Raw genomic sequence first — 144,179 nt, forward strand, 5'->3', positions numbered from 1 at the left:
GCCTCTATTGATAGATTACTGCATATCAACAGCTGAGATGCTCTTTTGACTGGAAATGTAGCTTTTATAAGAAAGTTAGAAAAAGTAAATAAAAAAATTATGAAATATAGGTGTCACCTTTGCCAGCTGATTTTGCAAGTAAACTGCAGTGCAATAATACAGTTTCTTGGATGTGGATCCTAGAGGCTGTACCTGCACTCTCGTTCTCTTCGGAATGGGGAACCTTGAGTCAGTTTCGATTTAGATGTCACCAGTTTGAATCGAGTGATGCTAGAAATTTTAAATGCAGTTTCTGCAGCAATAAATGTGTGTTTCGCTGCTGGACAAACATCAGCATGGCCAGAAGGAGCCATTGAATTGAATTTTACTGATAAAGATTGGCTGGAGTGGACTTCGATGTCTCTTTAGTGAGCACAACGCACAATACATAGGTGTTAGCTGCTGTGACTAGGATCCTGTCCTTTGTCCTTGGGTTCAGCAGCCAAATGCCATGACACTAAGGCACTGTGGCAAGCTCTTACAAAGTGCTCGCTTTCATCTATTTGCAACTTTTCGCAGTTGTTTCCATTATCATTAGTGTTTGGATTATTATAACTGATCCTCTTGTATATCTCTCTTGGTGCAGGTAACATGGATTATGATCTATTCTGCAATGCAATATGACTGATGTGTTCGTGGTCAGAAGGACTGGTGTTGACGTGTGTTGTGACACAATTCTTCCATCCATCTGTGCTTAGGGCAAGGCAAAATGGACATATGAAACATACGGAAGTGGTTCACATCATTTTTTTTTTGTCACTAGCACATCTCATGTCTTATACACATTGCATACAATAAATCTACAAATTTTCTAGAGAGGTTCACCTGTGTGTTGTGAATTTAGAAGCCTGCTTGGGTGTACTTAGGGCTGTTTTGATGAAATTGTCTGCAAAAGTGTGCTAAAGAAGTGCAAGCAAGCATGTAATTTTCATTGTGCATTAGCTGTTAGTATGAATGGACCACCTGCTGCCACTAAATAACTTTTATAATTGAATTCATTCTCTTGTGTTGTTTTGGTTTTAACAGCTGAACGGTGGCCATGGGCATCAGCAGGATTCTGTCACGGGGGCAGGGGGGTGGGGGCAAACCCGTTGCATCGCAGAGGGGTCAGAGGGGTAGTTGGGAAACGTTCCCCCCCCCCCCCCTCCCCCACACACACACCTTTTGTTTTGCCTTTGGGTTGAAATGAACATTCTAGAAAGTCTCCTGTCAAGGATGTAAGCGGGAAAATAAGGAAGCATGAGTGGAAAGGGGGAGAGAAGTGCTCCCCCCCCCTTTTTACTGATGCCCATCATGATGGTGGCTGTGACATCAAATTGGACTTCAGGTCATGCCAGATATGAAAAAAAAACTGATATAATTGTGGCTTTAATTCAGTCCACCCCTTATGTCAGCCCTCCTCAAGAGCTGGAATTAATGCCTCGCATGACATGATGTACAGCTGCCCTGATTTTTAGCGCGAGCGTCGACGAAACTGCTGGTAAGGGCCTTATAATGGCGATAAGCATGCAACACGGCTAGGGTTTGCTCAAGCGCACCAAAAAGAGAGCGTCTTCTGCTCTTGCTTTTCCGATCACGAGGACACACGCTCTGCCGCAATATCAGTATCTGTTCGCGAAAACCCGACGGGCAGTAGAGCATATGCGCATGAATAAGATATGACACTTGGACGTGATTTTAGTCTTTTTTTATTATTATTTAAGAAGTACTGCAGGCATACCATGCCCAAGCAGGAGAGGTTGTATACATCAGATGTCATGTAGTTCGAAAAACAATAAAACAATAAAAAATTTTACACAGTGATGAACTGATAACACAAAGAAAACAACGCACAGTAGAACATATGACACTTCAATTGGGAGGCGATAAAAACTGTGAGTCAATCGGTAAGGTGTTCCAGTCTGCGATTGTCCGTGGAAAAAAAACGAGAATTTGTACATGTTAGTTCGGGCAAATATAGGTGATAAGACAAGACAGTGCTTAAGTTGAGAGGGTCTGGAGGAATCTTTTTTTAGGTAGGTTTCAGAATTAATGCCAGGTCTGTAAAAATATGAAGATTGAAGAAAGGCTAGATGGGCTGTCTTTCTCCTTTCATTTAGTGGATCAAGGCAGGCAAGAAGAATCATAGATGAAGGTGAGTCACGACGTCTGTAGCGATTAAAAATAAAATGTTCGTATGAGCGTTGAATATTCTTAAGTTTTTGGGTATCATTTGATGTATAAGGGTCCCATGCCACACAGGCATATTCAAGTGGGTCTGAGGGTGTGGGTCTGATATATGCTTTGTATGCCTTAAGTTTTAATGGCCTTGGGCACTTACTCAAGCGATGCTTTAAAAACCCCAGCTTTTTACGTGCTGTAGAGCATATGCTGTTAATGTGTTTCGTCCATTTTAGTCTGGAAGTAATTGTTGCGCCTAAGTATTTATAGTCACCTGCTTGACTGTTATGTTATACTGTTATACTGTTACCTGCCTGTTTATGTTATACTGAAATTCAAATTTATTAATTTTATTTGTAATGCTAAGTACAACAGTTTTCTCAAAGTTAATGCCCATCGCCCATTCATTGCACCATCGTTCCAAAAATTGCAGATTTTCGTTTAGAATTATTTGATCATAAACGGATTTAATATTTTTTAAAGTTATACAGTCATCGGCAAATAATCTAATCGATTATTTCAACCAGATCATTTATATCCAGATTAAACAGCGTAGGCCCTAAAACAGAACCTTGGGGAACGCCAGAAAGGGCATCTAATAAACAAGAGTTAACACCATCAACAGCAACGAACTGTTTGCGCTTTGTGAGATAAGATTTCCAATGTACAATTTTACTAGGCACACCAATCATTTGCATTTTAGTGATCAGCTTATTATGAGGCATTCTATCGAAGGCTTTTGAGTAAAAAACTATGTCAGCTTGTCCTCCAATATCTATGATTTTAGAAATTTCATCGACTTGTGACTAATTGTGTAGCTGTGGAAAAACCTCGTCGAAAGCCGTGCTGGGCATTGGTTGATATTTCATTCTGGTCCAGAAATTTATTTAGTTGAGTAACCAACCAATATGTGTTCTAAGAGTTTGCAAACGGAAGATGTTAATGAGATAGAACGGTAATTATTGATGTCTAATCTGCAACCCTTCTTAAATACAGGAATGACCCTTGACACTTTCCAGTGATCGGATATGGTGCAGTGCCAGTCTCTATGGATTGTTCATATAGTATATTACAGGAGGCCACGTTGGGGAAGCAGAGATAAGATAAGAAAAAATAAAAGAAGGGAAATGCAGCAGCACGTGAAAAACATGGCCTAGAGTGCGAACCTTCTGATGGGAGAGCCCTCTGTGAGGTGGGACCACAAAAGAGGCACCTAGCAAAGCACGTGTGCTTATACTGCCCACTGGTTTTTTGTTTGCCTTTTTTTGCTTTCATTTTTTGCAAACATATTGTGGCAGGGCTTGTGTCCTCGTGATAAGAACAGCATAGCAGACCATACTCTCTCTTTGGTGCGCTTATCACCATTATAACACGCTGACCAGCAGTTTGTTGAATGCTCGCGTGATATTATTAAAAATCAGAGTGGCTGTACAATTCAACTACCCTAAATTTCATCTGTGAACATGAGATTTACTGGCAGTGGGTTATTTCCACGTGTAATTTGCATTGCAGGATGTGTTGTATATCATTACCCAGAAAGCACACATCCAAATTTGCTGTCTGTACGCAATTAGTGTGTGCATTTTAAATGCATGAACAAATAAGAATTTTGGTGTACTGGAGTGAAATTTTGTATATTATGTTCTGTTCATTAGGTCTCCTTTGAACTTTTGTAGCGGGAAGACTGGATGAAGTGTCATTTTTGCTCAGCAGTGTAAGCAATAGAGCTAGTTGGTAATGCATTTCATTGTGCCTAGAATGTGTTCCCTGTGCACAGAATAAACTGAGGTGTGCAGGAAGAAGCAACAGGACATAGTGCGAGTACAATTATTTGATTAGAAGGACATTTCGTATATGGATTCACACTGGAAATCCACATATGTGTCGCTTTCTCAAAAGCAATCTCGGGCACATTTTATTTATGTGAAAATTTTCTTTGTCAAATAAAGGTTTGGCAATAATAAAATAAACTCAAATGGTAATTTGGTGAATCACTAACTTGCTTGTGTATTAATATCTGGCTATTTAACCTCTGTTTACTTAATAATGGCTTATTAGATGTGATTCGAAGTTGAGTTACGCTATGTCCTGCTGTTAAGGCAAAATCATTTCAGTCTTTGTGCTGTAAAGAGGAAGTTCCAATCATGCGGACAGATCGCCGAGAAAGAGGAAGTGCCTTTTGCGGAGAAGCTGTCTACAAGCTGAGCCACCTCCGCTCCGGTCTTACTCGCTACCAGTGCCCACTACCAGTGCCTGGATCCCCGCTTAACACTTGGTGGAGGTGCGGGATTTCTCTTCTACTTTCTCGCCCTGGAGCTCCGCAGCCGCCGAATTCCAACCGCAATGGCTGACTCCAGCACCAACACCACTGGCCCCGCTACCTCGGCCTCTTCGGCCTCTTCAATTCCATGCTCCGGGGTGCTTCGACAGCGGGACCCGCCGTTCTTCACGGGTACCGACGATCAGGACGTGGAGGACTGGCTTTCGTCGTATGAGCGTGTAAGCACCCACAATAAGTGGGACGACATCTTGAAACTTAACAACGTTATCTTCTACCTTACGCAAGTCGCAAAGCTGTGGTTCACAAATCACGAGGCTGACATTCCAACTTGGGCCTCGTTCAAATCTCGCTTTGTGGATGTCTTCGGTCGCCCTGCGGTCCGCAAGCTTCGCGCTGAACACCGTTTGCGCGAGCGGGTGCAGCAGACAGGCGAAACCTTCACAAGTTACATCGAAGACGTTTTAGATTTGTGCCATCGTGTAAATGCATCGATGACTGAAGCTCAGAAGATTCGCCACATCATGATGGGCATCCATGAAGGCGTATTTAACATCCTCATGGCCAAAGAGCCCCGCACTGTAAGTGATGTTGTCACGATGTGTCAAAGCTACGACGAACTTCGTCGCCAACGCATCGTCCCTCGACAACCTGAAGGCACGATCGTGGCTATGTCTGATGTCACTGTCAGCTCTGCACTTATCCAGGAAATCAAAGACTTCGTACGGGAAGAAGTTGTCCGGCAATTATCATTAATTTCAAACGTTCCGCAATCCAGCTCACACCTCGCTTCGAACATACGTCAGGTTATTCAGGAACAAGTTGCCGAAGCACTTCCGCCCCCTCTACAACCACCACTTCATGCCGCTCCACTGACAGCTCCGCTCATTCATGCCGACGCTGTCCCGACGGCCGGACCCAGTCCACTGTCTTATGCTGAGGTTACAGCAAGACCACCCCCTCCTGCGCCTTTTCCATCGTACGGTACGCCTCAGCGGGCATTTTTCACTCAGCGTCGTGCGCCACCTATTCTACGCCCTTGGCGCACAGCTGACAATCGCCCGATTTGCTTTGCATGTGGCCTCCCTGGCCATGTTGCACGCCTGTGCCGCCGTCGCTCGGCACCGTACGCTTTCGATCAGAGCCCGGTCAACTACGCGCAGCCGCCGTCCCCTCTCCGTGCGTCCCCTCAGCCCTCCTCTCACTTTGACCACTTCTCGCATGACAACCGCTCAACCTATGACAACCGCTCAACCTCTCCGCGCCGTCGCTCTCCGTCGCCGATGCGCCGCCGTTCTACCTCGCCAATGCCGGAAAACCACTAGACGCAGTTCCGCAGGCAAGAACTGCGCTTTCGTCGAACAGTGAAAGTCCTGCTTCGCCACCGAGCAATTTAATAGAAGTTACCATTGAAAATGTTTGTACTCTTGCGGTTGTAGATACTGGTGCTGCTGTGTCGGTTATTGACGTTAGACTGTGCCGCTTGTTACGAAAAGTTGTTTTGCCATATTCTGGGGTTTCATTGCACACCGCCACTGCTCAGCACATCGAACCGATCGATACCTGCACGGCTCGAGTCACCATTCAGAACGTTCTCTACGTCATCAGTTTTATCGTTCTCCGTGACTGCTCTCATGACATTATTTTAGGATGGGACTTCTTGTGTCGCAATCGCGCCGTAATTCATTGCGCTCGTGCCGAAGTAGAGTTTTTTCCGCTGTGCACCGCACCGACTGCCGCTAATGTTCTTGGGGAAGCCAAATGCCACGTTGCGGATGCTACTGATATCCCGCCTTCATCTGCTGCGATTGTGCCTATAAACTGTCCCTCTCTTCAAGACTGTACAGTGCTCTTCACCCCATCTTCCCTCTTCGTCTCGCGACGCTGTCTTCCCCTGCCCTGCGCCGTCCTTAGTGTACGAAGTGGACACATCGAACTAGCCATTACTAACGATTCGTTCTATCCACTCACGTTGCAACGTGGCGAGTGCGTTGGGCATGCTGAGCCTGTTCGGTCAGAAAATTTTGTGACCGTCCCACCGGTTTTCTCCACCTGTGCCCAGTGCCCTTAGCCCACCTCTTTCCTCGTCTCCTTCACCGCCTCTGGCTAGCTTCGACAAAGCCATCGACAGTGCTCTCGCTCCAGATCAACGCGCCAAGCTCCTCGACTTACTGAACCGGTTCCGAGCTTCCTTTGACATCCAGCAGCTATCCTTGGGTCGTACGTCAACTGTTTCTCACCACATCTATACTGGTACGCACACCCCATTACGCCAACGCCCTTATCGTGTATCAGCCTCAGAGCGCCGCATTGTTGATGAGCAAGTCGACGAGATGCTCAGTAGGGGTGTAATTCAACCTTCCAGTAGCCCTTGGGCGTCCCCGGTCGTTTTAGTCAAGAAGAAAGACGGGTCTATTCGGTTCTGTGTGGACTACCGACGCCTTAATGCGATCACACGAAAGGACGTCTATGCGCTACCACGCATAGACGACGCGCTGGACACTTTGCATGGAGCGAAATTTTTCTCTTCAATCGATTTACGTTCTGGCTACTGGCAAGTTCCGATGGCTGAGGACGATCGCCCTAAGACAGCTTTTGTCACCCCCGACGGGCTCTATGAGTTCAACGTCATGCCATTTGGCCTGTGTAATGCGCCCGCCACATTTGAACGCATGATGGACAATATTCTCCGCGGTTTGAAGTGGCACACATGTCTCTGCTACTTGGATGATATTGTTGTATTTTCATCCGACTTCGCGACCCACCTAACTCGCCTTGAAACTGTCTTGCAATGCCGTAGCAACGCCGGTCTACAGCTCAATCTGAAAAAGTGCCATTTCGCCGCTCGCCGACTCACTATTTTAGGGCATTTAGTGTCCAAAGATGGCATCCTTCCAGATCCATCTAAACTTCGCGCTGTCGTTGAGTTCCCAAAGCCAACATCTATCAAGCAATTACGCAGCTTTATAGGCTTATGCTCCTATTTTAGGCGTTTCGTTCGGAACTTTGCGACCATCATTGCCCCTCTTACGCGACTTCTCAGCGCTCACAAAGATCTTCTTTCTGCCTGGTCGCCGGCTTGCGATGCTGCTTTTACGCAATTGCGCACGATACTTACCTCACCCCCCGTATTGCGCCATTTTGACCCGGCTGCTCCTACTGAAGTGCACACCGATGCCAGCGACGTCGGCCTCGGCGCTGTTCTTGCTCAACGAAAACCAGGTGTTGATGAATACGTTGTGGCGTACGCAAGTCGAACTTTGACCAAAGCCGAGACCAACTACTCGGTGACAGAAAAGGAATGCTTGGCCATTGTTTGGGCGCTTCAGAAATTTCGGCCATACTTGTATGGGCGCCCATTCGATGTTGTTACAGACCACCACGCTTTGTGTTGGTTGTCTTCACTAAAGGACCCCACCGGCCGTCTCGCCCGCTGGTCGCTTAGACTACAAGAGTATGATATCAGAGTCATCTATCGTACAGGGCGTAAGCACTCCGACGCAGACGCTTTATCTCGCTCGCCAGTGTCGCCTGACACTCCGTTGTCCCCTGCCTCCAGCTCCGCCTTGTCTTCCTTGTCCATTGACGACATGCCATCAGAACAGCGCAAGGATCCGTGGCTTACATCACTAATCGATCTTCTTATGAACTCGTCACTTTCACCGGCTCCTCGCGCCCTTCGTCGTCAAGCGCAGCATTTCGCCCTTCGTGACCGTCTTCTCTATCGACGCAGTTATATGCCAGATGGCCGTAAGTGGCTGCTCGTCGTACCTCGCCACCTCCGTAGTGATATATGCGCATCTTGCCATAATGATCCGCAGTGTGGTCATTTGGGTGTATTTAAGACTTATGAACGGTTGCGACAGCGGTTTTACTGGCGCGGTATGTACACCTTCGTCAACAAGTATGTGCGTTCATGCATCGACTGCCAGCGTCGCAAGCCTTCTCCTCTCCATCAGCCGGCTCCGCTACAGCATCTTCCGTGCCCGCACCGACCATTTGATCGTGTTGGCATCGACTTGTATGGACCCCTGCCATATACACCTGCAGGGAATCGTTGGATCATCGTGGCCGTCGATCACCTTACTCGCTATGCAGAGACAGCAGCACTTCAGGATGCCACTGGACCCAACATCGCGTCCTTTCTTCTTCATCATTTTATTCTGCGGCACGGGGCCCCTCGTGAACTTCTAAGTGATCGAGGAAAGTCTTTCCTATCCGAGGTTGTCGAAGCGCTCCTACGCGAATGTCAGACCATCCACCGGACAGCCAGCGCGTACCACCCTCAAACCAGTGGCCTCACAGAGCGCTTCAACCGCACGCTGGGTGACATGATGTCCAAGTACATCGCCTCCGACCACTCCGATTGGGACAAGATTCTCCCATTTGTAACCTATGCCTATAACACCGCCGTTCAAGCAACTACCGGATTCTCACCTTTTTTTCTGCTGTACGGGCGTGAACCTTCGTCTCCACTCGACACCATCCTCCCCTACCGTCCTGATAAGTCAGAGTACACATCACTTTCAGCAGCTGCCAGGCACGCTGAAGAATGTCGCAAGCTGGCTCGCTCGCTTACTTCGGACGAGCAAGCCCAGAAGAAAGCGCACAGCGACAGCAGCCACCTTGTGCATCAATTCTCTCCCGGTGCTCACGTATGGCTCTGGGTCCCATCGACACCACCAGGTCTTACCAGCAAGTTTACTGCCAAATACCACGGACCATATCTAGTGCTCCAACAGACGTCTCCCGTCAATTACCTTGTTGAACCGCTAGCCGCTTCCACCGACCTTCGTCGCCGTGGGCGTGAGATTGTTCACGTGGACCGTTCGAAACCCTATTACGATCCCGCTATCCTTTCGTCTCCTTGAGTCGCCAGGATGGCAACCTCTTTTCTGCGGGGGCAAGATTGTAAAGAGGAAGTTCCAATCAGGCGGACAGATCGCCGAGAAAGAGGAAGTGCCTTTTGCGGAGAAGCTGTCTACAAGCTGAGCCACCCCCGCTCCAGTCTTACTCGCTACCAGTGCCCACTACCAGTGCCTGGATCCCCGCTTAACAGTGCGACTGAAAATTCGTCACACTGTAGCCATGATTATGCCTAACGAAACAGTTATTAGTCATAGTCATGATTAGTGTCTGAAGTCATAACCCCTATGTAGACGGCACCACTGCATACTGAGACTTGTCTGAGCATGCTGGGCGTTGGCGGAACTTCGTGCACAACACAGCACATTAGAAGTGTGGACATAGCTTAAGTGCTAGGGACCTCTACCTCTCTTTGAATTTTGTCTCTTGGCATAAGTCTTCATTCATTCTGCACACACTCGGCACATTCAAGTTAGAAATTAATGCTCAGTTGGGTTGAGACGAATACAACATATTTTTATCCAGTGAAATGTGCAAGGCTGCTGCTTTTTTGTTAAAGTGTACTATCTTGTTGACATTATGCATAATGAGTAAAGTCCGTTGTCTTGATTTTTACTTTTGGAATCCAGGCTTTGGGGGAGGGGGTAAGAATTGGGTGCTATTTCTTAGCGTATAAATCGGGTACGGGTACAATTAAAAACAAAATAATTAGTCTTTTTTTTCTGGTTGTTTTCGGCACTGAAAATACCCATCAGCACTTCTGCTGCTGCAATGCATGGCATTTAGTTCACTTGTGCTTACTACTTCTATAAAAGAATGTTACTAAATCAAGCCTATTTTTGCCAAGAGCAATGAAGTTATTTCTTCTCTTACATTGGTCATCAATCTGCATCTGTGCTACATATATCTGCTTCTGCATGAAAGCATTGAACATTAGAGAGCCACTTGAAAAGCGCCAATGTTGGAAGCAGGGCATCATCACCATCAGCAATGCTTAGTAATATGGCCTAGTGATGCCACTGAAAAATTAGGTCAGTCTTGTCTGCCGGCACTGTAAGAAGTTTGGTTTTAAATGCATTATTTTGTGGTGTTGCAGCAGTGGTATAAAACCACCTGTTGTTAACAGAAGATGCCTCTGTAGAATATGTTGTAGCTATTCAATAGTGTCCATGCACTGTTCACGCTGTTTCGTGCTGGCAAAATACATTTTCTTGGAGGTGTCCATTCAGACGTAAAGCTAGCTTGACCTAAATTCTGCTTGGGATGTAAAATTGAATGAAATCGGGCTTTATGTAAAACAGAGTCCTAATTATGAGGTATTCTGTAAGGGCTATGTATTCCAGATGTAGCAATGCTAAAGTATAGGGGCAGAATAGCATATGTTCCTTTTCTGGGCCCTTGTAATTTTTGCTTCCATATTGGTTCACTCAGTCAACCACTTCGTTGCAAAAATACTTTCCTGTGTATCTTTCAGGCTGAAAATGTCTGAACAAACAGCTTGCCGTTATTGCACGTGCATATTCTTAAATCACTTGCTGGTTGTCAACGCCTCCTTCAAATAGAGGAGGCGCTGTGGTTGTAGATTAGGTTTACCCTTGGCTGTGGTCAAGTACCGTGCAGATGGTGGCTGACGAAATTGGGTAACTATCCTTTGTTTAGGCCCTGTTTGGAGGATACCATAGTGTAGCTGTACGTATATGAATATGCTTTGTTTCAGATTAGTTATTCTATGTAGGTGGACGTACATTAGGTCCAGATTTGGTAGCACTGAACACAATAGTGGGTGTGCAAAAACTTTTTGAGCATGCACTTGCAAGACTTTCAGGGAATATGGGAGAGCATCTTTAAACTATTCACCATTGCCTGACTTTCTTTTGGACATTGCCCAACCAGCCAATTGGCCAACCAGACCGGGTTGACCTCTGTTAAATGGCCTAATGGTGACTGACACAAAGTTACTAAATAAAGTTTCTCTGCAACGACAGCATGATGTCGGCCATCAGCTAGTGTAAAGGGCCACTAGCCTATCGTTCGAAGGTATAGGCTCTGTGCACATCTAACTCTGGAGTGACGTGCGCGCCACGAGTGGCCGCTTCTGTATCCAGAAGTGGGATGGCACCCCATAGGAATACATGTAAAGAAATGCCTTAAAAGCATTTTTCTTACTTCACAGTGCACCTGTGATGTCCTTTTGTGAAGAAAAGCTGAGTATACTCTGGAACAGATTGCAAAATTATGACACGTCATTTCAATGGCAATGTATTTTTAAGACAATGTAATGCGTGTGTTTTACCCCGGACGCCGGCACCAGACGGGAGTGTGACCAATGGAAGCAAAACATTCAGTTTTTCTTATTTAACTATGCACTCGTAGGCAGATCACTGAAACTAGAATGCCTCGAATGTTCTACATAAAAAACTGCTCAAATGGTATGACAAGCGAACAGAAGCAAACTGCTTAACCCTCTCAATAGCTGTTGGAAGTTCTTGTATTCCTTTTGCGTAATTTTCATCATAGATACGTTTCTTGCTTTCTTAATCTTTTGCGGTCGCCAGGCGAAGTAAACTGTAAAAGGCTATATTCTTGTTACATGTGCTGTTTGAAGTAAACAAGTCAGTATAATACCTTGTTTGTTTCCTCTGTCGCATGTCAGTTGTCATCTGCCTCTTGTGGCAGACGGCAACGCTACTTGACTCTTGTCTTCAGTCACAGACTTTCAGATGTCATGACCATGGCTGGCTTTTAAAAGCTGAATGCCTTTAGCCAAGTTTTCGCCTTGAAAGAAACTTGTCAGGCCACTGACCGGCTGAAACCTCATTGGAGGCTCGTGCACAGACAGTGGAAATGGCCTAGTACATTCTATGTCGTCTGCAGTGGTGCGCAGTTTTTTTTCCATTTGTAATGCTGTTTGAGAGCTGCTTTTCACATAGAGAATTCTAGGCTGTCCAGTTTCAATGACCATACTATTCAGCCAGTGTAGTGCACGTGACAGTATTTTGGACTCCATGAGGATCTTGTGTAATTCAGAGAAATGCCAGCTGACACAGGGCTCATTATATAGGATATGTCTGGCTTCACAACACATATCATGCCGTTTTAAAAACATAGCTTCCGCTTCCATGACCATGAGACGAAACAAGAAAAATTGTTAGGAAAATTTTGTTTTCATGAGCACCTCCATGGTCACACTCCTGTCCGGTGTCAGCCACGACTCCCACGCGCATGTATAACGCTGTTTTAAAAATATATTGCCTTTGAAATGAGGTTTCTTGTTTTAGAATCTGTTCTTGGGCGTACTCTGCTTTTCTTCATGATGGGACGATATCGTAGATGCATTGTGAAATAATAAAAATGCTTTTGTACATATATTCCTATGGGGCACCATCTCACTCCGAACGCAGAAGTGGCCACCAGTGTTACTGAACGGAGCGAGTTTTAGTCTACCTTAAGACACTGAAAGTTTTTTTGGTTACATGTTTAACACGAAATGATGCCAAGCAGCAGTGAATTAGCATCGTAACAGCGAAGTAAAGCAGTCAGGCTTCACTGCAGAGGCTTATAAAAAGCCAGTGCTGCAAGAGATGGAAGTAGTGGCAAGTTAGGAAAATACCCAGACTGCATAAGCATGGATGTTTCACAATACCATAGAAGGTACACGAAATCAGACTGCTTCAAAATCTTGAAACCTTTTGGAATGCGAGGCTATGAGAAAAATGTGAGCAGTAGATTTGTGATCATCTTCTGTGGTGGGATAGAGGTGTTTCGTGAGTGGTGACACTCCATATTAATGCTGCATTTCATTCCTAAAGAAAAAAAGAGGTGCTTTTATCTTCCTCATCAAGCCCACAAGGAAAGGCAAAAATGCTGCCAAAATCATGTATTTTTCTACAATTTAAGTGGAGCTTTTTCAATACTAGATGCTAAATTAAGATGCTGCTAATTTGAATTCAGGACACCATATATGGGATATGCATTGCAGGTACCAGCCAAGTTACCCTGGCGAATTTATTGAGCCTTTAACTAATCCAATCATTTTCTGCCCTTGATTACATTTCCCTTTTCTTTATACCGCCTCTGACACAGTTCTATGCATTCCGTGTGCGGCAGTGTACATTTGTTGCATTTAATCAGCTGGAATATTGGCTCATGTTTCTTATTTGATCCAAGTTCAGCTCTTTCTGTCTGCTAACATCACACTAGTTATTATCGCTTGCTACGCTTTTCTAAGCCTGATCTCCTATATTTGTACTAGCCTCAATGAGCAGGATACCACGGTGGCAGCCAAATGCAATCCATACCATCCTTATTATTTTGATTTCATCAGCTGTTTTCCTTTGCCAGACTGTTGAACAGCACCCTAGCTTTTGCATGGCCGGGCCTTCAATCATTTGCTGATTCATCTTTTCAATTGGCTACGAGGACGTCAGAAGTGGTCGAAGTATTTCCCATGATCCTCGGCCCCTCTTTCCCCTTTAGGATTCTTAAAACTTTCCCACTCCTTTCATGTAGCTCTAAGGTCTTTGTACTGACTGTATGGTCATTTTATACTTACATGTCGTTCCTTGATACCTGAGCAATGCCACACCTGTATGACCACTGCTGTTTATACCGAATCTTTTTATTGTAGTGCACAAAGGCTGTGCAAATCTAAGTAACTTGATATGATAGTCCCATATCCCTGCAGAAAATATTGTAATTATATTTCGTTTTGTGGGCTGGTTTAGGCTTATTGTGGCCCCAACTCTATTAGCACTTACCTTGCAGGTGTATATGATGGACACTAAGCTAACGTGTCTATGTAGAAGTTTTTTCAAAGCCTTATTGATATATTACCTCTCTCTAAATTTTTTACTGTGTCTGTGAAAGTAGCTGCTCTTTGGTTTGAAGCAAATGGTAATTTTCCTTGAATTTCAAAGTGAATATTTCGAATAATCATGGCAAACAACAGAGTTTACTGCGCAACAGTCATTTTCAAAGTCATGTATTTTTCTTGCGCACTATTACATGACAAAAGAAAAACTAAGAGTGCACTGAAACTTTGGAACTCTCATTGAAGATACTTCCAGATACTCGTGGCACTAATGAACGTCACAAATTGAAGGAGTTGACCTGTCATATATTGTTACATATAAGTCAACCTTTTTGCAAAAATGACCACGCACACACACACACACAAAAAAAAGGTTAATTCTGCTTTATTTATCCAGCTCAACCTCAGTGATATCTTTCCCAGACTAACAGTAAACAGCACGATTGCAAACCTCTAGTGACCTCCCAAGTGCGCGTTGCACTGGAACCCTTAACTACTGGACTGTTGTGTGTCTAATTTGTGCAAATACACAGTCGCAAAAAAGGGCACCGGTATATTGCCTTTTACCATCATATAACGTTGGCATTTTTGTACGGTACTGGTATAGCAGTTTGCAAAGCTTTATTCATACAAGCTGGCAAGCTGTTCTGGAAGGACATTAGTAGCTCCACCGCCCTCAAACAATTCCGAACTTTCTCCTCGCTTGCTGCTTGTCACTGCTTGCAAGGGTCACTATTACAGTGGTCTAGACGGCAACAAACTATAAATTCCTGTCACCAGATCAATTCAGCGAGAATCACTAACTCAAAGCTTTGTGTCCACTCGTAAAACTATGACAGCCTTGTACAAACTACGGGTTCTTGTTTTTTGTAGCTTCGAGGAACCTCGACAGTTGAACGCCTTGTATACTGGCTTCTGTACATCCTTGCCTAGCGTGTGTGCAAAAATAACAATATAGATCCACAGGCACTTCAAAAATGCCCACGTTCAACCAAAAATGACTTGCTGTGTAATAAAACATCTGCTGATAGAAATTACAGCATGACTAGTCCAAAATAAAGTATGTAAAGGAAAGACTAAGGCATGTAGGTGCTCATAGAGCATGTCCATGCTTATGTCCAAGCACAGAAAATGTGGCATGCATTTTTCTTAAAACACAGTTTAATGAATTACACTTGTCAGGTACACAACTTGTTGAAATTGTATCAAGAACATCCCAACAGGGTGACACACGTCTATGTTCTATGTGGAATGACTTATCAGTGATGTGCTCCTTTCTCACATCTACTCCGAATGAAAAACTTCTTCGTAAATAGTCTTCCAGTCCTCCGGCTTCTGCTTCATAATCTGAAAGAAAAAAAAAACAAAAAGCAGCACCATTTATCATCACTTCTAACATATCTAGCAATCCAAGCTGCTTCTGTTAGTGATAGGTTAGGCTCGTACCTCAGTGGCTTCCAAAGCTGTTAGAACAATGCCCATGTGAAGCAAGAACAGATTAATAAATCTTAAACATAACAAACTTGCCTAATGCTTTGTCCCCAGCCAAATTAATTTCCAGAACTCGTCCATCTAGCATCTTATCTGCCTATCCGAGTGCCAGTTGCCTCTGGCAACATTTTCCTTGCCTTGGGCCCCGCTCTATTTCCCCACCAGATTGTCAGCCAGGTCTTTTCAATCTCCGCTAGAATACCAATAGCTTTAATTTGCTCTCCATTCTACATTTTTCTCCCTTTGTTTGCAAAGGTTGTAACTACCAATTTCTTTTTCATAGCAGAATGCACTGCTTTTAATTTATTTACTAAAACTTTTTTTTTTTTTTTTTTGGGGGGGGGGGGGGGCTCAGTGTTTCATACCCAAAGCATTCAACATGTATTGCACTAGAACAGGTGCAGTTAGTTGCTGGGAGGGGCATGCATGTAAGCAGCCATATGTACTGTCGTTTAATACAAATTGCAACGCCATCCAAATTAACCAACTGAGGTTTCCACTTGGAAGGAAATCAGTGCACTTTCCTGCAGTGTTTTGAACGTGCTCGAATACTTAAGGCTCATTGTGCTGTTTATCTGCCATTAAATGTGCATAATTTTCCAGCATCACTGTGCCTGCACTGCTTTGTAAACTGGTATCCTACTCCACGTTGCGTGTTACAGCTCATAGTGAGATAGCACCATCATATCTAATATGCGCACAAAGCCTGCACAGGATGCGAGGCATGTATTAGGAAAGAGCCAGTGGTCGGCCCTATACTAAATGTAAACAATTTCTGGCCTTGAGAATTGACAGCCATAGCCTCGTACTCTGACATCGACCTCAGCTGTACCCTGAAGTCGAGTGCTCAAAACTCAACAGACGTTTCCTCAGAGCATCTATGCACTTAATTAAAAAGAAGTATACCTTGCAGAACAGTTCGAGCATGGCTTTCTTGGAGGCCTCCTTGTGGGCCCGCACCCCCCACTGGTACTCATACTTGACTGGGTCATATGTCCCGGCAATGGGAGAGTACTTGAGGTACAATTCATTGACCAACTCTGTTGTGATCAATGTGCCGACATTGCCAAACGTGGGATCATTGGTACTGCAAGAAAAAAGAACAATGCATAAATGGTACGCATAGCTGACCAAACCAAGATTGATTGGTTTTGGTTGGTTTGTGGGGTTTAACGTCCCAAAGCCACTCAGGCTATGAGTGATGCCGTAGTGCAGGGCAAGGGAAATTTCGACTACCTGGAGTTCTTTAACGTGCACGGACAGTGCACAGCACATGGGCTCCTTGCTTTTCACCTTCATCAAAAATTGGCCGCCACAGCCGGAATTCGATCCTGTATCCTTGGGAACAGCAGTCGAGCGCCCAAACCACTGCACCACCACGGTGGAGTCAAACGAAGACTGAGTTGCAACACTAAAGCCAATGATGTCATCCAGCCCTAAGGATGTGCAAAATGTAATACCCCCCCCTCAAACACTATTCATTCAAAATTCATGAAATTCAAACAATGTTATAAGCACATAACTGTCAGACCTGTTTTCCTTTTTGATATGACCCCAGTCAACTTGTATGGCTGTGTACCAACGGTGAATGACCTCTTTGTACCAGCTTTTAAAATGACAGTGTTGAAGGCCTCATTCAGTGGAAAGAGTGGCATTGGCCTCACTGAAAAATCGTGACTGGCCAAGAGGGGTTTTCACGTAGTCATGACGTCGTGTCGTGACATCATTTAAAAATAAAAGTGTGTGTGTGTGTGTGGGGGGGGGGGGTAAATGGTGAAGTGGTGAAACAACCTCTGAACCTTTGGTTGTGAGTCAGGCATGCTACCCCTACATCGCAGAGACACGATTGTTTGGCTAGGGTTAAAATGCCGTATCAGATGGTAACAAGCATGTGGATGTCTGTGATAAGGTGCACCAGAGGACACCCCGAGTGACTTTAGGACCCTTTAATGCTGTCGTGTCTAACTGGGTGAATTTAAGTGTCCTTCAAAATGTTTTCCTCCCGGTGTAGTCCTGTCCTCACACTGCTAATGATGCTACCATTCTCTAACCTGAATCTGCGCAGAGCAAAGATAAAAAATCAGATGATGCCTAGTCAGGACTGCAGAAAGGATAAGTAGCACAGGCCAGACAAGCATGCCAATTGTTTCATTTGTTGTAAGCTATTGTGACAGCAGGCATTGTCGCCTCTGACTGCGCCATGACGGAAAAAAAGCTAGTACAAAGTAGGTACGCATATCCCCACCCACTGTTACCTCAAAGCCATACCTGTTAACAGAGATTGCAAACTTGATAATTTCATAAAAATATAGGAGGCATTACTTGTTGGACAGCCTTCGTAACATATGCATGGAAGTGACCTGTCTAAAGCAGTTATTTATATGTTAAATGCCCTGAAATTGACATGCATTGTCATGCATACATATACCAATGTCGTAAAGGCAGTTTCGAGCAACAGTTGAATCAAGACCTTCAAGATTTTTAAGATTCTCAACTGCATTTGAACTCAAGAGACTTGAGCCACCATGCCCTGTTGTGGTGGTGCTGTGGTTAGGGCACTCGACTACTAAGCCCAAAGATGCGGAATCAAATCCCGGCCGCGGCAGCTGCTTTTTGATGGAGGCAAAAAGCAAGATGCCCGTGTGCTGTGCAATGTCACTCCACGTTAAAGGCCCACTGTGCACCCTTCAGTTGAAAATATTTTCTTCCCCGGTGACTGTGACACTTCACCCCCAGAACGCAAGGCCACAAAATGTTTTTGAAAAGAGCAATTATTAACACAGTTACAGCCACCCGATTCTGTCGTGTTTCTCTCTTCCCATTCTCTCGCAAAGGGTTTTCACTCTCCTGCCCGGTCGTCTAGCCTCCGCAAGACAAATTCCCCTTCCTCCTCTGCGTTTGGCGGGAGGTGGGGCGTGGTAGTTGGCGTGCACGAAAAAATAAAAAAGGGGGGGGGGGGGGGGGGGAGCGCGCGCCACTGCATTCAGTCTGGCTGTGGTGAGGGAAAAGCGCACCCATCCTTCACCCGTCAAACAGCGAGACGGACCAATGGATGTCGTTTTCGACTCCGACGTCAGCCTTGCGGCTCGTAGAGAACGGGATAGCTGGTTTCCAGAAGGGGAGGATGAGGGAGCTTTGATTTGTATTTTTGCTGCTTTGCAGCTCGCATATCGCTGTAGCATTTTGCACGGACTATCTCCGGTACCTGATCGAAACACTGGGCTCCTTTGCTTAAAAGGACCTTCCCTGGAGAGCGGTCCTTTAAAGAACACCAGATGGTCGAAATTTCGAGTCTCCACTACGGCGTCCATTAAATCTCATAAACCGACCAAACAACATGTGCCACTGCTATGTGACAAAATGAATATCATTTGGGATGTTTACAGTCAAACCTCGATATAACGAAGTCCTACTTACTGCCGAAAATTTTGTTAAATCGTGAATTTCGTTACGCTGAGGTTCCTATGTTCTAGCTGCCCAAATAAAGTAACAGGTTAGTGGAACACTGCTAGTAGATGGAAACTTGTAAATTATGAATTCAGGAAATAAGCAAGGAATTCTAGCAATAATAGCACTAACAAGGGTAGCAGATGTTTTGTACATCAGGAGGATAATGGATGATAGCATCATCATCATCATCAGCCTGACTATACCCACTGTAGGGCGAAGGCCTCTCCCATTTTTCTCCACTTAACCCGGTTCTGTGCTAGCAAACGGGTGCAAATGCATCATTTTTTTTTTCATGTGAGCAAAGAGCGAGCGCATCACCCATGCTGGCATGGCTATCTTTGCACGGAAATAGTTCAGGCCTCACGTATGTGTACCATACTTGCATGTGTAATGAATTTGCTCCCCACTTTTGCCGCCAACAATTGAAAAAAAAAAAAAAAAAAAAAAAAAAAAAAAAAAAAAAAAAAAGAAATGATTGTCGTTAGTGCGTCCCTTCCTTGCGCGTCGTCGCAGTCTAGTGTATTTCTTGGCAGGGCACCAAGATTCCGTGCAGCGAAAACTTTACTGTGTGTGTTCTGTGTGTGCTGACTCCAGTGATGGAGCGATTGGGGAGGGGTGGGGTTGAACTTGGCAGAGTGCTTGCGGCTTAGGAGTGCGGACGGTGGCTTGCTCGGCTGGTCCAGTTGCTCAGTGCCTTCCAATATCACGCAGCGATTGAGGTGGGCGCCGTCCGCTGTCATAAAATCATTGGAACATGTGTAGCAGTGCACACCTTTTGAAGCGAACGATGTAAAAGCCCGCGTCATGATCGCGGCTGACTGCATGCTTTCTTTGACAACTGAAGGGTGGCAGGATGGACCTGTGGTAAAAAACAAACTAAAAGTCTGCTTTTTTTTTTTTTTCGAAAAGTTTGCCACAAGGCATAAGTTGAGAAAGGGGGAATGGGATGCAGGAGATAGAAAGTTAAAAGAAGGAGTGAAGTCCAGTTGCACTTAGGTATTTGCAGAGGTTGGCGGTGTAGCGATTGTCCATTGTCCACTTCTCGTAATCACAATCGCGGTTCCACTGCAGGCCCACCTTCATGAGTAGCCATTGTCTAATTGGAGTCGTTGCTGGACACGTCCACAGCAAATGACGCACATCACAGATCTCAGGTGCAGTGTCACAGTGAGGGCACCTGTCAGTCACTGGCAGATCTTTATCACGCCAACGATGTCGTACAGATGGGGTCAGAGCCGCCCCTGCCCGAATCCGGCGCACTGATACCTCCTCCTGCCGAGTAAGATTACGGGGGAGAGGGTGTGAACACGGAGGAATGAGAGCGTGTGTTCGCTGGCGCAGAACTTGAGAATCGGAAACGTGGGACAGGAACGGATCTGGGGGAAGAGGGGAAGGTGGTGGATCGCCTGATGTGTTTATGTGCGTCATAGCATCCGCTTGAACATTATGTGAATCGCGAGCATGGCCGCGAATTTAGTGTATGTGCACAGGACATGGGTACTTTGAACAGAGCAAATGAATGGACTGTGTTATTTGGAATGTGCGTCGAATGGCCTTAAGCTGTTTAAGGGCAGTGAGAGAGTCTGTGTAAAGATGAACTGCATTGAATGTAGAAACTGGCGGAAGGGAATAAATGGCATTGTAAATGGCTTGAAGTTCCAGTGCCAGAGGGGTGCACGTATCCGCGGTATATGTCACGTGAGTGTTCAGATGCGGATGAGAGGGACTATACACAGAAGTAACTCCTTGCTCTGCAGTATGTGATGCATCAGCATATAATATGCACCCTTCAGGCAGATGTGCGGATGATAGCGATGGGGAAGCAGTGGGGCGATTGTCCGTGAGCTGGCAGTATGACCATGGAGGTAGTGTCTTTAAACGATGGAGTTGTAAAGACTGTTTGTGAGCTCTGTTTGCCATCCGCTGATCAACGAGTTCACTGAGCGTGTTTAGCTGGGCGTATTCCTGAAGTACTGGTATGGGTGTTAGACGGGGAGATATGTTATTGCACACATAGCCTCACGATTGATGGCCTTAAGGGAGTCCCACTGTCTGCGGGTGAGACGTTGAAACTGTGCCTGGTAGATTATACGCGGCTGGAGGACAGGGCGAACAAGCTGGCGGGCTGTGTGAGCACGCGCCACCAGAGTGCATAGCTATGCGACGAATCAGACCTAGAGTAGCGTGAGCGGACTTACGGATGGCTGTCAGCCACAGGGTGCCAGTCCCAGAGGAATGAAGAAGACCAAGAATGCGAATGGTTTGCGCCTGAGTAATCGGGGTATTATCTACCATAAAATTTATAGTGGGAGCTTTCCATAAGCCAGCTTTATTTCCAATGCGAATGAAACAGGACTTTGTATGCGAAAGAGTTAGACCCAAAGGAGGGAGGCGAAGTATCAATACATCCAGCGCATGCTGGGGGACCGCCTGATGGACAGATGTATCTGGGTGACAGCATCATAAGGTTACATCATCGGCATACGCAAGCATGCGTATAGAAGGGATGGTCTCTAGGGCTCGAACAAGTGGAATGAAGGCCACATTAAATAATGTAGGGGCTCGAACGGAGCCCTGGGGCACTCCTCTGTTTGAGGGGAAGTGACCAAAGGTCTTTCCATGGACACGCACACTGAACATTCTATTTGTTAGAAAGGCGTGAATGGAGAGGAGAAACCTGTGAGGGAGACCGAGAGTTTGTAGGGAGGCAAGAATGGCTGAGTGAAGGATGTTATCATATGCCTTTGTTATATCTGTAGCGATCACGGTTATAACCAGATGACTGTGCGGAGAGTGGTGAAGCACGTCAGCAGCCAAAGTAGCAAGGCCGTCCTCCGTTCCTATTTGCGGGCGGAAGCCGATTTGGGATTCTGGATAACAATCATGGGATTCCAACCACCACGATAAGCGAGTGGCGAGAATATTTTCGTAAAGCTTGCAGATTGTTGGCGTCAGGGAAATTGGACGAAGGGCCGAGAGAGATACTGGAGGATGACCTGACTTCGGTATTGGAACAACAATAGAATGCTTCCACTCGTCCGGCATAACACCAGAATGCCCCACGTCATTGAATGCATCAAGCAGGGCCTGCAAAGCAGTCCCTTCCAAATTGCGGAATAAGGAGTTAGGTATGCCGTCGTGCCCGGGAGTAGAGTTAGATTTGAGGCGTTCAATGGAGGCCAGCAGCTCTGCCATGGTTAGGTCAGAAGTAATCTCATCGGGGGGTTTGGTCGAGGTGGAATCATAGTGTGGAAAAAACTGTCTGGCCACCTGTTTTGCAAAAGTGTCCTCATCCACATTCATCGCAAGGCGAATGCTTTCTGTGTAATCAGAAACTTGAGAAGAGCGCACCATGGCGTGAAACACTCGCCAAAGTTGTCTATTACCCTGCTTGGAGGACAGGCGCTCACACCATGCAGCCCGACGTTGCCTTCCTAGACGCTTTTCACACCGCCTCGCACGTGCGGTAGCCGGTGAAGAGCAGGGATAGCCGATGGGTCATCGGGGTAGTGAGCAGCATAATGATCCGCCTGGCGATGTAGAGCCCAAAGATTCAGGAGGTGGATGTCGGGGTTCGGCTCGTCTTCATTTACAGTGGTGGTAATCGTGTGGGACGCAAGAACAGCAGAGAGAGTAGACAATGCTGATGATAGGGTGAATAGACCATTTGCGGAAAAACGAGCGCCACCTGTCGTCCAAAATGGGAAGCTTCGCCGGCACTTTTGGTTGGAAAGGGCTTCTCGAACTGGCATGCGCAAGGCAGCGTTCGGCGCTTCACGTGCGTTTAAATCGTTGTTTTAGTGTTGCTCTTTTGCTGAAAACGTGCATATGCTGAAGAAAGAGGATGGCATAGAAGGAGAACGATGTAGAGCGCCGACTTTTCGGGTTGTAACCAGAATAATGGCCACGTATGAGCAATACGTGCAGTTTTCGTCCTCAACTGTTCGCCTGCAGGCGCATCCTGGCCGATGCTTAAAGGAGGAAGGCCATGTCAGGAACTTGAATCTTCATACCACTAATAAGTTTTGATGAGAGTGAGCAGCATCCATGAAGACCGCAGTGTTTATGCGACAATGCCATGGTTCGCTGTTGATTCGGGCCACATCGTTTGAATTCACTGCGATTGCGTTGCGGTGTGAGATATTTTGGTTAGAAACATGTGTATCTCTCTTGTGCAGAATGCTGGTACACAAAATGAACATGTATTGCATGAGCGCTAATGCGCAGACGAGTGTTACAGTGACATGGGATGCACTATTTTGTAACACGCGCAAATGTTTGTCTGGGTTTTCTGATGTAGGGTAAGAGTTCCTGCTGACTTCGTCCCTGCAGCTTCTGATGTAGTCCAGGCTTTACTGATTGTTAAACGACTCGTATTATCTCAACCACGCTCGCGCTCATACGCGAGAGCTTCGCTTACTGACAGACCGCTTCCTGCGTAGACTGCACTCTGCCGTGCTCCCGCTGTTCAGGTCTAGCGCACCTTGCTATTGTATTGTTGGATTTACGGTGGATGTTCATACAAGTATATAAATTCATTTCCCACCGAATCTGTCGATGGAAGAACTCTTATAAAACCGATATGTGTTGATTTGGCAGCAAGTGCCAAATACAGCAAGAACGCCCAGCTACTTCGGAAAGGGCCCGATGGGTCCGACCGACCCCATCAACGGTTTCGTCTTTCGCGCCTTGTATGTCGTCGTGGTTCTCGTTATATATACGTTCAAGTGTCGCTGTTGCATGGCGCATGCTTAGCTTAGATAGAAGGCGTTCCAGTCAAATGGCTGTCTTTCGACTGCATGCAATAGTGAACAATGCTGCGTTTCTTTACTCCTTATTGAAGGCTCAGCGAAACCTGTCAGCATGTAGCACGGCTGCTGTTGAGTGTTTCTGTGAGGGCACTAGGATGCTTCTTCTTGCACGGGCGTATCTGCAAGTTGATAGTTCTTATGTGTCAAAGGGAAGCTCTACACTACCTTGTCTCAAGGCAGAGATGGCCCCTTTTCCGTAAATGGTGCGGCTTTAGAAGGAAACAAAACTCATAAGAATAGAATATGGCACCGACAAAAAGATGAAAAAAAAAAAAAAAAAAAAAAACACGGGGAGAACAAAAGCGCCTCCACAAAGCAGCAGCGTTAGAGGACACAGAGCACACTACTTCGTTAGCAGACGACTCGCGTTCGGGGACCAGTCATGAAGTATCCAGACGGCCTTTTTTCACATGTCCGACTTTTTTTTTTTTTAAATGCATAAGTTTTCCTGAGCCACGGGCACACACAAGAAACACACAAGAGACAAGAAACTCAAATCATCCACCGCTCAACAGCGCCAGAATGCACGGCCAGGCAGCACTGGCGTGTCATGTTTTCCAACCAAAACCAAATTGCCTACAGAGGGCGCTAGTTGCTCCTTTGTCGCGCATGCGCAGGAGCTTTTCCGCAAATGGTCCATTCAGATAAGCGATTGTCTGCGCGTACAGAGTCCCATGATGCTATTCGTATGCTACGGCGTATTTTACATATGCGCGAAGGAGTGAGAGAGATAAAGATAGGACTGTGATCACTACCCCAGGTATCTGGTTCAACAGCCCAACGAGGGCTACCAGGGCCTAACCACCAAGTCAAATCAGGTGAATAAGGTGAATAAGGCCCACCTCGTGGACGGGTAGATGTATGTGGGTGGTTTAAAAGATGAAAAGAATTTTCTGAAAAGCTGCCCTGGATGTCGTTGATGTCAGGGAAATGCAAAATGCTAAAGTTCTCACGCCACTGTCAATTAAGGTGGCTGCTGATAAATGCATGCGATGCGCAAGGACTTCGTTAAATCAAAAGTGTGGCATAAATTACTTCGTTAAATTGCAAAAAAGAAAAAACATGGTTTTCAATAGGGCAGAGATTAGAAAATTAAAAAAATGTGTTGCATAGTGAATTTTGTTACACTGAGGTTCGTTATATCGAGGTTCGACTACATCCTTACATCAGTGTTGTCACACTACCAATGGTCATGCATCTGTGCAATCAGTCGAGAAGTTTGCCATAAAAAAGAAAGAAAATATTTGCAAACATTATTTCTTTAGACTAATTTCAACGCTTATTTTTATAGAAGCCACTGTTTTTAGACAAAGAGTAGTAGTGTACACTTTCAAACAAGCACTTGACAGGCAATTTGGCACGACTTAGTCGCATTATTATTAAGCCTACTGCAGAGGTCCTGAGGTGATACTTTAATTTTTGCAAACGAGCTACCACCGCTCTAGATTCATCTTTCATATTAGAGTGCACACTACCCTGCTGCTCCCTCCTCCACAAAGACACTCAAAATCTTGATGAGTGCTTGTTGCTACTCCTAACTTGACGGCTCAGCAGCCATTGAAGCCACTCGTGCAGCTCCCTAGAGTCGGTCATTGAGTCAACAAGCTATATTAGTTTGACGGTTCCAATATAAATGCCGAAGTGTCTAGACCAACGGATGTAGCCACCTTTTGAAAGTGCAGACCTCTGTCACTGCACTCACTGCACAGATCAGTGAGCGGTGTTGTTACCGTAACTATATGGCATAAATTGAAAAGGTGCCCAAGATCTGTACAAGAGTTGACAAACACTTCTGCATACCGCCGTTTGAGGTACGCAAATGCATTGGGTTAAAACATCACACAGAGGCACATCTACTGTCCCCATCAGACGAAGTTAAATAGGGTAAGCACAATATTTTAACACTCTGACATGGCTTACTTGCAGTGCGAAGCTCTGATCAAATACACAATTCTAGGGAGGCGTAAAGCTAGGCTGGTGGGCTTTGAGACTGACTATGCATAATACAAAAAAACTGAAAGAAGAACTTCCACAATTACTGACAGCCCACCTTTAATCTATACTGCGGTCAGAGAATACTGCTGTAAAAGTGCAATTAACCCTTTGTGGTTCCTTGTCAAGCCGCTCCCAAAAATACAAAATGCAGCCGTTTTGGTCAACTATCGGGCAATGCCTGACAAGCCTTTCTGCGATTGATTTGCATGCATTTTTAATAGCATGCACGAAGCACCATTTCTTGATTAAATACTAATTTTTACTCATACAGTAAACTCTCGTTAACACGAACTCGCATATCTTGAAAAATTGATTAGGTTGAAAATTTTCCACTCCGTGCTTTCACCTCCCATAGGTGCTATGTATTAGGTCCTGTTTATCTCGAAGTATTTTTCGGGCGTAATGCGGATATCTCGAAATTTGAGTCGGAAAGACCGAAGGCAAAGGTCATTACCGAAAGGTGATAAGGGCTCCAAGCGAGCGCTTTGTTTTTATACTAAGTGTCGAACGCTATCATGTTCGAAGAGCGAATGCAAAATTCCCGCGGATGCAGCCGTTTTTCACCTTGGGAGCAGTCACATGAGCGCCGATTGCACGCGGGGGCTGATAAGTCTTATTGGGCGTGGTTCGGTCAGCTGCCCTCAGCACGTGCATACCGGCAAGAGCGATTTAGTGATTGTGTGGTTCTGTTTCGTGGCGCCATGTGCACGAAGCGTTGACTGATTTTTGTTGTGTATGTGGTGTCCGCAACAAAGTTGAATGCAGCGGCGACAACCAACGGCTTATGCGATGCGTTTAGCAGCTCGAGGACGCTTTTGTTGGGCCGAATGCTAACGCGAAGCGAAGCGGGCAAGCATTACCCTGTTCTTCCTTCAAAAATTATAAAGTTGAACGTGCAAACTTGAACCGCATTTCTGAGCCTAACCAGAACAAGCTTGAGTGACGCCTGTTTGCATATCATGCCTAGTTGTAGTTCTGCTGATAGCTTACACCGTTCCACTGGAACTCCATGAAAGCCTATTTTAAGCCAGCAAAGCTGCAACTCCACTTCTCTAGAAATAGAAAGTGAATGGGAAAACAATCAGTAGCAGGCTAGCTTCCGCATCAAGATTTCATTTCATTACCCTGTTCTTCCTTCAAAAATTATAAAGTTGAGTTTTTCCGGAGAATTCTTTTTTATTTATTACAAAAGCTCCCTTAGTGGAGCGTCGACAGACGTGACGGGCCAAGGGTCGCCAAAGCATTTGCGCTCGTTGCTGTCACGCTCAGGTTCTGGGTTTGTAAAACATTTCGCGTATCACCCAGGAGCAGCTCGCTAGGCAGCCAATCGCAGAAGGCTTGAAGCTACTTAATTTCTGTTTTATTTTTTTCTTTCTTTTCTTTTCTTTTTTTTTTGTTTTTAGTGAGCGAAGTTGGTTTTCCTAGTCCGGTTTGAGCGAAGAACCTGCAGATGCTCACTTCGTCTGATCCGTGCATATACTATGAGCGCATCGAGACAATTCAGTAAAAGCTTGGTAGGGTAGTAAAGGAAAATAAAAAGGCTAGTGTGGCTAGATATTGTTAATTTTCGAAAGGAGCAAGAGGAAGTCGCTGCTTGCATTGCAGTGTAGTAGCGCACCGCTGAGCTGTGACCTTTCTTTCTTTTTTCTTTCTTTTTTTTTTTTTACACGCGATGCGTTACAAAAATATTCATCACTGTTTTACCGTACGTCGTGCTGTTTAGTGTTAGAAATGGGATATAGCGTAATTGTACTCCCCCTGACTGAACGACGAGGCGGCGGTAACAAAGCAACACTGAAAACGAGCCTCTGTCGCAGAGTTCTGTCGCTCTGTGCGGTGTGTACCAGCGGCAACGACAGGCATTGGCGGTGGCGGCACGCGGCTGATCGCCAAGGATTGTCGTCAGAAATTTTTGGCGTTTTGTTTAACTCGAAACTCCGCTTATCTCAAAATTTTTCCCTGATTTTACAACTTCGAGTTAACGAGAGTTTACTGTATTTTTGTTTTAAACTTTAAGACAGCCTTTTTGTGAGCTTTTATATTTTCCAGTGGAGCCTTGACATATCCATGCCGCTGGAAGCAAAGCATGACGACACTCTTGCCAACCCAGGTGAAAATCCTAACTGGTCTAACTGGTTTAAGGAACAAATTCCCAGTTGATCCCAGTTGAAGATTCATTGTCAAGCAACTGAGAACCAACTGGTATCAACTGGAAATTTGCTTCCTAACCGGATAGACCAGTAAGGATTTTCGCCCAGGAATTGCTTTCTGCAGCGAAAATTCGCAAGTTGCCAGCGAAAGCAAAGATGATTTTAGCCAGGAAGAGAACATTGTGCCTTCACTAGATGATGACGACGGTGATTCCACAGTACCAAGTGCCGACAGCAATAAAGAAGACAGTGCTGGAGACAGCGGCATTGGTAACGCAGTAAAACACCTAACAGATCTCGCAATAGTTGTTCGGTCATGCATGCCTGTGAAAGGTTAGAAAAAGCACTTTTTCTAGCTTTTCAAAGTATCAGTCGCCAAGTTTTAATTTTGATGATGATGCAGCAGCTAAAACAGGCAGTTGGTGGGCGTGTGTGTGCTTGCATACAAGCAGAGACCATATGGGCTAAGAAGAACAGCTGAGTAGAAGACCTAATTGTACATACAAGATCCCAGGTCGAAGTGGCACAGACTACGCTGTGTGCAGTGACCTCGAAACAAAAAGATAGTAGGAAATAAACAGTGTTTGTCTGCAAAACCTGCAGTCATAATCTAGTATTGTACTAAGGAAAGTGCTTTGAGCACTACTACAAGTTGCCCGAACATCGCTGTAAGACTTGGGGGACATGTAAGGATTATGCCAAAAATAAATTTTCCACAATTTGTCCTTACTCAGTTGTTTCCTTTTGCGGTGCCAATAACTGGCAAAACAGTTTCACACTGGAACGACCCCAAAGTTGGCAGAAGTTGCGACTGCAAAGGGTTGTGATCAAAACTTTTCTGCACAAGTGTTCAAACCAAACACAAGGTATGCTAATTAAAAATATTCTAGAGGGGACTTTGGACCACTTAAGTGCAATGAGGCGAAAGCCATTACAGCACGGTAGATTGTAGCCCTCCACTACGGTACCTCTATCTCCCTCTCTTCTTTCACTCCCACCTTCTTCCCTTCCTTTATGGCGTGGTACATATGTCCGTGGAGAATTGTGACAGATACTGCGCCTTTTCTATCCTGTAAATCAATTTCAAACGCCGCTGATGCCTCCTAGACACCTGGGTCTGCTTCTGTTTGCTCTGTGGTGCGGCGTTCGAGGAAGCGGCAAATGAAAGGTGCTGCACGGACGCCTGGATCGGACGCCCGGCGAGGTCAGCTTCGTATATGCATGAATCGTCTGGTGACGTCATGACCCGCTGTGACGGTACATTGCGCGCCCCTTGTCGAACACAACCAGCACTTCATTGAATGCATCAAAGTTCACCGGCGCTCTACAATTCGTTTACAGGAAAGGAAAGGCACAGTATCTGTCACTCGCGGAATCCCGCTAGTATCATCCTCATGGTGGACAAGGGGAATTATGAAGAGCGCTTCACGATCCGGGGCGTGGCGCAGTTGATAAAGCACTGAGCTGAGGATTCAAGGCATGGAAGTCCAATTCCCGGTGGAGACAAGGTTTTTTAATTTATTTTTAACTCTCGCTCTCGAAAGCGTGACACCCTCTGCCTATAGCCTCTGCCGACAACTCCTGCTGACAACGATGAGGCGTTAAAGGCGTTCACCTTAATATTGCCTGCTATTAGCTTCTAAGCACAGCACTCCTTCCAGCACTACAGCTTTTCAAATTGTGCCTTGTTATGGGCCACCAAAACAAACTGCTTTACTGGACGCATTGCGGTACATTGTACTGTCAAACTGTCATGCAAGTACTGCTAGTAGCATGTTTACAAACAAGCTAACCAACAGTACCAATAGCCACTGCCGATCTCACTGCCCAAACTACACTCACATACAAAGTTCTCCGCTGTAGAATGAGGACAAAACAACTGCAAGTGAAGAGTACAAGAACACTGAACCAATGGTTAGGAAGAAGAAGAAGAAGAAGAAAAAAAAAAAAAGAACTCACTTTGGAGTAAGGCCGAATGCCTTCAGCAGCTCCCAGAGTTTATCTGCGTGCAGAAAAAGGCAAACCAGAGACATTTGAATGGATATACCACACATTTTTTTCACAGCACAGAACAGTTTGTAAATAGCCAGCTGAAAATCGTTTCCACAGAAATCATGGCATGAAATTGACGCGCACCTAAGGAAACCAAAAAAACACAGCTCTATGTTCACAGTTGCAACAGAATTTTACTGGCTGTGAGTGTGTATGCCATAATACTGCAACTCCACATGTGTAACAATCTTAACACATCTGACAGAGCGATAAAGAAAGGAAAACATGACACAATATTGGCTGCAATTACAGCAGAACGAACTTTATATACAAACTGAACTAAAGCATAGCAACAAACGGGCCACAAATTCAAATGGTCTCAAACCTAAAGACTGCCAAAGCAACAAATAAATTCAAGAAAAAAAGAAAAAAAAAGGATACAGCAAAATATGTTTTGTGGTTTTTGCAAAAAGTAAGTGCACTAAATGCCATCTCAGAAGTTACACCTTTCCTTCCTTATATCACATTCTCTTATCCTTTAAAATGGACCGCAATGATCCCTTATCACAACTGCCATTGCTCAGCCTCAGCATCACTGCTGAGCCTGATTTTAAAGAGAAATGTCCAGTGCACTTGTGAGGAGGCTAAGGATGATAGGGAACGATGTGTTATCAAGCAACATCTTTACTTTATTTTTTTTTAATGCATGCTCGTCCCCTCACGCACAAGAAAGTTGGCCAATGGTAGCGGTGATTTTATATGAGAACAGACACCACCCTGATACCATGAAAATGGCGAGGAATTAATAGATACATCAAAAGGGTTCAGAGGCTCAAAAACAGAAGCTGCATAGTACAGTTGGGGACGAAAGTCTTCAAGATGTACAAAGCATGACTGAAGCATGTGGGTGAGATGTGTGCCAACTATCCAGATGTTATCAACAGCTATCAACAGCTAACGATTCAAAACGTCGCCTCCACAAGTGTTGTCTCCAGCCATTGGCTGCTATACCCGAGCTATGTGGTAGCACGCAACGTAGGAAAAGGAATACAAACCTTCAGAAACGAAGCCATTATTCATCAGAATAAAGGTCAGGACAATGATGATGAGCCCCAGCCTGGCACTTTCCTTCTCACTTCTGAAAAACGAAGAGGCACACCAGCAGCCCATCAACCATATATCTGCATTGCAGCCACAAAGAAAGAGCATGCCAGCGGTGGGTCACAAAAGAGACTGACTGGATGTTTGACTGACTGCACGGTTCGCTGAGTGATTTTCATGTGCAAAAAAGATAGTTTTAGGCAATCGAGCATGCCTCAGGGGAGAGTTCTGGAGCGATTCCAACAACACGGGGTCCTTTAGCATGTTCACTGATGCAACAATTTTCGGAACCCTGATCCCTGTACATCAAGACTCGCCGGTTTAACCCCTTAACCGTTTCGGACGAGCTGCGCTCGTCCTTGCCAAGCCGTCCCCAAACCGTTTTGGACGACTATAGCTCGTCCTCGCTGAATAGGTTCTTCCCTTCAGCGTTTCGGACGAGCAGCGCTCGTTTGTGGCTTAGATGGCATTTTGCTCGACAGATGGCAGCACTGACCTCATAATTTGGTTTTTTTCTACCACATAAACGTCTTTTTCGTATGGCAACGTGGGTTTTAAAAATGGCATCCGGCGGAGGCGACGCATGCATTGCTGGCCCGTCTTCTCGGAAACGACGCTTTTCTTCGTCGTCATCTTCTTCGAACGATGGTGATTCAGACACTGAAGTGTACATTGTTTCAGGGAGTGAGGACGACAGTGATGACTTTGTGCTGAGCAGTTCTTCCGTATTGTGAGAAATAATAAAGTTCAATATGCTAATTTGACTTCATGTTTGCTTGAAAAATTTTTTAAAGATCGAATGCATGCTTTTTATTGCAATAATAACCGAAATCAGGAATAAAAAAAATAAGCAGTTCTGTTAAAAAATTTGTTGATATAACAAAACGGTGAAGGGGTTAAACCACCAGCTGATGGTGATAGGGACCATGCATGGGTGATTTCTGTGGGCACATTGAAACCTACAGCCTACAGGACTATTCTATGGCTTCATAAAGTTACTCAGCATTCACTGCTGCACAACTTGCATATGTGATGGAGACCACTGACTGCGACACAGTGAATGTGTTAACGTGCAGCTGCATTTTAATACAAAATGCGGCCAAGATTAAACCAGTAACCTTCTGCTCACCATGCAAATATAGCACAGCCACAAAGCCACCATGCAGGGTACAAGAAAAAGACGTGCTCAACAACATTCTCCAATACTAGCACACGCAGTGAAAAAGGGGTGGGAAAGAAGAATGGGGGGGTGTGCTCTCAAAAAGAAACTGAAGAAGAAGGAACTGAGCGTAGATTTATTATGGCAGTCTGGTGCAGTGGGAGTAAGGTGTAATGGAGAGAGGTAACAGGTGATGGAAAACAGCCCATTAAATAAATAAATAAGACACTAAGTTTGAATGTCATATTCACCATTACAGGTGTCTTAGTGCCCATCTATGCTACAGCAGCAGTTACAATATCAAAGTTTTATGGTAAAAAAAAAAAAAAAAAAAAAAAAAAAGGGAGGGTGGAGAACAGTGCAGTGAAAATGCCGCACCTTTATTGTCAGGCTCTACAAAGAAAAGAGCACAGTACATGGCTGCATTTTTGCATTTCCTCTCTATAAAAAGTGGTCATTGTGGCCTGGATTCAGCACTGACAAGAAGCCATACAGTGATAAGAAAATAAAAGGCACCAGCAAAACGCATCAAACCAGCCTGTGCCACTTTTCTTGTATAACCTGCTTCCTCCGAGCCATATTTACAGTGCCTGCTTTCACTGTAAGCCTGAAGTGATTAGCACTGCATACAGTCAAAAAAAGGTGATAAAAAAGCAAATTTTAAAATTAAGCTAACTAGCTCCTAAACTACTCCATTCTGCCTCAGCAGCAGAAAGCTCTGAAATCCAGACCATGAAAAGTTGCTATGAAGGCACACTTATCTGCTGATGTGTTACCATAGGCATGCGCAGGGTTCTGCATTGGGGGGAAACAAGTTTCATAGGGGGGGTGGCCGCCCACCCTCTACGCACACCTACGTGTGTTACCACAACAGCAGTGCCTGTATGCTGCCTAAGCACTGCAAGTATATGTCAATAAAGAAATTCCTTAGGACAAATTTGCAGGCTGCAACCGTCAACAGCAGTATGAGCAGTGCAATTCAAATGCTTACCGCTTCAAAAAATGGTTAAGGTCTGAAAGATCCAATTTGTTGACTAATATAACTGAGCTTTGCTTGTCATCAACGTCCACCAATTCATAGCCAAATACCTGCAAATAAAAAAAAAATGAAGTAAGCCCATCAGTTAGAAGTGAATGCAAAACAAAGAAGTAAACAGAGCCTCTGTTAAAGAAGCATCTTAGTACAAAAATGTCTGACTAATGGCATCACGATAGAAGCACAGCATTATCCAAAAGTCATTCCTTCAGTTGCGTCAGAAACTAAGAAGAGAAAAGGTAGCCATGTCTGTAAATGCTGCTGCTACTGAAATGTCTTCCTTCCTCACATAACACCCTCTTCCCAGCGAACATACTCAGTGGCTAAGTGCTACCAAATCTTTCTTCTCGCAGCCTCTGCAATCGAAAGTGTTGAATGCCTTCTCACATTAACACAGTAAAATCTTGAATATTTCAAACACGGTTAATTTAAAATCGCAGGTAACTCAGAGATTTCTGCAGTCCCATAATCTGCAATGAGAATTTTTCACAGATAACTCGATCAAGCACAATGCACCAGCTCAGTAAATTCGAAAGTCCTGAGTGCTATGCAGGAACAGCCAAATTCAACTGAAAACACAGTGTTGCACTAATTATAAGCTTGCAAGACTGCATTAAGCAGTGTGAAGCTTAAAAGGACAGAATACTGACCAAAATATGTACTGGGATTACGGCGGAAAAGATCTTGCCTCTCATAGTACAGATCGAACACTACAATATCCAAGAAACAAGGATTGATCATGTTATTTTGGCACTGAAAATCGCATAAAAATGAGTGAAGTGGCATCTTGTGGCGAAATGTAGTAACCCATGTGAAGGCATCTTGAGAAAATGTCACTGGTTTTTGTTAGTGCACAGTGTTCTCTACTGTTTGACTATGATGTAATTTTCGTGTTTGTCACTAGATGGCACCACAGTGTTTTGAATTTGTTGGATGATACAGTGACCACGGCCCACTAAAAATTTTGTCGATAAGGCATACATTCCTGTTTCATTACAGCCTTGTGTGTAGAAACTAGAATGGACTCTACTTTGTGCTAAAAATGCCCAATTACTATCTGGAGGGAGAGATCTCGTTACTTCGAACACCAGATTAATGAATTTTTCAAATTAACGATTTTTTTGAAATTCCCTGACTGATTTTCAATGTAAAAATACTTCAGAGCTATGAATTTCAATACAGCACTTATTTTAGAATAATGTACATTATTTATCTTTTCTTCTATAATCAGAGAACATCAGTATTACGAATTCTCCTGAAATTAACAGCGCCGAAACTCTCAAGTGAAACAAAAACCACTATATTTCTGTGTGTATGCCACAGGCTACAGCTATAATCATCGCCGTATCTCATGCCAACACCTAGCACCACCACAAAGCGGCGGTTTTATATGCAGTAGCCAGCAGGCCTAGCCACCTACATTTTTTCTGATGTGTTGTGTGGCTTTCGCTGGTCGGCGTTCGTGCCATTCGCGCGTGCAGGCAGGAATTTTTTTGTTTTGGATAGTCTTATTGCGAAGTTCATGTGAGATCCGACAATGAAAGCAGATTTGAAGTTAGTGCATCATTTTCATTGTCATCACATCACTTTATTTCCTTAAAGGCCTCTCTCTGGAGGCATTACATAAGGGGTGAGATTACAGACATGAAAAAATACAAGCACAGGTCATTGTGTTTGAAAACGAATTCTTACGGCTTCAAGAAATGAAGATTTATCTTTTCTTCTATAGTCAAGGAACAGCAGTATTATGAATTCGCCTGAAATTAACAGTGCCAAAACTCTCACGGTACATTATTTTCATACCTAGGTTTAACCACTGGCTTATAACTGCAAGTTTTTCATTACAATGACGTTTAAAAATAACGAACGATTTTAGGCGGTCCCCTGCGATTCGTTATATCAAAATCTGACTGTATTAGTTTTCGGTACATCACTTCTGTCGACACACAATCGTGATCACGGTTACTGCTCATGGTTTCCATCATCGGACTACATAAAAACGGGCACATGCTGATCGAAAAATTCCTGGTAAAATTTTTTACACAGCTTTTCTGACAAAACCGCTACAGGATTGACCACGCGAGAGAGAAAGCTTTCCATTGCGCTGAAAAAAATCGGATGCTTAAGGTGCAGTTTTCTGTCCCTTTAACAGGACTCAATGCTTCATCATCGCGCACAACGGCCACCAGTGTTGCCAATTCAAAAATAGAAAACCCGCGACAGCATGCCTAAAACAGATGAATTCAATATTTACATCAAAAAGCTAATTCTTGCTCATTTATTTTATTATTTGGCCTGTAAATAATACAAACAATACTGTATATATATAAGAAAGCAATTTTTTTCTTTCAACTAGAACTTTCAGTTTACAAATAATTTAATTCTCTGGAATCCGCTTTTTTCACACGGCCGCTCTGCGCATGCTTGCCCCTTCCCTGGTTGAAAATGAACCACCAGCCCAGCTGCGCGTGCGCAGTTCTTGGCCTCCACAATTGGCGCAGTCGGAGCTGATCTTGGGGACCATGCGCAGTTCATATTTGTGACAGGTGTGTGCGACAGATGGCAGTAGCTGTCAAGTACATGCATAGATAGATGGCGGTAGCTGTCAAGTACACGCATAGCCATTTCACAGGCGGCTGCGTCTCCCAAGGACGTTTTCAACCAGTAGCAAATGACATTTCAACTACTCTCAAGAGGGTGCCATATCTTTTGAAAAAGGAGGATATTCCACCTATTTTCTGCAGGTTTTATTTACGGTTGCAAAATACTTCTTTCGTTTCTGACTACAAACTGCAGGCACTTTCACTAAAAAAAAATGTCATCTGCTTCATTTTGGATTGTCGAGCACTGCCAGATCTAGACGGGACCGCAGCAGTGCTGCCAATGTACACATTCATATCGTTCCAAGCAGTTTGATGTTTGAGCAGCATTTACTCTGCCTTCAGAGTCTGGCTAAAATAATTAAGATAAGATTTGTCATCTCTGTTCATGTTTATTCTCGTCATCAGCCAGAACACACCCACTGCAGGGCAAAAGCCTTTCCCATATCCATATCCCTCCAATTAACCCAGTCCTGTGCTGCTCACGTTAGGTTCCCTCTGCGCTTGATAACATTTAGGTGAATGAACATGTCCAACTTCTGCTTTTCTACCAGAGCAGCTTCAGCATGGGAAAAGCAAATGCGGCCAGCTCGAAGAAGGGATTTTGTTGAAAACATGCCTGTACTAGTTCAGGTTCAGTATGGTTTATGGGGTTTAACGTCTCAAAGCAACTCAGACTATGAGATACACCGTAGTGGAGGACTCTGGAAATTTCAACCACCTGGGGTTCTTTAACGTGCACTGACATTGCTCAGCACACAGGCGCCTTGCTTTCTGCCTCCACCTAAAAAAGTCACCCCCGCGGCCATGATTAGATCCTGTACTAGTTCCCTTCGTATCGAAATTCAGCAGTGCTCCCACGGCCATTCTAGCTGACGAGAGTGGACTCCTTCCATTGCAGTTGACTGGCAGCAATTTCTTCTTTTGGCTCTTATTTGACAGACTGCATGCCCATAAAACCAGGCTTGACAATTGCATTATAAAGTCTGTGATCAACAATTCAAGGTGCATATTGGGCGTAATCAAATAGCCACCACCTTGACATCTCAAAGACGTCATGCGTTCAAAGCGATGATCTCAGGCAGAAATGAATGTAATTTAATGAACTTATACTTTTGTAAATAAAAATTGCAGGGCCATCAAAAGCCGCCAATAAAAAAGCCAACAGGACCTAAAAACTGGCAAAAATCCGACTCCTGCAATACAGCACTTTTGCCCGCCGAACAGCATAAAAACCCACTAAATTTAGTGAGAAAACCACTAACTTGGAAACACTGACATTGGTCACACACTGACTTGCTTCACCATCATGCAAACATCACCACCATGTTGAGCAGTGCTCGGTGAACTCAGACTGTGTCACTGTGCAGTTTTTCCTTCATTCAGGTACAACTCAAGTCTGCAGTAAGCGCCACACACTATTCTTTTGCGACAGTAAGTAGTGTGATGTTAAAGCTTTTCTTGCTACCTAAATAAAACTCTAACCATAACATCAAATTGTATGGTCATGAATTTCAATGCCCCTGAATTTTTCGGTATCATGAAATGTAAAAAACTGATTCTTTTTATTGTTCAGCGAAGTAAGACGCATGCCGCATACCACTGCGTTAGCAACTACTGTTTACACTAATCTGTGCCCTACTATAGTAGTTTTCTTTTCTGGACAAATAACCGCAGGACATTTCCAGATTTAGTGCAGAAACAATAATGAAATTCCTTCTGGTGTGCAAGCTGACTGTTCCCTTTCATACTGGAGGCAATCGTACATGCCTGAGAACATTACAGTTCAGACAAGGTTTCAAAGCCAAAACATAACAACCCAAATGACATATGCACATATGTCCGGAGGCACAGTCTTCACTGTTGTTTGTACATCGTCTGCTCATAGATTATTCTATAATCTGCACCTGCCACTGCTATTAACCCTAGCATTTTTTTTTCTTGCTGTAGGGCTCTTGTGCCTAGGTATTCTACTGACCACCAGTCACAAGCAATGTTAAAATTTTCCCAGAAGTTGGCAACAAGCCTAAAGACCACTAAAGGGCATTCACTAAGACCACGTCATGCCACACGTCTTGGAGGAATAACTTCTAAATGTATAGCAATGGACAGTATTTTGCAAAATGCCAGAGCGCAGTTACAAAGCTGCCTCCAGGACACTAGGTGGCGGATAGGCGCATGCACATCCTATATGTGTCCGCCTGCTGATCACTAGTTTTGCTTGATGCGCTACTTATTCCCTGCTTGAGTGCTGCTGGTCGCTTTTCACTGTTCACTCTGCCCCAGCCATGCGGCCGTCGTGTTCAGCACACAGCCTGTAACAACAGCGTGGGTTCACAGGGCCTGTTGCCTTTATGTCGAGTCTTTTAGAAAAGGAGGGGAGCACGGCAGCTTTTTCATTTCGCTAGTGATTTTTAATTTCTTGTTTGCGGCAGAAGCCCTGCAAACTGCCCACTGCAATGAAAACGACTTCTTGAGGAATAGACTCAGTCCGCCTGTGTTTCAACTGCGAGCACCAGCATGCATCGCAGCCCATTCATAATTATTGTGCAGACTCAAACTGTGAAAAAGAGAAAGAATTCTTAAGCACTGTATTTATCGCCACGAAAAACAGAACAATGATGCAGGCATTGCTGGTAAAGGAACCATTTCTAATACTTGAAGAAATCGCCATCATCAGCGATAACGCTTAACAAAAGGTGTAGCAATGATTTATGCATGGAACGGACCATGTCTGTGTCGGCACGAAGCCTTTCCCATTCTTCTGCGATCGCTTCCTACATCGTGTCTGAGCTGGAATTCCCAAGGTGGGACCTCATTAAATTAGCTTTAAAAGGCTCATGAAAAGCAATTCACTACCAGAAAAAAAACAGGCACGAGCAATCAGTCCTCTTCGCAACGCAAAAATCCTTAGTGGCGTGGTTAGTACTATTTCAGAAACCTTTCACACATGAGAGTAAACCTTGCTACACTGAAAAGTTTTCATTCGCATTACATCTGATGCATAAGACCGATTATGGCACTACAGTTCTTTTTTTCCTATACAGATACATCCCATCATATGTGAAAAGTGTGTTCTCTAGCAGTCACTGCTTCATGGCTGTCGGGGGCACCATGTCAAGAAATGTACTAAGACCTCTGGTGACAGTAAATGGATCCGTCACCGCAGACTCTTGCGTCGACATCAGTGAGGGTGTGTTAATTCCGTACGTCCTTCACAGAGCATCCTCGGACGGATTCTACTTGCTTCAAGAAGATAGGAGCCTCGTACAAACATTGCCAAGAGTGAGCGCTGTTCTCGACCCTCGTGGCATGCAGCAGCTGCCATGGCCTACGAAGGAAGCCGACATGAACCCCATTTAATATGTGTGAGGCCTAATGAAAGCTAATCTGGTGAGGTCCCACTTTGGGAACGGCAGCGCAAACACACTGTGGGAAGTGATCAGAGGAGAATGGGAAAGGCTTCGTGCAGACAGAGATCTGGTCCGTTCCCTGTACGAATCAATGCCAAGCCATTTGGCGAGCATCGTTGCTGCTAATGGTGATTTCTAGAAGTATTAGAAATTTTCCCTTTGCCTTGTCAGTGATGCTGGCATTGTGTTTGTGTTGTATATTTTGTGACAACCTTTAGGAGTTGTGCCTTTGTCAGTGTTGCCTGCAGCATGCTTGTTTATTTTGTGTTTCATCACAATAAATATGATGCTTAAGGATCATTTCTCTCCTTCGTGCTTTGAGTCAGGACAATAAATATGAATAGGCTGCGATGCACGCTAGCGCTTGCAGTTGAAGCATATGGACCGACTGGCTTCGTCGAGAAGAGGTTTTTATAGCAGTGGGCAGTTTGCAGAAACGAGGCTTATATTGCAAGCAAGAAGTTGAAAGTTACTAGCAAAATTTAAAAAATGAGACCATGCTGCCCTTCTTTTCTAAAAGATGCGATATAAATGCGGCGGGCACAGTGAACCCGCACTGTTATCACTGTCAACTGGCTGCAGGCCGAGCACTCAAGCTGCGCGAGCAGTGAAAAGTGACCAGCTGTGCCCAAGCGTAGAATAAATAAGCAGCACTTCACGCAAAACAAGCGACCATAAAGGAAAGCAGAAGCATACAGGATGCTCGTGTGCCTAGTCACTGCCCAGTGTAGCCTTGACACGTGCACCGCGCCATCTAGTGCCCCAGAGGCAGCTTTGAAACGGCGTTTGGTGTCTCACAAAATATTGTCAATGACTGCACTTCACGATGAGTGTGGTAAGGACAATGAACTGTTTGCACAGCGGGTCATGTATAGGTACTACAGGTTGAAAAGATTATAACATTGATGTGGTTAGGCTGGTTTTTAAATGTGAATTTAAGTTCAGGACCTTACTGCACTTGCCCAAACCAGAAATATGTGGCTGCAATTCTGTCAAAGCAATTGCTGCAACAGAGCACAGTCACAGCCTAGAGACATAGGCACATATGGCCCCTATTGCTTACATGCTCAAGTTTCTCCTTGGCTTTCGTCAGAACAGTGCGCAATACTTTTCCATTGTTCTGGAGCACATGTTTCTTGATATCTGCAAAAGTGCAATACATTTATTAACTGACACTGTTAGTAAACCAATGCTCACATATTCAAACAATGAAGTTAGGGTAAAGCAAACCTTACAGTAAACATAGTTAAGCATTCAAATGTACCACCATTAATGACTTAATTTTGAAAAAGACCAAAATTTCATACTATTCCAGCCTTTGTTTAAAACACTGGATGACTCTTGACACCTCTTTTTAAAAACGAACATGAAAACAATTGCACACCTTTGCGTCATGTGGAAATGTCGCTAAGGAGAGAGATTTTTGTTATAACTGGGATACGTGCAAAGAACAGGACACAAAAATAGGACAACATGAGTGCTTATGTTGTGTCTTGTTCTTTCGTGCTGTTCTAAGCACAAGTTTCAATTGTGCTGAAAGAATCAGCTAGCCCAACTTCAAGCCTTTTTATCATCAAAGTGCATAAAAAAATGCTTACCACTTTTCTTGATAGGTTTCTTGTGCTGGTCCGAAATCAAGAGGTAGAAAACAGTGTCATTTACCTTCAGAAGAAGAAAGAAACCAAGTGAGGCATAGCTGCATACTCTTTTAAACCAAATAAACAAAAAACTGGTAAGTATATGCAAAGCGCTGGAGCAATAAACTTTTGCAAACGCATTCTCACCAATCACCCACAAAACTGCTCATTTCATTCTTATCCATGCTCCTGAAGTTCCACAACCACCTGGACAAGGCTGATAAATTTTTGTATTGCCTACACCAGGGGCCTCAAACTCATTGCTTATCGGGCCGCTTAGAGAAAATTTCGCCTCTATGGGCCGAGAGCCAGAAGTTTAAAAATAACAATAGAAACAGCAAGACCTATGGAATGCCAGATGCTTCAAGAGAGAGAGAGAAAGATAGACTCTCAGAGAGGGAAGGGAGCAGAGAGGAGACTGAGAGGAAGAGATAAGGACAGGGAGGCCAAAATATAGGGAGAGGGGGAGGAGGAAAAAGAAAGGGGAGACTCTCTCCTGTCTAGAGGGAGAGACTCCTAGACAGACCCACTTCCTCTCTAAGAGAGCGAGTAGAGAGAGACTATCTCTTTCTCATCACTGGATATCTTTATCTATCACTAACTATAACTATCCGTCACTATATACCAGAACCCCACTGATATCCCACAGAATCTCGCGCACAGTTTTTGTGCATGTCACTCATGAGCTGTTAAAGACTTTCACCTTAAAAATCATATGACAGCAAAATAAATAAAATCAGGGGAGCACTAAAATCTTTGTCACACGGCCTACTCAAAACTACCTTGAACTTCCTTGGCCCAAAGGAGTGCAAGGGAGTCAGTCATAGGGAGTTTAGCGTCAAAGGAGTCGTCACCATGTTACACGACCTCCAATAAGCTTCTCAACAAAGACACCAGAGACCATTAGGCACTGTTTATTTAGTACAAACACATAAAAAATATGTTCAAAATAACTGACAAATTTTTAAACTTTTCTTAACTTTGCAAAATGCAATTATCTGGACATGTCATTGTAAAATAAAACATTTGCTAATATAATAACGAGCATGTTCTAAACAAAGTGATTTTGTCCGCTCTGCTGGACACCATGCACGGGCATTCCCACTGTTGCTCTCTTCCGTCCACAGTGGTTATTAGCATATGTTTTGGCGCATTTTAGTCTTATAGCGAGTGATAACCATACTGTGCTACTGTTCTGCCCACCGTCTACGTGTGTGAGCTACGCATGTGCACAGATATGCGTGCAACACATCAAACAATTGACGCAAGCACGGTCAAGCAAAGGCTTGAAGAATTCGTAAGAATCAAACACAACTAACCAAGCTGGAATAGTAATCTTATGCAATAAAAACTAATATATTTAAGAGCAAAAATAAAATTTTTGGAAGAAAAAGTTCACTTAGCGACTCAAAAGTAGAATACATTGGAAATGATTGTACACCCTACATCCTTCAAGGAAGTTGACTGATCTCCTTTCGCTAGGAACTTCCTTTCCTAAGTGACTGCCGTCTGACACTGCATGCATCTCTCTTGAGATAAAGACGATTTTGGCTGAAGGAAGTTGAAAGGAGTTCAGCTGTGTTCGTGTGACAAAGGCATAAGTGACCTTATGTACCGCAAAGCGACAGCCTTTAGGTTGCCATGCTGCGATCCTTGGAACGTCCCTGATCTCCCAAGAGAGAGACTATCCCTGTTAGAGAGAGAGAAACTGTGACTCTCCCTCTCCCTAGAAAGAGTTTTCTGGGATGGAGGCAGGGAGGGAGGGCTGAAAGAAGACGGAGGGGAGGGATGAAGGAGAGGGGAAGAAAGGAAGGGGAGACTGTTTCTCCTCCTCATCAGTGACTCTTTATCACTGACTATAACTATTGGTCACTATATACATGAACCCCACCAATATTCTGCAGGACCTCGCAGACACATCTCACTCGCAATTTCTGCAGATGCCACTCACAAGCTTTTTTGTTTAGGCTTTGGCCTTTCAACCAGAATGTATTGTTCCCGTACATTTACCCATTCCTTGTGGAACAGAAAGCGGCACATGCTCAGTTTTGTCCGAACGCCAAACTGGCGTCATTTCAGGACTGCTCGGAAGGAGTACGGTGGCTAGAAGGCACTATATACAGAGCTACTGAAAGTGTCTAACAGTTAGGTTTAAAAGCATGGCATGAGCCTCGTGATAAAGCGAAAGCTGTGAGCGTTGCAGTGACCCTGTAACACTGCCTTTTCAATCAGAGTTTTTCATAATTTAGTTTTGGGAAAAGGAAGGCGCCTTATAGGGGGTATTCACTGACGTGCCGTGCACGGTGCATTGTGGGTAATTGTAACGCAGTCGGCCATCTTTGTGTCCTCCGAAAGAACAGGGCAAACGTATGTATCAAGTGCTGCCGTGCGGTTCCAAAAGCAGGGGCATTCGCAGCTATGATTTATTGGATTGTCGTAGACTGTAATAGCTTTGCACAGTGCAGGCAACGGAAGGTGAAGAGCTGCTCGAACGACTCTGCCCGAATGAAACAACTCTCCGAGATAAATCACGTATGGCTGACAGGGCTCAACCGCGCATGTATCACGGAAGATGTGAAATCTATGTCAAAAATGGGTTGGGCTGGAATCTTCCATATATGCCGCTGCAGCCAGCTGTTGCCACGATCCGTGCACGACTGTTCTTTATGCACTCGCAAGCTGTACTTCAGACAAAAGAGCAGCATGGCAACATGTCAACATGCTTCACTGTTTCCAGCCATGCGCATGCAGTGTGCCGCCAACACCTCCTTGTCGTGTTTTGCGGCAATCCAAGCCTTTAAAGGAGGGCTTGACAAACTCTAAGTTTGACGTCTTTGCCTCATTCGATGAGAAGTCAGATGTTCACATCGTTTGTGTCGGCTGTGTGACAGTGCCACCACTGTCTCAGTGATGGCACTTGGGCGACATCTCATGCTGTTTAAGGGAACAAGGACCTACAGATTCGGCAAAGGAACTTAGACGGGCAGAGTTGTTTTGTGGAAGGTTTGAAGAGTTTTGTAGACTTATTTGTTATTAAAGTTTAGTTTGGACCAAACTGTGCTATACTTGAAGAATTTTGTGCATTGTGAAAAATCATTTTGAGCCCGCAACGACGTGGCGCCACTGGTACCATCACCGTGGCAGCGGCTTCTTTTGCTTCGTTGCCACCACAGACGATGTAAACATCAGACTTCTTCTGATCGAATGAGGCAAGTATACCAAACAAGTTTGGTAAAAAATACTGACTACCAAATGCCATTTCTGTGCTAAAATTGAGCTACAAGGACCCAGCGGTTTAGCTGGGATAAGCATTCTATGTCACGCATGTAATTGTGCAAAGCGTGAGTTCGTCTGCTTCAACCGCGGCTCTTTAACCCAGCTGCTTATAACGCAACGGAAGGTGAAGAGCTGCTCGAACGACTCCGCCCGAATGAAACAACTTTCCGAGATACATCACGTAGGGCTGACAGGGCTCAACCGAGCAAGTATCACGGATGATAGGCATTCTATGTCACGCATGTAATTGCGCAAAGCGCGAGTTCGTCTGCTTCAACCGCAGCTCTTTAACCCAGCTGCTTATAATATAGTTGTGTCTTTCAATGGTTTGTAGACTTTCAGATGGTTTCTTGTGATGAAGCTCGTTCGTAGCACAAGGAACCCATGACTGTTGCACATATTTACGCGCGGCTACGGGTCGACGCTTACTGCGCAGTCGCGTACATTGAGTGCAAATGGGTCGCTGCCACACAATTCTTTTTTTTTGATCTACCGGTCTCTGTCTGCATCCCACAGACTTCGCGGATAGTTCGAATTGTCACTTATGATGTCTATTTAGTTTTCATTACATAAGCATTGGCATGAGGTAGAGTGAGAGAGAAAACAGAAGCACACGAGCCACTAAACCACCGACAGTGCTAGTCACAACAGGACGCAAAGATGGCGTCGGCTGCGCCCTGACGTCAGCTTTGACGTCACATGAATACCCCCTATAACTTTTAGTAGACACCATAGAATGGCGAGCATTTACACCTAATCAGGTCAAGGTCACGTTTACATATCTTTTCTTGTAAACTGATTTAAAAAGAAAGTTTTGGCTGCGGGCAACCAAGCGTAGCACCGAACACAACCAGCATTCCGTTGAACGCATCAAAGTTCGCCGGCGTTTTAGACAGAATCCACTTTCATGCCCTGCACATGTGATGTCTGAAGACGCTTGCCTGCTATACTCGGTCAGCTCTCCGCGGCGGCGCGCGCAAAGCGCAGTGCAGAAACTACCCTTCTCTCCGCACCGGCGCGGGCATTGGCGGGCATCTGCTGGGATGCCGCTACTGAAATCTTGGACTGAAATGTTTGGAGCTGGCGGGCAGCGTGTTTTGAGACTCCTGGCCTACGCGGTTATGCATACAATGCATGTTTTGAAAGACGGGTGGTTATATTGGCCATTCAGGCAAGCTCGGCGACGTGGAAGCTAGTCATTGCAAAAGCTCGTAAAAATGTGGCGTGACAAGTTACAGAATGCGTTTCTGCATTAAAGGACACACTACCATGGGCGCACACTATATATCGACGGTCGCGAAAAATGTGCTTACCAAGAGGTCAAGACCGTCGTCGAGCACAGCAGCAGTCATACTGCTCTGAGTAATCCCGCTTTGCTGTAAGTTAGAACGGGATGACAGTTAGAACAGAACCCACCACAAAAAAGAAACACATACGCAAATTTCTTACCTGCGAAGGGCCTGCTGCAGATGAAGAGCTTGTCGCAGATGAACTGGCTGGACTACTTGCGAAATTTAACTTCTTTTGAACAAGCTTAGCGCGCTTTTGGCTGTCTGCCATTTCAACTGAACAAAGCACTGCTCCAAGTGAGATATACCTGTGGAGGAAACGGTGATGAGAACGCGTAACGCAAAAGCACGACACAATTACACTGAACGTTACTAGAACATTACACTGACCTATTCTAGTTAACTGATCTGTAACGCAACTAACCTTGTCTCTCAAAACACGCCAAGGTCAATTCTACCATGAACACGCTTCAAAGGTCCTTTTCGTAGTAGATCCGTAGATCCCGCCAGCTACGGTTGGATTAGTTCGCGGCTACAACTGGCCGACTGCCATGCCGTGTGCAAAAGATGAGGGATGGACATGGGATGGAGAAAATTTCAGTTAGCAGGCTAAGTGTTACTATATAATTTTGTTGCTAGTTTTGAATATGCAAAGCTTTAGCTGTAGTATAGCTTATACTTTGTCTTGTTAATGCTTTGTTGCGGTCCTGCATTTTAAAGATGGCAACGCTCATGTGCGGGCGTGCGTTGGATAGCAGTCTTCAAATTTTGCGAAGAAATGCGGTGAAAGGTAGGTAAACTAATTATACAGCCGCGAAGAGCGCATGCAATGGGACATAAATAAAAAAAATGCATTATACGGTTCTTTTTTGAGACCAGGACGTTGTTTCCAGCGGTCTGCTCCGCCCGCTCCTTCGAGGTCCAATGTCAGAATTGCTTGCTGAATGTACCGCAGCACCGTTGTCCGTGCAATGTGCTCTGACTTATCGATAGCAGTCGATGTGAGCATAAAGCGTCAGTGTGCCACAATAAAGCTTGACAGCAACTGGATAGCCGTTCATTCCACGTTGATTCCGCGCTGTTTTCTCACTATAATTGCCTCATGGTTTATGTTGCTTTCGCAGTTGTGCGGAAAGTGATCTCCTGTCTTTCTGCTTTCCGCGGTTCATTTTTCTTGAACTTAAGCCGTGATTTGTTTTTAAACGCCAGCGACCGCGTTTCAATAAAGGCGAAGCGCATAACTTTGTGTAATTTGCGATGTCAGTGCACGTTACGGAACTCCAGGATGTCGAAATTATCCCGAACCCACCCCTGCGGCGTTCCCTGCGCTTTGAAGCGTTACCCCATTAAACCGGCATTTTTCTAAAAAATAAAAAAAAAAAAAAAAAAAAAAACGAAAGAAACAACAACACCGCTAATGTTAAGCAGGCTGAGAGTTCTATGTGCTCTGTCACCTGCAAAGCGTAAGACACAAACTTTTCTGCAACATTTGCTGTTCAGATCGCTTTGGCGTGTTCTCATTTTTGGCTAGTAGTCAAATTACCTGATCTGCTGAGACAGCGATGCTGTTTTTTAGCTTGCAGTTTGTTAATGAAGAACTGAATTCTCAAGTTCCTGCTTCTCTTTTGACCATTGAGGGTATACATGGCTACTGCCATGTTGATGGTGATAATGTTATATTGAGTAACAAATAGCGAAAAAAAAAATGAGGTTTAAAATATCCGAGGTAACACCAAGCACTAGGATGTTTTTATAAAATGTTATGTAAGTTACACTAATGTCTGTTGCATTGGAACGTAACAGTCATTGCTAAAAAGAAGTGATGTATGTTATATTGAAAACATTAATGTTTCTAATAAACTTTGCTTTAATATAGTCTTCTACATGCTTTGATAATAATTGAATAAGAACTGTACTAGCACTGGGCCTCAGAACTTTTTCTATTGTTCGTATAGTAAAGATGTTTTTAGACTAGCAGTACTTTGCAACAAATCTCTTTGATTTTGCCTGCCGTAGATTGTATTTACAGCGCCATTTATTTATAGCTTTGTTTACCTAAGCACCACTATCGCCCATGGGACAGGCCTCAGTAATGATTATAGGTCTTTGCATCGGGAGAGGAGGCTGCCAAAACGCCTTTTCTCTGGGCTGTTGCAAACCGGTTCCGCTGCCACCTCCATCGTGCTGACGTCAGGCGCACACAGCAGCCCAGTGAGCAATACAGCGACCCTCATTGCAAAGGTCTATATAAGCTTGACTGCATGGTATGAGCTGCAATGTGAGAGCTGCATTTTGTCCGATATTATGGGGCTCAACAATCGGCTTTGTTGTTGGTCCTTGCAAAGCCTTAAATTGCGTGCCTTCACAGCTGTGGGCCTGCATGCTTGTCTAGAGTTGCTGTGCCGTTTTCGAAAGAGTGCATTTATGTTGTAATGTTTAATTCATGTTAAGGCAAGGTTGTTCTAGCATATATGTGTAACATTACAGAAACATTATGAAAGAAAAGAGTGTTGAGAACATCAATTAACATTCAACCAAAACAAGTAATATTTTAACAGCCATTATCTGCATATTTTTTTAATAGTGCATTTTATTTTGTCACCAGGGCTAACTGTGCAGCCATCGAGGGGCGTGCGTAGCAAGGAAAAAAAGACAAAAACATTATTGCGGGACCATCACTGGAGGGTTGCGTGAGTACTTGATCATGATAGTCTCACATTTCACGTGGTGCCAAATTTGCTGACTAGAGCCCCCATCAATAGCAAGCCTCGCGTGTTTAAACCAAAAGGGCAGTTAATGTTGTTGAACTGATTGCAGTACTTTACAGTTGCTAGTGTTATTAAAGCTGTGGTGACATTTACTGATTGATTCTTCTTACAGCAGGAGCTCTTTTGCAATAGTTGTGGTTGCCGTGTCTCCATCAGTGAATCGAAATTTAGCTATGCCAGTTTGACATTCACAGAACAAGTGTTTCATCTCTCTTGATTGAAGAGCAGTAAAGTTTTCTGCCGTTCACCTGTACTTTTCTACTCTTGACATTGAGGGCGTTCCTTGGGTCGGGTATGTCAGGTTAATGATGAGGCGCAGTTTTAAGCTTCATTACAAAAGGGCAGTTTGCTGAAAAAGAGCAAGGAAGAAGAGGGCATGCTTGCGCTGTCTTTCTGGGCAACCTGTGCATAATTGCATTGTATTTTGTTTTGAGAACAGTGCATCGTGTGACATGCACAGAATATAATCTGCAATCTGTGTTGCTCTAGTGCAGTCTGAGTGCACCTCAGAATGGTTGTCAGGCATTGGTGAACTGTAGATGGTCACTTTGTCAGGCATGACGTCATTGTGTAGTGTGCTAAATATTGTTGCCGCCGCTGTCTGTGCAATGGTGTTTGAAGCAATGAGGAGTCTGATTAATTTGCCACACTGGTAAATGTGAGCCCGTATGCCTATATACTAAGGGTGCATCACTGTGTTATCATTCGACCTAGGTGTTTGGGATTTTGTAGCACACTCAATCACTCCAGCATAGTTCCCCAGGCCTTTCAATTAACTGGGCCAATGCCAACTTGCCATTTAAATTACAAAATACAGGACTGGAGAAATTTTGTAAATTATCCGGGGTTTCGAATTAGCCTGAATTGTCAAGGCTTTACATCTACATGCAGTATCACAGTGAGTTGTTTGGCACTTTGGTGACCAGCCTTCAATTTCTGTCACAAATTGCCCCCACATTAGCTAATCCCTTTTCACTCTCACAAATTTCCCCCACATTAGCTAATCCCTTTTCAACAATTTTTCATGCTCTAGCAGTAGCATCACTTGGAAACCTTCCTTCTAAGCTTGAGCTTCAAATCTATTCCCCATGCTTTGAAAGTGTGACTTCTTCAAGACTGAACTTAGGCTGAACATTGCAATGTCATCGTTTGCAAGCTTAGAATGATTAAATCCAAAATTGAGCAGATGGTTAACAATCCTTGGAGAGTATCTCCAGCACACCTGGAGTGGGTGATCATCATCTGCCAGACAATACCCACTACAGGGCGAATGCTTCTCTCATTTTCCTCCAATTAACCCAGTCCTGAGCTAGCTGCATCCACTTGACCCCTACAAATTTCTGAACCTCATCCACCTACCTAATTTTCGGCTGCCCCCTGCTATGTGGTGATAGCGCATGGTAATGTCCAACAACTGAAGGTTCTTCTTGGCAGACATTTGTTTTGTTTCGAATCCAAAACCAAGCCCTTGCTTCTTCAATAGCTTGTGAATGGGAACTGCTGCCCTGCTGTTTTCACAGCATTTGTAGAAACGGAGTGCCCATGAAACAAAAAAATCTTTTCCACAAGGCTATGCAAGTTCTTGGCTGTTTCTGTCTATTTGGCTTAGGAAAATATAATTTAGTTTGTGGGGCAACTTTTACGGGAACAACTTGCACTTCAGCCAACTTTTTGTTTAGCCCCGCCGTGGTGGCATAGTGGTTAGGGCGCTTGACTGCTGTGCCCAAGGATGCGGGATCGAATCCCGGCCACGACGGCCACTTTTCAATGGAGGCGAAAAGCAAGGTGCTCATGTGCTGTGCGATGTTAGTGCTCATTAAAGAACCCCAGGTGGTGAAAATTTCCGGAGCTCTCCACTCGGCGTCTCTCATAGCCTGAGTCGCTTTGGGACTTTAAACCCCAAAAACTGTACCAAACCAAATTAAGTTGGTTTTCAGAAAAAGGAGAATGCAGTATCTGTCTCACTTTTTGGTGGACACCATGCTGTATTTGTAAAGTGGTTTATAGAACTGGAAAGGAAAGGCGAAGTATCTCTCACAATTCTCTGGGTGGACACCTGACCCGCGCCATAAGTGAAGGGGGTTGAGGTCAACGGTCAAATGTCGAGGTCGAGTTCATTGTGAAAAATCGAAGCAAAGGTCAAAGTTGCAGTCCAAGTAGTAGAACTAGCGTACTAAAATGCTCATGTGCATCATGCTGTGCGCTGTCAGTGTACGTTAAAGAACTTCAGGGGGTCTAAATTATCTAGCCCTCCACTATGGTGACCGTCATAGCCCAAATCTAGCTTCGAGATGTGGAACCCCACAATTGACAATTTGCAGTTTGTATCTAGCGCATGTGAAGAAGAAAGCTAGATATAATATACTATAAATGTGGGGTGGATTCTGGTTGCTTTTCAAGAGTGTTTTATGTTGGCAGCTATGCTTAGCTTTGGCTTGTATTTACTTTTTGCCAATGCTATAGTAGGGAAACTGGCTGAATGAATCTTGGTTTGGAATTTAGTAGACTGTGTGAAACTGAAATTCTTTGTCAGATGTGTGATATTGCATTCAAGTTGCCAAGTTGATTCTGATCTAGTGGTAACTAGCAGTAAGCAACAGCACCTGCATGTGCCATCTTTGCCATCTGTTTTTTTTTTTGTGGTGCCGATCTTTTTATTATTTATTTATTTCTAGAAATGGTCTTCCGAGGCGTTGGAACGAAACTGCACTTTTTACTGACACTCCAGATTGGACATTCAATGGTATGTATGTGTTGGTATAGTTAACACGTCCATTGTGATGTGGACCCCGGAAGGGTTACACCAGTTATTCATGCTGTGTGGCCATGGATACTGGGTCACACAATAAATCCACGGACAAATCGTATTCTGAGATCCAATCTCACAAGAATGTCTGCCCCACTTCATTGTGTGGCCAGTGTGCCTGGCTGCACAGCATGAAGAAATGATCTGACCTACTGGTGACACATGCCATATTGAATGCATTAATAAGTGTACTGAATGCACTATTAATATATAATGGGGGTATGTAAAAAGGGCAAGTAAATGGGAACTGAAAATTTTGTTTCTTGGATCTTTTTATCAGACATTGCACCTTATTGACTAGTACTCTGTTGCACTTCCATTTGATGTGCTTAATGTGTATCAGGTGACATGCTTTCTTCTTTTAGTATAAAAGGCAAAGTTTTTTGTAGTAAAAAATTTTACTTGTGCTTTGTAGGAGGGATGTCATTGAGCTAGGTGGTGAGAATGCAGGACTGTAAGTTGAAATTCGTGGGTTGAATAACATGTATTTAATGAACTGAACTTCCCTCTGACTATTATAGGAATAGACATTAACAGGACTAACTGAGGATCTTTTTCATGAGACCATAATATAACATTTCTAAGCAGCCTCATGGTGTACCATTTCTTTTTTACTGCCTAGCCTGGTCACATTGCCTTCTGTAGCTGACTTTCTCTTCTGCATTTACTTTGAGCACCCTTTAGCGTGTCAGCTTGCAGGAAATCGCCTGCTCATATGCTGGTAGCTTTTTAATGCTTTTTTATGCTTTTTTGATTGTGGGGAGAACTGCAGCTGCATTTTAGGTTTTGATGCTGCATGCCCCCAAGTTTGATCAACTCAAATGCTTGCACATATGCGTTTGGTCAGTAAACATACTAGTACAGTTGTTCTCGGCCATGAATGTGTTGGGACCCCTTGTGGATCAGTGGAAGTGGTGGGGGACTCCTTGAGAAAAGGGGGGGGGGGGGGGAGGTGTTAATCTAGTGCGGACTGCTGCCACAGTTCCGGGAGACAGGTCACGGAATTTGGATTGAGTCAGGACTAAACTGGCCTCTAAGAAACGCTCACTTGATGAGCCAGTGCACCATAGCCTGCAGAGGATGTGGAGAAGAGGCAACACATCAGCTCCAGTGCGCATGCCACTAGAAGTGGTATGCATGCTTCTAGAATGGATTCGAATCCTCCCAACATCACGCTGCTTGCTTGTCAAACATTCGAGATGCCTTGTGTTGCTGCTCCTTCAAGCAGTGTAGCCAGATCTGGAGTTTCACCAGTGTCGGCATCAACAAACGCCGTAGATGCTCTCTCTCTCTCCCTCTGTCTCATACGTGTTCTCTGTTTCCGCACTCTTCTCGCGTTTCTTTCCCTTTGAGAAACTAAAGTCGGCTTTGAACCTCCGTGCTTATAACCCTTCAAAACTGTCCACCCAGGCCAGAGCTATCGCGCGCCCTTTCTTTTTTTTTTGTGTATGTGTGGCCATGGGTTTTGCGGATTCGAAATCACTTCGTGGACATTTGAGAAACACTGAATTTGTCTCATACTGTCGGCGTTCGTTCGTTTGGTCACACTATAGCTGTCAGGTAAATGACGTCATCACCCGAAACTGAAATTAACGCCATCAGAAAAATAAAAATCTGGTCTTCATCGGAAATCGAACCTCTATTCCTCGGATCCCCAGCCAAACACTTTAACCAACTACGCTGTGCCTGAGATCGTGAAACGCATATCATAATTCTCCTTGTCTATAGCAAGGATGATAGTAGCGATGACAATGATGCTACAATTAGTGATAATGACAATGATGGCATTAGCAATGATAATGAAGGTTCATTTAGTCGAAAATAATAATAATGAGAGCAAACGTGATGCATCGTGTGCACCTGCAACGCTCAGGCTTTCGCATTTCTGCAGTGTAGATTCCCCAGTGCTCTCTGAATTTTTATATGCAGCACTTAAAACATCCAGAAACATAGTAACTGGAAGAAAAATAGCGTAACCCTATGGGACATTTTCAGTTGCCTGTGGTTTTGAGCATATTAGCTGGGGACATATCAATGTATCAATGAGGTTTTTCCCATATAAATTGTAGTGCTGTAGTTCTTCAATATGTGTACACTACACAGTGTGCAATGATATGTGACGTGCAAAAATATGCAAATATGTCATATGCGTTTTTAATGGCTGAGTAAAAAATTTAAACATTTTATCGGTTTTCTTTTCGTCATCTCAACATATTTTCTTTTTGCATCTTTTAAGGTTCTCAAATATCAAATCATATACAGTTGAACCTGGATATTTCTAACTCGAATGGGATCGCGAAATAGTTCGATATATCGATAATTCGTTCTACAGAAATCGGCTTGAGACGCTGCTTGCGATAGGGGAAAAATGATACCGTATTTGTCGCATAATCAACCCGCTCGCATAATGAGCCCACCTTCCACTTTTGCCCCCGAGAATTTGAAAGAAAACAAAAGTGCTAAGGCTGGTTCACATGCAAGCGATTGAGCGAACCTGGCGATGAGCGACAGCGACAGAGCAAAAAATTTTCATCTTGTTGGGACTGCATCACTCGAGCCGCTCGAGCCGCGGCGACAGCTCAAAACAAGTTTTTGCACCACTGCTACAGGAATCGCAAGCGTTTTCACTTGCATGTGAAGCAGCCAGCCCATGGCACGTCTCTTCGTTCCGGCCGCCACATCCACTGTTCATTTATTGGCAGCACGCCAAGATGCTGCACAGCGATAACGTCACGGCGTGTTTATCTTTGATAGCTCCTGCAGTGATGGGGAACGAACTTGACAGAGTGCCCGTGATGGCTTGATTGCACAAGCCTGATTCGATTTACCATGCCGCACTTGGGGTGGGCATAGTTCACTGCCACAAAATGATTGGAAAGCGTGGTAGCTGCAAATGCCGTTTAAAGTGAATGATGCTAAAAGCCGGTGTCGTGATCGCAGCTGAGCGCGTGCATTCATTGGTTCATAGAATCAAGGATAAACGGCTCTCGCAAAAAAAAAAAAAAAAAAAAAAAAAAGAATTTGCCATTTTTTAACATCCACTACTGCCATAGCTTATGCTATGTCGCTCGTTCAGCACAAGAATGGACGACTCTTGCAAAAAAAAAAAAAATTAAATAATAACAAAACAAAGATCTGCCACTTAACGTTCGCAGCCTCGATAGGTTACGCACGTTCAGCACAATGACTGGAGGTGCACATTGCACGTCAGCCACCACGCGCAGAGGGGTTCACAAAATGCACTGGAGAAAGCGTCCGACGTTCTGTCTGCCACAGGCTGAGTTGGCTGAGTTGCCACGAGAGAGTAAAGGGAAAGCTCGGTACAAGAGTGGGCACACCCGTCCGCTTCGCTCTGTCACGTTTTTCCCCTCTCCTGAATACTAAGGCTGCATTGGCTGCGTCTGCTTCGTACTGGCCATTGCCAAACCGGTTCCCTCTCGTTCCTTCACGCACATGTCTTGCAAACGTCACGTGCTGGCGCGCAGCAAACGATCACCGCAGATGCGCGTGCCTTTGGGGAAAGGGCGCGGCGCTGCCCTAGACGCGGCAAGCGGCCGAAGGTGATGCTATGGTCTTTGGGGAAAGATGCACCTTCCAGTGCTTGGTGCCGAGTTCGATATATCGAACGACCGGTGAAATTGAGTTCGATATACAATGAAGCTTTTCTATACTTTTACATGGGATTTTCAAGGGGATATTCCGTGAGTTCGATATAATCAAAATTTGAATTATCAGGGTGTGACTGTATTCGGTCACATGTCATTTTATAAAGACTTGGTAATCGTTTTAAGTTTTTCATAATCTAGTACTTCCCTTTGTTGTCAACTATGAATACTGTACAGAGTTGATCGCACTTGTCTAGAGCACTCGCGCAGTCTCATGCGGTAGAAATAAAGTGAAATTATGAAGCAGCTACTGGCTTTCACTGATAATACTTGCGCTCGCAGGAAGTCGAGTAGACCTGAGAACAGCACAGAAATATGTTCTTTGCCATGTGCAAGGAATCCTAGATACTTGCGCTCGCGGGAAGTCGAATAGACCTGAGAACAGCACAGGAATGAGTTCTTTGCCATGTGAATCCTAGAAAATATTCCACTTCATTTGCTCCAACGCAGACTGCTGGAGTGCTCTAGATAAGTGTGATAAACTCTGTGCCTGTCTGTTAAGGTGCAAAAATACTGATGGAATCTTTTATGGCAGAAGCCTTTCTTGGCTCATGGGCTGCGGAAATGTTCACAAGAAATTCCTGCCTTAAATGGCACTTAAGAAAAAAATTCTGTCTCCACCGGAATTCTGACCACTATCCTTCCGGTCCCCAGCCAGGCGTTCAAACCACTACGCCACGCAGAGCTTGTGAGAAACTGACCTTAATTCGCCTTGTTTAGCGTGCGATGCTGTAGCCCATACTCGAAAGCTTTCAGCTTAAAGGGGTCGTGAAACGAAAATGTAGCAGCCCAGTTGCAATTTTCCTTGCTTCAGTAAACATTAGGTATGCCTATTCCAAAATATCTCGTCGAAATATTGCTTCTGCATTTAATAATACCATTCTGAAATCAAAGCATTTTTGCGTTCCTGAAGCGACCATGCGACCCTGTAGGCCGGAATTAGAAGTACTCGCCTACGTCATGTTTAGCCATTTGGAAACGCAGATATAATCATTATTTCCCATACAATAATAGGTTGCTGTTAAAGTTAGCAAATAAAAATATATTATATCAATTATTCGCTCACGCAAACGCATTTCTTCAACAATACTGTCACGTGACGCGCGGTCGGCGGCGGCGGCGGAGCAGGACGGGTGGTAAAGCTCACTTTACGGGTGGTGTCTGCTTCTCGCTGCGCTCTGGAACAGAGCGAGAGGTGACGCTCAAGTTCAGATTTTCGGTAACGACGGCTATACCTCGCTCCGCCGGGTACTCCAAATGACAATGGTTCCAATCTAATTTGTTGTTGTTATTTTCTTTTTCTTTTTTTGTGAACATTCGTGATGGAGCACAACGTCTTGAGCAGTCTCATACCACCGGCACAACTTGGTTGTGCGGCCGCTGCTGTAATTTTTATTATTATTATTATTCTTGGCGTCATTAAAGATACGATCTAAATACGGTTCCAGGTCAAAGAAATCGACAAGTGTGTTCAATCCGAGTGGTGGGTGGAGTGTTTCAGGAGCGGGCGCCGCGGCGCGTACTCGTATATTAGTTGCTCGCCTCCGCGCTGCATCACTGAGAATAGCGTGTCGAGCTTCGCTTCCTTTATTTCGGCCGGATGACCTGAACTATGGCACTACACGGAAAGCCGGAAACCGAAAAAAAAAAAAAAAGGTTGCTACAATGTACTTGGGTGGCCCTTTCACCATACGCGTTGTCGCAGCTTTGCTCCCCCACCTTCCCAACGCCTCTCTCGTAACCTTTCTCAAAAAAAAAAAAAAAAAAAAAAAAAAAAGAGGAAGCATACTTCCTACAACGTCTACAGTGCTCAGACTTCGCCTATTTTTCCTGTCACCGTTAGGTTCTGGGTTTAGGCGTGTTGTGCGGGTTTGAGTGCTCACTATGCCAACTGTGTACGTCGCGATCGATTGCAGCACGGCTTCTCCGAGTGGAAGTAACGTTCGCTTTCACAAGTTTTGGCACACCGATTGGGTTCATGTGTTCGTACTACTTTCTACTGGAAGTCCTAAATGAACCTCGGCGTCATTCGAAGCCTCGGCATGGACCGGAAACGAAGAAAGCTCACCTCAAACGATGCGTCGTACCGACGCAAAACCGCTGGCTCAGTGCATTGGCAAAAAAAAGTGTAGCTCGCGTGATAAAGGCAGTAAACGTAGTTGCGATTTGTAGCCTTACAGATATGCTTATTTGAGAACTACTCGACTCGCAGAAGCCACCAGTTCTATTTGATTGTTTCCTGCCAGATTGCCCTCATAGCAGTAATATGCGCATTTTGGATTTTTTTTTTTATTTTGAACGATACCGTGAGGCCAGCACAACAGGTGCCCCTACCAGCATATCGTACCACCCAGAACAGGCCCCTTGGTTCCACTTCGATCACGTTTTTTCCACAGCACTCATCTAGTCCCATAGAACCTGATGAAGACTCCAAAGAGGAGGATCATGTTGAGCAGAGCTCAGAATCCTTCACATCATTTAAAAGAAATTTCTAGGGTAAAAATTGTTCACCTCAAAAGCTCATACGCCCCATGTCCTTGCATTACGATGGTGTGATTACCAGATCAACCATCCAGGAGAAATGCATTCACGCAAGTGTTATTGATTGGAAAGGCGGATAGATTGGCTTAAAAGTTTAATATCTGACCTGCTAAAGAAAGAGAAGAACAAAGAGGGTCGTGACTTGATTAAAATATATACAGAATCCTTCACATCATTTAAAAGACATTTCTAGGGTAAAAATTGTTCACCTCAAAAGCTCATACGCCCCATGTCCTTGCATTACGATGGTGTGATTACCAGATCAACCATCCAGGAGAAATGCATTCACGCAAGTGTTATTGATTGGAAAGGCGGATAGATTGGCTTAAAAGTTTAATATCTGACCTGCTACAGAAAGAGAAGAACAAAGAGGGTCATGACTTGATTAAAATATATACAGGAATAGTAACTTGCACCACAGTCACGAGTCAAGTCCTGTGTCATGCAAGAAGCAGCAGAAAGCCTGCACTGCCTGTAGAGCCTTCCATTTCTGGCCAACCGGCCAATAAGTCCTCTGAGAGAGGCCTGTTGCCAAAACACTTCAAAGAAGTAACTCGAGTTATTGTTTTGCACGCATATACTGGGACACACCACTAGTACACGCTCCAGAGTCTCCGTAATGTCACATGTGGAACATTCTGGGCAGTCCGCCTGTCCAATTAAGTATAAATATTTGTGTGTGAAACCACATTTAGATGCAGTCTATGGAGAAAGCATGCATAATGGCATATAATTGGCAAGTGGGTATGGATCCACTAAAGCACTACCTTGTGGCCTTGAGCACAAGTAGATATAAGGAACTCAGTGATGTGTAGTGCCAAAGGCTGGTAAGGGTGTGGTGTTGAAAACTTCCAGAAATTTGTAATGCAGGCTTTGAAACTGTGAATTCACACCACTTATAAAGTGGTTTCCCACAGATGTGGAAAGCCTCTTACCAAGGGGCCACAAGCTCAGCAGCGGTTTGTGGAGAATTATGCCCTTAAAAAAAGATGAGTCATGTTCTGAGCGGCATCACCACAATTGTAGGCGACGCTTGCGGTGATACAGATCTGTGTATACATGGATAGAGTTGTAATATTCTCACCAGATGTATGTCAGATTAAGTTGCTTGAATCTACTAATTGATATCTTGGATTTCTCCAGTATCCCGAGAACATGCAAACGCACCAAAGGTTGAGTCATTACACACAGAGGTTGGGTGGGGTGGTATGGGAAGTCGTAGCGTGATAGCATTTGTAATTAATGGCAGCGGAGTGTACGTGAAAAACTGCTGTTCAGCTGCTCATCATCAGTGGGTGGCAATGGTGTTGTGCAAGTAGTCGTAAATACACACAAAGTGGTTCGTGTGACAATTATGTGGATATTGGGCAGGCACGTGACATTCTGAAGTAACAGCACAAAACGTGGATGGGAGCGCAAGACGAGAAGACGACACAATGTCTCATCGTCTTCTCGTCTTGTGCTCCCATCCACGTTTTGCGCTGTTACCTCAGGATGGAAAACCAACAAGCCCAACCTGCTATTCTGGCTAACATGCCATTGTTTGAGGTGCATTGCAGCAGCCAAAGTTTATCCCAAGCACCTGCACTTCTATGTACATGTTACAGAGTGCTGGGAGTGGTGCTCATATGGGTGTGTACCATTTTCCTGGCTCGGGCAATCAGATTGCAGGCGGGCTAGCACACACAGCCCAAAGCACATGTAGTAGAAGTTTGGACTGTCGAACCGCGAAGTCTTCAGTTCAAGTTCCTTCCCTTATATTTTTCAATTTGTATGAGTATCATAGTCTGTGCTTGTATGGTTAAATTGCGAGGGTGTACATATCACCTGCGCTCCTGACCAACCTCACTCTGCATAAGTATTCACCAAGCAGTTTTCGTTCCATCAAAAGGCTTTCACAATATTCAGCGACACAAGCAGCTACTCAGACAGCATCAGTGTAGCATTCTTGGAGCTTCGCAAATCTGTGGTTACATTGTTTACTAGCAAAACATGCACGGTATGTAGATATGTGTACTAGGACGCATAAGATGCCGTGACAATGTGGACTGCCCTTACGTCTACAGCTGCCCTTTAATCCTGTTACATTCTAGCCTTCAGTGAATTCAGCAGTAAGGTTTCACAATTAAATCATCCCAACTTTATATTTCTAGACTTGACCCCAGCACCGACAAAGTTCATTGTATTACCAGCATTTTGGTGGCATATTCAACCAGAAGGCCAATTAACTCAACGTCATGCAGGTTCTAGTGCAGATGTTTTCATGCAAACTACGGGTATCATCAACGAAGGAGGCTTTAGTATACATACCTTTTCAGCACGCTGTTTTATGACTGGTTAAAGTCTGGTACATTTCAAAGTATAAAGCACATATTATTGTATGCATGTCTACAGATTGCAGATTATGCTGGCTTGCTTCTGAATGAGACTGCAAAATGCTGAAAACAGTGGCCACCTTTCAAAGCAGCTTTTGCAGAAAACGGTTTGATTTTTCTATTCCCCATGAGCCACTATTTTTCAAGGTCGTGTAAAGGTGAACGCGGCAACTAGAAAATCTAGGTTTGTCAGTGCCACAAGGACCACCACTTTGTAGTACATTTGGGCATTATCTAATGTTACCAAATGAGTGTTAGAGACATGTTGCTTTCAAAATAATTTATTGGTTGGCCGCAGGTTCATCAGTGCATACAAAATTTTTAGGCTAGAAGGAAGTTGACCTAGAGCAAGGCATCTTTTATTCACGCTTCTTTGCTGTCTTCCTCTCTCCTAAATATACAAATGTGTATATACAGCTTCACAATCATGATGTGTTGAGGTCAGTGCTAAATAAAAAAAAAATGCATCCGACAAAGGTATAGTTAGAGATTGAGTACACAAAATTCATTCTAAGTGAGCCTATATATGTCTTGTAGATTCCAAGGGAAGGCAAGTATAGCAGGGGGCAGCGGAAACTCAGGCAGGCAGATAAAAAGTTTGCGGGGATCAGATGGATGCAGCTGACAGAGGATCGGGTTATTTGGATAGATATGGGAGAGACATCTATACAAGCAGGTATATACACAACTGCACAATTATGATGCATTTGCGGTCAGTGCTAAAACAAAGTCCACCCATCAAAGGTATAGGTGGGGAGTGAACACACAAAATTCATTCTAAGTGAGCCTATATATGTCTTGTAGATTCCAGGGGAAGGCAAGCGTAGCAGGGGGCGGCAGAAATACGGGCAGACAGATGAGATTAGGAAGTCTGCGGGGATCATATGGATGCAGCTGATGTATCTGCGGTCAGTTCCAAAAGAAGAAAAATTCTACCCGTCAAAGGTAAAGGAAGGGAGTGAGTACACAAAATTCATTCTAAGTGAGCCTATATATGTCTTTTAGATTCCAAGGGGAGGCAAGTTTAGCAGGGGGCGTCAGAAACTCGGGCAAGCAGATGAAATTAGGAAGTTTGCGAGAATCATGCACCTGGCACAGGATCGGGTTATTCGGATGGATATGGGAGAAGCATTTACCCAGCAGTGGGTGCAGTCAGGCTAGTGATATCAACAAGACTAACAACTGGATGAGTTGGTACTGATTCATCTTAAAACCAGCCAGAAGACGAAACACGTGAGAGGAGCACAAGACAAAGTTTGACTAACAACTGAAATGTTACTGAAGGAAAGAGGCAAAAGAAGATTCGCACAGAAATGCACGTGCACGAAAAACCCCGCAAAGCAGTGAAAGCGTGGAAAGCAGAAAGGGTCTAAAAAATCAAAATCTAAAAAAAAGCAAATTCCTTATGGTCAAGAACCACTCGTTACAAAAGGGAAGCCACAGATCCAAGTCCAAAGGCACACTATACTGCAAAGGCTAAGGACGTGTGTGTGGCTAAGAAATCGGTCAGTCTTTTGGGGCCTTTTTTACATGTGCATCTCTGTGCAAGTCTTCTTTTGCCTCTATCCTTTAGTAAAATTCCAGTTATTAGTCCAGCTGTCCTGCAATTCTCTCTTCTCATATTTTCCGGCTTGTTTCAGAATGAATAAGGTGATGACTCTACAAACCTTGCACAAACTGGAAACCAGTGTAACTGTCAGATGGAAACCTTTCCCTTATTTGGCTTGCATTACAAATAGGGAGGACTTTACTGTGATGTCTGCTGAGGCATCCCCAAAGCCAGTGCGCAAGCTGGCTGTAGCAGATGTAGTGGTGCCTCCTGTTGACAAGAGAAAAAGCAATATTCACTTTTCAGCATAGCAAAATGAAAATATAATTTAGGTCTTTTACAAATTTGAAAGTTATTCATGCATCTGTACAATTAATTCCCGTCTAACAGAAGCTGTACAGTGTAACTTTCACTGTCAATTTATTCTCCCTGGAAGTATGGCAAACTTTGAATTCTGCTGCAGGCGATTGAGAGAGAATGAGACCCACCCAATATTAGAACTCCAGTGCAATCACAATTTGCTACTGCAGCAAAATAATGCCTGAAGGCAATGCAGCTTTTGACTGACAAAACCTGGTAGTCGTCTTACACCCTCTATACTAGTGTTGTGGCCGATGTCAATGTCCACGCTGATATCATCCGCATAGCACGAAGATGTTAAGTATGCGACTTATGCATTAAGCAGCTCTGTGCATGGAGTCATTCTATTCGAAGGAGCCATAAACTACAAGTGCACTTCTGTCAACAGCTCTCCGTTGTTTTCCCACAACACGGCACGTGCCAAACTTTCTGCAAGTGCCGCAAAACTACTCTATAACTTCATTTGCTAACTGTAAAATTTCCAACACTTACTCAAACTGTGGAAGTTTCGGTGTACTGGCCTTTGGGAGAACGTCTTTCTTTTTTTTTGGTTGTTACATTTCAGCACATGTAAAATGTCAGTGTCAAAGCATTTTGGAGAGGTTTACTGTGTGCAGGTGTTGATGATGGTATCAGTGAAGTCAATTTTTTTAATTATATTTGCACACTATACAACACTCACCTAATTCAAGTGGGTAAAAAAAAAAACTAGCAAATAAAACTTTGAGTGCTGGTATGGTGATTGTTCTGGCAGCAAGTGGGGACAGGCTGTAACAACAGTTGTCGGGCTAGTTAGTGATCGTCTGCAGAAGCCAGTCCTGCTCTGTGTGTTTTTCTTTTCTGTGTCGTTTTTTAGTGCATTTTCCCACGGCTTCCGCAGGAGACAGGCTACTTCACTGCATGCAATTTCACTTAGTACAGAGTCCTCCGAAATGAGATTGCTTTTGTACTTATTTACTGCATTTCTTGTGGCATTCCTTATGTATTTATGTTTTGAAGTGCTGCACTTGCTGAAGGTCATACCTGGCTAATAAAACAAGCAAATGTGTCCGGACAGCGTCCCCCGCCCCCCTCGTTACTTCACATCAATGTGCATGCCCTTTCCATTTAGCAAGTTCACACTATCAGATGATGCGTGTTTTCTCATTTACTCGTGCATGGAATTAAGCAAACCAGTAATTTGCATGGTGAAACGTCATGCTGATGCGCTTCTACGAAAACAAGAAAAATATGAAAACCAGCGATGTGTTCGCACTAACGTGGCGCAATATCAACACTGTAGACAGTGTAGATGATCGCAGGTAAGTAACGTTAAAGGGGAAGCTTTATTTTATTAACACTGCCTTCCGCAATAGATTTCATTACAGCATTTCTTGCTCGAGAAAATGAAAAACAGGTGCCGCTTGTTCAAGTTATGTCGCCTTTCGCTCAAGGTTCTTACCTTGTGTTCTCAACTAGCAGTCCATGATCAAGAAGCATTTGGAGTAAATGCGGATGATCTGTAACACCCAGACGGCTGCTTCAACTACGTAGTCGCCGCCGGGATCTCGCCAGATGCTCTCAAGAGCAGTCGGCATCGGCACGCACCGCCCGCAGCTGCACCTGTTCGAAAGCTTCGGTTAGCGATTGCGCACTCTCGCAACGGTCAAACGTAGGCTAGGCTGCAAGACTCGGACATACATACCAATGCGTAGTTCCGAAACGGCTGGGATCGGGAGGCTGACGGTCGGGGCTTCTGCAAGCCGGAGTTGTGCCGCGGTTACCGCGGCCTCTCGACACAAGTGTTACTGTACCGGTCGCTCGCAGGGTCCATCTTCGCCGACCTGGCACCCGAAAAGTTGCGTCGGCGTAAGGCTCAAAGCCCACGATGTAACCATGTTTTAACAGTAGCGACTATATTCTAGTTCACTATAGCAGCACAGCGACGCTGGAACCCACGGAGGAACCTAGGCGTCGGCCATATTAAAAAACCCTGTGTGAGCGTAGAGTAGGGCACAATTAGAACCTCTAAAATACACCGAGCTTGGTCAACTTTGGCTCAGCAGGCTCCGGCAACGGGAGCTTCTCATTGGTTTAGCGCTATGACGTATCTGTTGAGTTGAGGAGGACGCGCGCTAGGAAACCGAAATTCTGTTTTTGTCGCTATTAAATCAACGCGGGCGATGAAACGAATCGAGGTATATTATATGATGCAGGACAAGGATTCCATTTAACTAAGCCGTGCAAAATTTCCGGAAAACGTTTCACGACCCCTTTAAAAGCAGCTGTATAACTTGCATACTGCCCCACTGCAATGCGGCACCAAGAACACGGTAGACGGTGGAACAAAGCAATAACGCGAACGGAACGAGACGCGGAGACAGCTCGCAAAATGGCGACGACTGCGAGCATTATGAGAAAAAACAAAACAAAACAAAAACAAAAAACGAGCATAGCCGATGATGATCCACCCGAGCACACTATCGCCGCCTGGTAGCGTGTGCACACAACGAGGCTAGGTAGGTTCAGTAGCGCTCCAAAGATGGCGCTTGTTACTACTAGCAGACTACTCTCACGGTGGTAATATTGGTGGTGTAATGATTATACGAGGAAAAAAAAATTCAAATTTTCGACGGCCAATTTTGGGGGTGCGAGCATTATGTGCGTAAATACGGTATATATCGATAATTTGATATACAGAAATCGGTTTGAGATGCCGCTTGCGATCATGAAAAATGTTACCGTATTTGTCGCGTAATCAACCCACACATAATGAACCCACCTCTACTTTTTCCCTCGAGAATTTGAAGAAAAAAAAAAAATGTTAGTCAGTGGCGTGTCCCTGTTTCGGCGTGGTATCCACAGCTCATTTATTGGCAGCGCGTCAAGATGCTGCGCAGTGATAACGTCAGGGTGTGTTTATCTTTTGACTATACTTTTGATAGCTCTTGTGGTGGTGGGGAGCAAACTTGGCAGAGTGCCTGTGATGGCTTGATTGCACAAGCCTGGTTCGGTTTATCACGGCGCGCTTTTGGGTGGGCGGAGTCCACAGTCCACTGCCACGAAATCATTGGAAAGCGTGATAGCTGCAACTTCTGTTTGAAGCGAACAATGCTAAAAGCTGTATCGCAGCTGACCGCATGCTTTCGTTGTTTCTTCGATGCCAGGATGGACAACTCTCACAAAAAAAAAAAATCCACTGCTTCTTAACGTCCGCAGCTGCCATAGCTTTCGTTACGCTGCACATACAGCATGGCAAAAATAAACGACTCTCGCAAAAAAAAAAATATGCCACTTCTTAACGTCTGCAGTCACCATAGCTTATGCTACGCCGCACGTTCAGCAAGACAAGGGTGGACGACTCGGGAAAAAAGAAAAGAAAACAGATCTGCTGCTTTTTAATGTCCGCAGCCGCCATAGCTTACGCACGTTCAGCCCGACACGAGACGTGCATCGCACATCAGCCGCCATGCGCAGAGGGTTCGCAACACACACTGGAGGAAGCATCCGACGTTCTGTCTACCACGGGCTAAGCTGGCTTGTCGGCGCATGCGTAGTGCGGGCTGCTGCAAACGAAGACCGGTAGAGAGAGGAAGCTCGGCAGAAGAATGGGCACACCCTTACACTTCGCTCTACCGCATTGTTTCCCCTCTCCCGAACACCACGGCTGCATTGGCTGCGTCTACTCTGTACCGGCTGTTGCCAAACCGGCTCTCTCGTTCCTTCACGCGCATTACTTGCAAACGCTACTTGCTGGCACGCAGCAAACGATCACCGCAGATGCGCGCACCTTTGAAGAAAAGACGCAGCGCTGCCCTAGACCAGCCGTCGCCGAACCGTTCCCTCTCATTCCTTTCATGCGTGGCTTGAAAACACCACGCGGCAAACAGCCGAGGGTGATACGATCATCTTTGGGGAAGCGCACCTTCCAGTGCGTGGTGCGGAGTTCGATATATCGAACGACCGTTGAAATTGAGTTCGATATACGATGCAGCTTTCCTATACTTTTACATGGGATTTTCAAGGAGATATTTTGTGAGTTCGATATAACCAAAATTCGAATTATCTGGGTTGAACTGTAATGTACTATATTGTTTTGGAGGAGGAAGAAGAAGCGGCAGTGGTGTGGGCAGAGGCATTCTCGCTAGGCCTGCCGACATTCATTAAAAGTCATCTCTCATCGCTATCAGTTATGTTCTGTTTTCCAGTCTTCATCGGCTTTGCCACCTTGTAACACTTTTGGTTGGAGGTACGGGGCATGTTCATCTCATTCTGGCCTTGGAGCTTTGACGCTCCACATCTACCACTGCCATTGGCAGTGGACTCCTGGTGTTCATTGCCGGGCTGTTCCCCAACCTTCCTGATTCGACTTCATGACTTCACCTAGCTGTTCCCCCCATCCCGGCCGCCCGCCCCGGCCACAAGACATGGCAAGTGGTAGATCAGCTAGTCTAGAGGACCCCATTGACCCAAGAAATAACTCAAACATGACACGATCACGAGACACAACGATCGCAAGGCTGACCAGAGGACCCCACTGATCCTAGATGCCGTCCAGACGATTCCACCGTCTCAAGATGCCGCCACCTGTGAGAAAATCACCCCCGCCCATGCTGTGTGATGCGTGCTTGGACTCTGCCGTCGAATCGTGGCGACCTGCATCCTGAAAGCTTCCTGGACCAGGCTTCATCCTGTCATCATCGTTGCAGCAAGCCATTTACGTCCTTCTCTTATGTCCCAATTCACCCAGTCAAGTCCATCGTCATGTCGTACATCGGATTCACTACCCCCTCCCCTCCCACCACCACCACTACCGAGAGATCAAGACGATCTCTCGGTGGCCCGGGTAGTGTTACAGAGGAGGAAGAAGTAGTCAGTGGCACGGGCAGGAGCACTCGTGCTAGACCCGCCAACATTTATTCTCACATTCCTATCGGTCATGTTCTGTTGTCCTGTGTTCATCGGCTTGCTGCTTTTTATAACAATATACTTCAGGTAACTATGGAAACTTGACAGATGTAGTGTATTTCTTGTATTTGCCATTGATTAAGTTGTTTATTTGTTACATACAAGCATTTCGGTTTATTTGCTCACTGGAAGTTGTGTTGAATGGCATTGGCGTTACTATGGCTCAGTAATTAAAACACATAACTGTCCGGCAGTGGTGGCTGTGCTTCAGTGGAGGTGAGATATGAAGTGCTCGTGTGCTCTGTGATGTCAGTGCACGTTAAAGAACCCCAGGTCGTCAAAACTTTCAGAGCCCCCTACTACGCTGATCCTCATGGCTTATGTTGCTTTAGAATGTCCCACATACCGTACCACTCACGTTGAGCGAAGTCTTCTCATTGTTGCCTAATCCTCTGGCGGATTGTATATATGAACCAAACAGCACCCTGAATGGCAGGAATGTAGAACCACTCTTACTGAATTCGTGTACTGCAGGAGGCACCTTTAGGTCTGTTTTCTCACTGAAGGGTGTGGATTTGTGTGGAGCCAAAATGAAATACTGTGTAATGAGCCTTTCCAAGTTGTGCATCTGGAATGAGTATAAACATTCATCAAGCTCGCTCCTAGTTTACAAGGAGAACAGTGTTTACAGAATTACTTGATCCTTGATAATGAGGAGCTTTTGATTTTTTAGAGGTGTGGTTGTCAGCCAAGTAATTGAGTGCTTTGATCTTTTCTTTTTGAAGATGGAAGGCCAACACCGTTGACTGTGAACCAGAAGAAAAGGTATCTTCAGCAGTTGGAATACTGTGTAAGGCACCTCCTTATATTCTTCTTTAGGTGGATTTGTAGCATAGTCATTTTATGGTCCACAATTTGATTAATTAATATTGCATGCACTTTTCTTGTTTAACTATTACACAATGATGAGAAATAGCTTGGGTGTTATGAAAATTCGTTTGTATTTATTTGTAGCTTGTCTTTGAATTTTCTCTTTGTGCATTTGTAGCATTTCTTTTCAAACTTCTTTGTTGTTCTTCATTGCTGCATCATGTTTGATAAATCCCTTTTTTTTTTTTGCTCTGGAGACATTGGAACTAATTCAGGTTAATTTCTAAATCTCAACAAAACTAATTCTTTTGCCACAGTTTAAAGGGCAACACCGGTGGTTTTTCTGTCCTTTTGTGTTAATATAGCGTCACATTCTTTGAAGTCTCCTGTCTTCGACACGATAAACTGTTTTTCAGAATATCAACTAGAACAGTTAAAAAAAAAAAAAACAGCAGATCAAAACTGAAACTCAATTCATGGCCAGAAACGAGTCTTGTTGACGAATTGATGACGTGATATACATCATTGGAAAAACACTTACATCTGAATTGATAATCTGAAATAGTGACTGAAAGTAATGATTCAGTTCATAAAATTTTTGAGACTGCCTAATACAAGCCTCAAAATTGGTTATTTATGTTGGGAGCAGGCAATAACATGAGATTAATATTTGTGATGTTGCAAATGCAGTGTTGTCTGCAGGAATCATCTGAAGTACGGCCTTGAAAACAGCATATCTTAAAATTGATTTGTGCAGGAATCAAATATTGAATTGCTCATAAATTTAGTAGAATATAGATTGGTATGGGGGGGGGGGGGGGGGTAGAAAAAGGAGACCTGCAGGAAAAGTTTTGGTAAACTATATGAATGTCGAAAAAATCCCAGAGTTGCTTTTTAAAGCACACCTAGGAATATTTTTCTCCTTGAGGATTAAAGGTTATGTCCCCATTTACCAAATTGGGTCTCTTTTCTTTGATGCATGCTAAGATTAGTTGTACAGTCGACGACCGATTTTTCGGGCTCTCTAGGGACCACGAAAGCGTTCAAAAATTCAGGCAATCCGAAAAATCAAATCTTATAGAAAAAAAAAATCACTTCACGTAAACTTCTAATTGCCACTGTGTGGAGGAAGGGGTCAGCAGGCCAGTCTGATGCTTGACGGCCTCACCACAGGCGGCAACCGGTGTTAGATGGCTGTACTGCCGTCAGCACCTCGCGGGCAAATGCGCTGGCTTAGACGAAGTCCAGACGCGAAAGCGAACCTGCCACTGCGAGTTAGCTGAGCAGCTGCGTTTTGAGGATGCTTCACCGCATAGTCCTTATCTGCCCTACGGTGCAGCGTCCTCGAAACGCGGCGGGGCCGTGTTGGCAGCCTGGTGCTTCCACGTTAAGATCAAACAAAGCATGGTCAGTTGACATTTTATATTTATTTCAAAATTTTATATATTGCTGCCTGATGACTGGAAAGAAGAGATCTGCAATTGGTTTTGTTGCCAAAAATTTTTTCAAGGCACAGGGAATTAATAACGATGAAAAGGCGGAGTGCTGCACTTATCTTTTTTGCTGTTTTGGCCAACTTTGGTTATGAATTATACAAAATATAAGAAGGTTAGGAAGGTGCAAATTGCATGAATAAATATGTACAAGGCTTTTTTTGGCATTTAGCTAATTTTCACTTTTCTGGGTGGTGTTGATGTTTCTATAATACTTCTAAAAATTGCCCCAGGAAACGAAATGTTACCTACTTTGCAGGCCTTTATCTCTTTATGGGTGATCGGCCTTTCATATTTGTTTCAAAATATTATATATTGTTTCCTGATGACTGGAAAGGAGAGATCTGCAATTTGTTTTGCTGCCAGAAATTTTTTCTAGGCACAGGGAATTAAAAAATTTGCCTGTGGCTTAGCTCAGCTATTCCAGGATATACGTAGTGAGAGCTAATGGTTAAACTTGTCTATACTGGTGTTAAATTATGGTTATGCACAATGTTAGCTTATTCTCCTGACATTTACATTAGAGAAGACATATTGCTACGCAAAAAGTCTTCATTTTTTCCTGTCTGTTGAGCGTTGGTCTGGAGCCCTCCACTACAGCACCTGTTTCTCTATTTTCATTCCCACCTTCCTTCTTTTTCTTGTGACTCCGTTAAGGTGTCCGCGGAGAATTGTGACAGGTACTGCGCCTTTTCTTTCCTGTAAACCAATTTGAAACGCCGCTGATGCCTGCTGCACTGAGTCTGCTTCTATATGCTGTGTGGTGCAGTGTTCGAGGAAGCGCCAAATGAATGGTGCCGCACGGATGCCTGGATCAAATGCCCGGCAGGATCAACCTCATATATTCGTGAATATCCTGGTGATGTCATCACCAGTTGGAACGTCATGACCAGATGTGGCGTCATTATGACGTCACTTCTGGCCATTAGACATAACGGGATGTGGTGTCATCCGGTCATGATGTCACAGCCGATGATGTCAATATGGGATGATGTCATAGCCAGTCATTATCATTACTCATGTTTATTTAGTCATGACTAATTATTACTAGTTAGTAATTAATTAGCACTGGTTAGTGACTAGTTAGCCATTAGTTATTAGTATTACACCACTGATGTAGCTCGCCAGTTAGGCAATGGTGGCGCAAGGAGTGGTGCCACCACGGTGCGGCCACTGCCACAGCGATAAGGCAACTTTGCGGCCAATGTAGCTCTCGCTACAGCACTGACGAAGAGGTGGAGTGCCGCACTCATCTTCTTTGCTGTTTCGGTGAACTCTGGGTTATGAATTACATAAAATGTATTAAAGTTAGGTAGCTGAAAATGGTTTGACAAAACGTTTGCATTTTTTATTTGTATTCAGTTAATTTTTGCTTTTTGGGTAGTGTAGATGTTTTTATTAAAATTTCTCAAAATCGTCCCAGGGTACCTACTCTGCAGGTCTTTATCTCGAAAAATGTTTATGGCTGAGCATCAATATCTATACCATGTTCTCAGCATACTTATCTATCAAACTGCTAAAGCTTATGTGTGTGTGTATATATATATATATATATATATATATATATATATATATATATATATATATATAGAGAGAGAGAGAGAGAGAGAGAGAGAGAGAGAGAGAGAGAGCATTTCAGTATAGAGATATGATCGTGCTAATTTCAAGAAAACGCCGAACAATAAAAATTTCGGAGGACAATGAAAAAAAAAATTTTTTTGATATTTTAAACCTTTGTTCACATGTTCTCTTCTACTTCAGCTTTCAAAATCATTAAAAACATATTGCATAATTTTGTTGCTCTAGTGATTACGGCCACTTCGATAACGCCCTTATGCAAGGCACAGCACACCACGCAGGTCTGAAGATTCTTTGACATTTTTAAATCTTCTGCATTTTTTAAATTTTGGCATAATATTGTAACAGGGAGAAATATATTTACAAAAGAGGATTAAAGATATATACATTGAGAGACAGCAAAGGAGCCAGGCAATGCGGGCCCAGTGTTCGATGCACTTCTCCACCTTCTACGCACGAGTGCGCCACTTCGTACGATCTCATTATTCACTACCCTTAACACTATTCTATCTAGTCATTTTTTGTCTCAACATTCCAAATTAGCTGTGAGAAGTATCGTAATGAATGATTTGGAATCGCTTTTGTATGTGTGGAGTTCCTGATGCACTGTGGCATCGGGCAGCACATCGACATTTTTCGCAGTTCACCTTCTTCACCGTGACACGGATTACACAGAAAGACTAGGAAGTTCAGTGAGCAAGCAACATATTCCAAATAGCTTTTAGTGAAATGGAAAAATTTTGAAAGGCATGGAGAACTGCGTCATTAAAACACAGCGTTTCTGGGCTACAATCATTTATTCAAATTGTTCGACAGCACACATTGCCTTCATTCCTGTACGCACAGTTTCTTCCATGTAGTCACGACTATGCGTGCCGGCATGAAGTGTGAACAGTGGACCGAATGCACCGCAAAAGACACTGTTCACGCTGTCTGGCTGTCGTCACCCAAGATAGGCACGAGCATCTGGTTACCAAGTTTTGCTTTTGTTTTTTGTTTTGGCTTTCAATACCTTGCTTTGCCACTGGAGTGCCATGTTCATGCTTTTCATCGATCGCATCTGGCGCAGCAGTTTCTCATGCAGCAGCGGCCGTCGCCTGGGCAGGTGAAGCGGGAGCTTAAAGCTCCCCGATAGTGCTCTGATCTCACTTCCTTCACCCCCGTGTTATCGGCGTCTGGTTGCAGTGCCAACAAAGGGCGGATAGAGTAGCTAAGCACATGCATTGAACAGCTACCTGAGAAGTACTGCCGTTTCAAACTCTGTCGGTCTAAAGACGCGAAAATGCGCTCTCACTGCGCCGCCCCTTAAAGCAAACGTCTGGGGTGTGTATACCATGGCGTCTATGACCGCTCCGGTGACCATTTCGTCTCAAAATTAACGTCTTCAGTTCCATCAACATTTTTTTTCGTACTGCTGGGCATTTCTTAATAATAACCTGAAATCCAATTCTGCTTGCGTTTTATACGCTTAGCGAGCAAGAAATCAGATCTATAACAATTGCCAATTCTTGCGTAAGGGTCTTATTGGACTGCTCGTAACTACTAGTGCATCAATATTATGCAGTATGCTTTTAATGATTTTAAAAGCTTAAATAGAGGAGAATAGGAGGACAAAGTTTAAAAAATATCAAAAGTTTTGAATGTCTTCAGAAAATTTTCATTGTTCGTGGTTTTCTTCAAATTAACGTGATCATACCTCTATATTGGAACATTATATAATTATGAGCTTTAGCTGTTTGATAGATAAGTATGCTGAGAACATAGTAAGGAATTATTGCTGCTCTGCCACAAACCTTTTTTGAGATAAGGGCCTGCAAAGTAGGTAAAATTTCGTTTCCTGGGCTGATTGTGAGAAATTTTATCAAAACATCTACATTACCCAGAAAAGCAAAAATTAACTGAATACAAATGAAAATATGCAAATATTTTCTCAAGCAATTTTCAGCTACCTAACTTTAATACATTTTGTGTAATTCATAACCAAAGTTGGCCAAAACAGCAAAGAAAAGTGCGGCACTCCACCTCTTCATCATTATTAATTCCTTGTGCCTCGAAAAAATTTCTGGGAGCAAAACCAATTGCAGATATCTTCTTTCCAGTCACCAGGGAACAATATATAGAATTTTGAAATAAATATAAAAGGTCGACCAACCATGCTTTGTTTGGTCTTACGTGGAAACACGCAGATATAAGCTAATATTTTTTATTTGCACCTTGCAAAGCTTTAAGTATCCCATTTAGTTTTGCTTTTGCCACATGACGCCCTCACAAAAATTTTCTTTACATAAACTTGGATGAATAAACACCTTTCTGTGATGTCCAGTATCCAGATAGGGGATAATGAACAGGTGCACACGACAACTCAAGGTAGACTGTTAATTTCCACTAGAGAGAATAGAGAAAAAAGTACTTATGATGATATAGTGCAGTGCATAGGGAACACTGAAACTTGGGTGGAACGCATTACCTCCCAATTGAAAAAAAAAAAAAAAAAAAAAAAATCTGTAAACACACAATAGCACAACATTGATGTATCAGTACTTGATTCTGTAGGGTGGCGATGCCCTCTTGCACTTCAACACAGTGCTTACCCTGTGTCATTGCCTTGAGGTGGGGTTGTGCTGCTAGTGTCAACCGCTGAAGTAGGAGAATTCAGTTTGAATGTCAGTGCCGTTTCGGCTCATGCTGGCTCACTGTGATGTCCAGAAGCACTTGGATTATCGTTTGGAGTCAGTGTCGAGGGTTGTGTAGTTTCAGACCTGTTTTCTTCTAGTACCAAGGCTAATTTGAGTGCATTTCAGCAGCAGTTGTCACTTGGCAGAAAGGAATAGGAGCGTCTGTTTCTGACTACAGTTGCCGTCCATTTATTCGAACCTTACAGCGACTACCAAAAGCCTGAATAAACAAGTGTTCGAAAAAACAGATTCAGAGAGGACAAAAAAAAAAAAAAAAACGAAATCCATCATTTCTTCTTATTTACTTGGGCTTGGCGATCAGCCTGAAAAAAGTCATGAATGTGCTGTTGCTCGCTGCTTCATTTGCATGCAGTCAGGTCAGCCTGAATCTGAGAGCATCATGTGGTCGCCGTAGAAGGCTTGTACAGGGTCCACGTGTGACTGCAGCAGTGCACATGATGCATCACTTTCAGTTGTCGCTCGGCAGGGCAGCAGGAACCTGACAAATGATCTCATCACCTTCGAGTTCTCTGCATGTCACTGCAGGATTGTCAACAACTAAAAGTTTTCGAATGAGACAGCATCCGGAATCGGTAATCCACCACTGTGCAAGTCCCAAAGAGCATGTTCGGCATCAGTGTGAAGAAATAGGACAGCAGATCCCAGATGGCATCCACATTATCACTTTCAACAAATCCAACATAACCAAAAACAGTTCTGGAGCATGACAGGGGTCATTTTTTCCAAGCGTCCGCAAGCATGTGGATAGCCGACAGCAGACTGACTACATACTGCTTGCCGATGTTGACACATATTATTATGCGGCTCAAGAGGTGTGCCCTATACGGAACCTTCAAATTTTTTGTAACTCCTGGTCTGCGGGCTAGAGTGCAGTTGTGCTGGGCGACAGGAGTTTCAAGTAGATAGATTTCAGAATTTGTATAATTTTTATTTGTCCGTGTGCAGTGCAGTTATCCATAAAAAGCAGTACGCTCCTATTCTGAGATTTGAACCTTCTGTCGAGTTTGCATATGTAGTCTCCAAACCGCAGCTGTGTTATCCATACTTTTGCGTAGGCCTCACACTACATGGGCAGTGACTTCACTCCCTCAAAAGCAGGCTTTTTGGCTTTCCAATTGCAAGAAGTTGAAGGTTCTCCATCTCTGACATGCTGCTGCCAACCATCACTGTGATGCACTCTTCACTATGCTTTCCACCATGGCATGAATTGCCAGGAAAGTGTCTTTTCAGGCAGCATCTTATACAATAGTGCAGTTTTGTCTTTTGTCGCAGTTAAGGGGAGATGCTACTCGAAGACACTTTTTCTTTAATATTTGACTTAGAGCTATGAAACTCTGGTTAATAATTCAGTTTTTTATGCTGATTTCAAATCTGCAATTAGGTTTATTGTAAGTTGCATAGTTTTTGTTCTGTTCAGTGACAGTGTGTAAAATATACACTCTTTTGCCCCCCTTCTTTGCCATACTAAACTTCCATAAACACACATCGTTGATGGCTCATTTTGATCCATATAAACTGTAGAGTGCCAAAAACTAATAATTAAGTGCATATTAAGTATGCTAATGACGTGAAAAATTTGAACCTGGCAAGTCTACATTGTCAAGACACCACCATGTGGTAATTTTTTTTTTTTCTGTAAATATTTAATCAGTATTTATTCTTGAAAGAGATAATGGCACTCCTCATACCTCAGAGAAAATGTGTGCAAAGTTTTATTCAGATATGAGCATCAGAAGTACCAAAAACATGAAGGGCAAACGCTGAAAATTGCCCAAAATTGCATTTTGAGAAAAATGCATTTGAAGTTAAAATTGCATGTTTATTTAAAAAAGAGAGCTTCAGTTCCGATCAAACTTTGGTTCAAAAGAAGAAAATTGTCCATAAAGCAGCCACTGGCACTAGAAACTTCCTACAGCATATGTCGCTCCCTCATGACCCTTGCGAGTGGACTCCGACATGCGCTTTTTTTCTTCAGTGTGCGGCGATTTGCGTTCGCTTCCGCAGTCAGCTTCAAGGACATTTGTTTCTGCATTGTTATTTCTCTGGATGTGCCAAGCTATGATGCATTGGCTTGTGGAGTCCAATAATTGAGGAAAATCGCACTAGCTGCTCATATCCAATTCCTATAAAACAAGCCGCCACAGCAGCTTTGACATTGACGGCGAAGCTTTCATCCTAGCTCCCGCTGTCAATCTCTGCTCGCATCCCTGCACGCCATAACTCGCCGCAATCAGTATGTTGTGGAAAGCACACATTGCGGGCAGGCAGAGTTCTCACAGAGTAGTTCAAGAAACGAAGCGAGTCTGCGCTTTGCGGCCGGTTCCCGAATACTGGAAGTCCTGAACGCTGGCTTGGGCAAATCGCGCCGTGCACAAGAACGTTCACCGCTGCCAAGTCAGTAACTACAGATGACGCCTCATCGCAGGCTATTTCCTCACCTTAGAAATGCCCAATCTTTTTTTCCGAGGCACTCACACAATCTAATGCTGCTTCAAATTCCTCGGAGGCATCTGAAACGCTGGAGGGATCGGCGTCGGTTCCACTAGGCCTAACTGCCACAGGTCGAGTTGTCACTGGACGAGCCTTCTCTTTCGATTTTCGCCAACGTCCTCTATATTTGTGAACAGAACGGTATTTCACTCCTCGGTGACTGCACCGGCTCAATTGTGCTTCATCCATGACGAAGATAAAGTTGCCGAACGATCGTCACTCGGAAACGCACCTCGACGTAGCATGGAGCCAGCAAGTGGGCTTCGCCACATGCAGGCGCGCGGCGGCCAATAGCGAGGCTCGATTCGTGCCACGTGATTTAAAAACCAGTCGCAGCGCTCGAAAAACGCGACGTAGGCATGCTTTTTTTTATTATTGCTTGCGTTTTAGTCGCCGGGCAACTGTGGTGATTGGGAGAATGTGGCTTGGCTGATCTCCTCACGTGATCCGCTACGGTGATCAACTGCGCTATGCCGACCGCGGGACGCTCGAAGATAGCATACTTTCGGTCATTTAACCGCCACCGTGCGCTCTTTAAACGTAATTTCAGCCCATTTCCTGTTTAAACTCAGCTTTGATTTTTATTTTCACGAAAGTAGAGATACTAAACTTGACAAAACAAGTAAAAACAAAAAATTCGTCATTTTTGAAAAAACTCGCGTTTTTCGACCCGCATCTCCCCTTAAAGTCATCATCTGGTGAAAACTGGCACAGCAGTGACTGCAGTCTGCCTGAAGGATAATTTGCGACGAGGGTCTGGCTGATGATGCCACTCTTGTCACACATCTTTTTGAAAGCAAGGACATATTGTTTCTTGAAATTTCACAGCTACACGTTAAAGAACCCCAGGTGGTCAAAATTTCCGGAGTCCTCCACTACGGCGTCTCTCATAGCCTGAGTTGCTTTGGGACGTTAAACCCCACAAACCAAACCAAACCATCATCACTGAACTTGAAGTCCTCAATGTTAGTTTGGAGATCAAGCGTCTCCGCCTTCTGCTTCAGAAGGTCTGCTGACACAGAAGTCCACTTCGCAACTATAGTGCATAACCACATATGGAGGGCTTCTTCAGTTGCTGCCCTCACTGGAATTCTTGCTGTCCAACATGGACGCAGATTTTGTTTCTTCGCCAAGAACCTTGCCTTTATTTTTAATATAATAAGAGATAGTTTGCTTAGCAGTATTTAATTTCCAGTCAACTTTACTCTGCTACTGCTCACTCTGCATAATGATGGGGACTTCCTTCATCATTGTTTTTGCGGTACATTCACCATGCATACCAGCATTTCTCAGTGCAAACTACATGGGTACCATCGGTGTCATCAGATACCTGACAGGATGCTTCTTTGGCCTCGCTGCAACTTTGGCACAGCACACGCACGACTAAACACCGGCATGCCGACACCAGCTGCACAAGCTAAAATATCTGACCAACCAGCAGCATCGCAATACACGAAAGAAACATTGTTGAATTGCCTAGGCTATGGCCAGGGTTTAGGTGACTAAGCTGTAGCCACCGTGCTGAGACACAGAAATGATGATGATGCGTGACCATGTGCTGTAGAGCATGTGGCTCCATCTCATGGAGGCTCCACATCAACAAAGCTCAGACCAAAACAAGAATGACGTCTTTGTTGAGCCATGCAACTATCACTGTTGGTGAGGCCAAGTGGTATTGGTTTAGATGGCTCAATTAAGGTAAAAAAAATTCAAACGAGAGGTTTCGAGGCGTACAAAATTTCGGTAGTCTTTATGCATTGCGGTCTATGGGAACAGTGACAGTGCCGCGAAGCAGTCTGAATAATCAAGCGTATCTGAGTTTTTAGAGTCTAAAAAATCAGTTTGTGACTGTATTTTGAATGAAACCATGCATGAAAGTAATGAATTGCTTCTAATTGGGGGAATTCTTGTCTCTGTGACCATCTCGAAAAGGTGGAGACCTACCACTACATCTGCTATTAGTTTGTGTTTTGGTATATATGGTTGCTTGGCTTGAACACTTTCACGTAGAGGTTTCAGCAGAACAGTGAAGGGTAGAACACTCATGCAGCATTCCAGCAATACTGAGGCATGTTTTGGATTGGCGGACCTGCGGTAGCCGTGCAAGTAACTCTCTAGTCATGTGAAGCTTTGACCTATACGCTCCAAGGTAATCAGCTAAGAAAGTCTACAGAAGGCTTTTCTCTACTCTTGCCATTTGTAGCCAGTTGAAGCCTACAGTGTGTGTTTATCCTATCTTGCCTTTTTATCCAGTCCTTGAGTAGCCTGTTAAATCTTTCTATACGCAGTTTTTCCTTGTAGATGCAATGAAGTGCTATGATATAATTATGTTCTTCTCATGTGAGAATTCCTTGAGCATTTGTGTCTTGAACTGTGGTCCGTTATCTGTTACAATGTCATCAGGATCTGCTTAAATTTTTAGCTTCGTTTTGTCTACACCTTATACTACCGCCATCAATATTTTTTTCTCAAAACCTACTTCTCTGCTGGAAATAAAGTCGACTTGAGCTGCTCTCTGCACTTTTTTATTAGTAAAACCTCGTTACAAGAGACACTTGAGGGATCCAAAAAAGATGTCTCTTGTAAGCAAGGTCTCTTGTAACCAAAAATTCTGAAAGCATTGTGTTGATCAGTGTACTGCACATCAGCATATAAATGCATTCACACGCATTAATAGGAAATTGTTCAGGAAAGCTTAAAGAAGTTATCCATATTATTATGTATTTTTGTGAGTGCAGAGTGCATTCCTGCCGAAATTCTGGAGGTTAAGCACTTCACTTTACAACCCTTCCTGTTGCTATAATACCTTTGAAGCACTCTTACATGCTCGTCACCCTCAGGTGCTGACACTTTTCCTCAGAAATGTCCTCGTAGTCATCTGCTATGGCACATGTGCCGTTTACTTGCGCGAGAATGCACAGTCTGTAAGCTCTTCGGGAGCACACAAGATCCACATCTGCAGATACGAATTCCTCAAAAGATTCTGGTACCTCAGCAGTCTCTTTGATGCTCGCCCAAGCTTCATCATCAAGGAAGCTTTCCACAGTATTCATATATGAACCCTCTTACATCATGTCACCACATTTAAAGTCTGCTTGTCTGAAACAGTTCACATCTTCACTTCTTAGGCTATTCCAGACATCTGCAATCACCTGAACAGCAAAGTTTGCATGAATTACTATTGTACAGTCTTGCTGCCTGTCGAGCAACAGGCATTCTACCAACCTTGTTTTGTACAGCAACTTGACAGAGTGCATAATGCCTTTGTCTGTTTGTTGAAGGTAGGGTATGGAGTTTGGAGGTTAAACATAACTTTGGTGGCTTTGAACACGAGAACTTTGGTGCTGCAAGAAGCATTTTCCACAAAAAGAAAGACATCAGGATTCCGAACTTTCATCTTGTGATCAAATTTTAACAGCAAGGAGTTAAAAATGCTAAGTGCCATTCATGCATTTTGATTTGCTTCATAGGTGACAGTAATGTGATGCCAGTGGCTGAAACAATGGGGGTCGTTTTGACTTTCCAATCATGGGGAAGCACTCCTCAGTTCTTGACATATTGCAACATAAAGGATGCTGATATGGAACAGAATTTAGCTAAGGAAATCTGAAGTGCATAATGTACAAGTTGGTATGCTTCAGCTGCATTGCATGAGCACACCTGGGTTGTGTCTCTTCTAAATAGGGGGCAGGGAGCTGAAAAAGCTGCCCTTAGTAACCGAGTGTCTCTTGTAACCATGTCTCTTGTATGCAATGTTGTTAACATGGCAGACATAGGAAAACCAACCAAACCATTTTCAAATGTCTTATAACCGAGTGTCTCTTGTAACAGTGCGACAGGTGGCGGCGAGGTTACTACACTTTCCACCTTGCCTGATGTTGAATGGTGTTATGGTTGTAGCTGTGCCTAGCCCACACTATTTTTGATGTAAGGACAATTAGTGGGATTTCTTTTCTTTATTAGGCTGGTGAGAGAATGTAGGTTTCTTACTGGTTGATTTTGTACTTTCAGACCACGATAGTGAAGTATTTAAAGGAAATCAACAATGCCCAAGAAACGGCAGCACAAGAAGTACAGGAAAAAGAAGAGCTGGTAAAGCGTGTTGCGTCTGGAAAGTTTCGGCAGAAGGGCATTCAAGAGTTGAAGATACATCACCAAAGCAAATCAGGACAAAGTGCTGAAGCATAGCGAATTTGTGATATGAAGTAGGAGTTTGTGTATGTGTGTTTGCTACTCTACTAGAAAAATAAAGTCTTGGCCCTCACTCACTTGTCAGAGGCAAGTGCACAGAGCTGCTATTGCTTACATGCCAAGTTCAGTTTTGGAGGTAGAGACAGCGAACCTTGTACTTATGCAGAGCTGCTTGCTTCCTCTATGGCAAGTGTGCAAAGTTCAGACAGCTAGCAAAATTCGGTGAAAACTTAATTATGGCTCAAAAACAGTGAGTAGAAAGAACCTGGATGGGGGGGGGGGCAAAAATGTCATTCCAACAGCTTGTGTAGAAGTGATAATGGTGATCATGGTACAGCTTCTATCTGGGAGGAAGTAATACATATGAGTGCTTGGTGCCTTTTGCTAATAAGCGCTAAATAGTAGTCAGCTGCAAAGTTATGAGCATCACTGCGGGCTTGCTTCACCTACTGCCCAATTCAACTGAATAATTTGGTCATCTTTCTTTTTCTCATTCTTTATTTGCAAGCACATTTCATGTGCGCATACATCGGTGTCTTGACTTAATGCGTGCCACCACATCATTTGATAACCACAGGGTATTCAAAATTAGACTTTGTAGTTTTTTTTTTTTTTCTTAAAGTATGAATAACAATAAAAAGGGGTTATGCAGACGGGAACAGAAACTGGGAGAAAAATTGACTTTGAAATTGACTGACTTAGTAAATCACTGAAGTTCATTATTAGCGTGTATGTTATGAAAACTTGTAGGCAGTGGCATTCAAACACCACTCTGTTTTGTACAAGTATAAAAATAATGGGCCTCTGCGCTGAGATGTGCATGTCTGAACTTTCAGCCCAGAACCTTTCGTCCATGTATGCAAGGCTGGCATTTGCCATAAAGATCCTGCCTAGAGTGACACAGCTTGCATTATGGATTATGGCAAAGGCTGTTTATTTTAAGTGATTGGTTATCTGGCCAAGAACTAAATGTTATCACAGCCCATTGATAGTCTGACACGTTTTATTTTTTTTCTTTTTACGGAAATAAAGTTTTCACCACCACCACCATCACTGTCGCCTGTAACTGAACGTTCACTTAGGTGAAAAATTGTATGCAACTGCATCACCAGGGAGGAGCGCCTTGCTATTGAGTGCTGTCTCACATGCATAATTAGACAAGTTGGACTGAAAATTAATTATATATGCATATATCAGGATACAAGCACATTAAAATTGTACAAAACAGAACAGTCTTACAATACCGCTGCCTACAAGTTTGCAAAATAAATAATTCATGCTAACTAGAGTAAATATAGAAAGTTAACCGAAGTTTAGTTAATTACTGAGCTTATGATGAAAATTTTTCTCATACTTTGTGTCCACCTGGCTGCACAACCCATTTTTTACTTTTGTGTACTGCTCTCTACTTCTAAATAATGTCTAATTTTGAACGCTGTATACCGCTCTGGCAGCCGAATCTCTAGATTTTAACGCAATGTTTTGAGTCTCGTTTAGCAGAAAACCCATTTCATAGTTGTCGGTGTTGTGTTGAAAACACCTAGATATGCTGAATGGGGCGTGGCATCACAACCAATGATCACATGTGAGTAATTTAAATGCCTCACAACGATCACAGACCACAACAGCAATGACAACACTAAACAATTCCTCTTTGTTCTACAGTGTTGTTGCATCATTGCATCACCATTGCATAGTGCCTTTGAAGTGAAACGAATTGTGCAGCAAGGAAAAATATAATTATGGATGATTCAGCAAATCTGGTGCTCTAGCTCTTAGCTGTGGTTTTGCTTGGCTTGGCGACTGTTTAGCTTGTTGTGCTGGTTACGGCAAGAATTTGCTCCGGCTTTGCTGAACTTTCTTTCCCTGCTCTGCATGTTTCCGCACTTCATACTTTTCTAGGCTTTTTCATTTAGCCACAAATTTAGGGTCTTTCAACGTGCATTGCAGTTGCCTTCTTTGCTGCTGTTGATTTCGTCAAGCCTGTCGTTCCGCTCGTACAATCCTGATTGCCCCAGCTCATTCACAGCTACACCTCACGACAGGAAACAGTCCAACTTACCCAGACAACATTCTGATAGAAATTGTTGCACACTGAAGATTTGCTAGCAACAGAGCTGTGGAAGCAGATGGGGCAGAGTTTTATCTTTTGTTTAGTAGAAGAATGTCGACAGCACCGAGAAGTGAAAAAATTGACAAAATTTGGGTCTGGTGTCCTCGTTGGTAGCACACTAAAATGGTTGAGCCGAAACCCTGGCCTCTTGGCTCGTGAGCCAAGCATGCTATCCCTCAACCACTGAGGAGCATTGATGTGGTGTGATAGTTTAGGGGTTTATACAGCCATCTTATGCTGCATATTAGCCACCAAACAAAAATATAAAAAGCCAATCTGTGAAGTGGTATGCAATGCAATGGGAACTACAGCCCGATGAAGGGACCCATTAATCCTATTGTGTTGTACCCTTAGAGCTTAAGCGTCCCCTGAATTTTTTTTTTTTTTTTGTGGAATGTGCATCTGCCACATAACATCCTAGGCATTAGGCATTTCAGCATGCAAGATGCACTGGGGCCAGTGACTTATTTCACAGCATGTACAGATATTAAAGTGTGCAATAAAAAACTAAGAATAGGCCCTGCCTGCACAGTCAAAAATATATGATACAATAAAATGAGCATTTCACCTTTGGCAAGTTCTGCACTTTAGAGCCTACGCAATTTGGAGCACACCAGGAAATGTTTAGTGAAATGACTCGACAAGCACCGTACATGACAGTGTGCCAGGTGCTTGGAGCTCCTTGATTTGTAAGTCCTGTATCCCATGCCTATCTGCCCAATCTTCACACTCAAGACCTATGAATGTTCAGTGCCACAAAAATAAGCAACACTGTACTATATTATGAAAGGTAATGGCACTCTTGAAGACGCACACCCGAGAAAGGACAACACCGGAAACGTGCCCTGTGTCGTTCTTTCTCAGGTGTGTGTTCCTTCCTGTGCGCTATTAGCTTTCATCAAATGGTAATGTGCCATCTAGCCCATCTTCAAGTTTTCTTAAACTGTAATACATAAGTGAACTATTAATGACTTAAAGCAGGAAACAAGCTGCTTCATTGCCTGGTATGCAAATGGCAGTGGATGTCTGACAGTTCAGGACAACGTGCCAATTGCTTCAAATACTTTCATATTAAGGTGGCGGTCCCACTCCAGCGGTGAAGAGACGACATTTTTGGTGATATTCATACGTCTATTGTGCCTCCCTCGTTTAGTTTATAAATGTGGTTTTAATATCTTTGTAAAGCTTATTTTCTCTACTTTCGAATGGTGCATTTGGTTCATAAATAGCTGCGAAGATGTTTAAGCTGCAAAGAAAAACGTAAAGATAAGAAACGACTTTTCAGCTCTACTTGTCTCGGGAAATGCAAAATTGTGCAAGACCTTTTGCACCTACAGAAAAACCGTTCGAGACCGTTCGAGATATTTAGAGATTATATGTCAATGAACAAAGTTAAGTATTTTTTTTAGCGTGTATCGCTTAGTTTATTAGCCATGCGCTTTTGAAAAGTGTATAAAACAGGTAATTGTATATACAGTAACTTTGAAGATGTGCATTCTGCTGCGGAGATTTTTTTCACAGTTGGAGGCCTTGTAGGGTTTGCTTTTTCCTGAAAATATCAGCTGTCAGCTTCATTTAGTGCAAATGTTATTTGTGATCAAAGTTAGCGTTTTTTGTAAAATGGCTAAAAGAAAATGATAAACTGTTCAAGCAACAAGCTTTTAGCGGGGCTGAGGTTTCGCGTGGAAAAACTTTACACCTCGCTGTCAGAGAATAAGCATCGGTTTTGCTCTACGACTGTAGAGGCATGTGCGTGATCAGGGTGATTTCAGAAAATTTTTTCGTGGTTCGCTTGAAGAGCGCGAGCTCTTCATGAATTTTTTTAAACACGATTGAAATGCTCCATGGCTTGTTTTTTTCTGTTAAACTTTCGGGCTTTCTTTCCTTTATTCAACGTAACAATTATCAACTAAAAAGTGCACAAAAAACAAATAGTGGAATAGCAGAGTCACATGCGATAAATGTAGTATGTAGCGCCATCTACGAAATGTATGTGGACTAACAATGTCGCAGTTTAGAAAAATTACGAGGGTGGCGCTACAAACACCCTGAATTTAAAGCCCTGAGGGGCTTTACCTGAATCGAGGGGTATTTAGAGGGCATGAGGTTTCTACGTTTTCACTCTGCCCTTTCCGTCCAGCGAGGGCCGTAAACACTGGCGCGTCGGGTCACAAATTCTAGGAGGCTTTGGTCGGGTCAAGTCATGGAGAATGGAAAGAACTTAGGAGAGGCCCTGACGTCATTCTTTTGAAGCCGGCGCGGCCGCGCCGCGACCGGACGCTGCAACGTCTCTCCTCCTCCTCTACCCTCCGCATTCTCTTTTTCCGCGACGCTCACTTACCTAGGGCCCTTAGCAACGCTGTTGCTAGTGGCCCGAGTTTTCATAGCAACAGCGTCGCCGTTGCTAATGGCCCGACTTGGCTAACCCTAAATTTTGACGTCACTTCCGCCACACTTTCTCCAATGCATTGGGAATGGCAAGGGCCTCTCCTAAGTTGTTTCCTTCCTCCATGGGTCAAGTCGTCGAGTTGAATTTCGGTGCAGGGGTGGTTTGACTCGGCTCGACCCTGCTACAGAAAGCATGTAAGCGTGGTCGACTTGAGTGGGGGCATAGTGGAACATCTTGCGACGGATTTGTCAAGGAGGGAGACATCCGAACAATGGCTGGGGTATTGTCTGGGTCTCCCCCTCCGTGACGAATCGAGTCTCACGGCTTCCGCGAATGGACCTTTTTCCAATAGGACACCCTTCTTGCGGGCGTCAGGCAAAGTACAGCCGTGAGTAGCCTTGTCTAGAGCTTGGAAATCAAACTAGCGCACTTCAAAACAAAGACACAGGAAAAGAACGATAACACAGCGCTGACTTCAACTGGTTTTTATTAGAGAGTGACACAATATATATGTACGAAAAGTGGCCGTGTCTAGAGCGCGCCGACGGGCTCTGCGGAGCAAGTCAGCGACATCTAGCGTTAGGCTCTGGGTTTGAGCTATGCATCCTATGCGCATGCGCGGCAAACCGGAAGGATGCCTGCTCATCACTTCCTCATCCAGCCTTGCCTTGCGAGTACCTTTCTTACCGCTAGGGTCGCATTGCCTGCATTTGTGATTAAAGCCCCTCTATCTGGAAAGTAGCGAAACTCTCCTCCCTTCGGCTGCTTTCCTCCTCAATTCTCCTCTGATTTCACTCTCCCACAGGCGGGAGCGCTGCGCACGGCACGCTGAACCTGCCTGCGCTCGAGGGGCGCCGCGGAAGGGTCAATGATAGTGAATGGCGGGGGCTTTTCGTGCTGCCTTTTAAAGCGTTCTTTTAAATCTGCTTTGCACAGGTAACTACTAATCGATTTGAAAGTGTTATGTTTGGTTTTAGCGGCACATATTGTTCGCAATAACAAAGAAGGAAGGAGAAGACACGCTCAAAACGGCAAGAAATGTTTGCACTCAGCATCACGCTCGCGTACTCTGAAGCATCAAGAACGGGAAATAAACTGAGCAGGCAATTATGGTGTCATCTGTGTTGGGTGACAGATAGATGACCCTGAATGACAGCCAATGGCCCCTTCAGAAATCTTCTGCATCTTTGCGCGTGAGCGGCAAACCGGCGAATTCTAACATCGATCACTTCTGGCTAACCTATAAGCAAAAGCGTCGATTGTTGTATGCTTTCATTTTCAAATCACATCTGTAAGAAAACGATGAAGCAGTGTTCCTACAGCTGCTAATCAGAGGCAGTGTAGGTGAAAAAAGTGGCTTTTATTTCTTCGCAAAACCAATTGATCAGCAAAGTGGCTCAGGCAAAATAGGGTCTTATTTTATTGGCACAATACTGGTTTGCTTTGAAGGTCGTAAGATGTGGCGCATACAAAATACACAGTTCCAAATACAGAAGAAATGTAGCGATAAACACTGTTGCACATTGGAACCAAGTAGCATCTTTGATTTTACTGACACAGCACTGGTCGCTTTGAAAAGGGTCCTAAGACTGGCGCAGGCACAATAATTGAAAACACACATTTTCAAATCAAAATAAATGCACCGAAAAACACTGTTAGACAATTGGAACATGCTGAGAAACCTTAACGAAATGAAAAGATATGAAAACGAAGTGCAAGCAAATAATTTTCGTAGAAACATTTTTCACACACGCTACAATCCAATTTTAATTTCGATGATTATAAGCTTCAGATATGCACGCGAATATCTTTAAAAAATGCAAGCAGTTACCAGAAATTTTGAACAATTTACAGATTCATTCAGGCGACAGGCAAAATATTAATTGTATGCAGATTTTCAAACCACAACTTTCACAAATGTTTCAAATTAATAAAACATGAAATTACGAATGCATACTGTCACCGAATCTGAGCTGCAGCGACCCGCATGCCTACGTTTTTGCTACCGCATTTACCACTAGTCATTGGAGATATTTTGGAGGCTTCATCTCGGACAAAAATCTGGATCCGTACTTTCACGAAAACACTCACAATCTCTTTTACAACATCGTAGCAGGCTGGGAAGCAAGATACCAATGAAATGCTATCTTTTATCCGGGCCTGCAGTTGTGCAGTGCTGATTGAATTTTTGAGGAGACCCTCACTGCGGAAAAAGTTCTCAGCATTTACAGTTTCGATTACGGCTGGCGATGGGTTCGTCAGTGACATGTGAGACTGTGAAAAGTTCTTCAACTCAATTAACCTTGCCGGTGCCGTGTTGGTAATCAGCGAAGCACGGCAGTCGTCCTGTTCTACTATTCTATGTTCTGTTTCTGTTCTACTTGAACACTGAAACGCGCAGCAGCACGGCATCGCGTGCACGAAACTGCACGCGCGCAAGCCACAGGAACGGCACGACGAGGCAGTTTAATGGCGGCAGCGAGAAAATAAAAAACGAGCAAAACAAGACTTTGCGCGCGCTGATGACGTATGGTGACGTGTTTGTCACGTCAGGGGGCCGGGCAGCCAACGACAAACCAGAAAACCCGCCCTCACTCTCTCTTTGGAGAAGGGAGCGTAGAGGAGCGAGGAGGAAAGCGCCGGGAGAGGGAAACGGCGGCAAAGATCTTACAATTTCGCCACTTTCCAGAGATAGAGGGGCTTTATTTGTGATAGGGTACCTCGATTCGCGTCTGCTCTTCGCATCCAGGCACCCTATTTTGTGAGGTTGTGACGGTCGCCAGAGCGTCGCGATGACAGTGTTTCTCGAGTGCAACGAGACGACCAGGCAAGCAAGCACGACTGATAGCGAAATAATGCGCGTTCCTGCATACGCACCACTCATCGCCCCTGTACTCTATCGTGGAGGAATTCAACTTCCTATATCTTAAAGATGCCAAATGCTGTGTCCCTTATAGCTTATAACCCGGCCCAAAAACACGGCATCAAACGAGACGCCTGCAACTCATGGTGCGTGGTCGTAACCTTAGACGAACAGGACGAAAACAGGCACCAAACAACCAACTAGGCCCGATTCTCGCACTATTTGCTATGGTGTTTGAAACGCGCGATCATCCGCTATCACTCGCAATTGCTTTTGAACCGAGCGATTACCCGATATCACATTGCACTTGTCTAGCCGCTTCGTGATTCGCACGAAACGCGTTGGTTTGCAGGCCGCTGTTACATATTAAGCGCGTACCTGGCGGCATGAAGCGCAATCACTGAATGAAAATGAGGCCGGGAACCCACGACCAGGCACTGCTTTATTTTGGCCGCGCATGCGCATGGGACGCATGACTCAAACCCAGAGCCTAACGTTAGATGGCGTTGATTTGCTCCGCGGAGCACTAGACTCTATGGCTGCCCACCGCAACTACATCAAAGGGCGAATATGTCCCCAGGCTGCCAGAATATTGAAAAATTATGGACACCCCGAACAAGACAAATGCCTCGTCTGGACACCGGGGCATCAAGGCGTGGAAGGGAACGAGTGCGCCCATGCCGCTGCCCGAGCTCTCCTCTCCTGGGACTCGACCCCTCCATCCTCCACACCGCCCTATCCCGGCCCTCTGGCGACGTATGCGGAGAGGTTACAGCACTGCAGACTCTCTCGCAGAAAATATCCACCCCCAGCCAAGGGGCTCTCCAAAGCGGAGGAAGTTAGATGGCGACGCCTACAGACAGGTACACCAGCCCGTTTAAACACAATACACCCCGGGTTCTGCGACCACAAATGCAAATATTGCGGGGAAAAGGCAGGCCTGCACCACATGGTGTGGACCTGCCCACACAATCCTCCAGATGATCCGAATGCAGTGCCAACAATTGAGGGGTGGGAGGCTGCCTTATCCAGCTCTGGACTAGAGGCCCAACGGGCCCTCGTGACACGTGCGCGGGTAGCAGCGGCAGCCGCTGGAGTCCCGGACTAGGGACCCCACCTACACATCCCCCTCCCTTAAATATACTTAATAAAGTTTTTCACTCACTCACTCACTGTCGGCGCGCTCTAAACAAGGCTGCTCACGACTGTACTATTGACGGGACGCGTTGCCAAGAATTTGTGCAATATCTTTCAAATGGTAGTTGAATGTAGGGCTGCTCTTGTCTAGCCTGTGTGGAGACGCGTGAGTCATCTTGTTTGTGCGTGTGGAGACGCGTGAGTCATCTGTGAACATACCCCCCCCCCTCCCCCCCCCCCCCCCCTTCTCCTACATTGACAACAGGAAGCTGGCGAACCTGGCCGGGTCTTCTCTGTTGAGGCTAGCCGCGGGAGGCGGGGAGGGGGGGGGGGGCATATTCACACATGACTGTGCAACTCTATCTTTTCCCAGCCTCTCCCTCACCTCACCGCCTCTGCCTTCCTTCATGCTCGCCCTCACTAATTTTTCAGTGATGATTCTCCCTCACCTCATTGAGTCAAATCCCCTAAATGTGAAGGCGCGGACCCCCTCATGAGGATGCCCATGTATATTAGAGTCAAGCGAATGTGATTTGATTTTGAACCTCTAAACGATCGTAACTAAGGGGCGCCGCGGTTCATGGTTCGTGACGGAGCTAGGAGCGCTCGAAATTCACATTTGACCTCTCTGACGGCGTGGTGGAAAACTCTCGTGGCGATATTTGATGAGTTTAGGTAATAGCTAGAGAAGACATGATTATTATGATCAGTGTGGATGTTCGGGCGAGTTGGTTCACAATCAAAGAAATACAGCGCTTTTGAGACAAGGACAAAAAAAAAAAAAAAGTGGGCAGCACGTGCGCTAACTTTCAACTGAAATTTATTCAATGCGTTATAGGATTTTATACACTTTAGGCGCATAGACAAAACATGATACCAGCATGTTATCGCGACGCACGTTGCCACATATTCGCACAAATTATTTTCCCAAGAACTGAACCTCGATCCTTCGTCGAGAGTGATATCGAAGGATCGCCTTACACATTCTTCTTTCAGCTCTCTTATTTTTCTCGCTTATACAATCTCGCGTATCAGTTTTCTTTATTTCTGCTTATGAGTAGCTTGCAGTCTGAAGATGGGATGGCATCCAGATAGTGATCCAGATAGTATCGTATGCGTCAGGGACAGCATGCGCAGTGCGGCCTCAAAATGTACAACTGATACGCAACAGCCGATACGCTGCTGTCCAAGCCATCTGTATAAATACGCGTTGCTCAAATAAAGCGGTGCTCTTTTCCCCCTGGCATTCGGTGTACCATGACGTCGATACTTGGTGTCAGAAGTGGCTAACGCCGACGAGCAGACCGAAAAAATAAGCCACGAAATGGATTTCTTAAGGCCACCGGACGCACTTCACCTGAAAGGGGACATCGCAAAGAATTGGCAGCTGTTCAAGCAGAAGTTCCAGCTTTTCCTGACGGCGACAGAAACAGCAAAGCCTCGACCAGAGCCAACGAAAACAGCGCTACTGCTGACTACCGCAGGTGAAGAAGCAATTGAGGTATTTAACACCTTTACTTTTTCGGAAGATGAAAGCAGCAGTGACTACGCGACGGTAATCAAAAAGTTTGACGAGTATTGCGCAGCCCAGAACAATGAAGTATATGAGCGCTACTTATTCAGGAGGCGAGTGCAGGAACCTGGCGAGCCATTCGAGCACTTTTTGAGAGATTTGAAGACTCAAGCACGACTTTGTAACTTTGCTGGGTTACTCGATTCAGTGATCAGAGACCAAATTGTTTTTGGTGTAACTGACGACAAGATACGCGAGAAGTTATTGAGAGATAACAAGCTCACCCTCCAGAAAGCAGAACAGATCTGCAAGGCTGCCGAAGCAGCCGCGGCGCATAAGGAAATATGGGAACAAGACCATCATCAGGTCGACCCAGTCCACAAAACGAGCTCTACCCATCGTAAAAGGCAGCAGGCCTATATCTGCCAAAGCTGCGCACGAACGCACGCACCGCGGAGCTGCCCTGCTTTTGGTCGTACTTGTCGTAAGTGCCAGCGGAAAAACCACTTTGCGGTCTGCTGTAAAGCAAAGCAGCAAATAAGTGAGCTCACTGGTTCCGAGGAAGAGTTCGATGTACTCAACGTGGCTGTCAGAAACACTGTCCGTGAGCGCGATTGGCTTGCTCAAGCACAAGTTGGCAACTTGTCGGTGTGCATGAAAGTTGACACCGGTTCACAAGCCAATATTCTTCCCCTCAGTGTCCTAAACAAGATGCTGCCAAAACCACCGCTGAAGCCCAGTTGCGCGACATTGCGGTCCTTCGGCGGAAGCGAAATTCAACACTTTGGCACGATCACTACGGAAGTAAAGCTTAATGGTCACAACGCCGTTCTACAGTTTTTCATTGTGCGCAAAGGGCAAGCGATACTAGGCCTTCAAGCCTGCGAACGCCTTAGACTCCTTTCGCGGCAGGTGCACGCCGTGTCTCAAGATTCAACACAAACAGTGGTAGACGAATTCCGTCATCTGTTCAGCGGCACGGGTTGCGTTGAGCGTCGATACCATATGGTACTCCGCGATGACGCCGTGCCGGTAGTGCAGCCAGCGCGACGAGTTCCACTAGCCTTGCGGGAGCCACTACGGGAAGAGCTGCGACGCATGCAACAGGGTGGAATCATTTCCAAGGTGTCGGAGCCCACTGACTGGGTAAGCCCTCTTGTGATAGTACGAAAAAAGGATGGAAAACTTCGGGTATGCATGGACCCCAGGAAGATTAATGAATGTATTAAAAGAGAACATTACCAGATGCCAACGCGAGAAGACATAGAGGCGGAGCTGGCCGGGGCAACTGTTTTTTCGCGCCTCGATGCGAACGCCGGATTCCACCAGATACCCTTGGACGAGGAAACGTCAAAACTGTGCACATTTGCAACGCCTTTCGGGCGGTACCGTTTTCTTAGGTTACCTTTTGGGATTTCATCTGCTTCAGAGGTTTTCCAAAAGATTCTGAATGAAATCTTCGATGGACTACAAGGTGTTAGAGTATATGTTGACGACGTATTAGTCTGGGGCAAATCGATGAAAGAGCACAATGACCGGCTGAGGCTAGCGCTAGAAGCGGCAGAACGAGCTGGCTTGACTTTCAACCCGACCAAATGCACAGTTGGCGTGACAGAAATAGAATTCCTAGGTGACACAATCAGCAGTGAGGGAGTAAGACCTAGCCACTCATTGATACAATGCATGACGCAAATGCCTGAGCCGAAGGACAAACAAGCAGTGCAAAGAATGCTCGGCGTAGCAAACTACTTCAGCAAATTTCTGCCATCGTTGGCGCGCAGGACAGCACTACTACGAGGTTTGCTAAAGCAGGGCACTGTGTTTGAATGGACGGCGAACCACGCCAAAGAGTGGAACCAGCTTTGCGACAGCATGAGCAAACAACCACTCCTATCGCTTTTCGACCCTGCAAAAGAAACTAAAATTTCATGCGATGCATCACAAAACGGCTTAGGTGCTGCATTATTACAGCTTCACGATAATGAGTGGAAGCCGGTCGCATACGCGTCTAAAGCTCTGACGGAAGCCCAGCAGCGATACTCGCAGATAGAAAAAGAAGCCATGGCGATTGTGTACGGTTGTGAAAGGTTCAATCATTTCACATACGGTCGTCACATTATCGTGGAAACCGATCATCAACCTTTGATAGCGATATCTCAAAAAGCGATTGGTGACATGCCGCCAAGGCTGCAACGCTTCTTTCTGCGACTGCTTCGTTACGATATCAAGATTGTTTTTGTTCCAGGAAAGCACCTCTTCCTGGCCGATATGCTGTCCCGGGCTTCACTCAACTGTGACAAGACCGACATCGACAGCCAAGATGCAGAAGTACACGCCGTGAGTGTAGTTTCGTCTCGCGTGAGCCATAGAACTTTAACTCGACTGGTCGCCGAGACAAACAAAGATGAATATCTGTGCAGTGTACTCAAAAGTCTGAGAGAAGGTACACCGGTTGAAGGTCAGCTGAAGCCATTTACTGGCGAGCTCTCGCAGGTTCAGGGCGTTTTGTTAAAGGGCTCCAAAGTGGTGATTCCCACTAGCATGAAGCACGAAATTCTGGAAAAAATTCACCAAGGCCACTTGGGTATAAGCAAATGCAAATCCAGAGCCCGGGAAGCGATATTCTGGCCAGGCATGAATAGTGCCATTGAAGCCTTTGTCCAGAAATGCGCAGTCTGCCGGAAATATGCATACAGCCAGCCGCGTGAGCCGCTGCAGATGCGCTCTGTGCCCACGCAAGCCTGGTACCGAGTTGGAATCGACATTTTTTACTATGGGGGTAGACCTTATCTTTGTGTTTACGATGCGCTCTCAAGCTTTCCGGAGGTGGAATTACTTCAGGATACATCGGCCAGGACTGTCATTCAAGCAACAAGCGCTATTTTCGCTAGATATGGCATACCAATGGAGGTATGCTCAGACAACGGACCCCCTTTTTCAAGCTACCAGTTCGCTGCATTTGCAAGAGAATATGATTTCCAGCACATTACTTCTAGCCCTAGATACCCACAGTCGAATGGCCTGGCAGAAAAGGGGGTACAGGTGGTGAAGCGAATATTAAAGAAAACTGATGAAGCCAATCAAGATTTCTGGCTTGGTTTGCTCGCTTACAGGACAACCCCACTGGAAGGTGCTGCGGCACCCGCAGAGATTCTTCAGGCCAGAAAGCTACGAACAACGCTACCAGACACTCAAGAAGGTCCCAGTTTGCATATTGCCAAGCATCGCCAGAGTAAGAGAGACCGGCAACTCCTACCACCCCTGAGACAAGGTGACGTTGTGCGCGTGAAGAAAGTTGTCTGGGACAAAAAAGCAAAGGTCGTGCAGCGCTGTGCTGAACCGAGGTCCTACAATGTTCTAACAGAAGACGGCAGACTTCTGCGTCGCAATCGAAAACATCTCATGTCTACGAAAGAAAACTTTCTGAGTGAACTTGACGACGACAGCGATGACACCATTGAGGACAGCACGCCGCAGCATCAGCCGCGACCAGTGACATCTGATGGTGATGCAGTGTCAAGCGCTCCGGGGTTAAGACGATCGCAGAGACAACGTGCACCCCCGCGACGCTTGGAATACGGCAGAGACTTTCAGCAAATGTCTTAAGTTATTCTTTTGTGCACTGAGCCCATGTCGTGCTTGCAACTTTGCTTTGTTGTTGTTTTTAGTTTTCTTCCCAAAAGAAGGAAGATGTATCGTATGCGTCAGGGACAGCATGCGCAGTGCGGCCTCAAAATGTACAACTGATACGCAACAGCCGATACGCTGCTGTCCAAGCCATCTGTATAAATACGCGTTGCTCAAATAAAGCGGTGCTCTTTTCCCCCTGGCATTCGGTGTACCATGACGTCGATACAGGCAATATTACCTCCCTTGTTCTGAACGTTTTTGTTGTGTTCACAAAATCTCTCATTTAGGCACCTCGCGGTCTGCCCTACCTTACCACAAGAACGGTAATGAATACACAACGCCCTCCGCACACTGAACAGGTTTTTTATTGGGCTTTTTTTGCGCATCTTTGTTTCTTGAGAGCCAACGGATCGGTCATCCTACATTAGTTTCGCTAGTTTATCAGTAGCTGAAAACATAACGTGTACATCTGCTCGCTGACCGATATTTTTTTTTTTTTAGATTGTGCGATATCCTGAGAAGATAGGGTAGTACGGCTACATTTTTCGTGTTTTTCTGCTTGGCTTTAAACTGGCAACTGTTTTGTAACGAGTAGTGTTTCTGTCGCTTCAGACTGCGAACTCATAAGCAGAAATAAATAACAACTGACACTTGAGATTGTAGACGACAGAAAAGTAAGATAACTCAAAGAAGAATGTGTAAGCGATTCTTCGATATCACTATCGACAAAGGAGATGGAGTTCTTGGGAAAATAGAAACTTGTTAATTTTTGCTACGAACTAAAAATAAGCAACGACGACTGTTGACTGAACTTCAGCTAATTATTAGAATATGGGGAGCATTAGAATGGGAGCATTAGAATATGGGGACCCTACCGCTCAGGGGCACAGGGTAATAGCGCGGCAACAAAGCGCACGCGCCGTGTGCTGTGATGAACAGGCGAGGGGTGCGGTATTTACACTGGGCCTGCGCACTTGAGCCCCGCTATTACTCTACCCCCCTTACAGATAGGGTCACCGTATTCTAAAGCCCCCTAATGATCACTTGATTGCACAGCGCTAAAGACGAGTATCAAAAGAACACAAGAGAGGCGCCGACTTCACTAAGGTTCATTGAGGAAGCCTGCAGAAATATATGCCATTCGCTTTTCCTTTTCACTGGTACTAAAAATACACTGTGCAATCATGTTGACACCCTGTTTTATTTTTATTCAGTCAAGCTAGCCTACTGCAGTCCTGCCCAACCCCCTCAGGCTGGGCGGGGAGGAGCAATCGGGTTCGTGGCTCTGCGGAAACTATATTTTGTCTCACAAGATATCTGCAGCACTGCGAAAAGCAGAGGAGCCCTTCCAATTGTGCTCCTAAATGCCTCTCACCCCTGTGCACTATAATAGAGAATTGTGCTCCTACTGTCATTCTGCCAATTTGGGGGGCGAGAGGCGCTTAGGAGCACAATTGTCTATTGTAGTGCGCGTGATCCTGATTGTACTGTGGTGCCTCTGCCTTTCGCAGTAGAGGGAAGGCTCTTGTCCCGTCGTATTGTTAGAAGTAGCGGTGGTGCGGTGGGGTGAAGAGGGAGTTGAATGAGGAAGCCCATGCTGGCAGAACGGGGACAAAAGCCCTCTCCTTCCCTGCCTGGACGCCGCTGTGGAGCCACAAACATCTTTGAAAGCCCGCTCATCAACCAAAGAAAAGCCTTCACGCAGGTCAAGAGGGCTGGGTACTCAATTCCTTATACTCGGGGACAAAGCTACAGAGCCGAAACGCATCATCTTCCTACGCAGCTGAATATAGTCCCTAGTTGCATGAGCAGTTTCTGCAAAAACAAATTGAAATCATAGCGCTAGTTATTTACGGTATATTTCTTATAACAGAACCGATTTTCCGAAATGAAGCTGTTATGCCTAAAACATTTGTCTTGGTTCCACCGGGTTTTCTCGTGTGATGTCTGTCGCGGGTTTTCGAGACGCCCCGACTTTGCAAACAAGATGGCGACTGTCGCCTGTTCGGGCCGTTCCGGTTCTGGTTCGTCCACTCCGCAACGGTTGGAAGCGTTTTAACCAAACAAGATTCGAGTCAAGTTCAAGAGACACTGGCTGTCGAAGCAAACGAAAGAAATGACCTGCAACGTCTATGCAGGCAGAAATCCGCGCGGTCGGACTACATGGCGGAGCGACACATTTAAAGACGCCCCGCCTCCCTACCTTTGCGCCCATTGCCAAGAAAACGTGTCCCCGTGGCGTAGCCTGGTGGCAGAATCTGAACTACTCTCAAGATGGCGACCGTGGAACCGCCACCTTAACATAATATAGGGATAGCAAATGACCAGTAACAGCGAAGTGACATCAGAGTGCTGTTCATCATGTTGCCTGTTGAGCTTGGGACATAAAAGTCTAACACACACACATGCAATCCTGTTTTGTGCACTTTTTCGAGCGTTGATCATTTAGTTAAAGGTAGCTAATTCTGAAGGTGCCCCGAAGTTTGTGTCGCAGTACATTGGCAACAGATGCTTCTTATATTGTGGTGCTAATTCAATAAAAAAGGGAATTCACGACGTGACAACTGTGGTAACACATGGCGGGCAGTTGGCTTGGCTGGCTCCACTGCCAGTGCGTGTACTTGACAAACGCGCCACCAGTGGCACGGCCGTCACTTTGCATGTCATCTGCACGAAACAAGCCAGAGGCGTAAAAATTCTTTAGATAATTTGGATTGATGGTTCACTTTTTATTTTGGTGGCAAGAAAAGCTTTAACGGTGGACTATTTTCTGTCAAGGAAGAACCATGTGTGGCGGTCACTACAGGCTTTGGTTGTATCCGACTGCCTAGGTAGCACCGAAACATTACAGTAATGTTACTTTTTTGCTTCACTTTATTTCGACGCTCCAAATGTTATTTTTTCTAACGTTTTTGTCAGTGTCATATATAAACAGAAGAATGTTCCAGCAAACATTTTAATAAGATAAGTCTAACATGTCATCATCATCAGCCTGATTAATCCACTGCAGGGCAAAGGCCTCCCATATTCTTCCAATTAACCCAGTCCTGTGCCAGCTGCATCTACTTGACCCCTGCGAACTTTTTACCTCATCCGCCCACCTAACTTTCTGCCACCCCCTGCTACACTTTCCTTCCTTTGGAATCCAGTTTGTTACCCTAAGCGACCATCGGTTATCCTTCACACTACATGTTCTGCCCATGCCCATTTCTTCTTGTTTTCCACTAGAATGTCAGTGACGAGTTATTTCTCTGACCCACTCTGCACGTTTCCTATCTCTTAACATTATCCCTACCATTTTTCTTTCCATAGCCCTCTGCGTTGTCCTCAACTTAGTAGAACCCTTTTTATTAGCCTCCACGTTTTCAGCCCAATATGTAAGTGCAGGTAAGATGCAACTGTTGTATACCTTCCTCTTCAGCGATACCGGTAAGCTGCTAGTCATAATCTGTGAGTGCCTGCCAAATGCGCTCCATCCCAATCTTATTCTCCTTGTTATTTTCTTTTCATATGTAACATCAATGTAATATTGCTGAAAATGATAAAGCAACCCTATCTGAGATATGAGCCCATTACTCGTGATGATACACAACAGGAACGCTTTGCAGAGTGGCACAAAATGAGAGTGGCCCTTGAGCTTAATTCGCAATACAGCACTTCTATACACTCACCTCTGAACGAATACCAGTCAAGCTTTTATATCCATCACTGAAGGGTACGTGTTCCATGGGTGATAGCGACAAATAGATAATAAGGAGCTTTCTAAGAAAATTATAGAGCTGTGCATGCATTCTATGGCAGGCATCATCTCGAAGGTTTAGTTGCTAAGCAGTGTTATTGAAAAAAAAAAAAAAAAGTTTACTAGAAGAAAAAGGGCAAAAGTACTGAAACTTGTGCTTGAACTTGTGCATATGTGCCATGTTGTCTTATACCCATAATTCAAACATTATTTTAGAGTAGAAGATTGTACTAAAAAATTTATTTGTAGCATTAAATAATGTTTATCATACAACATAAAACATTCAAGAGTCAACATTAGTATAAGGATTGCTTTGAATGTTACAATAATCATTTTTATGTCAGAGCAATGTTTGGCAATATACATGCAACAATTTTGTAACTAGCTTAATCTTCGTGCTACTTGGGCATATAGTACAGCCTAACCTAACCTAACCCAAAACCCAACCACACCTAACCTAACCTAACCTAACCTAACTTAACCTATAACCTAACCTGAAGGATGCTTTCAACCAATAGCAGACGAATTTTCAAATTGCGGCGCCCTGAGTGAGGGCGCCACATTTCGTAAAAAAAAAAAAAAAAAAAAAAAAAAAAAAAAAAAAAAAAACCAAGGTGGAATGAATGTGACGCTCCAGTGGCACAACGATAAAAGCGCGCCTCTCATGAACAAGCAGATTGCCTGAGCTGAATCATTTTCTCCACACGCTTCGCTTTTCGCGTTTCATTTGCCGCCGATAGCACAGATCAGATCGCACTTGTCTGAACGGTCGAGCGGCACTGTGGGGAAGAGGTGAGATTTCAATGCAGGTTCTGGCTTTAACTGACGATACTTGCGATCAAGCGAAGCCGCGAAGTCATCGCATCTAACAAAGCGATTGTGTTAAAATTGCACTTGTTTGCATGTCGACACGAATTTTTCATCACAGCAATTGTGGAAGCACCACACGACATTTATAAAATGCGACTGTTTCTGGGGGGCACTTTCCACAGCGCGCAACGGCTCTGCTTCTGACTGTATGTGTCAACGGATAGGTTGTCGCGGCATTGCCCAGCTGCTGGCTAACCGCAGCGGAGCTAAGAGCCGTCGCCTCTCACGTGACCTGTGAGGTCGTACCCGCACCGCCCACTCATCCGCTTGATCGTCGCCGTCGAGGGGAGCAGCTGGATATGGTCTTGCGAACACTTTGCATTGTAGAGAAGTAGCTTAAGAATGCCGGTGCGCAAGGAGTGATAAAAGGAGACAGAAAGCTTTGGAGTCGCGACAGTGTAAGTATCGACCCTTAATTTTCCGCTAACAAGATCGGCACTGGGAAAATGCTTACAGTAGGAGTTTCCGCCAGCAGTGCAACTCCATATACACTGAGCTTAGCGGATTTTCCGAATTTGTTTCGCCACTCCGTTAATGTCGTGCATGATTCTCGTGAATTGCTACGTCTTGGCTGTTAATTCATTGGAGCTGCATGAAAAATTTAATCTCGATCGAAAGGATCCATATATAGCGCTCCGGGGAGGAGGTGTAAGTCGGGGAAATGGGAAATGCAGGAAATGGTAAATGCAGCAGTTGGCCAGTGCAGAAGTGAACGACATCCACTACTCACGCGATTACGTCTGCACAAACTGGGGCACGTCATGTGCGCGGCTACTACGGGAGCAGTGACAAACATGCGGTGTTTCGAATACCATGTAATTTCTTCATAGCACAGGAGAAAAAAAGAACACTCTTAATAAAGTAATAGTGGCTCGGGGTGGCGCAGTGGTTAGGGCGCTCGACTACTGTGCCCAAGAATGTTGGATCGAATTCCGGCCTTAGCGGCCGCTTTTCTGTGGAGGTGAAGAGCAAGGCACCCGTGTGCTGTGTGTGGAAATTTCGACCCCCTCAGAAGGGGGTCAATAGCCTGAGTAGCTTTAGGACGTTAAACCCCATAGACCAAACCTAAAATAATAGTGACAAAAATTGCGCAATTAACGTCTTTACCTGGTCACTCTCTAGACGAAACTTGCAGCGCTTCGAGCTTATGGGCGAGCCGCGAGGGCCAACAACCAAGCGCTAAGTTTCGTCGCGAATAACCAACTTGCTCAAGCAGTTGTACCTATACCCACCTCGTCACATTTTGGTAGGCTCCCTTAAAACACCTCGACATGGGCTGAACTGCTGTGAAACCGGTAACATCATGAATGACGCTGGTTATTCTGCGGATTAGCTGGACGTCGTGCTCCGCAAAACAAGAGCAAAGTGTGATAGTGCAACTAAATCATGTTTAGTTTGGGAGCCTTTTTTTTTTTTTAAGTCGTGCTCATTTAGTTCATTGAATTTATTTGAACGGCTATTGAACCGCTGGATCTAGACGAGACTGTAAAGTGAAGCTGCGGAGCAAGTTATAGGTTTTATGAGGTTTAACATCCTAAAGCGACTCAAGCCGCAGCGGAGGGCTCCAGAAATTTGGACCACCTGGGATTTGGACCACCTGGGAGCTGCCAACCATCTGGTGCACCACAGGTAATTTTTTATTCGGCAATTAACTAATTAGTAATTAAGATAATTTTTCTAATTGACTACTTATTGCATTTAGACAATAAATGGATTTGCAAAGTTGTAGATCACCTTATGAAACCTCCATTCCATTTATTTCCGATAAAGGAAGCCTCACGTGTATCGTTTTTCCAAGCTTTAAAGAAAGTATTGCCTCCCCAAAAACATGCACCCCGTTTACCATGAGAGCCGGAGGAGTGATAGAGCAACAGCGCTGAAAGCCCGTTTTGAGGGAAGACAGGACGTCTTATATACAGATGCCGCACAATGCGCGAACGGTAGGGGACGTGTTTCAGTAGCAACTAGAGAAGACGGGGGCTCGGTAGTATGCTGCAGCACCAGAAATTCGACCACAACGGAGGCGGAAGAGGTGGCCATCGCGCTAGCTCTAACACAACAACAGGTCAAAATTATAGTTACAGACTCGAAATCAGCGATTAGAAACTTTGACGCGGGCCGCATTTCGGCCATAGCAGCAAGAGTGTTGGCCAGTGGTTCACCACCGGCAGAGCAGGTCGCACTCATTTGGACACCGGCGCACCAGGGGTTGAGGGGGAACGAGAAAGCGCACGTACTGGCCCCAGGATTAGCTACATTCCGGGATCCCAGTGACGACTTATGAGCAACCCCGTACCCCTTGCGCGATGAGGAGCCCCTGAGAAAGCGCACGTACTGGCCCCAGGATTAGCTACATTCCGGGATCCCAGTGACGACTTATGAGCAACCCCGTACCCCTTGCGCGATGAGGATGCCCTGCAGTTCGACGATGACCTTAACACCTACCAAGATATCCTAAATCATTACAAATTAGGCAAATCAGTACTACCAAAAGCGTGTAAGCAACTCACCAAAAGCGAGGAGGTTATGTGGCGTAAGCTACAGACTGGAGTATTCCCGAACCCCCAGCTTTACAGCAAGTGGCACCCGGAAATTTTTAGCCCCAGGTGCAAACGTTGCGATGGCATAGCGGACATGATCCATATGATATGGACGTGTCCTAGATTTGGAGAACCTGACCGAACAGATGAGTCCTGGGAGGCACTACTTCTCAAGCAGGACGAAAAAGGGCAACGAGAAGTCATCCGTCTTGCCCTGGCCGCTGCTAAGATCCAAGGGATCCAGGTCGACGGCTGAGGGGGAGGACATGGTTGGGACAGAGCTTCGCCTCGGATCCTCACCAACCTTTTGACGGGTGCAATAAATGTTATTTCTCTTTCTCTCTCTGTCTGAAGGCAATAGGGGAGAAAACCTGGGCCAGGGGGCGCTGCGCCGCTCTGTGTGTCAGCGCCCTCCATGGAGACCCCGTCAAAACCTCCGCGCAGAGCGGCCGCGTCGTCTGCTCCCCGGCGCATAGAAAAGCATGCTGTCGTCTACTCCGCGCTGCTTTCCAGCACGTGTTTGCACGCGCGCGCTCGGTTCTTTTTCTCCTCATCTGGCCGCGTTCTGGCCGCAGTCGCACTCCAACAAACGGGGCAAAAAAAAAAAAAGAACTGGAATGAAAAAGTGACGGTGTGCTTTTACGCAAAACTCGTGTTGAAACGGTAACGGGATGGTTGTCGGCTTTTTTTTTTAGGTATCTCGTACCGCTCGTATCTCGCACCTCTGTTTGTAACTGGCGGTGCCGCAGCAGCCATCGCGGAACCAAGTCGGCCTCAACAAACAGATATATGTCATTAATGCCATCACTTGGCGTTTATGAAGGAAAAACACATAGTACGTCGATCTTTCTATCCTCATACGCGATCCTGCTTCGAGAGCTCAAAACTGCGCATTCGCTAGAGGAGATAACTGAAGGAATTGCACAGCGTAGCTGTGGAATTAAGAAGACAAAGGTTTACTTGGAGAGATGTCCCCGCCTGCATGGAAGGTCGTTAGGCATTTCCTCGCTCTTCGTCTCGTGGAGAGAAGAAACTGCCGCCAAAAATGGCATGCCGCGGCTTCTCGTCAATAGATAGGTCATTGATTTCGGATGACAGCGCCGCAGCAGCGAACTCGCCCTGACCACTGTCAGCAGGGACCAAAGGGTAATGCGGCATGCTTTGTGCCTTTGTAGGGAACGCGCGCGCCGAAAACAGGCCCCACGGCGCCGGTAGCATCGCCTAAAACGTCTGTCCCCAAAGAGTTGAATAGGCCCCTTTCAAGTGCGCAGTCACAAATAGAAAGGAAGCTCCCCAACCAGCGCCCGGAGCACTCGTCGCTGTGTACACGCGTATCAATTATCAACGAGAAGGCTGGACCCTTCATTCTCTGAACAACATGGACAGAGACATCAAGAGGTGCCGCCTCAAGTCCCTCAAAATACCTGTCGCTTGCCTCTGCCTTCGAGTAGCGAATTCGCGTTCATGTTTTTTTTTAATGTCCGAGCCTGCCCCCAAGCCTTCTTTGCAAACAATGTCTGCGGCGATCAATTAATAATAATTTCTCACTTTCGAAAGCAACGATAAAAAACATGCCTCCAGCCAGCCTCTATGTCAGCCGCGGCACAGAAAAAAGCGAAAATAAGAAACCCCACTGGCAATGAGCGCCGGCTTTCCTCCTCTCCTTCTCCCGCTCCGCGTGCACGTGCGGCTGCCTGTAGCACGCGCTCCCGAGCGAGCGGGCTGCGCAGACTCCGCAGACAGCCGCGCGCAGCGCGGGCGCGGATGCGCGTAGGTTTTGTAGTTCCTCTCCGCTCCGCTAGAAACCGAGCGCTGGCGTCGCGGAACAAACTCCAGCTTTGGTTCCCTATACTGAATTGCAAAATACGAAATTGCCCGTGGTGTGTCAGATGGCAGGCAGCTGTCCCCAAGGTTTCTCCGGCCTATTTCAATTGTTTTATTTTTTAAACCTCAGGCTAAAGCTAGCTGCAGATCCTGCGACACACTCTCTCCACCGGCTGCAGCTTCTGCGAAGCCGTTGTCCCCATCCCCCTCACCCATTCCCTCGCACCTGCCAGTCTGTGTCTTTCATATGGACATTACGGCTTTTTTGCAAGTGTCACTTTGTGGCGCCCCGCCGGGGTGGTACAGTGGTAAGACGTCCGACTACTGTCCGGAATTCCCGGGTTCGAACCCGACCTCAGCGGCTGCGTTTGGATGGAGGCGAAACAGAGAGGCGTCTGTGTGCTGTGCGATGTCAGCGCACGTTAAAGATCCCCAGGTGGTCGAAATTCCTCCGTAGCCCTCCACTACGGCTCCTCTTTCTCTCTTTCTACTTTAACTCCCACCTTCCTCCCTTCCCTTACGGCGCGGTTCAGGTGTCCACAGAGCAAGTATGACAGATACTGCGCCTTTCCCTTCCTGTGAACCAATTATTATTATTATTATTATTATTATTATTATTATTATTATTATTATTATTATTATTAGCACCTTTAGTTAAACATAGACTGCAGAAAAGAATGCCAACAACGCTGATAAGCGGCTGGAGCGGAACTTCTGCTTCTTCAGCACACACATAAGCGAGGTTCGTGCTGACGCATGTCTCTCTTCCTGCTCCGATGCTTCACCAGGATGCATAACAGCTTTTAACGCGGTAGCGTTAAGGAGCTCGTGTCGCAGAAAAGCCGGTGTCGTCGGCGGCGTTGGCCGTGAGCGATAAATCCCAGCATGCACTTCATAAATAAAAAGCAACTTCCATGTGCGGCGCTGCCCCGACACGTGGCGCGCCACTCGCCCCTGACGTTTCGCCGTGCACCCTCACGGGTTGTAAAATCAAGCGTCTTTTCTTTCTTTAGATCACTATCTTCGCTCACCCGCTTCTCCTCTTCGGGCCGCGCGGGTACCGGTGCGAGGATGCCCCAATACCCTTGCGTTTAATAAGTTTTCTCGCTCTCTCCCCTTCCAACATCCAGCGTGCGTCACTCGACCAGTGGTGTTTAGGCGACGCGGCTCCTCTTTCCGCTCACAGCACGATTGCTAGGTGCAGCGTCTGATGCCGGACGCCTCTGACGTGATCGCTGCGCCGTAGCGCTTCTGCTGGGAAAGCGTCCCCTGCGATGTAATAACGCTATCGCGTTCCACTCTTGAAGGCGAAGCTTAAGCGTCCTCCAAATTTTTTTCGCTAGTGACCCTCCTATAGGTTAACTGAGGATTGGGCGAGTTGATGGTGTTCCTTCGTTTAAAAAATCAGCGCTTGCAACGCAGACTGAGGATGAGATGAAACAAACAGAAGGCGCTGAACTAACAACTGAATTTTATTCGAGAGAGAGCCAAGCGAAAGAGAGCCAAGGACACCCAAGCATCGCAGGGTGGCGTCGTGGGCGCTAGCGGGCACCTTAGCGGGCGCTAGAGTTACTATATAGGTTTTGTCAGAGTTCCGCGTTCCTTTTCTTTCGCAGCCAAGCAATCGGGTAGCGCCGTGAAGCCAACCCTACGGGCATCCCGGCTGCATTGCATCACCGTCGTGAGTACGGCGCACGGTGTTAGAAGTACCGTGGTACGGCATGCCGGGCTGTGCGTGAGCAGTGGGTAGGGTGCCTCGATGCCTTTCGCATCCACTTTCAGGGTAGGGACACCCTTTGTACTAGGGTAGGGACACCCTTTGTACTACCCCGCGCCGCCGTTTTCCCCTCCCGGCGGCATGTTGGGTCCCACTCGACAGTTGCGTGCAGCGAGCAATACTTGCGGCGGGGGCTCTCCGCAGTTGTGCGGCGACTGAAATGATGCGAATGAACTGGAAAAAGACGATTTTTTTTTATTTGCACTTGGCAGTAACGTTCTGACAGTTTCAGGAGTGATCTTTACGTGATGCAGCGGTTGCAGTTGGTTCGGTAAATTCCGTACAAACGTATGTTGCATTTGTTGTTCGAGCGCGAGGACACCGCGTTCGTTTCTCCAATGTGCCAGCAGCGCGGAGGGCGATCTATAGCTTATAAATGTAACTGTCTTTGTGCAGTTTAAACACCCTCTTCCACCGTTCATTCAGATCCCTTCCCTGTATATGGTTACAGTATGATATCGGGGGTATATTCAACGCAGCAAATGCAATTTTTTATTCTTCCAAGCCACCCTTCTCCAGTGTGGACTGAGTTCATATCTGAATCAAGGGGAGTCATATTTTCTCAAGTTCTTATAGTCGCCTATTTGAAACAATATCTTGCAGACAGTTGGGCTTCCTTTGAATGGGGACGCTTGGTCGTGAAGTGTCGGTACGATGGCATGCTGGGTTGTATAGTTGCTATTTTGCCTCTGCTAGCATAAAGTTAAATAAAATTTTTTTTGTGTAAATAGCCTGGTGTAATAAACCCGACAGAATGCGGGCGGAGTTGATTATTCGAGAAAAAAAAAAAATCTAGTTTTTAGAAGGAAACGCCTGACTAGTTTTGTCCTCTTTCTAAAAGGGGAGCGACTTGATATTTGTCGAGTGATTGCAAACATATATCTAATGATGAAGAAAATCACCGAAGGCGACCGGGTTACTAAGAAACTTTACAAAATAAGCCTCTGATTGGTACATTTTCTGAATATTGTTGCTCCTGTCGTGTTCAATTACTGCAACTATCAGAAGGAAGCAGGAGAACTTGCCGCCTATGTAGCTTGTGCGGAACCGTCAGCTCTCGCTCTATAATCGTTGGACGAGGCAAATGCGTGTGGGCTGGATGAAAAACCAAGTTATAATGATAAAGCGCACAGAAAGAAAGTACCCCGGAAGGCGACAGACAAGCTTTCATCGCCGCTGAGTCATCTAGATGAACAAGAAAAATAGAGAAATCCGAAGATTTCAGCACAGACACATGCGCGACGAATTTTGCTCATGCCAATGGCCTGTGACGCCAACAAAAGGAAGCCCTTTTTCTCACCAAGCTTCTGCTATCTCTTTTATACTGAAATGGGTAAGGGGATTATTTTACCTATCTGGCATCATTAGGATAAATTTAGTGAGGTAGGGTGAAAAAAATCGAAGGGAGCAGGTGGGAGGGGGGGGGGGGGGGGTAGTCTGAGTGCCTTTGTGAACTGCACAAAATGCAGCGACGAGAGCTTCAGATACGCAATTCATTGCGAAAACTGCCGGGAAATGCCTTCTTCATCAAGTTGCTGAAGAATCGCTAAATTTAGGTGTTGTCTAGCAGGTTAGATCCTCACCTCCCCTTAAGGCCATCATTTAAGCTGAAAGCGGAAGTTCGCCGAGCGCCGGTTAAAACGACGAAACTATGACGAACGATTTGGAAAACGAGAAATTTGTGGGAACGTCTGCCAACAATTTCCCACCTCACCTGTGGCATAGCTTGATAACTGCGAGAGCATGAGACGTTTCCGAGCCTACTCATCAGGACATGTGACTCAGGTCTTGTGTACAAAACAGAAAACTTCTGATAGCATGTTGCAGAAACTTGGAACGGGGAGCTTCGTTTGTGTAGGCGTGCTGGAGGGCGGAAAAAAGCGAAACATAGGCTGAAATTACATTGCACCTAGCCACAGATGGCCATCGCACACATTTCATAAATAAAAGATTTATAAAATATATTACTACTATTCGGATATTGCTATACATGCATGCTATACACAGGATCTATACACAGACGAGCGCCTCCCGAATGAATGTAAAGACTTTCTTAACTTATTATCATTGTTTCAATTGACACAAACTGTTCTGACTCCGACGCGCGCAGATGCTATCTTAGATTTAGTTCTTACAACACATCCCGAAAGTATTAGTACGCAAGTGATAGAGTGCATCAGCGACCATCATGCAATTCACTGTTTATTCAGGTCTTGTACAGCAAAAAAATCTGTACGCGAAAAGATTATTTATGATTATGCTAATGCTGATTGTGATGGCCTGAACAGCGAGTTTGAAATGTTTTGTCATTCCTTTTTGCAAAAATATAAATGTTGTACTGCCTCTAAAAACTGGACTACATTTCGAGATGAACTCAAAAGACTACAAGAAAAATATATAAAGAAAAAGTGAATTTACATTACAAATGATCAGCCATGGTTCTCAAGAGATATAAAACGTTCCCTAAATAAAAAGAAATGGTTGTACAGCAAAGCCTCACGTAGGCAGACTGACGCTGACTGGTCAGAATATTTAGATTTTGCAAGGGTATGCAAACAAGAAATTGAGAAGGCCAAAGACAATTTTTATAACACTGATATGCCAAACTTTTTGCGTACCAATCCACAAAAATTTTGGAGGGTCATTTCACCTGCGTCTTCGAGGGAACTTCCGAACCTTAAACATGATTCTGGTATTTATTTAGAGCCCGAGGAATTTGCATGCGAACTCAATGATTACTTTTGTAGTGTTTATCAGGACGAATCAACCACATGTTCACCTAGCTTAAGTCCTCATACTACAAACCTCATGCCTAGCATTACCATAAACACAGGAGGGGTTCTTAAAGCGATTGAACGGTTGCCATCGTCCTGTAGCCCTGGGCCTGATAATATCACTGCTAAGCTGCTAAAGATTACAAAACTCAATTCAGCACAAATTCTTGCTTGCATTTTTCAGCAATCGCTTGATGAAGCACACGTTCCAGATGACTGGAAAATTGCCTACGTAGTTCCCGTGTATAACCTCCTGAGACCGGGAATGCATTGGGTGCACAGATTTTTCTTTAACTTTCAGAATAAGTCAGTATGGTTATGAAGGTGAAAAGTGTTAAACGTTTTTTGAATAGCCCTGATAGTATCGGCTCAGTGCGATGTCCAATATATTGGACACTGGGATTCTACCCGTTCTTTTTTCGCCAAACGCGTATGTATTTACATGCCGCAGGTAATGCTCTCAAACTCGTGTGCAATTTTTTTTATTAACTTCTAAGGTAAAATGGTGAAAAAGAACGTAAAAGCGAGCCTTCGTCTGCTCAAAAAAAAAAAAAAAAAAAACTTTCGCTTGCTTCTTCACTTTCTGTGGGCAATTTCAAAACATCTTCTGTCCTTTGTGATGCAGAAGAAGAGCGGGCATTTGGTGCAAAAGAACATTGTTTTATATTACAAAATTATAAAATTTTAGATTTATAATTTATAAATTTTAATTTTTAATTAAAATTATAAATTATAAAATTATAAACTTGCGTCAGCTGTCTCGTCAGACATGCGAGGCCGGTCTGCTACACAACAAATAGAGGCGATTTTGTCCGCAAGCCGCTAAATAGCAACATACTCGTCTGCTATTCATAACAAGGCCGTGGCAAAAGCGCGGTCAAAATGACCGGGTTGAGTCCCAGCGTCCAACACAGTGGACACGCGAAATCAAAGGACGCATGAATAAAAGTAAGCACTTGAACAGCTTAAATTTCTTATTCTGCACATTCGCTGTTGTATTACCTTTAATATAAAATCAAAGATATGCTTTGAAAGCAAGTAGAAATACGAGAAAAAGGACTTACTTCGCCGACAGGTGCCATCAAACGCCGCGCCGCTGAATGTCGCCCTTTTGAAAAGTTTTGGCGGGAGTTTGAACTATGCGTTTTCATCTATGTTGCATAGATGGCGCTAGCAGGTGTCCAATATATTGGACTGCAGGGTTTTATGAGGATGAATGCCTTGGCATAGGAGTACTGTCTGATTACTTAGTGTCCAATATATTGGACAAATCCCGATAGCCGGGTCTAAGGAGGATAAGACAGGTGATAGGAATAGTAAAACTAATTATAGGCCCATATCTCTTACATCTATAGCGTGCAAATTACTTGAGCATATTCTATCTTCCCAAATGATAAATTTTCTAATTAGTGAGGACATACTTTTTGCTAACCAGCATGGTTTTCAGCGTGGGTGGTCGTGTGAAACTCAGCTCTTTGAGCTAACTACAGACATCCACTGCAGTTTACACAATTTAGAACAGATAGATGCCATATTTATTGATTTCGAAAAAGCCTTTGATTGCGTAGCACATAAACGATTATTACTTAAAGTGAGGCACATTAACATTAATAGCACAGTGGTTAATTGGGTTGAGGAATATTTAAGCAATAGACGACAGGCCGTTAAAATAGAGCATGCCCTATCTTCATTTCAGGTAATAAAATCCGGTGTACCCCAGGGTTCCGTCTTAGGGTCCACATTATTCCTGATCTACATAAATGATATCTCTCTTAACATTACTTCTTCGCTCAGATTGTTTGCAGATGATTGCGTTATTTATCGCTCTGTGACTAACCTCACCGAATGTTTACAACTAGAAAATGACCTACAACGCCTAATCAAATGGTGCTCTGAATGGCAGATGACTATTAATATTAAAAAAAACTAAACTTGTTCGTTTCACAACACGTAATCAAGCAATTTACTACACTTATACGATTAATAACCTAGCCATCGAGAACACACCCAGTCACAAGTACTTAGGAGTATACCTGTCAGCCAACCTCTCTTGGAACACGCACATTGACTACATATTAGGGAACTCTTACAAAACCCTGGGTTTCATGCGACGGTCATTACGTCATTGCAACAAAGACACTAAACTTCTTGTTTATAACACAATCATACGGCCGAAACTCGAATATGCCTCGATTATCTGGAATTCTCATCAATCATACCTAATAGCTAAACTTGAATATCTGCAAAACAAAGCTGCGCGTTTTATTGCATGCAATTATTCCTCGTATTCTAGCATTTCTTTAATTAAGCGAGAGTTAGGTCTCCGGCTTTTAGAGAATAGGCGAAAAATTAATCGCCTAATATTTTCCCACAAACTTTACTATAACCCTTCAAATTACAGCACCGAGAAAATAAAACCGGCCACTCAAATCTTTCCTCGCCGCGACCATGATCACAAAGTGGAACCTTCTTTTGCGCGAACAAATTTGTTACAGTATTCATTCCTTCATCTCTCAATTAGTGAATGGAACGATCTAAATAAAAATATTGTTTGCCTCACGAACCATGAAAAATTTAGAGAAGCCTTGGAAACGATGTTCCCTGCTTAGTCGGAAATGCTTAATAAATTGAGAGCTGCGCCTGTTTTAATGTTTTTACGCTCGTTTATTTTTGTTTTTCTCTGATTTGTGCTCGTGTTGCCATTGATCTACGTATGTAATATTGTTTGTAATTGTTTGTTAGTTCTGTATACCACTTTTTCTCATTTTTTGTTGTTTACATGTGATGACACTATGAAACGTTTTAACATTGTTATTATGACTTCTCCACCCCCCCCCCCCCCCATGTAATGCCCACATGGGCCTTTAGGGTAATAAAATGAAATGAAATGAAATCTCTAGAACGTCCCTGTCACTATCTCAAACTAATGTGAAACCTTCTATGTTCTAAAAAAAAAAAAAAAAGTTCTCAAAACAGTTCTCTTGCGTACTGACTACTTTTGTTACACTACAAAAAGACGTTCACGCTAAGTCCCAAGGAATCGAAATTCCGACTATCACAGGTGAGCAAACTGCGACGGGGTATGCTACGCATATCAGAATGTAAAGACTGTTCTCAAGGCAAAGAGCGTCTGGGCAGATGATTAACAAAATATGACAGAGTTTAACTCAACTAACTTCGTTTCACCTCTACAACGCTCTCTGATACCATCCCGCCTTGGTAGAACATCAAATTTTCGAAAATTCGCACGATAGCGATAGTTTTATCATCGAAACCTCCCGCCGCCCCATCGCGTACAATGCTTCCGAACGGACGAGTGGGACCCAACATATGCCGCCGGAGAGAGCAGTCCACCTTGAAAGCGGAGGTAAAAGGTATCGAGGCATCTTAGCAGTGGGGACGATGACTGATTTCGATTAGGATAGGCAAAGTAATTCCTTCTCGACTGATTTCTAGTCTGGTTGATTGGCTCCTGCAAAGAAGACGTACGGCTTCGCTTCACAACTTGGTTCTTCGCGCAACCCATAGCAAAGCCTTAAGGCTCCTCTATTTTTTAAAGGTAGCGACAGGTCTTGATTCAGCCGCCCCTCCCTCTGATAGGCCGGTTGGCTGCACGTGACCTCTTCGCTGCCAAGCTCCTCCCAGAGAGTCCAGCGCTGCTCGCTGCGCCGCTGAAATGCAGGGCGATGTGCGCTTACTAGCGCGTTATTAGCCGATTAGTTAGGCAAAAAGTACTTCACATGCCTCTATTGCATTTTTAGGAGTGTATATGCAGTACGTAATGCTTAAGCGGAAACAAGAATTACATCTCCGAACTCAAATCTTGAAGCGTGACGTGACATGCGGCTGCGCCGGGCTGCTGTACTTTCGGCTGTCGGAACCGTACGGAAGACGCGAAAAAGTCACTTCCATTCCTCGCCGTGATAATAATAGCAACAGAAGGAAGCTATGGCCTCATGAGATCGGGCGCAAGATTTTCATGGCCATGGAGAGAGAGAGAGAGAGAGAGAGAGAGAGAGAGAGAGAGAGAGAGAGAGAGAGAGAGAGAGAGAGAGAGAAAGAGAGAGAGAGAGAGAAATAACATTTATTGCACCCGTCAAAAGGTTGGTGAGGATCCGAGGCGAAGCACTGTCCCAACCATGTCCTCCCCCTCAGCCGTCGACCTGGATCCCTTGGATCGCAGCGGCCAGAGCAAGACGGATGACTTCTCGTTGCCATTTTTCGTCCTGCTTGAGAAGTAGTGCCTCACAGGACTCATCTGTTCTTTCAGGTTCTCCAAATCTAGGACACGTCCATATCATATGGATCATGTCCGCTATGCCATCGCAACGTTTGCACCTGGGGCTGCTAAAAAATTCCGGGTGCCACTTGCTGTAAAGCTGGGGGTTCGGGAATACTCCAGCCTGTAGCCTACGCCACGTAACCTCCTCGCTTTTGGTGAGTTACTTACACGCTTTTGGTAGTACTGATCTGCCTAATTTGTAATGATTTAGGATATCTTGGTAGGTGTTAAGGTCATCGTCGAACTGTAGGGGCTCCTCATCGCACAAGGGGTACGGGGTTGCGCATAAGTCGTCACTGGGATCCCGGAATGTAGCTAATCCTCGGGCCAGTACGTGCGCTTTCTCGTTCCCCCTCAACCCCTGCTGCGCCGGTGTCCAAATGAGCGCGACCTGCTCTGCCGGTGGTGGACCACTGGCCAACACTCTTGCTGCTATGGCCGAAATGCGGCCCGCGTCAAAGTTTCTAATCGCTGATTTCGAGTCTGTAACTATAATTTTGACCTGTTGTTGTGTTAGAGCTAGCGCGATGGCCACCTCTTCCGCCTCCGTTGTGGTCGAATTTCGGGTGCTGCAGCAAACTACCGAGCCCCCGTCTTCTCTAGTTGCTACTGAAACACGTCCCCTACCGTTCTCGCATTGTGCGGCATCTGTATATAAGACGTCCTGTCTTCCCTCAAAACGGGCTTGCAGCGCTGTTGCTCTATCACTCCTCCGGCTCTCATGGTAAACGGGGTGCATGTTTTTGGGGAGCGGAGGTATTTGTAATTTGTCCCTAACATGTCTAGGTACTTTTTCTGTACGTCTGGAGCATGCTTGCGGCTCATACCCCAGTTTTTTCAAAATGCTCCGACCAGTACGACTGCGCAACAGTCTCTGGTATTGTGAAGTCCTTGCAGCTTCAATGAGCTCTTCGAGGGTATTGGAAACCCCTAGTCTCATAATCTTGTTTGTCGATGTATTGGGTGGTAAACCTAGTGCCGTTTTTATCCCTTTACGAATGAGAACGTCAAGTTTCTCCGTTTCTGCCTTGTGAAGCCGTAAATACGGCGCCACGTAGACTATCCTAATGATTATAAAAGACTGGACTAGCCTAAGAAGGTTTTTCATGCCCGCATGTTTGTTTGCGATCCGCTTCAGGAGTCTACAGGTTTGACTGGTGCTAGCCTCTGTATCGTTTCCGAGTTCCTGCCGTTGGCCTGAATTCGTAATCCCAGAACTCTAATGGTTGCCACCGTTGGTATAACGTTACCGTTGACCCTGAGTGTTATTTCCGGGTTATCCTGCTTTATACGCCGACGATGGGGCGATCGCATTGACGTGAGAACGAGCGCTTCCGATTTCTCGGCCGAACATCTGAGCCCGATCGGTTCTAAGTGAAAACACCCGACTATGCGAAGTGATTTCTGCCTGCTTAAAAAGCCGTTCGCTTGCCCGGGATAGCCTTTGTTTGGGCATATGCTATTTCATGAGCAAAATATCAAGAACGCTATGACTATGTAGCCATTACTTGTACAGTGGATGTCTGGTGAAAAGTCACTGCCGTTTCGCGCCCCCTTACTTTCCCCGAACAGATCAGGACTGCAATATAACGCTTAGAATCAATGGTGTCAAAATGCTCAGAATGAAAAGGCAATGCTCGATAATGCTTATTATGAAAATTAAGTCCGTACAATTGATCAGTTAATTGATATAAATGAAAAATGGAACATTGGAAAAAGAGGAGTCTGCAAATGTGTCAAAATGATCGAAATGGAAAGTCAATATTTGCTTATGCTAAATATTGGTGTATAAAATTAAAAAAAATTGTACCATAAAAAGTGTAAAAACAATCGTGTGTGTGAAACGCTATTGAGTCATTGTTTTACCGGAGGAGTCTCGAGGCGTTGCACGGAATGCAAACAAGTTCCGCTGAACGCGCACAGGGACTCGTCAAGTTTAAAGAGGCGGCATCCAAGTTTACTGGTGATATTATTGCCCGACAGGCTATAAGGAAATCAATATAAAGCAAATAAAGAATAGAAAAGTCAGAAAACATTATCCATGAGCATCATACGCGTTTTTTTTTTGTAGTTATTGGAAGATATACAGGCGTTGGTAATGCACAGCTGCAGAGAAACTGACGTTTTCTCCAAAATAAAGCTATTATAAACTTGAGCCAAAAAAAAAGTGTGTAAAACGGAGTATACCCGAACGGTTACAAACGCAATGTTGCCCATATTGCAATAGAGCTCTGTGCGCAACGACGTTCCAAAAATTGCAGAAACTTCGCAGTCTACTTATTTTTAATAAGGAAATGAGCCCAATAAGTTTACTGAAATATATAATAAAATAACCACGTACATTATCTCATCACCATTTTTTTTTTTCGTGAGGGAATAACCGCGTACTCGAAGTGAAAATTAAAAGGCTTCCCTAAACGAATCTGCGGCACGAATGCGTTTCGCTTTTTCGCGCCTTCATACCGTACTTGCTCGGCTCCGCGTGGCTGCTTCGCCAAGCTCTTGTACTGGTTGCATTTGTTTGTTACTTTTGCTTTTTGTTTCCAGGGTAAAGTTCGCTTTGGCTTCACGCTGCTGACCCGAACGTCCTTGATTGTTACTTGGCGCTTTTTGATGTGCACGAAATACGAAAACGCATTTTGTGATGTCGCTGCACGTGAATGAACACAGGTGGCTAAAATTTCGGAGGGACGTACGTTTCTACTGTTTATCCACAACGAGAAAGCGGTGCTGAGTTGGACGCGTCCGCTGCCCTGTCAAAATTTAACCCGACCGCCCGAGTACCCATCAGCGTAGCCGACGGCTTCGAGGTCTTGAGCCGGAATTCGCACCCCTGGAATTTCACCATACTGCGAGGACGCCACCATCTATTCTAGCACCACCTTCGGCGATCACGCAGCCACCCATGATGACGCAGGTCGATGCGTCCGCGCCGTTCTTCGTGCTGCAACAGCCGCGGGAGATACCAGGCGACGACCCGAAAGACAGGCCAGATAAATTTGAGCGGGTAGGCCAGTACAATCGCTGGGCTCACGACCAGAAGCTCCAGCATGTATTTTGTTCGCTTGACGGTGCAGCTCGCACCTTGTTTGAAAATCGTGAGATCACTGTTCCGACTTAACGCGCTGTTATCACCCGCCAAGTGAAAGAGATGTTTCGCGACTATGTTATCTAGCCCTCGCGAAGTCCGTGGGCTGCACCTGTCGTCCTTGACAATCAAAAGGATGTTGGTTTGGTTTGGTTTTGTGGGGTTTAACGTCCCAAAGCAACTCAGGCTATGAGAGACGCCGTAGTGGAGGACTCCGGAAATTTCGACCACCTGGGGTTCTTTAACGTGCACTGACATCGCACAGCACACGGACGCCTTGCTTTCAAAAGGATGTACATATACGCTGAGGTTTTCCGCGGATTTTCGCCGGCTAAACAAAATTACTAAAAAGACGTCTACCCCATGCCACGAATCGACGATGCTCTGGATTGCCTCTGCTCCGCGAAATATTTCTTCTCGATGGACCTGAAATATGGATGCTGCCAAATAGAGGTAGATGAGAGGACCGAGAGAAAACAGCGTTTTCAACTCCGGATGGGCTCTACGAGTTTAAGGTTATGCCATTTGGTCTCTGCTCCATGCCGGCAACTTTTCAACGGCTTACGGACACAATCCTTGCAGATCTCAAGTGGCAGATATGTCTCGTTTACCTTGACGGCGTTGTGGTCTTCGTCCCAACGTTTGAGCACACCTTCGGCGCCTCGAAACAGTTTTGTAAGTCATAACATCCCCTAGACTTACCTTAAAGAACGAGAAGTGCCATTGCGCTTACACCAAGCTCAAGTTCCTGGGGCATGTCGTAAACCACGCTGGTTTTCTGTCAGGTCCCGAGAAAACGACAGCTATTGTCACCCCTCCGTGCCAAGACCAGAAACCTGTTCGCCGATTGCTTGGCTTATGTGCTTACTTCCGGCGCTTCTTCAAAGATTTCGTTCGACTCGCCGAGCCTCTGACGCGTCTGACAAAACAGATACGCCTTTTACTTGAGACACACCGCAAGTTCAAGCATTCCAGGAGCTTCAACGCCACCTACAAGCACCTCCCATTGTGGCTCACTTCGACGAAAACGCCGACACAGCGTTTTACACCGATGTAAGCAACGTAGGCTTGAGAGCCGTCCTAGTTCAAATCCAGGGCGGCCAGGAGCGGGTCATCGATTACGCTAGCCGTTGTCCGCCTAAAGCGTAATCAAGCTATTCTGCCACAGAGAAAGAATGTCTAGACATTGCGCGAGCGACGTCGAAATTCCGGTCATATCTGTATGGGAAAGCTTTCAATGTAGTTACTGATCACAATGCACTGTGTTGGCTCTCGAATCTCAAGCACCCCTCAGCCCGCCGTGTAAGATGGAGTCTTCGACCACAGGAATTCGACATAACTGTCACGTGCAAGTCTGGTCGCCATCACTGAGACGCCGATTGCTTCTCGCGTGCCCCTGCAGATCCCTCCACCGATGATATCCCTGATGACGCCATACTCTTAAATGCCATCAGCGCAGAGTGCCTCGCTGAACGACAATCTGCAGACACCGAATTTCATGACATCATGGACTATCTAAACGGTGCATGTACAACTGCTCTGAAAGCTTTCAAGCGTTTTCAACGTATGCGCGGGGGTGTTTGCCATGATGGACCAACTTCAGGACATTTCGAAGCCACCCGAACACTTGCAAGACTCCAGGAAAAGTAGGAAGTTGTTAAAGAAGTGATCCAGGATAAGCTCGGTGTTCAGTGCTCGTCGGTGTCATGTATTAACAGAGTTGGAACTTCTTCTAAAACCCGCCCTATTATTTTGTACTTTCGAGATTACTCGGAAAAGCAAGCGGTATTACGCAATGCATACAAGCTAAAAGGAACAAGAATATATGTGCAAAATGACTACTGTCCTGAAACATTACAGAAACGAAAGCTTCTATGGTCGAGTGCCAAACAATCTAGAGATGCAGGCAAAAAAGTTTTGCTTGTGCATGATAAGCTTCGGATCGACAACCGCTCCTACATTTGGGATGATAACTCGAAATCGAGTAAGGAACTTCCAAGGGACAGTAGTACTTCGCCTCACAGCTAGCGGTCACAGAAACAGCTACGTCTGCTTTGCAGCAATGCGCGAAGCATCGTAAATAAAATCGACGAACTAGAAAACACTTTAATCTTGTATGATCCCCACGTGTGCGTGATAACGGAAAGTTGGTTGCACGAAGCAATTCGTGATGATGAAATTGTTCCACCTGGCTATAGCATATACCGGTGTGACCGTACAACCCGTGGTGGTGGTGTCGCCATTATTACGAAGACTGCTATTGACGCGTCAATTGTAGAAGACTTCAAATCAAGCGAAGCATTGCTTTTGAAACTAGATATGTGTAAAGAAACATTATATCTCTGTGCAGTTTATCGTTCTCCTGATGCAAGTGATGATTTCCTGAAGAATTTATACGACCAGCTTTTAAGGTTAAGTGATAAAAATGTGATAGTAACAGGGGACTTTAACTTGCCAGCAATTGATTGGAACCACCCCAATTACGGATGTTCGGCTTCTTGCGACCTGCTACTAGACATAATGTACTCCCTCTCTCTTGATCAAATAGTCACAGAGCCTACTCGTGGAAATTCAATTTTAGACCTGTTATTTGTTAGCGATAAACTTCTCTCGGGTGCGGTTTCAGTGAAGGCCGGTATCTCTGACCACAAATTGATATCTTTCGTTTGTGAAACTGAAGCCTTGAAGCACAAAAAAGAAGCACCATCAAAGATTACGATTAGGGACTATAGCGCATCTGATGATGTCGCAATAATTGATTATTTAGATGAACAGTTTTCTAGCACTTCGCGTGAAATCGAAGGCTCGTGGCAGCTTTTTTGTTGTGCAATTCAGTTCTGCATTACAAATTTTGTCCCACTGAAGAAATTTAACAAGCGCCGTCATAACCCCTGGATTACCCGGGATATTATACAAACCAAACGTAAAATAAAGAGGCTAAGAAAGCAGGGTAAAACGGGTACGAGCGAATTTTTGGAGCGAAAACAAAAGCTCTTAACAGACGTTAATCAAGCTCGGCACAAATTTTTTAATGAAAACCTTGCACATTTCATTACGTCGGATCCAGGCAAGTTCTGGCGTTACCTAGGTCAGAGTAAAGAAGAAGTTTTGAAAATAAAAGTAGAAAATGAAGAGATAACAAATTCAACAGAGATAGCTAACCACCTAAATAGTTATTTCCAAAGCGTTTATTCCACGAATGATGAGTACCAGATTCCGGTATCAGCTCCTCGCGACCCTAGCGAGTTAGTAGTAACACGAGAAGGGGTTTTGGCTATGTTAATGAAGTTGAATCCTAAAAAGGCTACCGGACCTGACGAGATACCAAACATGTTTTTAAAACGCTACGCGGAACAAGTGTCCGGCTTTCTGACGCATATTTTTAACTTGTCTATTCAAAAGGGTGAGATACCACAAGATTGGAGCAAGGCACGCGTTGTTCCTATCTTTAAGAAAGGTGATCGCCTTTCAGTAACTAATTACCGCCCAGTGTCAATAACCAGTGCCTGCTGCAAGTTGCAGGAGCATGCTGTCGCCAATTATGTGCATGAATTTCTTGATCGAAATAATATCTTGACGAAACACCAACACGGATTTAGAAGGAACATGTCGACTGTCACCCAGCTGGTGTCTACTGTTCATGAATTCTCGCGAGTGCTTGATGTATCCGGACAAATTGATGTGTTGTTTTTGGATTTTTGCAAAGCCTTCGATAAGGTGCCACATACAAAATTGCTGTATAAATTAGAGAAAATTGGACTGCTGCACGATATAATTCAGTGGATAAAGGCATACATTAGCAATAGAACACAGTTTGTTGACATTGGGGGTTGTTTATCTGCTGTACTGCGCGTTTCTTCTGGTGTCCCACAGGGCAGTGTGTTAGGCCCGCTTTTATTTTTAATTTATATTAATGACTTGGTTGATGTACTCAAAAACGATGTGTCTATCAGATTATTTGCTGATGATTGTGTTGTTTTTAATGAAATTTTATCCACGGATGATCATGCTCTATTGCAAAATGCACTTGTTGAGATTGACAAATGGTGCAAGGTATGGGGCACGGAATTTAACGTGGAGAAAACGGTGCTATTACGGATCGCTAGAAAAAAGACGCCCAGCATTTTTTCTTATAAGCTTCAGGACAGTTTAGTTAAGGAAGTTGAGTTTTATAAGTATCTCGATGTTACACTCGCGAACAATCTTTCATGGTCCCGTCACATATCAGATATCTGCAGTTCTTCATTAAGAAAATTGTGGTTTATTAAAAGGAAACTTAAAACGGCTCCGATTGAAACAAGATTGCCTGCCTATAATGCACTTATTAGGACAAAGCTCGAATATGCGGCGATAATTTGGGACCCTCATAACAAAAAAGATATAAATCAGTTGGAGCGGGTACAGAGAAAAGCTATTCGCTTTGTATTCAGCACATATAAAAGGCTAGATTCCCCATCACTTATGATGAAGCAACGCGGTATCCCTCTATTACAGACTCGTAGAAAAGTTAGCAGGTTAATATTCTTGTACAAAATTCTTACAGGTAAGGTAATTTTAGATTCAAGTAATTGCATAATTACTTGAATCTTAAGTAATTCTTATCTTTTAAATAGCAAGGAGAGATAAGAATGCCTTCCTGAACATACAGTGCCAAGCAGTTGAGGACAACAGCCAATTAAGGAACACAAGAGCTCTGTATAAGACAATCAAAGATATCAAAGGAAGCTTCTGTGCTAAGCCGATAAAGGACAAACAAGGCAAGGACCTCACTGAAGCCGCAGAGATAAAGAAGAGGTGGCAGGAATACACAGAAGAACTGTACAAGAAGGACCCGAATGTGAAAACCCAACATAAGACGGTTGTGATCACTGATCTCGAGCCGGGCATCCTGAAGAGTGAAGTTGAATGGGCCCTAGCCAGCCTTGCTAAGAACAAAGCTAGCGTAATTGATGGCATTCCAGCTGAGTTGCTTCAAAACCTCAACCATGACGCTGTTAACATTCTGCATACATTATGTCAGAAGATTTGGACAACCCTGCAGTGGCCACAGGATTGGAGGAGGTCAGTTTACATCCCCATTCCAAAGAAAGGCAGTGCCAAAGATTGTTCCAACTACCGCACGATCGCGCTTATTTCGCATGCTAGCAAGGTGATGTTGAAAATCCTCCAAGGTAGGCTGCAGCAGTATGTGGATCGGGAGCTTCCGGACGTGCAAGCTGGGTTTCGCAAGGGCAGAGGAACTAGAGACCAAGTTGCCAACCTTCGCTGGATCATGGAAAAAGCAAGAGAGTTCCAGAAACCCATCTACTTCTGCTTTATTGATTATGCGAAAGCGTTTGACTGCGTAGATCACAGCAGATTGTGGCAAGCTCTCCAAGAGATGGGAGTTCCAATTCACCTCATCTGTCTCCTCAGGAACCTGTATGAAGGGCAAGAGGCCACAGTCAGAACTGGGCATGGTCTTACTGATTGGTTTCCGATTGAGAAAGGAGTGAGGCAAGGCTGCATACTGTCGCCCTGCCTATTTAACCTATATGCAGAGTGCATCATGAGGAAAGCCGGTTTGGACGAGTCTTCAGCTGGAGTGAAGATTGCTGGAAAATGTATCAACAACCTTAGATATGCGGATGATACCACTTTAATGGCAGAAAGTGAAGCGGAACTCAAGAGACTTCTGATGCGCGTACAAGAAGAGAGTGAGAAGTTTAGGCTTAAACTGAACATTAAAAAGACAAAGATCATGGCGTCTTGCCCTATCAAGTCCTGGAGCATCAAGGGACAAGAAGTGGAAGCTGTGACAGATTTTCTTTTCTTGGGCTCCAAGATTACCTCGGAAGGAGACTGCAGCCATGAAATTAGGAGACGCCTGCTTTTGGGAAAGAGAGCAATGGTTAGCCTTGACCGCCTAGTAAAGAGCAGAGACATTAGTCTGCCAACCAAGATCCGTATAACTCGTGCTATGGTCTATCCAGTTGTGATGTATGGATGCGAGAGTTGGACTGTGAAAAAGACTGACCGCCGAAGAATTGACGCGTTTGAATTGTGGTGCTGGCGAAGACTCTTGAGAGTTCTTTGGACTGCCAGAAGATCAAATCAGTCAATATTGTCGACCATAAACCCTGACTGCTCATTGGAGGGTCAAATTATAAAGTTACAGCTTAGCTACTTTGGTCATCTGATGAGAAGAGAGGAGTCGCTGGAGAAAGCTTTGATCTTGGGAAAGGTTGAGGGTCGCCGGAGAAGGGGTAGGCAGCGAAGGCGATGGTTAGATGGCATCCTCGAGGCACTGCAGATGAAGTTATGTGATGTTAGGAAGATAGTGAGAAACCGGAAAGCGTGGCGTGACATGGTCAATAGGGTCACGAAGAGTCGGACACGACTGAACGACTGAACTGAACTGAATTGCATAAAGCGATCAGCACGAAAAACCAGACATAGCCACAATAATTCCTTAGTCCCAATTTTTGCGCGCACGGAAGCATTCAAACATTTTTTTTCCAAGAACCATTGCAGATTGGAATTCCTTGTCGGTAAAAATAACGGAATCAAATAATTTCGCAAAGGAACTCGAAGATTATCTCATGTAATTTTTTAAAATTTGTAGTCTGTAATTGTATCATTCTCCATTGTTTTCTCCAAGATTTTTGTGTGTTTCTGCATGTTTTATGGTCTTGAGCAATGTGTATGATGTATCAAGCTGGCAGCTAGTTTTTGCACCACTCCTGTATGGGCCGTAATGGCTTGCAGTATTTGTAAATAAATAAATAAATAAATAAATAAATAAATAAATAAATAAATAAATAAATAAATAAATAAATAAATAAATAAATAAATAAATAAATAAATAAATAAATAAATAAATAAATAAATAAATAAATAAATAAATAAATAAATAAATAAATAAATAAATAAATAAATAAATAAATAAATACTACTAGCCTCGTCTTAACGCGGATGCTGTACACTATGTCAAAACGTGTCGCGGTTGTCAGCGTCGCAAGGTGCCGCCGACAAAACCTACTGGGTTCTTGAAGCCAATCGACCCGCCATCGAGGCCCTTTCAGCCGATTGCCATGGACATGCTGGGACCATTCCCACTTTCGCACTCCGGTAACAGGTGGGTAATCGTCGCTACGGATTACCTTACACGATGCGCGGAAATCTGCACTCTACCCAAAGGCACAGCCCTAGAGGAGAAGAAGATTTATTTCCATTAAACGTAAGTTTATGGGGGAATTAAGGAAAAAGATGCACGCAGCAACTTGAGCAGTCCTCAACTCATCTTGGGGCAGAGGCAGCAGTACAAATATATGCTATCACAAAAGGCATAGTGTTATAACAGAGAAAGGAAGAAAAAAAAAAGTTTTCCCATCCATCACATTGTTCTGCGTCATGGCGTACCGGATATTCTGATCACTGACAGGGGTACCGCATTCACAACTGACTTGCTGCAGCAGATTTTGCTTCACAGCTGTACTGAACACAAGAAGGCGACACCATACCATCCTCAAACGAAGGTCTTGACCGAGCGGCTGAACAAAACACTCGCTGACATGCTCTAGTATGTCGACGTGGAAAGAAAACATGAAAATGATAGCCTACGTCACTTTCGCATAAAATACGGTGGTGCAGGACACAACTAATATGCCCCCTTTCCGCCTAGTCCACGGCCACGAGGTGACTTATGCACCTCACCGAAGAGGACCGTCAGCTGGCCCGGGTGCGGTGCAGAACCAACAACGCCGAGGTGCTCAACACAAAACATCCGACGCCGTGATGCTCGGTACACCACTGGAGATTGTGCCGGGTGTGGTTTCCTATACGCCTACGAGGCCTCAGTGAGAAGCTCCTCTGCCGATACTTTGGACCGTAAAAAGTGCTAAGACCAGTTGGGGACCTGACCTACGAAGTCGTTCCTGATGGCTTTCAAAAGTCCCGGCGCTTCGCGCTTCCTGAGATGGTCTACGTGGTCCGCCTGAAGCCGTATTACAACGTATAGTGTTGACGTTTTACGTGCGCCGAGCGACTGCCCTTCGTGCCCTTCTTCTCTCAAGCATGTCATTCCAAGACATTATCCAGCATCGAGATGATGCTTCTTTTACCCGGAGGGCCAATGATACGGTGCAACTCTTCTCTTCCCTCTGCACTGATCGCGAGCGCGTGAGGCGTGGAAAACCGAAGCTCTGTGGGGCTGGCCCTGCCTATTTCGCTGCCGCTCTGTGATCTGGGTTCCTCGGTGAATTTTGTCGAGACTTTACTCCGTGACAATATTCTTAGGCAGCAACATGAAAACAGCATAATTCGCTTCAGTTGTTTTTAATAGCATGAACAGAGAACGGGTCAACGAGATTGGCGTGCTTAGTGACCGCTGCACATATGCTGAGAGAATAAGAAGTCAACTGCGTAAAATGAGTTTTGCATAGATTATCCTTGATAAAAAAAAAAAAATTGCTTGCTATAGTTTGCTGTGTCATGCATGGTTCTAAGCGAAATTACAGTGCTCTAGATTCTAGAGAATTGTAGCGAAGGTATCTAGTCACCATAGCGACAGATGCATATTATTAGGGCAGCAACATGAAAACAGGATAAATCGCTTCAGTTTTTTTTTTGTTTTTGTTACCATGAACAGAGAACGGGGCAACGAGACTGGCGTGCTTAGTGACCGCTGCACATATGCTGAGAGAATAAGAAGTCAACTGCGTAAAATGAGTTTTGCATAGATTATCCTTGATAAAAAAAAATTCCTTGCCATAGTTTGCTGTGCCATGCATGGTTCTAAGCGAAATTACAGTGCTCTAGATTCTAGAGCATTGTAGCGAAGGTATCTAGTCACCAAGCGACAGATACATATTCTTAGGGCAGCAACATGAAAACAAAATAAATCGCTTCAGTTTTTTTTTTTTTTTTTTTTTTGTTACCATGAACAGAGAGCGGGGCAACAAGACTGGCATGCTTAGTGACCGCTGTACATATGCTGAGAGAATAAGAAGTCAACAGCGTAAAATGAGTTTTGCATAGATTATCCTGGGTCAACAAATGCTTGCCATAGTTTGCTATGTCATGCATGGGGCTAAGCGAAATTACAGTGCTCTAGATTTTAGAGCACTGTTGCCAAGATATCTAGTTACGATAGAGAAAGTGCTGTCACGAACAAGAATAACCGCCATATTTGTTTGTATTGTACAGTGTTGCCTGACATTGTCTATTTTCAAATTCCATGCGCTGCGTTTTATTGGCTTCAGCGCTGTATAAAGCTGTTCACGAGTATAGAAAGCGTGATTAGTGTATGCATTATCACTCCTTCTATATCGTTCAAATCATCATGACTTTCATGTTTTGTACTGAGGTTTTGTACTTCAGATAAACATCTTTGAAATTCAGCGCTTGTTGCACGTATTGGACACGGCTCTCGTATTTCTTTTTTCGCTGGTCACATGATGCAAAAACAGCAGTTACAGAATGTTGTTCTAGATAAAGTCCAAGGGTTTCATCAGGAATTGAGAACAAGGGTGTCTAAGTTTCTACGGGCAGGAGTCGGTTGGTTGAGCTGTAGCGGTAGCCAAATTTGGTTGCCCACTATGGGAAAAATATTCGTTAGAAATTAAGTTGGTGTCTTCAGAAATACAACGGGGAAGCGGGGAATGAGTGCTTAAGGCATTTAAGCTTCTGTCGCTGTTTTAAATTTAGCAATTCTATTCTGATTTACTAAGTGTCTGAGGAAGGACATATCTGCAATTGGCTTTGTGTTTATCTTTTTGCAAACAAACAAAAGAAGAGGGCGAGGGGATGGAATTTAGTTCGTGCTCTGCGCATTAATGCGAAAGCGATTATGAAGCCAGCGACTCATGCATACCTGGATATTCACGACCCGCCTCTTGCGAAAAGCGTGCTTTGTTTTATCACGTGCTCGCTCTTTGCACGGACGTATGTCAGAGGGGCTTCAGGCATAAGTTACATCGAGGGGTACTGACTGTCGCCGGTCTTCCGTAAAAGAACATGCGGCACGCTTTCACCTAAAGTTTTGGCGCATCCGTGCGATATGTCAAATTCAAGCTTACCTTCATTGTAAATCGCAGTTCTCAATGGAGTTACTTCGTGCTACCATAAACGATCAAGTAATATAGAAATCTATGCTGTTGAAAGTGTGTAGGTGTGTGTGTGCGTGCGTGCGTGCGTGTTATCGGCGCGAAGGTGTACGCATAACATTATTGTGTAGTATTTGTTCACGTTCTCTCATACTGCAGGAGCCATAGCGGTGGCTGCGTTTAACACAAATACATAAACATAAACACAGATATCATAAAAATAATGCTAGAACAGCTGGAACAGTTTTAATTAGAGAAGTTAAATGGCGTGTGAAAATAAACTGTACATGCTGCAGTTCCTGAACACTCAGCAGCATTGCGAGAAGCCCACGCTCTGAATAAGGGTGTGAAATTGTGGAGGTGCTCAGCATGTCCCCCGTACGTGTGCGCGGATACATTATTACCTCTATGACGCTAATGTGACGGGGGCACGTCCTACAATTTGCAAATTGGAACTTTAGCGAATCTCCGGGGTTGAGAAGTTAATTAATCTTGAACCCTGGTTGTGTTAATAAGCGGTCGAAAGAGCGTTGTGCTTTTACTAGGTGAGTTCCGATAACACTTTTTAACTTGAAGTTCCCCAATGTAAGCCAATTTTTCTTTTTAAATCCTTGTTTCGCGGTATGTGGGGCACCTGGCTACACGTCGACCGCGCAAAACGTCTGCCGATGTTTCTTCGAGCTCATTCGTTCGTGTGATTTTCCAATTAAGTGAGCAAAGCGTCCTGTAATGACATTCTAGTGGAAATCAAGAAGAAAAAATGGGCATGGGCAGGGTACGTAGTGCGAAGAGAGGATAACCGATGGTCTCTTAGGGTAACAAATTGGATTCCAAGAGCAGGAAAGCGCAGCAGGGGTGGCAGAAAATTAGGAGGGCGGATTATGTAAAGAATTTCGCATGCAGGGGTCAAGTGGATGCAGCTAGCACAGGACCGGGTTAATTGTAGGAATATAGGAGACGCTTTCGCCCTGCAGTGGTTAAAGGGCGGCTGATGATGATGACAAATACAACAGAGCCTTTAAGATGAAAATGAAATGTTAATTAACGTGTTTAGTTAATTAGCGAATTTATTGAAGCAGTCTGCTTCTTGCTGTCCGCCGTAGCCACCAGTATAGCCCTACGTATAAAATTAATTAAAAGCCAGTGGCCCCTGCTAAAATGCTGAAATTTAGAACCTTCTAAAAGAACACCCGCTTTCATTTTTTTTTGCTCATGTGCACTGGCCCCTTCGTTGTGGTTACTCGGTTAGCGAAGTGAACTATGTGATCGCCAATGTTACCCACGCTTGCGTCGTACAACCTGACATCCTCGAGGACGAGCTTCGTCTGCAATGGGGGAAATTGTCACGCGCTACGCAGCAACTGAAGTGAAAGAAATGAAAGTGACTGTTGTTGGAGAGGAGGCTGACGAAGTGGGAGAGACGATATAAAGAGCAAGTGGAAGGCGAAGCTCTTGGTCGGACTGACTGACGAAGACATCCCGAATAGTGTTACCTCCTACTGTGTGACTTCCACACGTAACAATATATATATATATATATATATATATATATATATACATATATATATATATATATATATATATATATATATATATATATATATATATATATATATATATATATATATATATATATATATATATATATATATATATATATATATATATATATATATATATATATATATATATATATATATATATATATAATATATATATATATATATATATAATATATATATATATATATATATATATATATATATATATATATATATATATATATATATATATATATATATATATATATATATATATATATATATATATATATATATATATATATAATATATTATATATTATTTATTTATTTATTTATTTATAATGGTGCGGATGGAATTCGATGGGGGATGGACTCGAAGCAGCATAGGGTGCCAAGCTAACGTCCCGCCCACTTCGTCAGCCTCCTCTTCCAACAACAGTCGCGCTACTTAGCGACTGTTGTGAAAGCGTTTTTTTTTTAGTTATTTAACGAGTGTCTTTTAACTGTTCACAGTTCATTATTTTAAACCCTGCGATAATGGCACAGAGTAGGCAAAAATATTCTGCATTTGCTGCATCAGAAATGCACGCAACGTCATTTCAATGATATGCACTGCGGGAAGTCAACTTTCCGAGCTAAAAATGCTTATGTTTGAGTTAAATACTTCGAACTTCATTGCCGATAATGAAAAGTAAAAAACCCGATTCAACGTTGAAAAAAAAAAAAAAGACAGAACAGAAACTCCCTTTCCTTTATATGATGTTGGCCACTGAAATCAAAACTAAAAAAAAGTCAATTCGTTAATTTTAGTTAGTTAATCGTTTCATCACTAAGGTCTATCGCATACACAACGTCTATCTGCACAGACCACACCGACATCTCTCTTGTAGGGTTTAAAATCTGTAAACAGTTAAAAAAAAAAAACACCCGATTTATACACAGGGTGTCCCGTCTAAGATTTACCAAAATTTTAAAATATCGTAAGTATTCTTCTGAAATTAATTTAAGTGAACAGTGGTAGGAATCATGTAAGCTACTCATTGGTATTCTTTTTCATTCCACCTACATGGATCATTAGAGGGTACTAGCTAATCAACCTCTAAAATATCGCTCTAGGAAGGTTGTCGAGAAATTCGAAAATGGTCAGACCCAGATGTTTGATACGAGGTGTCTTTAGAGTAAACCTTTCTGTTCGGCAAAAATGAAAGCCCGTGGAGTTAAAAAAACAAAAACAAAAATACCACGTGACTGCGCGCTCCATGCTCCCGAGATTACTTCGTTCTCATCTGCGACTGGCTAAAGTGCCGTCAGATTCGCGCCTTCTGCGATGCCCAGACTAGAGCTTTGCGTTGCCGCTGGTTCGGAAATAAGCGCCAGCGCTGTAGCCGACGCGCCAGAAAAGCGAGCTGTCAATAGCATAGAGAAAGAGATTGGTCCCTTTCTCTATGTCAATAGCCGATAACGTGTATCGCGCAACGTGCAGCTAAGCGAGGCTGTCGTGAGCACCGCAGACGGGATGAATTTGGCAGCGTTTTATCCAGTCGCGGGTGTGAGCGCTGTAAACGCGGTGCTTATTTTCCAGCCAGCGGCAACGCAAAACTCTGCTGTAGGCATCGAAGAAAGCGCGAATCTGGCAGTGCTTTACTCGGTCGCAGACAGCGCAGTAATCCTGGCGCATTCGGGAGCACGGAGCGCGCTGTCACGTGGTATTTTTCAAGGTTCGCGGGCTTTCCTTGTTTCCCCAAAATGGCTACGCTAAGGATACATCGTTGGAAACATTTGGGTCTTGACATTTTCGTGATTCTGAACATCTTTCCCTTTTTTACCTTTGCATAAAAAAAAAAAAACGCCTAAAAAGTTTGTTTTATTACGGCCTCTTATTCACGTAGGCGGGAAGAAAAAATTCCATTGGGTACTTTACATGACTCCTGACAACAGTCGCTTGAATCCAGTTGGAAAGAGTGCTTAGGATTATATATATAAAAAAAATATTGCCCCATCTTAACTGGGCCACCCTCTCTGTAACCACCCTCTTGCTAGTAATGATAGCGCGCTTATGTGGAGGCAGCAGCTCTCATATATTCATATATTCAAACAAAGAGCAGCGATTGAGTCTGCGCCAACTGAATGGCACGTCACAGCGATCACCACAGGCGCTGTTGCTGCGAGCACTTTAAGTTACGAGCGTTTCACTGAAAGGAAGGCTGTGACTATAGAATGTACAGTTATCAACTCCTCTTTGTGTGGAGCTCCGATGCAATCTCCGATTAAAATTTTTCATTTTCGTTCAACTAATCAAACGATAATTAATGTTACACAATGTATTCAGTGATATTGAAAGAAGATCCCTGGGCGTCCTGAAATAACCACACAACCGCCATCAACAAAGCTTTGTTTTTGTAACACACGCCAGTCGCTTTTCGCTTGGCTGCTGCTTCAAGTATTTCCTAATTCATGGCTGCACAAACGTTTTCGAATCATCTTGCCTGAAGCTCAGAGAGACGAAATGTGTATAGAAAGGTCGCATAACCCTGAAAATGGACGCCCAAGGGTATCTCTTGGCCCTCTACGAGTTTTTCGAATTAACAAAGCAAATAATTTGTTCTACCATCTGCTCTTTCCTCATATTTTTGTTCGTCTTGCCTCGCGCAGGTCGTATATGCCTTCGTGCCGTACCCCTCCGTGTTCAGGGCTATATGTAATTCCTCCCAGTGAAGGCGGCATTCATTCATTCTTGTTACATGTGTCCCGTCACATCCTGTTTGGGTCCGCCTTAGCCCTACCGCTATAGATTGTGATGGAGCGCTATTTGCTATTAAAATAGTGCTGTACAGCCTTGCTGTTGGGTATCTCACGGAGAAGGTTATGATATTTGCTCGATGTTATCCGTAAATAGATTGGATCTCTTGCGTGGGACTAAGTGAAACTTGAATACCTAGTCAACCGGTTTCATTCCTTGTCCATGCAGCCAACAAAGCGGTTAGGGCTGCAAGGGTCAGATAGCTTCTGTGGTAGACGGAACAGCTAAATATTATCACAGTGGCGCAGAAGACTAAAACTCAGCGCTTCTATAATTAAATAATTAAACCCTCAAAACTGTTTCCCGGTAATAACTCAGTGCTATCTACATTTTCGTTGCATAATTTGATGTGATCGGTACATCTCCTATGGTTGCAGAGCAACCGTCAATGAGGTTGTAATCAGTAGTTCAAGCATTATGCAGGTAACAGGTTACGTTTGCCTTTTCAGAGGGCCGGATTGACATAGCATATGGCTTTGGAAGTCTTAAAACAGCAGTGTGGGGGGACTTACTGCTACAGGAGGTCACAGTACACTCCGACTGTGGGATCATTTTATAAGTTGAACTTCGAGTAACAAACAAAAACTGAATTATATTCAGCACTCACATCTGTACGATATAAAACGAAATTAAAAAACAGTCGGCTCGGCTTCCTTGTGACATCCATACGGCCAAGAGCTATTGGCTGCCAAGCACTGCGAAGGCGGCCTCCCTGATGGCTTATATCAGACCAATCGGAAACGTTGAGTAATAAAACACCCTACTCAGCGTGGCTGGTTTCGGAAACGTGCCCACCTGCAACTGCCTTTATGCTACTTCCTCCTTCTTTCACTTCAAAAGTGACAAGAAAATTGCACAATGGCTAACCATCAAAGAAATCCGGCACTTACTGCATTTTGCAAGGAAACACCAACAACGCGCACCAGAATAAACGCGCCGCCGTAGTCCATCACAGCGGCCATGTTTCTCCAATCAGGCTTATCAGACCAATCAGAAAAAATGAGTAATAAAAGATTTTTTCCCTGAAAATTCTCCATATAGCTATCAGGGTAAAATATATGCTCCCATGATTTGAATGCTTGGCGAAAAAAAAAAAAAAGAAAAAAAAAAAAACTTTCCTCATTGTGAGCCGGCCACAAAATAGAAAAAAAGAAAACTAAGATAACTCCCTACAAAACGCTAATGGCATTTGTTTGCCACGAACCTGCCCAGCTCACTCGTAATCGTCGTCGCTGGTCCGTGTGATTTCCTTGATCCTGTACTCTTCACATAGTGCATAGCCTTCTGTTCAATCAAGTGCATCTGAAATGCTTTAAATGCTTTTGAACGAGTGCGCAACCACACTTTTTCTGGGGTCTCATCGCAGGCTGCAGCAGTCGTGCTTTCTACTGCTTCTAGCGGCGAGGGCTCTATGCGGCATTTTGGGGTTAGCTCACTCGTTCCAGTGAGTCATTTTGCATACAACTTTCGCAGCCGACCTTTCAAAGGCTGGTAAGTGCAGACGGTGAGAGGGTGTATATCTGGCCTGTAATACCGCAATGAATGATCGCAGAGCCCATACAATCTTCGGCGAGCGCAGGTTTCCTTCTGTCGTTCAGGTGCCCACGGTAGGAATCGAGGACGTGCAGGAGGAAACGCGTTCTATAAAATTTAGCGCTACGCATGTCACGAAAACAAATAATGCGAACTGTTACGAAATCACATTTGGGCATAAAGCGTGGTGATACGAGCTTCATGACACGCCTCGCGGACTTTCAAGAGCCGTTCATCCATCCATCCATCCATCCATCCATCCATCCATCCATCCATCCATCCATCCATCCATCCATCCATCCATCCATCCATCCATCCATCCATCCATCCATCCATCCATCCATCCATCCATCCATCCATCCATCCATCCATCAATCCATCGATCCATCCATCCATCCATCCATCCATCCATCCATCCATCCATCCATCCATCCATCCATCCATCCATCCATCCATCCATCCATCCATCCATCCATCCATCCATCCATCCATCCATCCATCCATCCATCCATCCATCCATCCATCCATCCGTCCGTCCGTCCGTCCGTCCGTCCGTCCGTCCGTCCGTCCGTCCATCCATCCATCCATCCATCCATCCATCCATCCATCCATCCATCCATCCATCCATCCATCCATCCATCCATCCATCCATCCATCCATCCATCCATCCATCCATCCATCCGTCCATCCGTGTCCATCCGTCCGTCCATCCGTCCAGCGCCGAATCATTACAGCCGGAGAGGGGATACAAACAAGAACAAACAAAATACAAATAATCAAACAGAGAATGAATTGAAAATATGATGACTATAGTGAAGCATTTGAAATATGAGAACGTGCTATACAGGCCACAAGGACAACACAGTGCAAGGATAAATACAAATTATTGATGAGCTGATCAAAGCGGACACCGTCAGCTGTCACCACTTCGGCTGGTAATGTGTTCCACTCAGATGTTGTTTTTGGGAAGAAAGAGAATTTCATGTAATTGGTACGACATTTCATTTCTCTGATTTTACATTTGTGATCCCTTCTGCTTGGCAGGTATTGAGAAGGCTTAATATATTTAAATTTTACTATACGACCGGAGTCATAAATTATTATATTATATTATATTATATTGTATTATATTATATTATATTATATTATATATTATTATATTATATTATATTATATTATATTATATTATATTATATTATATTATATTATATTATATTATATTATATTATATTATATTATATTATATTATATTATATTATATACCTCCCGTCCTATACTTCTATACTTTCTTGCTCCCCAACAGCAGTTTGTCAAATACCTGCAGTTAGGGGGGGGGGGGGGGGGGGGGCAAAATGATTTGATATTCCACTTTTTTTTTATTGAACTTCATTTACCGCATTAAATCTAGCGCATTTGTTCGGCGGGAAGACAATATAGCAGTTTGTGCACGATACTAAACCACATTTATCACCACATTAGCGCGCAGTTTGTTCCCATGGCAAATTTTATCGAGAAATGCTTTCTGCACTGCGTGAAGCTATCGACGATATTGTGCGTTTTTGTTACTAAATAGGGAAAAAAATTTCAGCTACAAATTTTCACGACCTAAGGCCGTCATTAGAGAGATTTAGCATATCGGAGACTTGCTCGTGTAAACGTATAAAGGGTTACCGGACCCATGCAACGCATGCGCAGTGCCCCCAACTTTCCTCACCCCTCCCCCTGCGCGTGAGAAACAGGCGTCGGTGAAACCGGACGCCGGTCTACGCTGTTACTTCTCACGCAAGTCTTTTTTGTCAATCACTGGTTGACAAGGCTGCGGTAAGGAGCTCAGGAAAATATCGGTGAACCTAGTCTGCTTCCCCAAATTTCTAGCAGCCGGTCAAAATTCACTTCGGCACTGCCGGATTTTTTTTTTATTTCCGGATTTTATTCCCAACATTAGAATTTCGGCGCAGACTCCATCGCCTACAAACTTTGTTGAATATAGTTAATAAACAAACAAAAATGGATTCCGACATCTACATCAATAGTAATTGAAAAGAAGCGAAACAAGCGGGAAGCACAGCAAAACAATTGTGATGCCACAGGCTAAGACTAGCGCTTATTGCTTCTCGTTCTTCCCTCGAACTATAGCAGAGCGTAATGCCCGCAAGAAGTCGCCAGTATGACCTCGGTCGAATCCTTTGCGTCTGCCGTGCACTCTTTTGCAATGAAGCGCGTTAATTTTAGTGTGTCCAGTCTCCTGTTTTTGCAGTTTGCACATGTGTGTGTTTTTTTTGTTCTTTTTAACTCTCTTTTTTGTAATTTTGTATAAGCTGCTTTTGCTCACGCAATAATCTGTATTGCAAGCCATTTCTTTATGCTTTCTTGTCACTAATATTCTTGTTTACCTTGATTTGTAGTGCCGACTTTGACTTGTCTTTCCTGTACTTACTCATTCCTGCCTGGACTGCCAAGAGGCAGTTAGCAGTGTCAAATAAATAAATAAATAAATAAATAAATAAATAAATAAATAAATAAATAAATAAATAAATAAATAAATAAATAAATAAATAAATAAATAAATAAATAAATAAATAAATAAATAAATAAATAAATAAATAAATAAATAAATAAATCATCTCAGCGGATCGTCTCGGCCACTTCATAACAATAACCCTGCTCAACTATCACTTCCTCAGAAGCGTAGATGGGTGTTTAAGGTCATCGTTGTGTTTAAACTCATATCCCAACCTCAGATCCTCGCGTGCCTATGGAACTGCAGTCTTTTTAACAATTACCTTATGAACCTGATCGCTGGTTATGCCTCGAATCTGGAAAATGAAACCAACTCCACAAAAGGAGAGTTAACTAGGGTTACATAAAGTGAGTTTGGGTAAAGTGAGCGAATCCTATCATTTCCAGAACTCAAGAGCACCAATTCTAATCACAAAGTCACTACTTTACATATGTAACTCATCCACAGCAGGTGTGAATTTCACTGTGTAATCGTATAATTTCAACTCTTTTCATGTGTATCCAGGTATTAAGCTGGCCTCCTGTCATTTGGCTGAGCACATGACACATTACGTTTCACAGTCCATGCGACTACTTTACATTCGTAAATGTTGATAGCAAAATGTCGAGAGTTTTCTCAGCTCGCACGAACAATTTCTTCTATCGACAACTTTGTCGATCTGGCCTGTTCCGGTGAAAATCGAAAAGCCAAACTTGCTCTGAATCTACATCGCTTCAAAACTGGAAACTTGCCGGCTGCGTTACTCTGAAAAACGCTGAAAGCTGATGATGTTTCTTCTTTGAGCTGTGGCTGCGGATAATTTCCTTTTTATCAGTCATGTTGACTACGTCCATGCAATTGATTATAAAAATTTGCAGTGATATGTTGCTTGGTAGTAATGGCGAGTTAATAATACAGTCAAAACTCGGTTTAATGAAACCCGAGTTAACAAAAGGCCCGATTTAACGAAGATATTCCGATTCCCCGATTGACGCTCATATGGTCCAATGCTTTGAGTAACTCAAAATAACGAAACTAATTTTGCTATAAGTCCTGATTTAACGAACCTTTTGCTGAAAAATGGTGAAAAAGTCTATTTGTGGTCCGTTTTGCTCAAAACGCACAAGAATGTATTGACTGCGAGCCAACGGTAACATTGTAACGGTAACTACGTCCCGCTTTTGCTAAACTGCGCGGTGCGAAACGCTAGTTATATTGATTTTAATTCACGAGGCACTTTTATGTTGTCTGCGGATACCAGGGCACAACAATCAGTGTTAGAATAGACAATACCCCCCTCACACACAAACGCAAGCACCCTCCTCATCAGCTATATATAGACCGTTTTATCATGGGCGCTGCCGGATGGATGGATGGAATATAGGAGCGTCCCCTTTGAAACGGGGTGGTAGCAGTAGCTATCATGCTCATTTTTCTCCATATATCTTAATTATTGATTTAGAATGGTTAACTAAACCATCATTCTATTTATTAAATTTTTGTTCCTACATTACTAACATTATGTCACTTCTCTGCTTTTAAGCCACCAATCTTCCAGTCGTTTTTTGCTAGTTTCCACCGCCGGTTTATTCACCCGGCCACTGGTATCTCTAAACCCCAGAGCTTCAGGAACAGTGATTGCGCCTGCCTCAACTTCCGGATGGATACCATTACATTTGAGTATAATATGGTCAATTGTTTCACTGGAGTTTCCACATACAGCACATGTGTCATCTCCATTGTTAAATTTCTTTTTGTAGCTGCGTGTTCTAAGGCACCCTGATCTAGCTTCGAAAAGTAGGGCACTGCCTCTTGAGTTATCAAAGAAATCTTCCTTCCTGATCTGCATTTTCCACTTACGGTATAATTCCACACTCTGTTTCTTTTCCATCGAATTTATCCAATTTTTACCTTCTGTGTTTTTCACCTGTTGCTTAATGCTCTTTATTTCTCCGTCCTTGTGACTAGCATACTTACTAGTTAGTTTCCTAGTTCTTTTCCTCCATTGTGAGTCCACGCTTTTTAAGTACAGGTATTTAAATACTTTAGCTGCCCATCTGTTACTGTCCAATTTCCTCAGGCGTTCCTCATATAATATTTTACTCTGAGCTTCCCGTACTTCGAAAGATGCCCAGCCCATATCTCCCTGTACCGCCTCATTTGTAGTTTTGCCGTGGGCACCTAGTGCTAATCGTCCAACAGATCTCTGATTTATTTCTAATGTCGACTGTACCTCTGATTTTAGGCACAAAACCGGGTTTTCGAAAGTAAGTCCGGGCACCATAATTCCTTTCCAAATACCCCTCAAAACCTCATACCTATTGTATCCCCACAATGCCTTATGCTTCATTATCCCGGCATTCCTTCGCCCTTTGGCCTTAAGTGATTGCTCATGCTTTCCAATGTATGCCAATCCTTCGTTTACCCATACCCCCAGATATTTATATTCAGCTACTCTAGGTATTTCATGGCCTTGTATTTTAAGACCCTGATCAGTTGAGCCGTTGAAAATCATCAGACCCGACTTAACTGCGCTGAAACTGAAGCCTAGAGCGTCCCCTTCGTCTCCGCAATATTTAACTAGAGTTTGCAATTCTTCCAGACTCTCAGCTAGCAGCACAATATCGTCTGCATACATCAAACCGGGGAGGCGCTGCTCTACCGCCTTTCCACCTAATCTATATGACAGGTTAAAACCTAGGTTACTGTCTTGTATCCTCCGTTCCAGGTTTATCATATAAAGCATGAACAGCACCGGTGATAGAGGACAGCCTTGTCTTAATCCTTTGCATACTTTGACATCCTCCGTACTTCTTATCCCTTCCCACGTAATTTCTACTTTGTTATCCCGGTATATTTCCTGTAGGAACTCTATTATCTCATAACCGATACCTTCTTCTTTTAATATGTTCCACAGGAGTTCCCTGCTTACGTTGTCGTACGCCCCATTTATGTCCAGGAAGGCCAAATACAAAGGTCTATTTTCCACTCTAGATATTTCGATGCATTGGGCAAGCACGAACAGGCTATCATCTAAGCGCCTACCATTTCTAAAGCCGTTCTGAAGTTCTCCGAGTATCTTGTTACTTTCTACCCATGCTTTCACCTTTATTTCACCGCCTGCATGGAAAACCTGTACATAACAGATGTTATGGTAACCGGCCTGTAGGATTTTATGTGCATCCTGTCTCCTTTCTCTTTATAAATCAAATTTATTTTACTCTGCCGCCAGCTGTCCGGAATTGGCTTATTCGTTATGACTGTTTCCAGAGCTTTTAACAACGTTTCCTTACTTTTTGGACCGAGTTCATTAATCAGCTTGATCGGAATTCCATCTATTCCTGTAGATGTGTTTTTAGGAATATTTTTTTCTGCCTTTTTCCAGTTTAGATTGGTCAGTTCTAAGCTGCTTTGTATTCTGCTACCTTGTGTTGCTTCCTGATTTGCGGAGATTGCCCTATCGTCGCTCTTAAATGACTCGGCTATAACTGATGTAATGCAGTTCACTGCGTTGTCTCCCTTTAAACCATTTTGTGTATGTGCCATTTTGTGTATGTGGCGCCATCTAGCAGCTGAGTTGTGAACAACCGCCATGCTGGTATGTGGGGTCCCATCCGCGGAACAGGCGACAAGTAGATGAGGACACATTTGCAAAACAGGCGGCCAGACAGTTTTTTCCCCACTATGATTCCACCTCAACTTCTCCACCTTGCTTACCGGTTACCGAACCCCCCGATGCGATTACTTCTGACCTAACCATGGCAAAGCTGCTGGCCTCCATTGAACGCCTCAAATCTAACTCTGCTCCCGGCCACGACGGCATACCTAACTCCTTATTCCGCAACTTGGAAGGGACTGCTTTGCAGGCCCTGCTTGATGCATTCAATGACGTGTGGCATTCTGGTGTCATGCCGGACGAGTGAAAGCATTCTATTGTTGTTCCAATACCGAAGTCAGGTCATCCTCCAGTACTCTCGGCCCTTCGTCCAATTTCCCTGACGCCAACAATCTGCAAGCTTTACGAAAACATTCTCGCCACTCGCTTATCGTGGTGGTTGGAATCTCATGATTGTTATCCAGAATCCCAAATTGGCTTCCGCCCGCAAATAGGAACGGAGGACGGTCTTGCTACTTTGGCTGCTGACGTGCTTCACCACTCTCCGCACAGTCATCTAGTTAGAATTGTGATCGCTACAGATATAACAAAGGCATATGATAACATCCTTCACTCAGCCATTCTTGCCTCCCTACAAACTCTTGGTCTTCCTCACAGGTTTCTCCTCGCCATTCACGCCTTTCTAACAAATAGAACATTCAGTGTGCGTGTCCATGGAAAGCCCTTTGGTCACTTCCCCTCAAACAGAGGAGTGCCCCAGGGCTCCGTTCTCGCCCCTACTTTATTTAATGTGGCCTTCATTCCACTTATTCGAGCCCTAGAGGCCATCCCTTCTATACGGGTGCTTGCGTATGCCGATGATATAACCTTATGGTGCTGTCACCCAGATACGTCTGTCCATCAGGCGGCCCTCCAGCATGCGCTGGATGTATTGACATTTCGTCTCCCTCCTTTGGGCCTAACTCTTTCGCATACAAAATCCTGTTTCATTCGAATTGGAAATAAAGCTGGCTTACGGAAAGCTCCCAATATAAATTTTATGATAGATAATACCCCAATTCCTCAGGTACAAACCGTTCGCATTCTTGGTCTTCTTCTACATTCCTCTGGGACTGGCACACCGTGGCTGACAGCCATCCGTAAGACCGCTCACGCTACTTTAGGTCTCATTCGTCGCATAGCTATGCGCTCTGGCGGCGCGCGTGCTCACACGGCCCGCCAGCTTGTTCGCTCTGTCCTCCAGCCACGTATAATATACCAGGCACAGTTTCAACGTCTCACCCGCAGACAGTGGGACTCCCTTGAGGCCATCAATCGTGAGGCTATGCGTGCAATAACGTACCTCCCCCGCCTAACACCCATACCAGTACTTCAGGAGTATGCCCAGCTAAATACGCTCACTGAACTCGTTGATCAGCGGATGGCAAACAGAGCTCGCAAACAGTCTTTACAACTACATCATTTAAAGACACTACCTCCATGGTCGTACTGCCAGCTCACGGACAATCGCCCCACTGCTTCCCCGTCGGTATCATCCGCACATCTGCCTGAAGGGTGCATATTATATACCGATGCATCACATACTGCAGAGCGAGGAGTTACTGCCGTGTATAGTCCCTCTCATCCGCATCTCAACACTCACGTGACATATACCGCGGATACGTGCACCCCTCTGGCACTGGAACTTCAAGCAATTTACAATGCTATACATTCCCTCCCACCAGTTCCTACATTCAATACAGTTCATCTTTACACAGACTCTCTCACTGCCCTTAAACAGCTTAAGGCCGTTCGACGCACATTCCAAATAACACAGTCCATACATTTGCTATGTTCAAAGTACCCATGTCCTATTCGCATACACTGGATTAGCGGCCATGCTCGCGATCCACATAACATACAAGCAGATGCTATGACGCATATAAACACATCAGACGATCCACCACCTTCCCCTCTTCCCCCAGATCCGTTCCTGTCCCACGTTTCCGATTCGCAAGTTCTGCGCCACCGAACACGCGCTCTCATTCCTCCGTGTTCGCACCCTCTCCCCCGTAGTCTTACTCGGCAGGAGGAGGTGACAGTGCGCCGGATCCGGGCAGGGGCGGCTCTGACCCCATCTGTTCGACATCGATGGCGGGAAAAAGTGACTGACAGGTGCCCTCATTGTGACACTCCACCTGACGTCTGCGATGTGCGCCACTTGTTGTGGACGTGTCCATCAACAACGCACATCAGGCAACGGATACTCATGAAGGTGGGCCTGCGGTGGAATCGCGATAGTGATTATGAGAAATGGACAATCGCTATACTGCCAACCTTCTCGAATTCATAAGCACAACTGGACTGCACTCCTTCTTTTAACTTTCTATCTCCTGCATCCCATTCCCCCTTTCTCAAATTATGCCTTGTGGCAAACTCTTCGAAAAAAAAAAAAAAAGTAGCGCAAATCGGCATTTTGGAGCTTTCGCGTGCAATGTTTTGCTTTCTGAAAGTACCTAGCTGAAAGAAAAAGAAACTTGCAGTAGCAGCGAAGCTATTCGGTCAGAAATGACAAAAAATTATGCTCCTGATCAGGTTGGCTGAAGACTACAAGCCTGATTACAATTAGTGTGTACCTTTGATGTGGCATAGAGAGACGGCGGCGCACCACTGGCCGCGATGGCAGCTTTCGATCTACTTTATATTCTTAAATGATTTCTAGAAACGGCTTACCGTTACAATTAGAGGAAAAAAAGCAAGCGAATGTAGCCGTTTCATGTCACGTTTAGGAGCAATGCTAATCGCGCTACATTTGTTGGGTCAACCGATCATTCATATACTCTTTACTGCTTGAGCGGCTACTGCGGATGTTCCCACACCTCCACTGGGGTTCTATCCTTAAGTATCCATTATCCATTTCGGATCCATTTAATCTACCCTGGCTACTTTTGTTGGGTGACAATCAGGCAGGATGTTCAAGAGTCCACTACCAGACAATCGGATTTCAGCATTGCCTAGATGACTCAACCACCTGTTTGCTGGTATGTGCGGGGAGTGGCGATGACTTGTCAATGGTGGGAGCTGCTATCCTGCAATTTCTCTGACTGGGCGTTAGCTGCGTTTGTCTGACGCTGCCGTCATGCTGACATCCAAATACAAGATAAAATGGACAATTGATACCTATGAAATAGTGACCTTAAATTATGTCTCATAATGACCTCATCAAAAGTTGCTTTTGTCAACAATTATATAGTCCATTTTTCTTCGCAAGGTTTGCTTACTGCAAGCAATCACTGCTATTCCTATGATCATATTCCCCTTTATTATCGGCAGCAAAATTTTACGAGATGCGTGTTTAAAAAAAAAAAATATTGTAGCGCTGTTTCACTAAATAAGTTGACAACCAATTTATTAGTATATCGTTGTCTTCAAGTGGGACAGGTTCTTTCATACTTGCATTAATCTCAGGTGACTGAATCGAAATAGTTCTTCTTTACCTGGCAGCATCTCATAAATATTTGCAGCAAGGAATATATCATCCGCTTGTTGCCCAAAGACTGCCGTTGTTGCACGGGTATTCAGTTTTTCCGGTCCCTACTCGACAAACACAGTGTTCGGAACTCGCACGAAAGGCTGCCAAAGCCAAACATTTTCGGTTGGGGCTTGAAATTCAGAAGCTGCTCGTTTTAGCCCAATTGAGTGAGTTGCAAGTGGAACAGTGTAGAGCGACACACGCGAATATCACCGCTGTTAATCCTTTCTCTTCTGTTAATAATCTCCTTTTGGTTGTTATTTTTTTGTTAATGCAAGCAACTAAGTAAAAAAAGATTGTGCTAACCGCGGCAGCTCTTAGCAGCTAAACTGCGGCCGGCGGAAATGAAACGATCAGGGAAATGAAGGAAAGAAAGGGGCGAAAGAGAAATAACATAGGGAAAGAAAGCACTTCGCTCACATCAGCTGATCGGCTTAGATACTTTGCGGCTACTCAAGACACTCTGTGTGCAAAAGACTGCAACGTGTGCCCTTTCTCCGTAGAATGCCCTTGCCCTGCCGCCCCCGCTGCTATCCCCGCGTCCCCACATACCAGACAGGAGGAGCCGCGCAACGCGTTCCGGTTTGAGGCTATTTTCCTCCTCGCCGCGAAAACGGTGTATAGCTCTCCAGCACTATCGGTGCAAAAAGATAGGGCCATTCACTGTTTACTTATACAAAACCACTCACACTCACATTCGCTCACGCTCTGTCCACTCAGATTTAATTACGTCCACTCACTCACACACACAAAGTGTGGTGAGTGGATACGAGTGCACTAATTAGTGAGTGCGCCAACCTATGGTTACTGCACAAGAAGTACTTTGGTTTGGGCTAGTTGGTTCATAGCTGACGTTGATCCTGAGGACTGCGCGAAAGGGACGAAGTCGAAGAAAGAACACGAAAACAACAGGACAGGCGCCAACTTTCAACTGAGGTTTATTCGCGCAAACCCTTGAATTTTTATGAAGCACCCAAGCCGTCACAATAGCCTATCACATAGTCATCCACATGCAGCATTCAGGTGACAGGCGCTACTGATCACAGGCCAGATAAAATTAATCGCAGTACAGCTCGCCAGTAAAAAAAAAAGAAGGAATTCATCACAGTAGAGCATGCCAGCCTTAAAAGCAACTTGTTGCAACGAGACCCAAGATTATCGATCACACAAAAAATAACACCAAAAACAATCAGGAGCTGAAATTCAACCACACGCCACAGATGCGCTCGTGCCCAAGACAAACATGGTGCGTTTTTTTGTTTTTTTTTTCTCCCTCGCCCGCAATAACGAAAACAGGTGACAATGATTAACAAAAAGACCAACAGAAACTCCGAAAAAAAAAAAAACGATGCACATGAAAGCTTAAACAGGTGACAAATGAAGCAAAATGACCAACACCTCAGTTGAAAGTTGGCGCCTGTCCGGTTGTTTTCGTGTTCCTTTTTTGTCTTCGTCCCTTTCGCGCCGTCCTCAGAATTAACATCAGTTACTGCACATACCAGTGTGAGTTAGCAAAGGAGATGCGCTGACTCATTTGAATATTGGCTGAGGGGGTACATTCTCTCGGCTGGGAAAAGTTGTTCTTTGCTCCGCTGCCGTTGGGTAAGGGATAATGCCGAGGCATGCACTTCAAATTATGTTAAAGTCAATATTTTTAATATGCTGTGAAGACAAAATAATGAACTCTACACATTTTAATCCGGTTAGCATGGCGACGCCGTGGTTTATTATGCGGTCAGGTTCACAGAACGTATAGAGCGAAAGGTCTTGGCGCATCGGAACATGTGCCGTCCTTCTCACGGCGCTCATGTCCATCCTATAAAGAATTCAGGCATGATCTGCTCATTCCTGTGCATCAGCGACATTCACGAGCATGAATGCAACAAAGCTCCCGATTTCCGTAGGACAGCCGGAGAGAGGAGTGAGGGAGTTCCGTGTCATTGTGGTCGCACAGCCGCACTCACCTTGGGATACATTCCGTTATCCTGTGTTCCACCTTCCAGCTGGGCTCTTGTTGACAAGGAAGATCAGTGTATGCGCAATCGGAACCTCGGAATTCGCAGAGATATACAGGGCTGGCTGTTACCAATAATAGTGACCCAGTGGCGCAGCGCCCTACAGGTCGTTCGTCGTTCAGACCGGCTGTCTTCCTTAGCGCGAAGGATGGGTCTAGTCAGCATCATTCCGCACGGTTATCGACGTTCTTGCCGGTCTGTTTCCCGACTCGGTTGCATAAGACGTTTCAGCGAAAGAGCGCGGGTGCGGAGTATGGCCCTCGCAGTCGTCGCTGGACGGCCAGAGAGTTTCTGTTGTCGTGGCTAAATTTACGGGGGATCTAGCGCTGACGGCCCGGGTTGTATTGCCCCCGGCGGCAAAGCTTCACTGACGTCACTTCCCACAAACGAATTCCTCTGGCGCTTCGCTCCGACGTAACGGCTAGCGCTGTTTCGTTTTAATTTCTTCTCACTCCCTCAGCCCACTCCCTTCGATTCATCGTTCCTGAATTTTTTTTTTTTTTTTCATCCGGGGTTAGTTTATTTTGTTTGTGATTCGTAACGTCGGCCGACTTGGAGCCGCGCACCGGCTTGCGTGGGTCTCCCTCGCTCGCGGAGGGTATAGGCCACGGCGAGGTTGCCACGCGTTACGCCAGGCTGGTTGCGGGCCAAATTTTACCACTGGCTGGTGCAGTGCGCTGCGGAGGTCACGCGGGAGGCAAATGGGGCAGTGGTGGTCCCGGTGCCCGCAGTATGGTGGCAACGTTTGACTCCCCGGTGCAACGTTGCCCGCCTCCGCTGCAACTCGGATCTCGTTGAAAAGCAACCTCCTAGTCAGAAGAGTATAGCGGGAGGACGCGATGGAGCACTTGGCTCATTGTTTTGATTACACTTTCAGGAGGTCCTATATTTTGAAGCACTTCTGGCGCTACAATGAAGAGCCTCTTTGCCTTTTCCTTTCAGTATCAGGCGACGCAAATTTCACTTCACGAGGAAGTTAGGAAATGTCGCACTCACTACCAATGCGTCGCTTGTCGATTGTTTGTTTCGAATACGCGTGTAGTGACAGAATCTGTCCGTGTCTTTTTTAATTAGGCGCTTTCCTCTCCTTTCTTTTCGGGAACTAATTGCCCGGAGCAAAATGGCGCCTCGGAAATGGGCAAAAGTGGCGCGAGACGATGGCTAGGTGATGCGCTTTTCTTTCCCTTACTCGCACGCATGTGATGGCTGTTCAGGCAAATAGCGTTTCGACTTTCTCCGTCGTAAACCTCGTTCCGCTACGCCGAGGGCGGAAAATGCGGGCCTTTCTCGATGTATTGCGCCTTATACTGAAATTGTACACTCAAGATTTGTCTCAGTGGTTTTTCCTGTCATTGCAATTACGACCGAACTATAGCTCACCCGGAGCCCCTGTTAGGCATTCGTTCAAGTACTTCCGCGTGCAGGAAAAAATGGTAATAGAAAAATCTGTTGAGCGCGTGCCCGAACAGCGGAACAACGAAAAAGAATAAAAGCGAAGAATGACCCATGACAATCTATATTGCGTGCTGCAGAGAGGAAGGTAAGTGAACAGAGGAGCGCGAATTGTTGTCGAGCCGTATACGGTGGTCGGCCGATGGCTCGCGGCAAGAGAAGCACGCCTATATACGAGCGATTCAAAGGCGGCCGGGTTCAACGGCCTTTGACTTTTTACGGCCCCTTGAGAATTTGGCGACGGTTAGATTTGCACACGCCCGAGATAAGCTGTCCTGCGTTTGGCACTAGGCATTAAAACAGCCCGATGAGGAACGGAAGGCGATTGGAGGGTTCGCAGCTCCGATCCGTTTCGCTCTGCGCTTGGTTATTTTCGAGCGCTTGCCCAGAGGCTTAGTGGCTGACAAAGGAAGCGTCAGGTATTAACGGAGCAAGCAGATCTGACGCTCGAGCAGTGGACATTTCATCGCATTCCGGGCATACTTGAACGCGGTGCTCCTGGGAATGAAAAGAACTGGGTCACATGAATGCTGAGATTGCTTGGGCTGCGCGGAGGGCTCGGAAACAAATCTTGTCGATGGAGTCCGCAAACCTATCCCAGGATTATGCAACGCGCGGCGAGCGTGACCCGCCAGTTCGAGATTTGATCACGCGTGGCGTAAACAAAGAAAAAAAAAAAACAGTTTATGGAAAGACGAAGCATGTTCGTACCGAAATCAATTAAACTGCTATGGTGCGCTAAGATGCGTTGTCTCCTTGCTCC

The 144,179-nt window shown here is 44.6% G+C and overlaps 4 protein-coding genes across 6 annotated transcripts in view; 3 read left to right on the plus strand and 1 right to left on the minus strand.

The window, feature by feature from the left end:
• The window catches only part of LOC146205534 (GEL complex subunit OPTI), a 7,379-nt gene extending 6,524 nt beyond the window's left edge, over nucleotides 1-855 (plus strand). For both annotated transcript variants that reach the window (XM_084590247.1, XM_084590246.1), the window contains exon 4: nucleotides 626-855. In XM_084590247.1, coding sequence (XP_084446373.1) covers nucleotides 626-667 — 42 coding nt within the window. In that variant the 3' untranslated portion in view covers nucleotides 668-855. The remainder of the gene's footprint in view (nucleotides 1-625) is intronic.
• Nucleotides 856-15,300: 14,445 nt separating this feature from the next.
• MAGE (necdin, MAGE family member) lies at nucleotides 15,301-46,120 on the minus strand. 2 transcript variants are annotated; one of them, XM_084590248.1, is made up of 10 exons: nucleotides 45,978-46,120; nucleotides 45,714-45,861; nucleotides 45,578-45,640; nucleotides 40,950-41,013; nucleotides 40,415-40,494; nucleotides 33,294-33,391; nucleotides 31,098-31,180; nucleotides 30,010-30,052; nucleotides 16,551-16,731; nucleotides 15,301-15,500 (listed from the first exon to the last, which is right to left on the minus strand). In XM_084590248.1, the coding sequence occupies exons 2-10, from the start codon at nucleotides 45,822-45,824 to the stop codon at nucleotides 15,438-15,440; spliced, it is 786 nt and encodes a 261-aa protein (XP_084446374.1). In that variant the 5' UTR covers nucleotides 45,825-45,861; nucleotides 45,978-46,120; the 3' UTR covers nucleotides 15,301-15,437. The 2 variants fall into 2 exon arrangements, with proteins under 2 accessions (XP_084446374.1, XP_084446375.1); XM_084590249.1 differs by having other exon boundaries at nucleotides 45,944-46,091.
• Nucleotide 46,121: 1 nt separating this feature from the next.
• mRpL52 (mitochondrial ribosomal protein L52) lies at nucleotides 46,122-79,899 on the plus strand. Its single transcript, XM_084590250.1, has 5 exons — nucleotides 46,122-46,343; nucleotides 48,159-48,243; nucleotides 50,997-51,064; nucleotides 67,290-67,354; nucleotides 79,643-79,899. Exons 1-5 carry the CDS (start codon nucleotides 46,274-46,276, stop codon nucleotides 79,817-79,819), a joined length of 465 nt encoding a protein of 154 aa, XP_084446376.1. The 5' UTR covers nucleotides 46,122-46,273; the 3' UTR covers nucleotides 79,820-79,899.
• A 9,749-nt stretch (nucleotides 79,900-89,648) lies between these two features.
• On the plus strand, nucleotides 89,649-93,660 carry LOC146205537 (uncharacterized). Its single transcript, XM_084607392.1, has 3 exons — nucleotides 89,649-90,983; nucleotides 92,083-92,174; nucleotides 92,951-93,660. The coding sequence occupies exons 1-3, from the start codon at nucleotides 89,649-89,651 to the stop codon at nucleotides 93,441-93,443; spliced, it is 1,920 nt and encodes a 639-aa protein (XP_084463518.1). The 3' UTR covers nucleotides 93,444-93,660.
• The last annotated feature ends 50,519 nt before the right edge of the window (nucleotides 93,661-144,179 follow it).

Source organism: Amblyomma maculatum, chromosome 1 (genome assembly GCF_055883805.1).
Source record: "Amblyomma maculatum isolate TAMU_Amacu chromosome 1, ASM5588380v1, whole genome shotgun sequence".
Lineage (NCBI taxonomy): Eukaryota > Metazoa > Arthropoda > Arachnida > Ixodida > Ixodidae > Amblyomma > Amblyomma maculatum.

Bases quoted from the DNA above. Each gene is read 5' to 3' on its own strand.
- MAGE (XM_084590248.1), bottom strand. From the start codon at position 45,824: ATGGCAGACAGCCAAAAGCGCGCTAAGCTTGTTCAAAAGAAGTTAAAT. The intron at 45,641-45,713 runs GTAAGAAATTTG...TCTAACTTACAG, and splicing joins CTGCAGCAGGCCCTTCGCAG to CAAAGCGGGATTACTCAGAG. The intron at 33,392-40,414 runs GTAAGCAATAGG...TTTTATTTGCAG, and splicing joins CCAAGGAGAAACTTGAGCAT to GTATTTGGCTATGAATTGGT.
- mRpL52 (XM_084590250.1), top strand. From the start codon at position 46,274: ATGGCAACGCTCATGTGCGGGCGTGCGTTGGATAGCAGTCTTCAAATT. The intron at 46,344-48,158 runs GTAGGTAAACTA...TTTTGTCACCAG, and splicing joins GCGAAGAAATGCGGTGAAAG to GGCTAACTGTGCAGCCATCG. The intron at 48,244-50,996 runs GTGAGTACTTGA...ATTTATTTCTAG, and splicing joins GACCATCACTGGAGGGTTGC to AAATGGTCTTCCGAGGCGTT.
- LOC146205537 (XM_084607392.1), top strand. From the start codon at position 89,649: ATGGATTTCTTAAGGCCACCGGACGCACTTCACCTGAAAGGGGACATC. The intron at 90,984-92,082 runs GTAAGCCCTCTT...TTTTTGTTCCAG, and splicing joins TGTCGGAGCCCACTGACTGG to GAAAGCACCTCTTCCTGGCC. The intron at 92,175-92,950 runs GTGAGTGTAGTT...GCTCGCTTACAG, and splicing joins AAGATGCAGAAGTACACGCC to GACAACCCCACTGGAAGGTG.